At 36.1% G+C, this 126,569-nt stretch overlaps 2 protein-coding genes across 8 annotated transcripts; both read left to right on the top strand.

Moving 5' to 3' along the window:
• Nucleotides 1-25,484: 25,484 nt before the first annotated feature.
• On the top strand, nt 25,485-77,465 carry LOC121429653. 4 transcript variants are annotated; one of them, XM_041626796.1, is made up of 38 exons: nt 25,486-25,580; nt 26,761-27,126; nt 29,745-29,869; nt 34,020-34,081; nt 37,636-37,826; nt 39,799-40,149; nt 40,628-40,834; nt 41,778-41,927; nt 42,255-42,599; nt 43,043-43,203; nt 43,847-43,960; nt 45,114-45,258; nt 46,099-46,388; nt 46,742-46,880; nt 47,018-47,190; nt 47,504-47,696; nt 48,092-48,505; nt 48,890-49,102; nt 49,808-49,892; nt 50,943-51,115; nt 57,150-57,188; nt 58,080-58,205; nt 59,745-59,852; nt 61,853-61,969; nt 62,961-63,080; nt 63,769-63,921; nt 64,323-64,439; nt 64,969-65,094; nt 67,183-67,279; nt 68,084-68,209; nt 68,781-68,852; nt 69,292-69,363; nt 70,151-70,222; nt 70,596-70,676; nt 72,356-73,259; nt 73,588-73,729; nt 75,420-75,661; nt 76,356-77,465. In XM_041626796.1, the coding sequence occupies exons 5-38, from the start codon at nt 37,760-37,762 to the stop codon at nt 76,521-76,523; spliced, it is 6,102 nt and encodes a 2,033-aa protein (XP_041482730.1). In that variant the 5' UTR covers nt 25,486-25,580; nt 26,761-27,126; nt 29,745-29,869; nt 34,020-34,081; nt 37,636-37,759; the 3' UTR covers nt 76,524-77,465. The 4 variants fall into 4 exon arrangements, with proteins under 4 accessions (XP_041482734.1, XP_041482730.1, XP_041482733.1 ...); XM_041626799.1 differs by lacking the exon at nt 48,890-49,102; XM_041626798.1 differs by lacking the exon at nt 61,853-61,969.
• Nucleotides 77,466-86,542: 9,077 nt separating this feature from the next.
• Nucleotides 86,543-112,353, top strand: LOC121429618 (glycogenin-1-like). Of its 4 annotated transcripts, XM_041626741.1 has the most exons (10): nt 86,543-86,608; nt 90,599-90,740; nt 91,266-91,440; nt 92,904-93,066; nt 93,694-93,820; nt 94,343-94,529; nt 99,121-99,390; nt 101,948-102,097; nt 105,704-105,730; nt 108,404-112,353. In XM_041626741.1, the coding sequence occupies exons 1-10, from the start codon at nt 86,596-86,598 to the stop codon at nt 108,671-108,673; spliced, it is 1,524 nt and encodes a 507-aa protein (XP_041482675.1). In that variant the 5' UTR covers nt 86,543-86,595; the 3' UTR covers nt 108,674-112,353. The 4 variants fall into 4 exon arrangements, with proteins under 4 accessions (XP_041482675.1, XP_041482677.1, XP_041482678.1 ...); XM_041626743.1 differs by lacking the exon at nt 105,704-105,730; XM_041626744.1 differs by lacking the exon at nt 99,121-99,390 and having other exon boundaries at nt 108,404-112,352.
• The last annotated feature ends 14,216 nt before the right edge of the window (nt 112,354-126,569 follow it).

Raw genomic sequence — 126,569 nt, 5'->3', positions numbered from 1 at the left:
CATCATCATCACCATCACACCACCACCACCATCATCATCATCATCATCATCACCATCATCAACATCATCATTATTATCATTCTCCTCCGACTCCTCCTCATCAAAAGTCATTATTATTGTGATGTTTATATCCATTATCATTATTATTGTTAGTAGCAATACAGTAGAATAGTTTTGTGATAATAACCCTGGGGCACCGTTTACATTGACGAGTGAATACCATGGGCGACCCCCCCCCCCAAAAAACAACAACAACACGTAAAAGGATGTCCTTTCAAGATAGGGCACGTTACGTACGTAACGTAATAAGGGTGTCAAAAACACTAAAATGATGAAAAAATGTATCTATTTCGCTAGGAAAGCTACGTGTTTAGGGTCAAATTTGCGAGGGTATAAAAAAGACTAAAATGTTTTATAAAAGATGTACTTTTTGCCCCGTCAACACTGCGTGTTTAATCCCGTTTGCGCGAGGTGTGGGAGGTCGGGCCGTATACCGTATGATGAACTAGTAGCCAATGTCGCTGTACTTGTCTAGGGGTTCAAGGATATCGTTTTGTTCCAATTGCTAAGGGTAGGCTTTCACACGCCAATACTTGTTGAGGGGTGCATTTTCAGAATATGGGAAATAGGGTGCTTTTCGAGACACCATGGTCGCGCATGGTATTCCCACTGTAAAAACTGCGGTGTTTAAACTGACACCAATTGGTGTTAATAGAGGACCACACCCTGAGGTGTTAAAATTACACCCTAGAGATTAAACATAACACCAAAGAATGTAAATGTAACAACAAAAAGTGTTGTAATAACACCTATAGGTGTACAACTAACACCACCAATTTAACATCGGTGTAAAATAACTGGTGTGGTCCTCTATGTACAACAGTTAACACCAACGGTTTTTGCTGTGCACCCGTGAATGGAAGTGGCCCCCTCCTCCAATCATTATCATCATTAGTTATGTCTATTTTGAAACAACTCAGATCAAATTACAAACCGATCACAATGAAATACCTGTAATATAGAGGAAATTGGGTAAGAGAATAATATACATTGAATACTGAGTAATTTAAAAACTAAAATCAAAATAAATAGTGACTGACATCGACTCTCTCACTTGCATAACACTGTGATGTGCATAACCAAACTACATTCTAAAATGCATTTATTTTTTTGGAAAGTGATTTTGATCGAATCTCTAAAGTTATGCTTCTTTGATTTCTTTTTTCTGTTTTAATTCAAATTGGCGTTTTGTTTGAATGAACCTCCCCTTTAATGAAAAAAAGATGTACGCATTATTTGAAAGATTTTTGGGGTCGTTTACTTTGTCCAATGTATCAAATTAAAGAAATTTCGATGCATGTCAATTATTTCATTTTAAATTAAGATTCTATCCGCCAAATGTCATTTTGGTAGGCTGGTAGGCCTATTTTTTTTTTTTTTATCGACTAGTCTTATGATGCGTGACTGGGGAATCACGTAGGTTATACGAGAAAAATAAAGTGGTATAAATGCATATATGAGCATTTTGTAAATAGCATTAGAAAGAATTACAATTCATTTATAATTATCTATCATCATTTATTTCTTATTACCTGTCGTTTTGATAGCTACTGTTATTTTCATAAAATTATATTACCTGCGCGCAGTGGAAGATCCCGGGCCCGCTATTTGATTTTTCAAAATGGTAAGAAAAAAAACAGGGAAAGAAAGGCAGGGCAGGTGCAACGAAAAAATAATCAAAAAGAGAAAGTATTGGTCGTGGAACGCTTATTTTAAAATGGGAATAGATGAATTGAATTAACCCTGTCCATGAATCGATCAATTTTCCTTTTACCCTATCAAAAATTATTTTCGCGCCTCCCTATTTTAATTCTCACATTGGTGCATGGGGGGGGGGGGGGCGGAGGGTGCGCGAGAGGGATGGGTTTTTGTGGGCGTGGTCATGTTTGGCTAATACCTGTGAAGAGCGAGGGTGGAATGGTGGTGATATCGTAATTTCCGGCCTCCGCAAATTTTAACAGCGCACGCGCTATTCATTTCAACGAAATGTTTCATATACAGAAGAGTTGATGATGATGATGATCACTTCTTCTATTTAATACTTCGATTTTACTTCATAGTTGACGAAGCCTCTTCAAAATTGATACATATTTCTAATCCCTATAAGAGTGGCTTGATCAGCGTTGAAGCACATGCGCTTAATTAGCAAGCCTAAATAAACTTGAAAGCGTGACAGAAATTTGGTAAAACAAAGCGATCGAGGATCCTCTTCTTTATACAGCTCCCGTGTCGCTGAAATAAGGAAGAAGATGAAATCATGCATAATTTTACTTCGATACGACTTTACTTAACTGTTAGCTGGATAGTGTTAGGATGTTCAATATTTGGAAGAAAAACACTTGCAGGTAAGTCGATACGTGTATTTTCTGTCGTTTTCACTCACTCGTGATCAAAAGAAAAAAAATCGATTTAAAAAATGTACTTCAATCAGAAAAAAAGGACCATGCCTTCTTTAATTCTGTCTGTCAAAAGTATACTATTGCAATAACAGAGGGGAGTTGAAGGGGTGCCCGTCCTCTGTTTATATTTTTTAAGTAGTGGGGGTAAGTCAAGAAAATAAATTTATTAATCTGGACTTACTTTTATCATGGACCGGAGAACAGTAATTTGAATTTCTTCCTAGATGAATAAACACAACGGGTGGGGGGGGGGATTAAGGAGAGGAAGAAAAAATAGCTTATATCGTGCATTTCTACCCGTACACCGCCCCTACACTAATGATGTGAACGAGTATACATTTACAATATCTTAAACTCAAGTCAACCCAATAATTTAAGGTAAACATTACCAAAACTATGATCAACAAAAAGAACGAAAACCGTTACCATGGTTACCAAACATTGGCTGAAACAATTTTCAGGTTAACTTGATTTGCTGTTATTGGCACAACATGTGGGTAACTTTATACAAATAAACACATTTTTAGTTTCATGATCGGATGAGAACTGTTGACATTCTAATTATATATAAAAAAAATCATGTTATAAAATGAAATCAAAATGCTTTGCTATTATTGTTATGAATAAAAATAGAAAGTAAGATAGATAACATGCATGCTTTTTAATTTTGTTCACAACATTTTCAGGCTTTGTTGAAGATTTACAAATTATTGAATGAATGAATAAGAATCGAATGAACAGATGAAGAAAAATCAACCTTTGATACTTATTGGCATTTTGACATTTTTCATAGCAATGTAGATATTAAATTGGGACCAGAAGGACGAAGAAATGTTTTGGATATGCTATGCCTCGTTTTCTGCTTTGCTTTGTATTACACACAAAAAAAAACATGTGATAAAGTAATCATAAAACATGACAAAAGAATGAGAAATATTTGTTTATTTCCCTTTGACTGGCAAAGAAACTATTTTAGAATAAATGGCGCAAAAAGTGTCACTTATCCCTTCATTAAATGATATTGAGCCCCCTCCCCCCAAAAAAAAACAGATGTCAGAAGAGAGAATGTAATATTATGTCCCTGCCCGTCATTCTTCCTTTAAATTTTGAAGCCTGAAAACTGTAATACACTCCGTAACCCTGTGTGTTAGCAGTGCAGAAGGAGTGGGTAGCCAGAAATAATTTTAAAGTTGCCCCCCACCCCCAAAAAAAAATCACCATCGTACTATATAAAATTTGAATTTAACTCTGGATTTTCTTGTAATAATTAAGCACGTTTCAACAAAGTGCTCATAATTTTAACTCGTTATACATGTATATCTCTTGCAGATGTGGTATAAAAAATAGATTATAGAAGACTGCCAAAGTTCAAACTGCAAGGAAAGTTTACGCCTTCTTTTGAAATTGCATACGTATAACGGCGGGGGGGGGGGGCAAATTTATTTTCCATATAGGCTTATTCAAATGTCAGTTGAAAGAGCTATAGATCATAACAAATTATCACTTGATTAGAAATGAAATCCATTGAATAAAATAAATTGAGCGTCCTAACACCATGAATACCTTTCTTCTATTCTTTACGAACTTCGTTTATCTTTCGTAGTATTAATGAATGATTTATAATTATTAATTCATTCTGGTCATACATAGGCTACTTAAAGTTTTGAAATGATTTTTCATTACTGGGCAGCATTGGCAGATAGATAGAGCCCATCTCTATTAATCGAAAGCCACCATGCATATTACACTCTAAATTCCAGGGATTTTAAAAATAAATCCAGATCGGCTGTGAATAGTGGCCAACCAATTTTTTTAAATTCATTTCAAATCTCAAGGATTAACTTTTAAATCTCAAAAGATTTGAATTCAAATCTAGATTATATTTAAGTCAACAAAGTTTAAATCTAAATCAAACGTTCGGCTGTATATTCACAGCCAATCTGGGTTTATTTTAAATCATTGGAATTCAGAGTGTAATCCGACAAATGAGTTTAAGGTAGTTGACATAATTATTTCATTTCATTTATTTCAATTTCCAACAATCATTTACAATACGTTTCGTTCCATACATCTTGATACATAATCAATAAAACAAGGAAAATTTAAATCAATCAAGGTAACCATATAAAAAAAGGTGGAAACGGAGGAGGCTGCTATATAAAAAGCGAAGCTTATAGAAGTGCAGCCTCCTATTAAATGTTCGTATATAAATATAAACAAAAACACAAATACAACATGGTGAAAATCTGAGCATAAATGTTTTAAAAAAAAAGATTATAAGTCTCAGATTCCTTCGCCGGCACTCACAGCGAATCTTATACGGATCACTACACCTTAAAAAAGGATTGGTCAAAATGACAAATCTGTTGGTTAATATGACTGTCCGACCGATAAAATTGGTCAAAAGCAACCAACTTATTGGTTCAAATCGACCAAAATTTTTGTTGATATTGACCAATTTTATCGGTCGGACACATATTAACCAACAGATTGGTCATTTTGACCAATCCTTTTTAAAAGTGTAGAAAAACGATAAGCGTTCACAGGTCACGGTTTGTAATGCTGTATAAAAGAAATTGAAAAAAATATATAACATGTATGTTTGGGTGATGAATTATTAAAAAAAAATGAATTTAAAAGAATTTAGACTTGGTCAGTCTTTGATAGTGTTATCAAATGTGGCCCCGAAGTCTCGGACCTTCGAAAGTGAGTATTGCTTTAGCAATAATTGTTTGGGGTAGAGGTAAATTAAATTCATCGGATTGGCGTGTGGGGGTACTTATGGATAGCTTTGGTTTTGTTAAATGAAGAATCAAAGATTGATGGTAGTATATTATTGTTTAATAGATACATGAATAGACCCAATATGTATTGACATAATGTGTTTATTAAAACAAAAACATTGTCAATAAATAATTGGTCTGCATATGGATCTCCAAAACATATGTAGAAATAACACGCAACGCCTTTTTCTGTAAAATTGTAAATTCTATCTAGGTATGATGTATGTGAAGTTCCCACGACAATTATCCTGTAGTTTAGATAAGGTAAAATTAATATTGAATAAAGCATTTTTGGGGAGGAAATTGGGAAAAAATTCACCTTATAGCATCAATATTACTTGAAATTGTACGGCATATAGGCCTTTATGAATTTGTGTTTACCAAGACAAATTGTTGTCTACTATCAGACCTAAGAAATTGGTTGAAGCAATCACATCAATCATGTCAATGTATGTATAGTTTGATATCGTACGGTAATTTATCTAAAGAATGACTAAAAAAGTATACATTTCGTTTTTTGTACATTAGTTTACAAATATCAATTGTACTTCAATGTTCAGTATTTATTGGCTAAAATATCGGGATTAGGATTAGAATAAAGTACATTTGAATCATCTGCAAAAAGAATATACGATAAAATTTTTAGAAGAGTTGTGGATGTCATTTATACAGGTTGTAAATTAAAGTGGGCCCAGTGAGCTGCCTTGAGGAACAGTCCTTTGGTAGAGAAAAAAATTGTTCATTTATGCTCACAATTAAACTGTCAACGATTTATTAAGCAATCCCTGAACCACTCCATGACCTTCCCACTCACCCTTTCCATAAAAGTTTCAAAGAGTAAAGGCATTAAAGATGTTGGTCTATATATAGTAACTACATTATTCTTTTCTCCCTTTTTGTACTCTGGTATTATCTTAGATATTTTCATATTGTCTGACATGACGCCATGTGTACTAATGGATCAACAATATATTCTAAATAACATTCTTTAATGAAATACCATCAATACCATCGTGCCCACAATTCTTTTTATTAATTAAGCTATTCACTGTATCTATTATATCTTCCTATGTACTGGTACTAGAATAAAAAAGAGAATTAGGAATAGGTCGGTGATTAAAATTCATAAATTTCTTTTGTGTTAACGGTATTGTCGGCAAGATTTTTGACGATTTGTGAAAAGTATTAAGTATGTCAGATATCCGAAAGGAATCATGAATTTCAACATCATCGTGTTATATTGTATATGTGTGATTTTACGCTATGCTTATTTATGGCATTGTTTATTGTTTTTCATGTTATCTACATGTATATCATGCCGGTGTGTTGGCTCAGTTGGTAGAGCGTCCGTCTCACTACTGGGAGGTCGGGGGGTCAAACCCCGGCCGCGTCAGAGCAAAAGACGTTAAAAGATGGGAGTTGCTGCTACCCTGTTTGGCGTTCAACGATTAAAGAAAGAGTATCGTAGATTTGAATTGAATTGAATTGAATTGAAAAGGTTTTATTCAAAATCATTGCACGTTGCAGCCAAAAGGCTGAATTGTGTACAATTTACAGGTATATACATGTATAAATAGGTGATTTAAAAACATCAAAACTTGACATGATTAAGAGAATATAATGCAACTTAACAAAAGAACAACTAGAAGACTGAAAGTTGGTGGTGGTGGAAGAATGCCCATTGACAAACATCGCCACTCAAATTCAAACAATAAAAACATAGATTTAAGCAAGTAACAAAAGAACTAAAGACAGGAGGGTGTCTGGGGACGAGCGAGCAGTCAAGTTCAATGCACAGCTCCAGCCAGGGAATGCCAATCCCTCAACAACACCATTCAACCTGGGCAATGGAATTGGTTATTCAAATCCATCGCTCAGGCGGAACTTAGGGTCAGCTAACCCCACCGGAGCTATACATTAATAGGGCCGACAAACAATCTCTTACAAAACAAAAAAAAACATTCACATTCATACCACACTCCTCATTCATCCAACAACCATAAGCACGTTAAATCAAACAACTGCACCCACCAACCCAGCAGTCACCCCTCACACCTTGCACTCATTAAGCATACAGATAAACAAAAAAAAAGAACCAAGGGGGGGGGGTGAGTGGTCGCTCGTCCCAAGAAACCGTCCTGCTCAATCCTGAGAACGATTACTTAAAATTTGAAGAATGACGCAGTTTGTAAAATAACACATCTTCCACCACATGAGAAATCTTAATAAAAATGAGTAAAATATTGGCATAAAAAACATTGTTTCCCTTTAGTTGTTACAATGTGAAATACATGCATTAAAATCATGACTAATAAAAACCTGTAAACCTATTCAATTGTGTTTGAGTTTAAAAAGTTCTAAAAATTGTAAAATTTCCATCTGAAGCTTGTGAGCTAATAATTAGGCGCGATATATTAGCAAAACACAACTTGCACAGTAGATGTTTGTAGACCTATGTAGTACCGCCGATTCTATCAACCGGGGAGCGTTTCATGAAGGGTTTTTGTCCGACAAGTTCTGTTTTATCCGACAATTACCATAGTAACAGTACCTCTCAGCCAATCAGAATCAAGGAAAGATGTCAGGTCTGGCAACTTGTCAGAGAAAAATGTTAATGAAATGCTCCCCGGGTAACTAGCTATATCAAGGAACACAAACTTATTTCAAGTTAGCGTTTAATAAATTTATAAAGTAAGGTAATGGGCTGTTTTGGAAACGTTTGGTTTTACAATGAAACTGACGATATTTAAGTCTTTTCCTCAATGAGTAATCAACATCGTTGTTCATAGGTAGCCAATGGTAGCCAATGGTTACAAAGTGGCGCTGCACAGCTGCACAGCGGCTGCCGGGCCCACGATCAATTGGGCAAAGCAACTTTTCGGAGTATTTCATTTCATGTCTATTTCGAACAATAAATTATGGATTTATCTTTTTTTTATATGCTTGAAACTAATTACTTGGTTTGTAAATCATTTCCGTTTTTTACTGCGCAAAACTTAGGTGAGGGCCGGTCTATTAGATTAATAGACCGGCCAAACGTCAAAAAGGGCTCTAGATAAGGATTCGACGGCAAAATTTGTCAATGCTTGGCATCCCAGCTAAAAGTCTTGCAAAAATACCCAGGAATAGCGTACAGCTGGATGCCAAGCGCACTTTTGCGTGAAAGTTTCATTTTTAGCGTAAAATCTGAAAGACTGTCGAAAATCACGCATTTTGATCTTTTGACGGAATTTGTAAGAGATTTCAATTTCCTTTGATATGCGATCATTTATATTTTGAGTTTCAAATTATAAGTCTACTAAATATGCATTTCAATTTGGAATATTACTCACACATAGTTTATATGGCACTATGAAATATAAAATCGTGATTTACTCAAAATCAAAGTAATGATTGTGTTCCGCATCTCACTTTCGTCCATTTTAGCGGTTACCGAATAAATACATAATAATTGTTGTCATGTCACATATAGCGAAAAAATGAAATAAGATGCAAGATACATAGTTTCATGTATATGCGAAAGATAACAATGTACATCTATCGGATGCGCATTTCTGATACCCCCCCCCAAACAAACAGCGCACAATGTTACATCTATATTGCACATAAATAAATAATATATCAATATTAATCAGTGCGATACTCGTCGTAATATTATGATTATGTTTACTTTTGTAGAGTTCGATCTTCTTGCTATTTCCGCGAATGAATTGGTGCTGAATGTGAATCTACCTGTGGCGATATTCACAAATAAGTCTGATATTTCATTTGCCGTTACCAAGGTAACATTGATTTTATAGGAATATCTATATCCCAAAACATAGAAAATATATGAATAAAACGATTGAATTAGCATTTCTTAAACTACTCTTTCAGTCTACTTATTACTTCAGTTATTGGATTATCAAAGTTTATTAAAAAAGGCCGTTGCCACGGCAATACCTCATTTTTGTCTCGCCTGCATAGCAGAGCAGGACTAAAGGGGCCACTTTTCCGGCGGAGGCGACGGCAGTGTCGATACAACCATGGATCAACCTTGAAATCTTAACCAAGGTTAAGTTTTTGGAAATTTATAACTTTCAAGGTTTAGAAAAAAATGCATGACACTTATAAGAGTATTAAGGCTTTTGTTTAAAAGACGTGGTCACTCAGCTCACCAGATTTTATATTTCATGGTGCCATTATGTGTGCCTAATATTCCAAATTGAAATATTAGTAGACTTATAATTTGAAACTCCAAATATAAATGATCGCATATCAAAGGGAATCAAAATTTCTTACAAATCCTGTCAAAATATCAAAATGCGTGATTTTCGACAGTCTTTCAGATCTTACGCTAATAATTATACTTTCACGCAAAAGTGCACTTGGCATCCGCCCGTACGTTATTCCTTAGTATTTCCTCAAGACTTTTAGCTGTGATGCAAAGAATTGACAAATTGTGCTATCCAAAGTATAAAAACTCGCTTTAGCATTTTTAGTATATGTACTTATATTATTTACATAATGTACGGTATTTTCAATTTTTCTTTCAAATGCGCACCTGGTAAAATGCACATTGTCTCCTTTCGGATAACATAAAATGAGATATCTTCCATCTTTAAAATTCTTTTAAAAAATTGTAGCATTAGCACAATTACTATACATTTGATGGATAAACATATTTAAATCGAAGAATTTAAGTTGCGTAAAAAAAACTTCAAACTATTGATAGTTTTCACAAACTTTTAGAAATCGCGGTTTTACGTTTCACTGTGCCATATAAAACTTGTGTGTAATATTCAAATTTGAAATGCATATTTATGAAACTTATAATTTGAAACTCTCAATAAAAATAATTGCATATCAAAAATAATCCAAAATATGATAATAATCCGTCAAGATATAAAAATGCGTGATTTTCGACATTCTTTCAAATTTTACGCTAAAAATGACACTCTCACGCAAAAGTGCGCTTGGCATCCGGCCGTACGCTATTCCTGGTATTTTTTCAAGTATATTAGCAGGGATGCCAAGCATTAGCAAGTATTAACGTATTTTGCCGTCCAAAGTATTAAAAAAAATCGTTTTGGCCGGTCTACTATTTGCGATGCAACTTTTCTGAACGATTTATTTTATCGGCATAGTATAAATTGTTTTTGTTGATTTATTGATCGTAGTATCGATTTCGATATCCAAGGGAGTCTTGGTGCCGTTTTATAATTAAAACGTTTATTGAATAATGGTACGTGTCTATCTAAGTGTGTGGTAAAATTTGTAATGAATATATTTTATGCGTAATTTTGTATTGCGAACTGAACACTCCAGACCAGTCAGCGTCTTGAAGACCTTCTTTCAACCTCGCTATTATTCGGTGTTTCTCTTCGGAACTTTTGCCGCGGGGAATCATATTTCGTTAACCCAAACGGGGCTCTTGAAAATATCGAAAAATGGTCTGAGATTTATAAGAGAAAATTATTCCCAACTCGGGTAATGAATAATATTCCTTATTAATTAAAAACTGTATTTTGTAGAAAATCTTGTAAGTATTCCAAAAATATATGTGTATTAGAGCTAGGAGGTCTGTATAGCGGTAATAATGTTCATAGATTTTTGTATTTGAATTTCAATAACGATGTAATCAGCAATGCATTCATCATGTTCATACAATTAAGAGTGTTCACTATGGATAAAATATTCTAGGTTTACATTAATATAGAGACCCACACCTCCTCCTCTTCTGTTACTGTTATTATTTTCTACGAATGTGTAACCAGGAAGTGAACATAACCTTAGATTCCTGAGATAACAATGTCTCATTAACGCGACTTCAGACAAATTGGTTTGTGGAGGTGAATCAGTTAAAAGTCGTAAATTATCGAAGTTACAGCTCGGGCTCCATATATTCATATGTGCATAATGTATTCGCTGACTTATCAGGAGATTTGAATTGATTTATATAGCAAAGTAGTTTTAATTGTGATAATTATTGTCGTTATTATCGATTGAATCTACAACTAAATTCATCGCCTCGGCGTAATTTCCTTCAGCAAGAAATTTATCCACATTGTGCTGCACTCAACCCAGGTGAGGTGAATGGGTACCTAGCAGGAATTTATTCCTTGAAATGCGTGTGCGCTGTAATAATTACGGCAGCCAAGCTACAGCTGGGGTAATAATATCCAAGTCCTATGGAAGCGCATAGAGACATTATTCATAATTGTGATATGCGCTATACAAGAACTGTTTATTATTATTATTATTATCGCCTTGGATACAAGATTTTCAAAATAAGGCGAATTGCAATTATTCTGAAGGCCTAAAGAAATTGCAAACTCATCACCATTCAACATTGCAAAAGGTTTATTTTCAATGACTGGGAATGTTATGAGGATAACAATGTCTCATTAACGCGACTTCAGACAAATTGGTTTATGGAGATGAATCAGTCAAAAGTCGTAAATTATTGAAGGTACAGCTCAGGCTCCATATATGTGCATAATGTATTCGCTGACTTATCAGGAGATTTGAATTGATTTATATAGCAAAGTAGTTTGAACTGTGGATAATTATTGTCGTTATTATCGTTTGAATCTACAGCTAAATTCATCGCCTTGGATACAAGATTTTCAAAATAAGGCGAATTGCAATTATTCTGAAGGGTTTCAGCATACGGCCTAAAGAGATTGCAAACTCATCATCATTCAACATTGCAAAAGATTGATTTTCAATGACTGGGAATGTTATGAGAATAACACGAAAAGCAAAACATGGCTTCCTGCAGAGACCATGGATACCGCTTGCACGTGAGTGTGGGCGAGGCAAAGACCTGGAGAGAAGAAGAAATCAATAAAGAAAGAAAAAAAACTGGTTTTGCACAAAGTCATACCTATCGAGGAAAAAAAAAATCTACAAACAAACAAAGATTCATCGGGTAAACATTCACTTTATATATACAATGACAGTTAAATGTTAACATTTGCATTCTTAAAGGACAAGTCCACCCCAACAAAAAGATGATTTAAATAAAAAGAGAAAAATCTAACATGCATAACGCTGAAAGTGTCATCGAATTCGGGTGTAAGATAAGAAAAGTAATGACATTTTAAAGTTTCGCTTGATTTCACAAAACGGTTATATGCACAACCCGGTCGTTATGCAAATGAGGGAACTCATGACATCACTCACTAATTCATTTGTATATTATCATATGAAATATGAAAAATTGAAGTTTTCTCCACATTTTCCTGTGAAACAAAGTTTTACTTCTCCATGAACATGTGGAATTACCATTTAACATTTTATGGTTCAGTCAAGTTTGTCATTATTGTCAAATCTGTAGAACTTTAGATATTGCATAGTTCAAACAATAAAAAAAACATAGAAATAGTGAGTGACGGACATAGACTCTCTCATCTGCATTTACATATAACTATATATTTTGTGAAAAATAAGCTAATCTTTAAAATGTCCTAACTTTCTTATTTTACATTCGATTTTGATGAAATTTTCAGTGTTGTGCTTGTTGGATTTTCTTTTTTTTTTATTCAAATCAACTTTTTGTTGGTAAGAAGTACAACGAACATGGGTGAGCTCCCTAGGTAAAACTAACGATACTGGGAAGCCTCCATGCATGTAAGCATACGTATATGCTCCCCCCTCCATCTCCACTCCTTTTGTAAAAAGCGCTTTAATAGAGAAATGCAACGTTGCTTATGTATTTTGCTCTATACAAAAACGTTTCATTATTATTAAAGTGGCATAATCATTGATGCAAACAATTCAGGGCAGACTTCCCGGTAAACTGAATGGAGGTGAAAAAAAGTAAATATTTGAATTCTATAACATTATTCTTAATCCAATTCAAGCTGGTGTTCTCCCTTATTTCGCATCTCTGGTGTATATACAGATCATTTATCTTGTTTAAATTAGCAACAAATCAAAGAAGAAAAGGTGTTCTACTGAGATTTAGGTCATGTGCACACTTTATAGATGAATTATTCAAACTCGAATTATCATTGAATTAGCTTTCTTCCTTGTAATGTTGTGACTTACAAAAAGATGATTTCTGCTTATTAACCTTTTCTCATTTTAAAAACAAAAAGGTCAAGTTCACCCCAGAAAAATGTTGATTTGAATAAATAGAGAAAAATCAAACTAGCAAAACGCTGAAAATTTCATCAAATACGGATGTAAAAAAAGAAAGTTATGACATTTTAAAGTTTTGCTTATTTTTCACAAAAACAGTGCAATGCACAACTCTAATGAGACAGTCGATGATGTTCCTCACTCACTTACTATACTTTTTTATTGTTTGAATTATACAATATTTCATTTTTTTTTCTATAGATTTGACAATAAGAACTTACTTGACTGAATCATTTAGTATAAACAATACTCATTCTACATGTTCAGAGAGGAATAAATCGCTGTTTCACTTGACAATGAGGAGAAGAATAGAATATTCCCTATTTCATATAATAAAATACAATAGGAACAGTGAGTGGATGACGTCATCAGTCTCCTCATTTGCATACCGACCAGGATGTGCATATAACTGTTTTGTGAAATTAAGCAAAATTTTAAAATTTCATAACTTTCTTATTTTACATCCGATTTTGATGAAATTTTCAGTGTTATGCTTGTTAGAGAATTCTCTTTTTTTCAAATCATTTTTTATTTCTTGGGGTGGACTTGTCCTTTAAACAAATCTCAATAATAACAATATCTAAAAGTGTATAGTTCTTATTTTTCCATTATTGACAATATTGATTAAAAATGGCGTAATTGCTCGTCTGACACTAATGTTCCGACCGATAATTAATTATTGATACCCTCAATTTGCCATAATAGCCACACCCGGGCGATATAATTGTAAATATTTCAAAATTAAGCACGAACGTGTATTTTTTTATAGCTGTAGCAAGACAAAAAGGGAAACTGTGAGTGACACTTAAATGTCACATAAAAGGTTTCTGGGCACTTCATATTTCCATATTCGTTTGTAAAATCACTCTCTTCACAAACGGCTTTATGAAATGCATCCAATTATGACATGTTGGCTCCCACCTTCCAACTCGCTTGAGAGATGATTAAATTTTGCATCAGTTTAACATTCTGTCATCGTAATAGAATCGAGACAAATACCACACAATAGCAAAGTGATATAAGTACTCCAATATGATGTATTTATATTGCTGTACGCAACTCGGAACAGGAGGATGGGGGACTCTGGCCCTCCCCCTTAATAACACACAAAACATAAGACTCAAATTTCCGTTGCATATTTCTAAAAAAATGACACCTAAAGGGTGCGCCAGATCCTTAAATATTGAATATTGTAAAGATACTGTGTAATGACTCAAAATATGAAAGGAGAAAAAGAGAGAACAAATGGGTCGATTGTTTGATAGAGTTTTGTTTGAACAAGGAGTCTATCTATTCCATGTGAGCTTTTAAATAAGACTGCAAAATGAGGGGTATGATGAGAAATAAGGTTAAAATCCTGTCTTATTTTTCATAAGGCTGGGTCGCTTGCTACCCCTCCCCCAAAGCAAAAGATTAAAAAAATCATGACCAACAAAAAAAATGAGAAAGGTAAATTAAAGGAAATGAAAAGGAAAGAGAAATGGTGCAGAAATACAATATTTTTAATACAATGTCAAAATCTATTACAAAACAGCACTTATGAAGTAAAAATGTCAACATTTTTGCCCGGTACGCCATATCTGGCCCCCTCAACTATTTCGGCTCATTACGCCACTGGCGTAAGTCGTCCCTTTCAGCGTGATGGTACAGTTGGTTTTAATCAAAGCAGAAAATATTGCCGAAGCAGGGGCGGATCCAGGATTTTCGAAGGGGGGAGGGCATATTATCCTGATTAAAATTTGACCAGCAAAAAAGAAGTGTTCACCTTAAATTGAAAGTCATTTCTTCCGCGGAAAATTGGACAAGCAAAAAAAAAAAGAAGAAGAAAAGTTGTTTTCGTTTTTCCCATCGTTTAAAAGAAACAACATTGCATATATAATTACATTTTGGTCAGGTGGCCATAACCCATGAACACTTTTTCACAGTGGGCCTTCTCCCCTATCAATTCAAACTTTTCGCTTTTCTATGGGGAAATCTACAACTTACTAATTCCTTCGAAAATGCAAGTCAAATCACAATGGGGGAGCTGAGAGGCTTTTATCGAAAGTTGTTGGACTGGGACAGCATCGGAATCTCTTGACCCTTGACAATAACATAATTTGCAATTGTTCGTCCGGTGCAAATCGTCGGATGATCTGCTGTCCCAGTCCACCAACTTTCGACAAAAGCCTCTCAGATCACCATTGTGATTTTTATTGCATTTTCAAAGGAATAAGTAATAAATGCGTTGTAGAGATATTCCCCGTACATAGTAAATGCGAAAACTACCTTTTTCATGTATAATGATTTTAATTGAATATTCTAAAGATATTGTGTAATGACTTAAAATATGAAAAGTGAAAGAGGGAGAACAAATGGGTCGATTGAAGTTAACTGATTGAGTTTCGTTTGATCAAGGTATCTATCTATTCCATGCGAGCTTTCAAGTAAGATTTTAAAATGAGGTATATGATGAGAAATAAGGTGAAAATCCTGCGCTATTTTTCCAAGGCGAACGTCAGTGGTGTACAGACAAGACTCCTTATAAAATAGGCTTAAGTGTTAAACGCCATATAAACCAATATAATGGGTTTACTTGTTTATTTGTATTTTGTTTGACTGTTATTATTATTTTATTATCATCATTATTATTCATATTATTATGTGCTCACCATAAATAATAATGTAAAAAAAGACCTCTGCCAAATTCCGTATAGTCATCAATGAACCGTTTTCAGACAATCAATCAATATGTCTATTAATTAAAAAAGAAAAGCAATTAAGCCAAATGTTGCCTCTGGACACCCTGCATGCATAACACATATTCAGCCGTACCTACCTATAGCACAAGTAAGCCGAATGCACAAATTATGGGTGCAACTTTGACTTTGGCGTTTTGCAGCGGTTGGGAGGGGAGGGGGAGATGAACTCTGACACTTAATCCCATCGAGTAGATAAAACTGAATATTGACATTGGATATACATTATTAGTCATAGTACCAGAATATCCGACCGGTTTTAAATGTATGGTACCCTTGTGCACGAGATGTAAGACCTTGACCTCCTTAAGGCTTGGTCACACCGCCCGAGCGTTGTTGGAGCGGTCGTGGAGCGGAGAGAAAAAAAAATCATCGCCGCTCGCTACCGTTCACCATTTTCGATTTCGATTGTTTTTTTTTTTTTCGATTTTTGTGAGCGAAATTCGACCCTCTTTCCCTACCGCTCCACGACCGCTCCAACAACGCTCGGGCGGTGTGACCAGGAGGGCGTTTCATGAAAGGACTTGTCGGATGTTTTATCCGACAAGTCCCATTTTATCCGACAGTTACCATAGGAACAGTGCCTCTCAGCCAATCAAAATCATGGAAAGATGTCTGATCTGACAACTTGTCGGATGCCAATATTGATGAAACGCTCCCAGGCCTTTACTGTATTGACCGCCTCTCGACATTTGCGGCAGTGCCAAAACTGAGGCTACGTACTGGAGCATAAATTATGATACCCTTTTATTTGATACCAAATTTAAGTCTGGATATGGCCCCCTTGTAATGCACCTAAACTATGATTTTTGCTCCGCCTCAATTAACCACAATCATTTTGGGGGTGCATGAATGTGGTGCAAAAGGTGGAAAATTCATATGTGTATGTAGTCACCCAGCCAAGCCTAGTTGTTTGCGAATATATTTATAGGCGTCTGCAAGATTGTAATGAGAGAAGACAAGCAACGACCACATAATTATCACCTGGAAAACAAAGACCAATAGAACCCGACTAAAAACGGTGAGAAAATATTGAATATCAGGCATTTCATGTATAACGGCCTCAAAATGCAGCCTTCTCCTTTATGACATTGACTAATATTTAAATGGGTTTAATTTCATGCTACTAACAAAGTCATGATGATTAAGGACATTCTTATTGGCTTTGCAAGTAAGGTGTCTGGGATCTTGTTCTGCATTCTACTAGCGTCAGATCGTCTCCATAATTTGAAATAAGACATCGGAATCTTTACAGGCATCGTTTATCATTACTAGAAACAGAATCGGACCAAATTTAGTCTCTTGTGGCACACCTACACCATTATGTCTAAATTCAGATAACTTAACTTTATGATCCACCGCACAAATATAATCGTTTTTCAATTTATTGAAAAAATGCCATTTAATAGAGTACACCCGCCCCTCCCCCCCACATACACACACACACACACATATTGTAGCCGAACCGACTTTCTTTCATGACGAGCTGGTTCGTTTCGGCTGCAATATACAACCAGTTGGTGTTAAGTCCGTCTTTTTCACTTCTGACTCTTTGTTCCTTCTCAGTAACTTAGATTATATCTCATGGATTTCAACATCTCCGTCATTCCGTATCTCCATTATCTCAGTCATTCCAGTATTCAGTATCTCCATATCTCGGTATCTCATCAATTTCAGTATCCTCACTCATCTAAGTATTTTTAGTATTTTCAGTTAAATCAGTATTCTCACTCCTTCCCAGTACTTTTGCTTTTCCGACCATGTATTCTTCAAGCTTCATACAACAGAATAACGACAAGCAGGAAGCGAAGCGATTAGTTTTTGTAACTTTACTGAAGAAATCATGCTCATCCTGTCGGAGAAGGTTCCAATACTAAAATTTAATCTTCTTATTAAAACAGTTAGGGTCATGATATAAATCTTTTCAACTTCAGCAATGGTAATTGTCACTAATATTCTTACCCGAACAGTAAAGAACAATAATTTAAAGATGAATATCTAACATAATCATACAGTTGTAAACATTGTTATTTCTCAGCAAAAAGTGCTTAAAGGACAAGTCCACCCCAACAAAAAGTTGATTTGAAAAAAGAAAAAAATCCAACAAGCATAACACTGAAAATTTCATCAAAATCGGATGTAAAATAAGAAAGATATGACATTTTAAAATTTCGCTTAATTTCACAAAACAGTTATATGCACATCCTAGATGGTATGCAAATGAGGTGACTATGACGTCATCCACTCACTATTTTTTTTTTTTTTTTATTAAATGAAATATTCTATTTTTTTTCCTCATTGTCAAGTGATACAACAATTTATTCCTCCCTGAACATGTGGAATTAGCATTGTTTAATACTATATGGTTCAGTCAAGTTGGTCCTTAATGTCAAATCTAATAAAAATTAAATATTGTGTAGTTCAAACAAAAAAACAAAATAAACAGTAAGTGATGGACATCATCGACTGATTCACCTAGTTGTGCATCACTTGCATGACTAGCGTACGTACGGGTCACAGCCCATGCAAGGGACCTATCCCTGCCCCCCTGACGAGAAGTTGAAGACCTTTTTTTTTGCTTGTCAATTTTTTGCCTGGCAGGAAATCCTTTATTTCTGGATGAAGGCCTTTTTTTGGTAAATTTTTTTTGCGGAAGATTTTGCCCCCCCCGTGGAAAATCCTAGTTACGCCACTGTTGTGCATATCACTGTTTTGTAAAAAATAAGCGACACTTTAAAATGTCATAACTTATTTACATCCGATTTTTAAATGAAAATTTCAGCACCATGGTAGTTTGATTTTTCTCTATTTATTCAAGTCAGCATTTTCCTAAGGTGGACTTGACCTTTAAATACAGAATACCCACATAATGGATTACAAACGATTACTGAATTTCCTATTAAACTATATACATGGATTAAAAATTATTCTACGCTCTTCATTGTTACGAAACCATGCTGAACATTCAGTAAATCTAAAATTCCGTTGTGGCGTGCACCTGTAATCCAAGCTCTGGGGGAAGTTACAGATTGATGCAGATGTTCGAGGTTCGAGACCTGGTCACGTCTTTCGGTTAGTGACGTTAAAGGTCGGTCCCAGACGTAAATAATCAAATCTGATCGATACACGTCTGACAAAACTCAAAATACACACACACACGCACACACACACAATATATATATATATATATACATATATAATTTGATGGATGTTCAGGCCAATTCAGTCTCTTGGTCACTTTTTGAAATGAATGACACAAACTATGAATAAACTCCTTCATTAAATTTTGGTTTCATCAAACCCTAACCTACATTTTCTGTTTTTATTCAGACCAAAGTATCAAAAAATTCAGTCTTTATTGATAACATGCATTGTCCTCACACGATGAATGAATTCAATTTGCTATGGAACATGTTGAATACTGCATGCAATTACGCTAAGAGTATAAGAGTACAGACCTCATTAATCTACATAAATATTGATACATTGGCACGGGTCGGTCGTCAGAACAAGAAAGGGGGTGGATGTCGCTTTCTTTCAATCCATAATTCATTACAACTCAAAACAGATCGATCACTCTTATAGATTTCAACGTATCCGATCTGTGGCCCGTTGCAGAAAGAGTTGCGTTTAAACGCAAGCCAACAAAATCAATCGCAAGTCCCAAATGCGCGCTGTTGATTGGTTGAAAATCAAGTTGCGCATGATTTTTAGAGTTGCGATTGATTGCAAATCTTTCTGCAACGGACCCCAGTTGACAATAAATTGGATTCTTATCTTTCTAGACTGATATCAACAATGACAATATTCAGTTATGGTATCATTGTCAGTAAAGCAGTTTTAATGAGTTTCTGGTCCCCCATTGATATCAATCCGTTACAGTAACAAATGCCAAATAAACAAATTTATTATCAACCAATAAGAGGATGCACCTTACATCAGTGATGTCATCAGGGCCCAGTTTCATAAAGACCTGTTATAATAACTAATACATAATTTTTTATAACAACATTATTATCAACCAATAAGATTGAAGGATATCAGTAGCCTGTAACTGTCATTGCGAATTTGTTAGTATAACAAGTTTTATGAAACGGGCCCCTGAAGAGCATTTTCGAGACAAACAACTCACTGACCTGATTTCCGCTGTGCCCCCAATAGATATACACATATATATATTTATATATATATATGTATGTATATGTAAATAAATAAAAAGATACATAAAGACAAGGACGCGCGGACTAACACTACCAGTGAAATAAATCATTTTATTTTTTAAGCAAAATAAAATGTTTAAACAACAAGGAGGTCTCTTATTTCATGTTATGTTCATAGGCCCTGGGGCCCGTTGCAGAAAGAGTTGCAGTCAAACGCATCTTTAAAAATCACGCGCAACTTCATTTTCAACCAATCAACAGCGCGCATTTGGGACTTGCGATGGATTTTTTGACTTGCGTTTAAACGCAACTCTTTCTGCAACGGGCCCCTGGACTGTGAAATATGTTTGTCTTATGTATACGGTTAATCGGTGAAGGTTGATGGAAATATATTGGTGACAGATGCCCCCCCCCCCGTAATTCATTTATTCTCTACGAGTATTTTTCTACTTTGTTTCATTTGCTAACTTTGTTCGTTTTATAGAGTGAAGTAATCTCACAATGTAATCAATTTTGAAACAACTCTTTCGATTGAGTAGACCAAATTCTTTCCTTGGAAAAAAAATGATGAGTGTATGGGATTAATGAATACTTGAATTATGTATTGGTGTCATCAGAATCACTCAATACGGGTTATTCTTGTATGATCAATCATAAAAAAGCATTAATCTTTCCGATGAGTTGATTTTAGAAGAAAAAAAAATACTTCAGAAGCGACGAGTAGGTATATCGCGCAATGCATTATGGATAAGAAAATGCATTATCTTGAATGATAATTTACATGTTGAGACCTTCATTCATGCAGTCCAAATTAAATCCATTTCATAAACCATGTCAACCTCTTCATGATGGGAATTGAGTATAATAGTTCATTTCGAGGAGAAAATAAAACTATTTTTGTTTTAGTTCAATATGGATTTTAATAATTCGTGATATAATTCTGACGTAGAATGAACTGCATTAAGGTGTTTTCGAGATTAAATCAGGATTATTCAAACTTCGTGTAATCCGCACATGTCTATTATCATGTTTTATTTGACACTGGTAAATCAAAATAAATTTAAAAAACTCAATAAAATGGGTTCATACACAGCATAAAACTGTGGTGTTAACCGGTGTACATAGAGGACCACACCAGTTATTTTACACCGGTGTTAAATTGGTGGTGTTAGTTTTACACATCAAGGTGTTATTACAACACCTATGGTTGTTACATTTACACTCTTTGGTGTTATGTTCAATGTCTAGGGTGTTATTTTAACACCTCAGGGTGTGGTCCTCTATTAACACTAATTGGTGTCAGTTTGAACACCACAGCTTTTACAGTGTACGCCAAATAAAGGGAGACAAAAAATGAATAAAATAACATCAACAACAAGAACGTTTTGAGTATTCCACCATTTTACATGTTAAACGTATAAACATGAAAATATATCCATTTAGCAACGCAGCTAGCTTTGACTGAAAAACCGAAGGAAAGTATCCACAATTCGATACTTGTAAAATTATTGAAGAACTGTAGATGAGCGTTTTGGAAAAAAAATGAGGGTAAAGATTAAATTGTGTCGGATCATAATACAGCAAATTTCCCTTTTAGTTCAAACGAAAGAAAGAAAGAAAGAAGAAAAAAAGAAATTCCAGATATAATTATTTGCTTTGAATAAATTACGGTAAAAGTTACTTAAACAGTTAAAGTGGGAAAGTTATTTTTCGATAAGTATCAGGAGAGAGACGAGTACCGTTCTCTTTTACTTGATGGTGCACATCTAAATAAGTAACGTAGCTCTAATGTGAAAAATCAGAATGAAAAGAATAGAGCAATGAATGCACTGGTTTCGACGTTCTCCTTTTTAAGGCCTTTAAATGCATTTACTTAAATATTGTCATCATTTACACACGCAAAGCTGAAAGGGGAAGTGTGTTAAATGGGTTTGCTAAGTGCCTCCCCCACTCTTTTAAAGATGAGGGCAACAATAGACACTATTACAGTCTGACGAAAGAGATAAAATATTGCTATATCCGGGCAAAGTCCCGTGGCCTTGCAATTATCATCCTCTTCTTCAACACGCCATTCTGCGCCATTCGTAATAGGTCCATGGTAATCGATAGAATCATGGGAATATTATTTAAAAACACCTTAAAGTGCAAGGTAGTCAACTAATAGGCCTATTTATCCTGTACACTTGCTTAACTTTCAGAGTTTTTGTAAATTATGAGAATAAAAAAGGCTCCCGGGTTTGGAACGAGCGATTTGAATAATTTTTAAGAAAGAACGACACTTAGGAAAAATAAGAGTTTATATACAATCAAATTTCGTTGATCGTTTTTTTTTCTTGAAGATTTTCAAGTTATTCACAAATCGATAAAGATCAAGAATCTGACAGATCACATCCGTTTTTTTTATACATGAAGCGTGTCTTGTAAATCTGCCTTTTGCTAGCTGTAAGAGTATTATCATTTTTCATGCGATTTGTAAAATAGAAGTTACAAGGATGCTTGCTATACATGTTTAGCGTATAACACATAACCATTTACATAATTGAACGTGTTGAATGGAAGTTGTGTGTGGCATTGTTTGCTCCCTAATTTGTAAAACATTTGTGTGCACATAATTAAGTTCATTATGAAACCATATACAGAAAATTATCGTAATTTTCTTTTGATTTGAATAAAATTTCAAAGCCGTCTGATTTTTCTGTTCTTCGAATCAGCCTGATATCGGCATGTACTTCGATTTCAAATTTATTGAATAAAAAAGCGTAGAAAATGGGAATAGGGAAGCTGAAAAGTAGATGATTTGGATAAAATGAAATTCATTATTATCTTTCCACAATTTATTCCATGGATATTAACTATTCCATGCTTAACCACACAGCAGTGTTGACGTATGGTATTATGACAACTATAGCGAATTTCGCACAGCCACCCGAAACGCTTTCAAGAACTTAGGAAATGTATTGTCAAATGCCGTTCATCATGTTCATGGCAATGAGTAATCAAGAAGCCTTTGTCGAAAATTGGTGAATCCATGTAGTTTCGTCCTGGACTCTGTACAAGCGACATTTTTTTGGCCTTTTTTCGTCAGCTTCAAAACTGAGTCGAACTACTGTTCCGGTTCGCAAATTTTCGACAAAGACCTTCCAGCCGAGTGTGTGGAAATGAATAGCCTTAATAAATGAGCTAAAACCCTCCATTTCAAATATCACATTTTAATCAGGCTGTAATCATTCAAAATGTATATTGCCTATCACAACCGCACGGTGACTTAATTGACTAATGGTGAGATAGAAAGCGATCTATTATCTGCTTTGAATATGCAGTGTAGAAACATGGTAGTCCTGTCTCTGCTTCTCTACATGCATAGTGACGGGGCACTTGATGAAACTTAAAAGGAAAATATTCAAAAAGCTACACAAAATGACAAAGATCCAATAATAAACCATGGTCAGGTGTACATACTGGTCCTAAAGCCCCCTCACACCTGACATAATGTAGGCGGACGAAGGGTGACGAATGGGAAAATGCACGAAATGCACGCGAATTCAACGACTTCAAATAAAATTTTCGGCAAATCGTGTTTTTCTATTCACTATAGAAAATCACTGTTTTCAAATTTTATCAACGAACTGTAAGCGAAGGATAAATATGACATATGAAGGATATCGATTTCAAATGGTTGAGAGAAGAGACCACATATCAACTCCATACCTTTCAAAAGATTTACCTTCAGAAATCCTTGAGTAAATTGCAGCCAAAGGCGAGCGAAGGGTTGTTATAACCCAAAATGACTTACGAACTGTGAGCAATGGTTTGATATGGCGTGCGATTAGAAACGAAGACGAGGGAATATATCGGGCGTTCTTGTACGTTTGTGACATCGTGTTTCTTCGTTAAGGGTTCTTTCGAGATCGTTCCACTTTGTCAAAAGTGCGATGAGGGATTATGCGCGAAAATAACACACGAACGATAAACGAACGATTACCGCAAACTAAATAAGAGATGCGAATTAGATGACCAACGATTTTTCAATTCGTCGGGAAATTTTAAACATATTTCCGCGCGAATTTGAATAATCGCCGCTGTTCGTTCAGAAGGTGTACAAACCCAAACATGAAGGGTAAATATGACTTACTATCAGTTATCATTGAAAACCATTTTTTTTTCAGGCAATTCTGTTAGGTGTGAGGGGCCTTTAACGGCTTTAATGAGCTCTAATACGCTTTGGAAATATAAAGTTTGATAGAGACTGAGCGCTATTAACAGCGGCTCTCCTCTGCACTCTTTTAACTTTTACTATTAACATTGATTTTATTTTAGTTTTACCAGGACTTTAATTCTTTGAGTGGTCTGGACTTGGCTGGACCATTTTCATTGTCGTTTCTCACAAGATAAAGCCAGGTTCCTATCCACGGAGGAGTGGTCTATTGTTACAGGGGCAGCTGAGCATTGTCACAGCACCCTCAGTAACAATAGATAATCCTCCGTGGCCAGGTCCATGGATATAGCCGTTCTTTGTTGTTGGAAAAAAAAACATTAGTTCCCTTAACAAGGTAGCAAACAGCCATTACTGGAGCCAGTAACTGGTCATTCAACTACGAAATGTAAGTTAATTCCTCTTTTGATTGGAGTTACTTTGACAATGAAGGTTATTCATCTTATTGTCCTGGTGGTTTCATTTCGATTCATTGCTGGATCTTCTTACAATGACCATCAACTTCACTCTTACAGCCATGACCTGAAGATTAAAGAACACCTACACAATGGCTTTATTTGTGGAAGAAGAATAGCTTACTACAGATATGCTGTATGTACATTCCAACTTCAAATCAAACTTGCACAATGTGGAGGTGTTCCCATGAACCCGGTACCAACTGGCGCTGAAAACCTGTCCACATCAACTAGTCCAGATACCTTGCCTGTTCAAAGAGCATACATGAATGCACAGCTTTACAGCCTGCGCTCCCATCTTGTGTGTCATCTGGAACCATGTGTGAAGGAAAGAATCAGGGATCTTAAGATCCATGGAAAAGCTCAAACAAGACGTGGTTAGAAGGGTGGAATGAATCGAAGGCGCCATTTTGTCATTCCCAGAGCAGATGGCCAAAATTCTAAAAAGCTTGCAGGGGACCAGAACACTGTTGCTGACATCTACAACGACCTCCTACATGTCTTACTGATAAGGGCAAGGAACAACTTCTTGTGTTGCCTGATACTCTTCCCCTTTTGACTGTATTAATCATGATATTTCGCTTTCTAGTCTGTCCTACAGATATGGTTTTTCAGGTCTAGCATTGAACTGGTTCTCAGAGTGTGGTAATTAATAGTGTGTCATCTGCACCAGTTTTGTTGTCAGGTGGTGTGCCTCAGGGTTCGGTAATGGGACCGCTGTGTTATATGAGGTATACTGCTTCTTCAGAAACCATAATTGGGAAGTATGGTATGAATAGAATTGTATATGCAGATGCTACCCAGTTACATACAATGTTCTCAGATATCCCTAAATAAATTTGTGTTTAGATGGAATTATGAAATGGTCTATTAAGAATAGTTGTAAGGTGAATTCTGAGAAAACAGATCTCGTCACAGAAATTAAGATAATGTGTCAACTCTAAATTTTGCTGGTTCTATCATTCATTTAGTCTCCAAGGCACATGATCTTTAGTAATTGACGAGAAAGAATTAGGTATGAAGTCCCATGTTAACAATATTTGTAGGGCTGCTGCAATTGGGTTACACAAAATTGAAAAATATGAGAAAATGTCTTGATAGGAAAACAACAGAAAAGTTGGTTCATGCCTTCATCTTATGTCACTTAGATAATGATAATAGTTTGCTCTTCGGAATACAGAATCACCCTTCGACAGATTACAACATATCCAAAATTCTGCTGCAAGACTTATAACTCGAAAAGGAAAGTTTGAACACATCACCCCTATCTCATCTGGCCTTCATGGGCTACCCATTCGGTCCATCTAGGATCAAATATAAACTTCTCATATTAACATTCAAATGTATACATGGCATTGCCACTGATTGATCTTCCAGAAAGCTTCACCAGCACAATGGAATTCTCTACCACCGACTCTACGGAATATTACCCAGCTTGAGCAATTCAAAGTACAATTGAATACCCACCTGTTTCAGAATGTTTTACTGAGTTAGGTTCGATCTATGTTTTAATATCCTTTGATGTTTATAATGGACAATGTTTGATTTTCAAATGCACAATTCTAACCATATTTCCCGTTTTCCTCACGCATAAAGGCCTGTAGGTTTTCTATTAAGAGCTGTATTATGATAATTATTATATTCATTATTACTATTATTATTATCATTAACGCTCAAAGTGCCTATTGCTCAATCATCACCATGATCATTATTATAATTTTTGTTATAACTTGTTACTTGTATTATTATTATTATGAATATTATTATTATTATCATCATTATTATCGAAATGTTATCTATGTGGCTGCTATTCTTATACCAACAGTCATTGATGACAATACCCCTGAGGATATCCGACAAATCGGATTGTCTGCAAACGAATCGGTTTTGGTAACCTCGCCGGACAGCCCAAACAATTATCCGAATAACGTCCACACCACGTGGATCATCGAAGTCGTCGCTGGAGAAAGCGCCACTTTAACATTCTTGACCTTTGACCTCGAGGAAGGGTATGACAATTTGAAGGTCGGTTTCGGGAGTGTCCCGGGATTGGAGGAAAGTCGGTTGATAACACTTAGTGGTAGCACCTTACCGACAGAGATTAACACCCGACACCGAACTGCATGGTTGGTGTTTACTTCAGATTCTGCAATCGGCGGCGATGGATTCGAACTTGAAATTCGCGGAAAAGGTAAGCAACATATAAAATACCATATATGCATATATGAACTTCATTGCTTGAGCCTAATATTGTCAGGATATCACTACAAAATACACACAGAGACATTATCGGATAACCAGCACACACACACGTCCACCCTTACATGCCTCTGCATTCTACGGCGCCCCTTTAGCCGGCCTTTTTTTTGGAGGGCTGCACATTTCCTAAATTTTATTTCATTTATTGGCTTTAATTAATGATTTGATAAGTTTTTTTAAATATTGGGGGAATATGTGATATGATTGGGGCACATTTATATAGTGCAACTTTCCACTTTTTAGATCTGAATTTTTCAAAATTACACATGTAATAGATGGTTCCTAAATTTCCAATTTATCATTATCAAACATGTGAAAGGTGTTGAGTTGAGCATTATGTGTAGAGAAACTAGAGAGGCAGCTCTTCTGATATGGATCAAGGGTTAATCGCAGAAGTATTATACATCTTTTGAGCTGCTTATAATACCATCCATCCGAAAATCGCGGCGAAAGAAGTTATCGTGTCAACTTTTCAATTACAGTGCCTTTACTGGTCGTGATTCAATTTCCCCCTAGATTATGTGCATCTTTCTTTGTGTCTTATTTGCCAACTTATAACTAGGTCTTCTAACGTTACCAGTTAAATAGCCTCTCATATTTCCTCATATTCACAACGTCGTAACAATTTCCCCTAAAATCCATAATATTCGACCACACAAAAGTGAGCTTGGATCAAGGCAAATAGGATGTAGCATGATATTTCCAGAACCTGATTTTTTTTACCACAGCGCATAAAATATCAACCCATTTCAGACAAGCAGAAATTACCCCATTTATATTTGCATGATTGTCGTATCTTATATGAATTCGATACTGAGGCTGTATTCCATTAAAATGTAACTCGTGGTCGTCCCTGTATTGTAAATAGTGTTACTTTATGGACATTCTTAAGTTCTTTTCAGGACAAGTCCACCCCAGAGAATGTTGACTTAGATCAATAGAGAAAAATCAAACAATTAAAAGGTCATCAAAATCGGAGGTAAAATAAGAAAGTTTGCAAGTTTTGCTTATTTTTCAAAAATAGTTTTATGTAGAACTCAGTGACATGCATTTGAGAGAGTCGATGATGTCCCTCCCTCGCTATTTCTTTTGCTTTTTGTTTTAATTATACAATATTTTTTATATAGATTTGACAATAAGCACCAACATGTTTAGGAGGAAAAAACACTTTGTATCACAGGAGAATGATGAGAAAAGCCGAGCAATTAATATTTCATACAATGAAATACAAAAGAAATAGTGAGTGGTGATGTCATCAGTCTCCTTATTTGCATACCGACCAGGATGTGCCTATACCTCTTTTGTGATATTAAGCAAAACTTCAAACGTCATATATGTCTTATCTTAAATCCAATTTTGATGAAATTTTCCGTTTTATACTTATTTGAATTTTCTGTTTTTATTCAAATAACTTTTCGTTTGGTTGGACTTGGCCTTTAGATAATTATGATTGTAATTCTTACGAAGATGTACAACGTATGAATATCCTATTGCACATGTATGTTACCTGGTCAAATACATTGAGATATAAAGAGACAAGCATGGAAACAAGATCGCTTATCAAATTCAAATTTAAAAACAACAAGAACAACAACGAATCTGTAATCCAACAATGGTAAATTTGAAAAAGCAAGGAGAAATGATTATGATATTAAGCAATGATTATATATAAGTTTCTGTAACAATATGACATCAGTGTCGATTAAACATGCTTTAGCTTCATGTGAAGCAAACAATAGGGCATCCACCCTTCTTTTTTTTACAAACGTTCAATACTTCAGCCTATGTCTGTAAAAGTAAATAATTATGTAAAGTTTGTCAAAAATGTTAATTTGCGTATACACAAACTTATAGTGGGATGGCAGCTTGGATGAAACAAGCACCCGACCTATTTAAAATATATACCACTCACTCCGTAATTTCCAGTGGTTTTGATCTGGGACCGCTCACGTCCAGGAGGCAATCGCTTTAATACCATCATCATTATCATCATCATAATCATCCTCATCATCATCACCATCAGCATCACCATCATCATCACCACCATCATAATTACCATCATCATCACCACCATCATCATCACCATCATCACCATCATGATCATCCTCACCATCATCACCATCACTATCATCATCATCATCATCATCGCCATCATTATTACCATCATCACCATCATCATCATCATCATCACCATCATCATCATCACCATCATCATCATCATCACCATCATCATCATCACCATCATCACCACCATCATCATCACCATCATCATCACCATCGTCATCACCATCATCATCATCATCATTATTATCATCATCATTGTTTGTTTGGAATCACCTGTGCCTGGGAGGGGAAAAGCGCTCTGACTCTTTATGACCGGTAGGTCTCTCCTCCCGATATAACTGATTGGGGGAGTGCAGGTGGACCACGGCAGCGGGGTTTCCTCCTAAGAGATGGTAGTATTAATATGTTCGTATAAAGTCAGGTTTACTTGTGTTTCTTTTGACATTTAATTTCATCAAATAAATTTCCATTCTGACCCCAAAACAGAAGAGACCACCGACATATCTCCACTGGATTTCGAGGAACAAGATGGCGGATCCCTCTTCATTTATTCCCAGAACCAGTCCGACTCTCGCCATGCCTACCCTCACAATTCTTTGGTTTCTTACACCATAGACAGGTGCCGATCCAGGATTTTGAAATAGGGGGGGCGCCAGCGGCGAGAGAGCGAAGCGACCGAGCGGGACTTTTTCAAAAAATCATGTCCAAAAGTCGTATTTTGAGACCACCTTTAGAAGAAAAATGCACACTTAAATCACTGTAACTTCATGAATAAAAGAGACATACTGTCTTTACTGACTCATTTAGGAGCTGGTTTCCAGTCACACACCGTATAAGCGGTCATTCAAAACATACATTTGGCAAAGGCTCTTCACTTGATTGCAGGGCCGTAGCCAGAAGCATTTTGTTGGGGGGGGGGGTGTACCAGCTAAAATTTGCCAACTAAAATTGGTGTGACAGCGCCAACGTGAGCACAGGGGGAGTCTGATGGAGGATGTGCCCCCCCTACAATAATCACATTTAAAAAAAATGAATTTTTAGAATTGAATTAGTGGCATTTGGTGAATACTCTAAGGTAAATTATACAAAATAGATATACAAATATATTTGCACTGTAAAAATAAACATTTTGGATCAAAATAGAAAGGCTGGTGTGCCGTAGATGCTAACTCGCAGTATAATGACTTACCCTAATGTGGCTACCGTGGGTCATGGCATGGGGGGGGGGCACTGGCAAAATTTTTGAGTCACTCGGTGAGCGCGCAAAGCGTGCTCAATTGCATAGGCTTATTGACCTTATAGAGACATTTCAAAGACTGTGCCATTAAACGGATATGTAATGTACCTCACTGAGCAAATGATGCGAGCGCGAAGCACGAGCTGAAATTTTTTGATATTCAGACCTAAAAAGGGACATAATAGCAATTCTTAAAAACAAAAATACTTATCTGTCTCGCTAAACAAACAATGCAAGCGCGAAGTGCGAGATAAAATTTTTGTATTTATTGACCCCAAACAGAGAAAGTTTAAAGACTTTTTCTAGGAATCAAATAAAAGAATACTAATCTCACCATACTCATCTAATTTGAGTGCCGAGCGCTTGCTGATTTTGTCAGAAAACATAACACACTTTTTGTTGTCATTGCAATCATGATTAAAATACGCATCTGACTAACCAAATAATAGCGAGCGCGAAGTGCAAGCTGAAAATTTTGGTAATTCAGACCTGAAGAGAAGCATTTTAAGTCTTTTTTTGTAGGAATTTACGAAGACCTTATCTATTTCGATAACAAAATGATGCGAGCACCAAGTGCGAGCTGAAAATTATGTATATATTGACCCTAAACAGGGACATTTTAAGGACTATTTCTTTTTTTTTTAGAATCCATTAAGAGTATACATATCTCACCAAAGTCATCTAATGAATGCGAGTGCTAAGCGATTGCTGATTTTGTTAGAATCACATCTATCCAAACACATGAAGGGTTTTTGTAGTCATAGTTATAGTATCCAAGTCCCTGAGACATTATTCATAATTTTGATATGCACTATACAAGTACTGTTTATTATTATTATTACTAATCATGATACCATACGCATCTCACTAGCGCAAAGTGCGAGCTGAAGATATAAGAAATTCAGATCTGAAGAGGGGCATTTTTAGGCTTGTTTGCGGAAATCTACTAAGACTATACGTTTTTCACTAATCAAATGATGCGAGCGCGAAGCGCGAGCTGAAAATTTTTGATATTTAGAATAGAAAAAGAGACATTTTAAGGACTTATTTTAGGAATTCATGAAGTTATAGGGTTAGGGTCAAATTATGAAAAAAAATGATGTAATATAACATAATATAACATTATAATGTACAATAATTTCTTCTTTCCCATTACGTTTCTTTCTTCTCCCTCTTTTTCTCCGTTTTTTTTTTTTTGGGGGGGGGACCAGCCGATGGGGGAGAGAAGTAGACAAGTCTACAAGTTGTAGACTTGTCTTCATGAATTTGCCAACTGCAGAGTTACTAGATTTTTAAGTCTTGTGTTCGGTTCTTTTCAGATCTGAAACGGGGCAGTATTTGTACATCACTTTGCTGACTGGTAGTTTGCAAAGTGTTCTGTCACTTTAATAGGCCCCCTTTATAATTTGCCAACTATGCTTTGGCTTTGATTATTCAAATGAAACCTTGAAAATTCATCCCATCCCATATTTCTTTACCTAGTCTTGCCTCTAATTTTTTACAAAACTAATGTGTTCGTGAAATTGTCAATAATTGTCGTATAATTTGCAAACTTACAAGCTTGTTTATATTGGGCGAGGACCGGGGGCTTACTTTGTGTGTTATTATAGCTCCATCTGATTTTGTCCTTTGTATTTGGCTGACTATAGTAGGGCTCTAAGCCTGGCTACATGGACTTGGCCCGGGACTTGGATTTGCCAACTGGTTGTCTTTACTCTATAAGTCGTAACCTTCTTCGAAGTTAGTACCCCTATTTTTCTTTCCTTTTTCTTTCTTTCTTTCTTTCTTTCTTTCTCTCCCCTCTCTCCTTTCTTTTTTCTCTTCCTTTCTTTCCCTCTTTCTTTTTCTCCCTATCCTCCATTTTGCCGACTGATACATAATTTTGCCGACTGCCATGAATGTTAGGGGGTGTCACACCCCCCCCCATACCCCCCCCCCTCTAGCTACGGCCCTGCTTGCTTGCATCGTGTGATTGAAACGTCAAATTTAAATGATACGAAACTGAGACTTGTAATCGATAAGTTCCGAATAATCCATTCTGTTTATTGTCATTTGTGTATTTACATTGTGTGTTTCAAACGAGAATTGTTTAGTCGTATGGCAACATGCATAAAATTTTGTTCTTTTTTCCCCAAAATGCACAGTAAATTGTTACAAACTACAGAAAAAAAACGACATCATCTTCTGGTAATCAACCTTTTCCCTCGTATTATTTTCAAATCATCTTCAATAATCCAGTCATTCTGCACAACCTCAAAGTAATATAATGCTTCTTAAGGGGATTCTCATCATTTTTATTGTTTACGTTCAAAGTCTCCCATCGCGTTGCCATCTTAACTTATGACCAGCCAGGATGAAATTGTATTTATTTTAACATAAGATAATCAATTTTTACGAAGCACTTGTTAAAACTATACCACAAATAATTAAATAAGGCCAATGATAAAATGCTAGAAAATACATGTAAGGAGCTTTGATATCCAGTCCATAATTGTATAAGTTATCAGTGGCAGAAAATGTAACTATCAGTGGCAGAAAATGTAAAATAAACTGAGGCTCGTCTTGGGTATACAGAGTTCAGAAGGCATTTTGTAAGCTTTTCATTTATGAAATTAAAACTTGTTTAGACCATGAATTCATATAGGCTTCCAATTTGATGTTTTTTCTACATGTTGAATCAATGTATACTAGCTTTCCAACCAACAAAGTAAATGTTGTAAACTGTATTGATTGCCTTCTGTTGGGCAAAGCTATTCCTGCCAAGTTTGAGCTCAATCATGACTTTTATTTTTTTAAGATGAAAATATGGAAAGTTCATTTATGCAAGACAAACGAAGAACAGACGAAATAGTGGAATTTTGAATAATTCGTTGGAATGATTGCTTCGGCGAAACTTAGTTGGGGCGCCCTGGATAATATGCCTCTGAATCTACCAGAAAGTGTAAAAGTTAGTTTACATTAAATACAAATATGTCTGACCTATACATTTCAGTGAAAACGTACATGACCAAGGCAGAATGATAATGCTGCGCACGTGGCGCCCGATATAGGGCTTCATCTTTGAGTGAAGAATAATCTCGGGGATAGACATTATCATTCGCATCGTTGACACTTTCTCTCGCGATCTGTTACTTACAATTTACATTTATTTGCCATAAAGACGGACAAACGCATGTTACAAAAAACACAAAATTTCGGTAAAAAATGATATCCAATCCAACATCTTCATACTGGTCACTGCACTGCAACTCCCGATTACAAGTGGTGCAACTTTCCAACCAATCGACTTGCGCGCCCTGGAATTCCGGAATTTACATATTGCAATACAGTATGACAGAGGTGCATTTGTGCGAACACAAAGGCCATGGGCGTAAGTTAAAATACAGTTTTGACTAGATCTAGCCCTTGAAATTGACTACATTGTACCAATCCAGTAAATATAACCATCAAAAAAAAAAAAAAAAAAATCCGGCGAAAATAGGGGGGGCGCGCGCCCGGGGCGCCCCCCTCTGGATCCGCCACTGATAGAGGCCCCTGAAGGATCCTACATCTACATCAAAGTACTGTCTCTTGATACAGAATACGGGTAAAATTACACTCTCTTACAAAAAGTGATTGAATAATCCACTGCTCAGAAAGCGAATAAAGTTTTACCAGATTGAAAGCTTTAAATCTACCAGGATGTGATTGTAAACAGTGTTTATAGGGTATAGTCCTAGAGTATTGTGTACCTCGTTTCGCGGCTTCTCTTACCTTGACACAGATAAGTTATTGAAACTGTCCAGGAAAGACCATGCAATATAATAATTAGGAACCAAGTCTGTAGCATATGACATGGCTCTAAATACCTTGAATTTGACATTACTTGAAAGTCGAAGAGAAAAACTAACTACATGTTTCGCTTTTAAAAATGAGAAATTAATTAATTGTACAAAAACTGGTTACCTCCCCTGAAAACGAACGCTTTCAATTTACGACATATCAATACATAAAAGGAGATTCCATGTAAAACAAAAAGATTTCAGAACAGTGCTCTTCCAAGTCTGACAAGATTATTAGATAAGGACCATTGTAAATAAGTTTGCAATCTGTGTGACGAATGTTCAATATTGTGTTATCTATCATTTTGAAAAATCAATTTTAACTCTATTTTAGCTGCAAATATGTCATTTTAATTTGTATATTCATTATTAATCGTAATAATTTTGATTATTCTTATAAGGCATTGTGTTAACATGTACAATTCAGTCTGTGACTACCAATCGTTTTTTTTTGCAACAAACCTGAATTGAAATTGAATTAAATTAAATTGAAATACACTTTTACTTGTTATCGAGTAAATTTCACCCTTAGCACGCTTAGCCTCGACACGTTTATTCTTCATTCCCTCCATGTAGATTGAGGGGCCATCGATTTAGTTATGATGACATTAAAAAAACTTAACTTCTGGTTAAGATTTGATGTTGACGACGCAGCCGCCGTCGGAAAAACGGCACCTACAGCCTCGCTCTGCTATGCAGGCGAGACAAAAATGAGAAACGAACACTTTAATATTTGAATTCATTGAATGTGGGAAAATGGGGGGGGGGACTTTTCACTCATTGTGGATAACATTTCTTAAAAGCCTTGCTGTAAAAGTTATACAGAATTGTAAATGTACCCTTCATGTATATAAAGTGCATGCAGTCTTGTCAGTCACTGTTCGATATCCAATGGCTTTATCAGTTCTAAAATTGGTTATCAGGTTTTGGTATCAAATGTGACATGCCACCCCAAAACCAACAATAAGTCGACCAAAATGAATATTGAGATTTTTATTGAGCTTGAAAATTAATCTCCTATTAGAAGCTTTAAAATGATATATAATATGTTAAAATTGACCAACAATAACCAATACAAGTACTTGATTGAATGCATAGGATATTCTGCAAGAGCTTTAAAACGTAAGGAGAAAACAAGGTTTTGAAGTTTGGGGTTCACTCAAGCATGAGAAGTGCATACTGTGTAATCTCAGTGAAACTTCCAAGCAGTCCGAAAAAAGTAGTGTCCAAAAAACTCTTGTATCTTTTCTTTTATTCAATTTCACGACTTCAAATTTTCACAATATGAAGAGTAAGAATTGTTCTTTCGGACAAGATTTTTTATTTTTTCATTTTGTTTTGGTTTTTGGAGACTGAAATACTATTTTCGATATTTACAGAGAACCTTACCTGGCGACCTTTTGGTGGTTTTGGGGTGGCAGATAACATGTATCAAAGGTCCAAACACAAGCATCATTGTCAAAATGACTTATACACTGTTAAAAAAACCCTGATTTTACAGAAAAATAAAAGAAGATTTTGCAGAAAGCAATACCAGAATCATTCTTTAAATTCATGAAACAGGAATTTTTCTGCAATTTAACAGAACAGGTCTGTTAGAAAAAGGGGAAAAGAGTGTTTTATTTAAGGAAATTTGTAAGATTACACACACCAAATACCAATTTCCTGTAAGATTACGCAATCTGGTAAGATTACAGGTGTTCTCGAGACTCTGCTGCAGGAACTTCTTTTAGTTTAAGGATAAATTTTCTAACAGTGTATGGACCGGTTAGAATTTAAAACAACTCTTTTATTTGAAAGAAAATATGATGTAGTTGGATTCACAAATTTTCTTTTATAGAAAATCAGAATACATTTTCAGTAAAACGTCTCGAAAACAACATAGTTGATGAATTTAAAGAAAAAATAATAGTGGAAACAGGGTCTTGACGAAAATGGTAATGAATATAAATAAAAAAGCTCAAAGGTTTACAGTAAATTGAAATTTAATTATACATTAGACTTTTTTTACTCTTGAGTATTGGAAAAAATTACAACGTTCATCAGACTCAGCAATAGTCAAATTAATAATTGAACAAGATAGACATAAACAACAGCTCCCGATAGCAAATACTCTCTGCCATCTTGGCGTAGAGGATGAATATTGCTTTATTACCCAATGCAGAAACCTCGATAATCCCCGTGCCATCCTGATAGACAAGATAACAGACGTAATACCAGATTTCATTGAATAAATTTACAATGATGTAGAAAAATTCAAGTTCCTGTTGGCGCCCAAAGAAACGGATATTAGTAAAATAAGCGTCACTGGAAAGAAAATAGAATGTATGAAGTGCATGCGATCGAAGTTGTATATTTTAAGCTCGACCTTAAATTAATTCTGATACGCAATTGCCAATCCTCCTCTCCACATGAATTCTAGAAAATGATATAATCTTTATATTGCAGTTGGCAGATAGATTTTGTATGATTAATGAATTATTATTATACCTTGTAAAATGAAACAGAATCAATAGAAACAGGTTTTGACAGCAAACAGTTATGTTTTAATCGCTTTTCTTTGTCTCGTGTTAAATTTCCTATTTTATTCTTCTGTAAAGAATACTTTATTTGGTGAGTTGTAAAAAGAAACGCCGATTTTCTTTGATTGTAACCCTTTATGTTGGATATGGAATCAAAGAAATAACTTGAAACTCACAGAAATTTATATCATCGGTCGCATGTAAGAACACAATATGTGGGGTATAAGAGGCACCCACGTTTTGTTCACTGAAGATACCACAAACTTGGGCTAAAACAGTTAAAAGGACTAATCAAACATTTTTCTATAGATTATGGATAATGGTGGCGAGGTAGAGGAGGAGGGGGGGGGGGGGATACATACGGCGCAATTAGTGCTTAGAAGTGCAATGGGCCACAAATTTTGAGAGGGCGAGAATTTGCGTATCGGGCCACTTTTGTACAAAAATCCAATTTTCTAATAGATTTGAAACAAATAGTTCGAAAATAATATCATAGTTGACTTTTATCTCATTCTTTACTTGGTTGCGCGATTTTTTAAATTATTATTATTATTATTATTATTTTTTTTTTGGGGGGGGTAAGCGCCCCCAAGCCCATCCCCTCCTCTGGACGCCACTGCTCAGCGCGATCCTCTCACAACCTTACAATGCCCATTGGTCAAGCTGGTTTAGTGACACCAATGTATTGCAGTGTGTGTACCATTTATACCGTATACATAGGCCCTAATCGATCGTTTTAATGTGCGCATTTCTTGATCATGACTAAAATTATACCATCTTCCTCTTGTTTGCACCAGGAAAGATGTCCTGTTCGTCGGGGAAGGTCAAGAGGTTGGAAACAGGGAGACAATTCGCGACACATTCACGGGAAACTTGCACAAGAAATATTCCACAGTGGAATCCAAGTCCCGGAACCTTTGGATGATGTTTGTGAGCGACTGCAAAAACTCCGGTGCTGGATACGAGATCGCGATCGAATTGGTTACACGTAAATATTCTCTGGGTTGAATCCATGGTGTTATTTTTCATGTTCATATGAGTCAAAGTTAATCTTTGCTCATTCTGATACAGGTCTCTCATGCTCCATCTACACTCTAAAAAATGAAGTGCTAATTTAGCTCTTAAAGAGCGTGTATAGTGACTGCACTTCGGAGTGCTGATTTGTCTAGTTCAACTTTGAACTAGACAAACTAGACAAATCAGCACTCCGAAGTGCAGTCACTATACACGCTGCACTTCGGAGTGCTGATTTGTCTAGTTCAACTTTGAACTAGACAAATCAGCACTCCGAAGTGCAGTCACTATACACGCTCTTTAAGAGCTAAATTAGGACTTAATTTTTTAGAGTGTTTAAGCATTTTGGATACCAAGATATTGATAACTGTGCAGCACGGACCTATCAATTAGAGATGGACATTGAACGCGATCCTTTAGGTTATCGAATGAGATCCGCCTAATTATTTTGTGCTTCTTGCAGGTGTTATGACAATATCAACTACCAAGGCGTATCTGATTATTTACAAAGGGACAGTTTTCCTGGTTTTGATTTTGTTAGCTGATGCACTAGGTCAGAAAATGCTTTTCAGTCAACGTGCTTTAGATTTGGAGAAGCAAATTTGAGAAGCAGACGATTTTGTGATATGAAATTATATGTTATTGTTCGACCCGCAAACGTCCGCACACACATATCAATAACATAGGAAAATACATTTCTCGACTCTGTATGGTATGTGTTATATATCTCCAGAATATAAGGAGGAAACTTTAAATAATAATCCATCAATGTTTATTAATCACAATATTGCCTCTATGTTAAAGAATATGCATACATTTCCTAAATAGAATGTTACATATTGAACTAAGATTACCATAAGTAAACATGGGCCTCGTCTTACAAAGAGTTGCGATTGAGCCGACCAATCACAGCTATGGACGGCCAGCAACACCAACATCTATTATGCATGTTTGTTCAAAATGTTTTCAAACTATGATTTATATTCATGCATTCATTGTTTTCTTTAAAATTCACTCTGCTTCTCTTTGTTTACAAAAGATATTGTGCAAATTTCCTGTACAAAAAACTATGACACGGATGGATTTCCTTAGAGTTACGATTGATTGGATCAATCGTAACTCTTTGTAAGATGGAGCCCAGAGCTGCACATCGATTTCCAGGATATGAGTGACATGTCATCTTCTGCGCATACAGTTTGTGACATATCGATGCCAAATCACGAACTCTTTCTTCCAACTCATGGCATATTATTATTTATTTTTTTTCTTTTTCAAAGAAAGTCTTTATTCAATATTTCTCCACAACGCATATAAACAAATGCAAAATGTATGTGATACATCAAATTCAATATCATACATATACACAATACATAATTTAAAAGCTCAATGTGCCTCGATTCATCAAGATATACAATTAACTTATTTTGTTGCATGTGCATAGTTCGTTCTATCTCATGCTGATACTTTAATTTCTTTTGAAATGATGAGGATAATAAGTTTCCTTTTAAACATTTAGTTGAAAAGATATAATATTTGGCATATAAAATATCAAAATTAAAAGAAGTATGGCATATTATTGATGGCGGAACACAGTACGAACAAAGTACACATTGAAGAGAAGGTTATTCAGAGCACTACGACGGTCACATATTAGTGGATCCATTAACAAATCAATGAGTGTCCATCTCTAATAGGTCCATGCTGTCAGTCAGTGTTTCCATTATGTTGCATGTTGACTGATATCATTCTCTTAATCTTCCATTAATTTTACATAACTAAACCTGATACTTAACTAAACCTGATACTTAGAGGAATACTATGTGCATCATAGTCATGCACAACTTGATGAGAGGTTTGACCGTGGGTCCATCAAAGATCAGGTTTCAAGAGAAAAGTCCATTTTACATTCGAATGTGATGAACTTAGAATATATTTTTTTCCAACAGCCAATATTCGCCTCTCCCTGAATGAAACCATCACCATCTACTCGACTACGAATCTCGAATTCTCTTCGCGTCAGTTTAGCGTCGCAAGATGGCGAGTGGAAGCTCCTGACGATACCGTCATGAATATTCGATTCTTGGAGTTCGACCTCGCCGTCAGCCTCGAGTTCTTCGTGGTCATTGACGGTCTTCGCCCTCACAATCGTGAACGGTATCGCTTCGAGTATGAGGGTAACAAACTGCCTCCTGACATCGTTTCACTCAGTAATCGGATGAATATAATCTTCGCAGCCTACTCGGACACGCTAAACGGTACCTTTGTTATAAATGTAACGGCGAGGACAGTACAACCAGGTAAGATGGCTACCTTATTTTTTTTATTAAAGGTACGGCACAAAAAATCACATGTTCCTGATAGGAAACTGTTTAAGGAGATTCCATTAAACAGATATACCTCTGGTAATGGTATATGTAGGCACCTACCTACCATATCCTTATACATTTAACAGCTCAGCTGCAATAGTTAAGCCAATTCTTATGGTCGCTGCCAGAACTGGATTACCGACCAATATATAGGCCTGTACATTTTTTGGAAATCCTCATCTTTATCGTTCATATGATTTTGGTCAACATTACCAAAAGGCCCAATAAACTCCCCATTGCATAAGATCTCTAAAGATAGTATCTTATCGACATTTTAAAGTAAAATGCTGGCTCCATTCATAAGTAGACACTTGTGTCACCATTATTGGTATTCCCCTTTGACTTACATCTATGTGGAAGTTTCCAGAATGTATCTGAACATGTATTAACTTAGTTATTCATGTCGCAGGTGATCTGTCCCCGACATACGTGCCTGCTGGGGGAACCATTTACATGACATCACCAAACTACCCTGGACATTATCCGAACTACTTCCAGCGTGTCTGGGTGGTGACTGCTCCGAAAGGGTACATCATTCGCTTCCGGTTTCTAGACCTTCGTCTACCGAATGATAACGATTATCTGGCACTCGGAGATGGGTTTTACTACCTTGCAGGTAACCTACACGAAGAGTCCGACGTCTGTTTATGAGAAAGTATACATGTAGTTGGAAGGTTTTTATCCGAGATTGAATTGGCAGTGACAATTTATTTTCGAGGGACGATCGAAGCCACCATGAAAATTGGAACTCCAACCGAAGCCCATGAAGGGTGTACAATTCCGTCTATAAACTTTCAAAAGAATACATAGTACATTTTCCATCTCTTCTTTAAGTTAGATATATCTTGGTAATCTAGTCCTGATTGATCTACCTGCAATCTGGTCTAAAATCTATTGGTAGCGCTGCGCTTTAGAAATTAACTATGTGCATTATCCGGCCTTTCAGTACTTCTTCCTTCTGTCACTTCGATCAGCGTAATCCAATCAGTTTCTGCTCTGCGCATCGCAAGACTTTGCCTATGTATTATGTACCTGGCTTATGGGCGTTTCACAGACATTGCATGGTCTGTGGCGTCAATGATGGAATAATTCATAAAACTTGTCAACTGAATTTCTCTATTGAAAACCTGAAAATCCGCATTAAATATACATGAGATAATAATCTTTTGACTTCTTAGCTTAGTAGGAAAGTAATCCTTGCTTGTCACGAAGCATTGAGCATGATTGTTATCGAGTCCTAGCATGTACTATGAAATTATAGGCCTTATTGCTGAATTGAGGGCGCTGTATCCCATCAGTCCGCAGGGATATTAATGGATTTGTCAATTTGTATGATTCTACGTCAGCAAAAAATTCAGTCCTGGACTACGTAACACAAAGGTTTGCGATAAATTGCAAATATGAAAGAACCTCACTGATTGGTTCCTGTTCAGTATCTTAAACCAAATGCGCGTGTAACGTTGATCTTTATTGGCCAGTCCATGTAGCGATTGATCGCTAATCTTTGTGTTACGGAGCCCTGGTGTACCAATAGTACGATGACTATTATCTTCATACAGATGGATCCCATATTATTAGCGTGGGTGGCCCATTAACTAGTGGACCCCCTGACAGATACTACACCGAGACGAACGCCCTCTTCTTACATTTTAAGTCTGACCCAACAGATGGGAACGGTGGATATAAAGTAGAGGTCTCGGCTATAACATGTAAGTTGGCAATGCTGCAAATAAATTCATTATTGCATCACAGGCTGCTTGGCTCAATATTTGTATAAAAAGTAAATACTTTCATTGAAAATCCGACCGAATAAATTTTCAAAATAGAGTAAAAACCTATATTAAATAAAAGTAGCACATATTATATACAGTGTGGTTCCATAGTGGTCTTTCATGAGCTCGGATTGTATGATCTCACTGTTAATTGCTATCCGTCTAAGAATTGGCGCATGAGTTATTCAGAAACGAATGTATTTAGTCTTACCATATTGAAAGAGCATAACGATTGATTCTGTGTAATAATTTGAATTCACTCAGTGCCAATTGTCCTAGACGTCAACGACGTCCATATTCTAGAATCACCAGCATACCCGATGCCTTATGAAAACAACGTCTTCATCGAATGGAACGTCCAAGTGCAACCTGGTTTCGGGGTCCTTCTCCGATTCATAGTCTTTGGCATGACTGATCACGGAGACATTCTCTCTATTGGAAAGGGCACGGATTCGAACGACACGAACAGCGTCGCGGCCAGATTCACGGGTGACCTTGCTTCATCAGATTTTGTGGTTTGGTCAGAGAGAGTCTGGATAAGGTTCACCACGGACTCATCAGGGATAGGAGATGGATTTGTGATAGAGCTTCGGCCCATTCAAGGAGAAGGTTTGTTTATTATTTAATACAGCTTAACATTATTTATAAGTTTTTTTTTGAAAGATTGCTAACAAACTTACGATAATAGTTAAAGACAATTCAAAGCAAAGGCTAACTTTAAAGTGGGACTAGATCGATATTTTGTCGTAAAAATCTGTTATTTGATTACTGTTCGTATAAATTATTTATATGAAATAGTACGTGTATGTTTACATAGTCATTAATACAGAAACATTGAATGGATTGACAAGCGAACTCCTTTGGCGACCTGAGTTCGAAATGGAGCACCATGACCCATGAAAAATGCATTAATACTTGTTACTTACCAGTTCCTCCAAAAAGGACCCAATAGCATCAGTCTTCCACTTGCTCGGTGACAACCTTCTATGATATTTGGCAGCATTCAACGATGACGCATCATCAGACCTTTCTTTCTTTCTCTCTGGCCACAGGTTACTGTCTTATCCCTCTAGGTATGACGAGCGGTTGGATACCTGATGGCAGTCTCTCTGCAACTAGCCGAAAAGACAAGGAGCATAGCCCTAGCGAAGCTAGGCTTCACGGTACTTCCTCATGGATACCCGACCCTGAAGTGGACGACTCCACCATCCAGGTACTTAACAATTTGCTACCCCGTGATGATGATGATTAACAACATTTGTATAGCGCCATATATCTGTCACAGACATTCAAAGGCGCATTGGAGGAGCCAGCCAATCTGGGTAGCCAAGAAGGGCGCGCACACAGAACTATGACCCGCAGGTCTCTCCTCCCGATAACTGGTTGGGGAATGCAGGTGGACCACTACACCGGGGTTTCCCCCTACTCGAATAGTGCATTGGGTTCTTAAAGTGCAAAGGTGGTGATTCTCCTCTACACGGGGCTTCCATTTAACGTCCTATCCGACGGACGGAGCGTTTTCCACTGTAACATAGTCTGCATCTATGAAACAGGGGAGAGACGCTTACACACAACGCACTGGCTTCAGTCATCCGCCCGGGGAGAACTCGAACCCACGATCTTTGGTTCGACGGGCAGACGCTTTACCTACTGAGCCAACTTCGCTCTCACAATTCCCGTGAATAGGGCCATATGTGATTTCAGTTTTAATGTTTAACTTTATATCTTTGTGTTTTGTGTTGAGTTTTACCACAGCAAAGCATCTAACCTTAAACATTTTGATTTTTTGTTGCCATATATCCCCCAATTTTTCTGTAACGATTATTACAGCACTGCTTTCACGTGTTTCTCTCTAGGTAAATTTCGATCAAGGTCACTATATCACGGGAATCTTGGTACAAGGAGGATCAGTAAGCGTAGGGACATGGGTGGAGTCACTACTGGTCATGTTCGACGACGACAGTGCAGAGGTAAGTTTAACCTCACACATTGGGATTGGATTACTTCGATATATATATATATATATATATATATATATATATATATATATATATATATATATATATATATATATATACAGACGTAAATTTACGTCTGTACATAGAACATTATGCGCTGCAATACACGTTGTGCGAAGGGCCCTCTTCCTTTGTTATATATATATATATATATAGCAAATAAAAAAGTTGCCAAAGCTGTTGTACATGTATAGCTTCACATATATATATATATATATAGCTTCACACACACACACACACACACACACACACACACACATATATATATATATATATATATATATATATATATATATATATAGAAATGGATGAAGAGAACAATGATAGACGTAGCTTAAATCAAGGTTCCCCAGAGCTATCTACCCTTTGGAAAAATTGGTTATGCCGAAAAAATGTCTCTGCCGGGAATTTTATCGGCATAACCAATTTTTCCAAAGGGTAGATAGCTCTGGGGAACCTTGATTTAAGCTACGTCTACCATTGTTCTCTTCATCCATTTCTTTACAATATTTAAATAAAAGAGTTGCCAAAGCTGTTGTACATGTATAGCTTCACACACACACACACACACATATATATATCGTTTGATTGTGTCCTTTGGGAACCATGGCCATGGAATAGGTTGTACCTTCTACATGTAGCTAGATGACGGGAGCTAGTCACAACACCCAATTCTCAATTCTTTAGAATATGAGTTGATCAGAGAAACGGCAAGTTGATGAAGATACTCGTCAAAGTCCATGTTTCGTTGGAGTTCACAATGTGGTCCACTGTCGGTGCAGGGAAACTCACAATTCCCTGGTCATGCTGCTATAGGGAGTGGGAAAGAGTTTCGTATTGGCGGTTGAGATATATAGGAGAAAGAGGGTAGGCCTAAGTTGGGCGATATCCTGCTACAGTTCTAAATAAAAGTGCACATTGATATTAGATGAAAACTATTTGAAAATGCTCTTTGCCTCCACACTAGTAATTCTATTCGGTATTCTAATACTAGACCGAACATTTATGCCACCCGTATGTTCCGATCCTGATTTTTCCACACCCTATTAACCTAACATGCAATTTCACGATGCCAAACTCTGTTACGTTCTTTTTAATCTTCTAGATAATCCATGGAAAGTGGGATCCGGAGGCAATTTCCATAATTCTCTTTGCACGCCCTCGATTGACTCGTCATATCCAAATCACACCAAGGAGCAAGGATCCATCTCTTCTGTCTCTGCGTCTTGAGATACTTGGATGCCAAAAGGGTTGGCTATATCTATTCTTCGGTCTCGTTTAACGACAGGGTCAGGATCCACCATAAAAATAAATGGGCCCATACATATATCAGACTAGTCTTTGGATCATCCTGCTGTAAATCAGAAACTTTTATTCTCATTTTTTATGCTCTGACCACCATTCACCATTCCATACCATTTACTAGTAATGACATGGTGGTAGAGCCGACAAGCAGTAGATGACAGGCCCAAATCACGGTGGTTCCAATAATTTTCCTGACCTTTTTTTGTAGATCGATCATATAAAAATTTATAGGGTAAAAAGCAGAAATGTGGTTACCTTATCCAAACTGCCCAGAAGGCTCATTAATATTCTATATCCAGCCTTTATCAAAACCCTTTTGAAGTGCTCTGTGATTCCATTTCTACTACTGAAGGTGGAACGCCAATTCCTGGTTTGCAATATTCCGATTGGATATCTTTAGGTATCTTTACGCATAAAAATTTTTAACTGAAGTAATTTTGCATTAAAGATATAACCATTGCCACACATACGTGCTTCATAACATAACTTCATTCGTAATTTTCATAGAAAGATTGATTGACAAAAAATTATTTGACTTTACTTTCATTTTTCTAGATCAAAATTTGGGCCGTAAGCCTTACAAAGTTTATTTCAATTATTTGTGGGGGCCTCATAAATATTCAACCTCAACGTAAAGAAAAAGACTGAACACCATCAGATGAATCGTCGTAATGCATGAATGGCTGAACATTTGAGGAAAATGTAAGGTAATCTACGTTTGTCCCAGCAGGAGGTCCATGGTCCCAGTTACTGATACTGTCCTTGTCTTTCCTTGAAATCCACAGGTTGTCACTTTGATCTCGGCATATCGTCGGGTATACTGACATCAGCATGGAGCCAGAACACTGTCAATGATTCATATTCGGACTTTGATAGTTTGAGGCTATTGCCTTATGATCACAGACCACTGACAGGATGGGTAGGGCGATCTTCAAGTGATCCTGATTCGGCCGATGTTTTCATCGGAACAACCACCGTTGTCCGGGAAATAATTATTCAACAGTGTGCCAATGCACGACTTCTTTCATTCAACCTGGCTGCTATGTCAGATGATGCTTCACGAACATTTCATTACGTGAGTGCTTCATACCCCTAGCTTCGATAATGGGACTCAATGAGCTTTGTCATAATTTTGTTTTGCTAATGAATGAAAAAAGGAAAGGAAATCGGCACACCATGGGATGGTGTGTTTTGAGGATATATATGAATGAGTAATATAAAGAGAACTGGACAATGCTGACGGTAACGATGTTTGTGAGGTGAGTTGGTAGTTTACGTTGCTATGTCACTTATGTGTAAACCTGTAGGCCAATATTACAATTGCTTGTTATATTCCTTACTCTTCTCATTTCCTTCATCTTTATTTGCAAAGTACATGAATACTCTGTAATAAATGCACACTCTATTCACTACTTATTGCAAACATAGAATATATCTGACTGTGACAAGGCGATGTGCAAAGCATATCTACCTGAAGGAATCGTAGCTACACGATACAAGATACTTCCTACAGAATGGATTGATGGATTATGTTTCCGGCTGGAGCTTCTAGGATGTCATGCAATTGGTAAGGATTTTCAGTTACTTTAAGCCAATTTTTAAAATCAATCTAAAATACGGTAAATAATATATGCTTTGGAATGATTTTTATCACGGTGTCAAGGGATGGCGAAGTACATAACCTCCAGTGCTCTCATATTGCAGAATGTGCTTCGCGATTTTGTGAAGAGAACTGCTCATCGGCGTTTCTGTCCCCCGGCGTAGGAAGGGATATTGCAATGTACCAATCCAGAACATTCCCTCCTCGTGCCATGTGCCACCAAGAAATTTCATTACCAACAGGACAGTATGTGGTGTTCATTTTCCACGGTTTCCAGGTAAGACCTATACTCCTTTCATCGTCAGTTTGGTAAAAAAAATAACATTCTGAGTTTAGAAAAACAGCCCAATATTAATATTGTAGTAAATTGCCGTTCTGACAATCCCGACTCCGCATGCACGTACATGTAGGACATCAATTGTTATTGATGCGACAAGAAAATACAGATTATCACTTTAAGCGTATAAGCTCATTGTTCATGTGGTAGGGGGTCAACACATCCGTTACTTTGGCTTTTTGAGTATTGTACTTAGGCTACCTTAGTAAAAACTGCGAAAATGCTTCTGAAATTGTTGCTTTCTCCAATTAAGCCACAAACTGACGGGAACGGAAATGCTGATGGTGTTCTCTCGCTCACTGACTCAGTCGATGAGACGGAAGTGTCCTTTGACCTCAATGAAGTGCCATCAGTCTTTGTATCATCCTCTTCAAATCTATTGGTAACCTTACTGTCAGGATTGCTCACCGGCATCTCAAGAGCTGTAGTTGCGTACGGTTCTGTAGGTATGTTGGCGGTGTCTGACACTAGATGTGAAAGAATCTCTTTGAAAACCATTACAATTATCATTATTATGGATTTTTTTCTCACTTTGAGATAGTTAAGAGTCTCATAGACCAGGTCAGTAGTCATCTGCACGTTACAGAAACAGTTGCATTTAAACGCAGGTCATAATATAATCATATGCAACTCCAAACTTTGTACTTCATATCGGTAACAAACATATCTTGCAATCGACTTTTGGATTTGCCTTTCGGGTGCGAAACCAAGTTTGGACAGCCATCTCGCTGATGCCTCCACGCAATGCTTCATATAGCATATTGCTTTCCTCCGTTAAATGTGTCACATATAATTATAATGTTTTTATTTTGTTTGTTATTTCTTGGTATAAATGATAAAGGTAAACCTGGTTGTAGCAAGAGTACCGACGTTGCAAGTGAGAATTCCTTCTCCTGCAAGCAAAGCTCTGGTTTCTTGATGTCACCTGGCTACTTCGCTTCCTATGCCCCTAATCTGGACCTCTCGTGGGACATAGCGACCAAACCATGGACGCAGATCAGCCTGGCTTTCGTCGAACTCGATGTGACCTCATTGGAACAATCATGCGATGAAGACTACGTCATTGTTATGGATCTTTCATCTCAGAGCTCACTCGGGCGATTCTGCGATCAGAAGAAACCTCAGGGATCGGTTGTGTCCTCGTTAAACAGAATGGAGATCACGTTCCACTCTGACAGTATCGGAAGTGGCTACGGGTTCATAGCTGAATACTCTTCGTCGATACTCATCCCTGATGCGGTCAACACCACAAAGAGTAAGTATTATATTTTTAGTCTTTAGACAAGACTTTGATGATGTGATCTAGAAAATACTCGACATATATACATCTACCACCAATACAAAAGAGGGCAATTTTATATCAGATATAATTCAAAATCTGTCAAGTCTATCTTGATCCAAACAGTATTATTTACAAACACAATATATCAAAAAAACAAAAGCAAATAAGAAATTAACAAGAGCCATTTCGTCGTCCATTCTATTTTTTCTCTCGAATAAACAAGCATTTGGCATGTTGACGAAAGGTGGCTGTTTTGCAATACTTCTCTTGACGTCAATCCACCAAACAATCACGGTCCAACTTACAACTAGGTACAAAATGAAATTTGATATTTTTTTTCAAATGTTAACATTATAGATCACTCCTGTCCCGATGGATGGGTCGTTTTCAAAGGTTCCTGCTACCGTTTGATCATCAGCCACGAAGCTCTTACTTGGAACGAGGCAGAACTGGTTTGCCAGGAAAGCCTTGGTGGTCACCTAGTGAGCATTCGTGATGAAGACGAAATGATCTTTCTACATTATATGATCTCTTCCCAATGGGAGGCGACAGAGACCGAGACATATATCGGAAAGTATTTCATTAATCAATGTCGCATTTTCTTGAAGTAACAAAGTGCATCACAATTTGCTGCACTACATAAGCCTAGACCCATATATGTGTATCACTCACAAGTGATTACATTTGGAAATAGACAAGTTCAAGCAACATAAGAGGTATATCATATGAATGTAAGAAACTTTAACAATTCAGATATTTAGATGAGGTGTAGTTTCGCAGTCTGGTGACCAGGGTTCGATTCCTCATTTGGCATCCTTGTGGCCTTTCGTAATGCATTTATCCTTATTTACTTGTTCCTAGGTGATTACCTTAAAAATTTGGCCCCTTGTTGCTTGGTCACAAGCACTCTTGCATTCTTACCAACACACTCAAAACCCGAAACATCATCGTCAGTGTATGCTTTATTATCTCTTTATGAATTTTTAAAAACTTCAACTGACAAAATGGGTCCTTGAGAATAACATCAATTAAGACAAAATCGATATGCGTACTGGTATTCAACGAAATTTGACGTATATCAATGAGTTGATAGAATGGTATTCTAGCTGATTGATATTAATTGCTTCAAATGTTTGCACCCATTCCGTGATATCACAACAAATGACATGATCATGATAATAAAGAATTGCCCAGAAGTTTATATTTCAAGAAATTATGATTTTACATATTTTGACATCATGAGTTTGTTTCTTAACATGATTTGATGACACACAGGTCTCGGTAGAAGAGATGAACGTGGAATATTTCATTGGACAGATGGAACACCAATGTCTTACACAGATTGGTACAGTCCTCCCCCGTAAGTCAAATGATAGAAGCCAATCGCATTTCAAACTTGCCAATATTTTAGTTTTTCCGGTATACTCTTCCTTAAATCAGGTAATTTACCATTATAATTTTTAGATCATGTTTTATAGCTATTTCTGGGGAAAATATAACAGATTTTTACCCTAAATAATATTATAATTCCATTTTCTATTATTAAATTGTTACTGCGATCAATGTCATTACAAGCGTATTTTAGCATCTACTTCGCATACGCTCTTGCAACGTTTATAATTTATTGAGAATGCCCGTCAAATCACAATGGACAGATAAAAGGCCATTGTCAAAAGTTTCTTAACCGGGTGGGTCTTTCATAAAGATGTTCGTAAGATAGGAGCGACTTTAAGAATGACTGGTGATCCTTTCTTTTGGTAAATGGTATACATCATTGGCGATGGTTTAGTCGTTCTTAAAGTCGCTCTTATCTTACGAACAGCTTTATGAAACGGCCCCCGGGAAAGCACATCGTCCTAGGATTCGGACCGATAAAACATTGCAAATATGTCGTTTGTCAAGGGCCCAAGACGACACTGCTGTTTTGATTCACAGATTTTCGGCAAAGGCTGTTTTGTTATGGAGAATTCTCTGTAATTGTAATTGGAAAGCGTCTGCAAAGATGCCTTATTTTCTATTGGGCACTGTAAGGTAATAGCCAGCGGAATAGTGATATAGTTTCTGATACAAAACCAATTCTTATTTTGCTTAAAACAATTTATGTATCGTTTAAATACTGTAGAAATTAGTAGGCCTATGTCCAAGGAAAAAGGCGGTAACACCCTTTTAAAACTCTAAAGGTTATATTTAGAAAAGAGCGAGATGGTGGCCTAGAATCATCAGGAGGTCGTTTCGTTCAAATTGTGTGTGGGCGTAAGTGTGTTGGAGGATGTGTGTGAAAAGATATGTGTGTGTGTGTGTGTGTATATATATATATATTCTGTGTATTTTACTCTGAAAGAATGTCAAAGTTTATCCATAACTGCATTTTAAGACTCTTACTGATATCGCAGTACTTGTGAACTTGCAGAGGAACTGGGGGTGCAAAGCAGCCCGATGGGGGCTTGCTTGAAGCATGTACTATGTTTGTCTTCGATTCGGCCACTTCGACAGATCTTTCGACCAATCTCTGGCATGATGTGGCGTGTGCATCTCCCGAAACAGAGCAGTTTATTTGTGAAATAGGGATGCCTGGAAAAACAAGTAAGTTAACTCCCCCTGACACCCTTTCACTGTTTTGTATTATATTTAATTTCTTAGTCTTATTACTGTAAATCATGCAATCAAGGAATAAATGAATGTCAAATTATTCTTTTGTAGATTTTTTCATTAAATGTCCAATGATATGATAAACAATTATCATTTTTGTGCAAGGCATCCATTAATTTCATTTTCGAAACCGACCGTTAATAATAATAAAATTGAAGGAAATAGGATACTCGATGATTGTAATAAGCCCAGCCCCTCACCTTATACCCAACACCCCCTTACTACCGCTACCCCAACCCCTTTCAAGAAAAACATACAAAACACACCGCAATCAAACAAATAATTTCCAAACCACACCATAATACATAGCACACATACAAGCACCTTTCACATTGCTGTATAAACCACTTCATTGTTAGCTGATGATCAACTTTTCTCAAATGACCTTGCGATTTTTCATTAGAATGAGCACTAACATTTACAAATGAAGATGTTGCGTAAGTTTTCCCGGCAAAGCATTCAAATTCTACGAATGAAAGGCATTGTATAGAGTAGGTGACTAGAATAGTACATCAGGGGTAAAGTTGTTAGTTTGGGCTACTGTTAAATACCAGTTATTTTGAAGACTTTGTTACTCTTCAGCTTGGATGTGATGAACATAATATTTTAAAAGGAATACATGAATAATCATCAAATCACAAATGCCTATGTCAGTGAATTTGAAAACCACCTTCATGGTTTATCTCAAATTACCTTTTACTGCTTGTGCGCAGTTTACAACCGTGAACAGACTTATTGGCTTGACTTGAACACACACACCCTTATTCACGCGCACACACACACACACACACACATCAAGACATCAATACCCCCACACACGCACATACTGTCCCTCAGCCATAATTTCTACCTATCTTTTTATTAAAAAGGTGGCACTATTCACTTTCAGGGGGGGGGGGGCATTCAACTTGAAAAGGGACAATTTATAGTTGCAAGCGGTATGCCAGTATTTCTCCACATTCTAATTTCCTCTGTTCCTTTACTAGTGCCAAATACGTGTACTTTGTGTTCCTTATTGTGTTTACGAAAAATATCTGATATGAAATCAAAACTTGTATGCTAAGGAAGAAATGGTGATAAACCAAACGTTTCGAAACTCCGAAGGAACTCACTCTTGGTTTAGTCCGTGGGTTTAGTAAACACAAGTAGCTAATAATAGGCCAAAAGAAATTATATACACTCTATATACATAATGGAGGGTATGTAAGAACAAATGAAGCTCGAAATGATATCAAACATTATCTATTATTCTACAAGGTAAACACGTTTCATGTAACCAGACCTTACATGAACTGAATATTTCAGCTTTAATGCATTTCTTACGAAATTTTTGTTTTCTCTTGAGAAGAATACCTGTTCTGTTCATGTACTAAAGTTTATACTGAGCCTAAAATTACTCATTGTGTAATGAATTCTAAATCCATTTGAATGGGTCTTGTCTTTCGAGACATAAGGTGCAAACACTTTCAAATATGTTAATATTACAACATCAAATTACGAAACATGGGTCGCGGAAGTGGGGGGGGGGGTCTGGGGGCTTCAGCCCCCCCCCTCCCCCACACATTTTTCCAAAAGCATGTACCAACACGTAAAAATGACGATATGATTGTGATTTTTTGCATGGTCAGAAAGTTTTGGATCAGCCACGCCCCCACTTTGAAAATCGTTCCGCTGCCCCTGCGAGACATATTGACCCACCATCACTAGTCAACGCAGGAAGTTTAGTACTTTATTGTTGTTGGTGTTATTGTTGATTGATGGATATTCATTCGTTAAATCACTGCATGGTATAAGCATTCCACTAGTACATTTGTTGACTTACATTGCCTATTGCTCCTCACACAACTTAATGAGAAATTAGTTTTGAAACTAAATTACCGAGAAATTAGTTTTGAAATCAGACAAAGCTTCCTTATAATCTTGAACTATATATGGTGTGTAAGACAAAGTCATTAAGGGAGTTTGATTATATTTCAGCAGTGGATGTTTTGTGCTCAATCATAAAAAAATGTCGCAAAGCAAGGACTGAACACGTAGCTAATGAGATCAAATAGAACCATTCTTTCAAAGAGCGGAGTAGCGGAGTAGACTAACCATTTGAGAAAACACTGAACAATTGTCCTTCATCATTTTTTTTGAGATTCCCTTTAATTACCTAATATATTCGGTTATCACTTATATTAGGCCTATTTTACAAAATGTTTAATTTCATTTGTCACAAAAGGCGTTACAATTATGTATTGTCTTTGACATCTATTATTGATAATGATGCTGTTATTCTACGTGTAATTTTGTCCTCATGCTTCATTTTTACCTATCTGTAAAAATGCATAATAGTGCGGAAATCATTTGTTCTTGTTAACTTATCAAATGATATATACATGTATTTACATGTATAATGAACACATTCGTATTAAAAAAAATGCGTTCTCGCGCCATACATGCTAGCTAGATTTGTTGCTTAATAACCGCATCATTATGTCATCATCGTTACGTCATAAGCAAAAGACATTTCATTATCATTCTATCATTATTATTTACATATTCACAATAATTGAAAGAAATAATTAATATAATCGATTAACGGCTACAAAATTGTATTTAAAGGTCTATACAATATTTGTTGTTGAACATATGCATATGTTTTAATTTCAAATTTTCTATTAACATCTTCTTTGATAATATTGATGAAATGCTTCTATGAATTTTGATTAATGATTTCGTTTGATAAAACATTTTGCAGTCAGAGTCTGAATTGCAGAAATACAAGACAGCAAACAACGGTAATCAACCACTTCATAAGATGATTCGCATTAAATTAGAGATATTAATTTCATAAAGACTAAGTTGCTTTATATTAATAAGACACCATCTCCCGTATGAAACCTACTTTTTTATACAATACCTAATTACTATTTACCTAATAAGTTACAATCCAAGGTTGTAGGAATACTAGAACAGAGGGGTTCAGCAGAAGTGTTATGGGAGAGGGATTAGAGATTTAACAATAGAACAGAAGTTCGAAATGGAAAACGGGCAGGGAAAGGCGGAGAAAGAGATAGGGGAAGATGCTTGGGGAGAAAGAGGCACGACGAATTAAGAATTGGGAAACATGAGCCTACAAAAGGAGAAAGAAATGGAAAGCATATTGAGAATAATTGAAAGTAAAATGATGGAATATTCTAGAGTATAATCATTGTTACTAACAAAACTCTCACTGTAAAAGTGCTTACATAATTTTACCTTTTCTACATATCACATATCAGTTTTCAGCATTTGGAAATGTCAGTTTGTTAGTTGATCTGTCGATTTAGATTAAAATGGATTAGTTTTTGATCAATGAAAAATATTCTATGGTTCATTTCTATTTCGCTATTCAACCTCGGTGTACAATTCCTCAACACCATCAACATCATCTTTGGGCAAGGTGGGTGTCTCGCCGAGTTCTGGAATGAGCTTTGCGGTATTCTTTGGTGGTTCTTTCTCTGGTATGTCATAAAGCCGCGTCTCCTCGGTATCATCCGATCCTGCCATCTTAACAATCTCATACTGGTCACTCCGGGGTGGAAGGATATCCTTGCCCCGCCGCTGATGGATGATGACGCCACCGTTGGTATTTGGATCATGCGAATTCCAAGACCCCTCCAATGGTTTAGTAGTTTTGGAGGATGACTGACGAGAGATGGTCGCCCTTTTGCTCGACATGGCGTACAGCGCGTTGTCTAATGGACCTTCGACACGTTCAATAATAGCGATGTCGCTCTCGATTGTTTTCCCTCCGGAATTATAGAGGAAATTTTCAATCATTTCAAGGCCTTCTTGGGGATGTAAACTTTGCCTATCTACGCTTGTTTCCATCACTCCCACGCTGAGGATATCTGCGTACTCTGGATCCTCTGGGTGTCCACCTTCAATCGATTCGTTACAAACTCCAGGATGTATCCTTCTTGTAGAAGCCTTTCCACCCTGTTTTATAGTTCCTGGTAGGGCTCTTATTTTCTTCCATCGCAGAGCAACAATAATGGCAAGTATGGCATTAAGAACAAATCCAAGAACTGTGATTGTAACAGCAATGTTAATATTATTTTGCTTGTCCGACTTTTCCGGACAAGAACATGAACAATTTTTGTTTTGTTGCGTCTGTTTCTCTGTTGTCATGGTTGTAAACTCTGAAAGCACTGTACTCTTAGGTGCGGTGGTAGACAGTGCCTTTGAACTTGTCAACATTGATGTTAGCGATCTCTTGCTTGATGTTATCTTAGGCACCACGGTAGTAGTTTGAGGATAACCTGGTGTTTCCTGTGATGTGGACAAGGCTGGTACCTCACAGGAGATGGGATTGCTTGACTTACTGTCGTAGTGATCTGTTGTCGGGAAGAAGCGGAATTCTAGATTCCTGAGTGACACACTTGTTCTTTTGATCGGGAAAGATAGTTTGTTCTCTGCGAGAACAGCTTGCCTTTTCCTATTTCTTCCATAAGTAAATTGCAATGGGGTATTACTGGAATTACCTCCTTGATTAACATTCATACTGCCTGTCACATTGCAAGTAACGTCCACTCTTTCGAAATTGATATTTTCGTTAGAAGTACAATCACACCTAATAACGGACAACTGAAACGCTTGGATTTCTATGGTAGAATTATTTGTACGATTACGCCGAGAACATAAGTATCTTCCCGAGTCAGCCATTTGGACATCTGAAATATGACGTTTATAATGTGCAACATATTTGTCAATTACTCGATCACTGGTGATTAATGTATTATTGTTTCTTGAAAAATTAAATCTGTGGCCAAATCTAGTTACGTTACAAATCAGTGTGACATTGTCACCTACATTTGCCAACACATTTATCTGGGTTTCCATGCTGTGTACAAGATCGGACCAGAAAATTACTACAAACACACCAATGAAAGCACTCAACCACTTCCATCGAAATGCCTCCATGACTTCTGTAGAGTACAGTACTTGATTCCGAAAATAAAGCAAACGGGTATAGTCCGTGGGGCGTTGTCTTCTCTCGACGACAGGATTGTGAAATGGTGTTTAATTGTTGAAGGCTTTTGCCCGTTTCCTGCTTGCTCCTGCGAAGTTTAGCGCTCACTTTCGATCAATCCAATATATTTTAACTTGAAGTTCATGTCAGGGGCGGCGGCAGAACATTTTGAAATTTAAGGGGGGGGGGGGGTGGCATATGGCAACCTAAAGATATACAAATATACAGCCCACGTCACCCTTTTGTATAGTCTTCTTCCTTATACATGTACTTCTTTGTGCTAGACATTTTCCATCACGTTCTCTCTTTTCTTCTTTGTTTTCCACTTCTTAAAACAAAAATCATAGGGCAAAGTCGCCCCTTCCACTTGTTATGTCGCGCATATTTCCTTTGATCTACTTTTGTATTAAAAAAATGAAATTTCTACTCAACATTTAAAGGTTTGAAATAAGAGAACAGGTGATGGAATAAATCTAAATCTAGATTTAATACAAGCGAGAGAGCAAAGCGACAGAGCTGTAATTGAGTAGTTGTTTTTGTGGGAATTTTAGATTTTGGTGGTCTGGCGATCAAAGGATCTGGACATTATAACACGACACAAACCTCACAAAAAACATTGGAACACGCACACACACACACCCACACACCAACATCATAGCCTCATGTGTTTTATTTTGCTTTAATAATATATCGAATACATGCATACGTGATCATGGTAATAATGGTTGAAAATTGAATTGAATTAAGGGGCCAATAATTTTCTTTTCAAATAAAAGACAGAGCATACACCTTACTTTGGCCTCTTCTGCTGCCGACGACTTGAATTAAACTTGAGAGGGGCGAACTTGATTTATACGACTATAAAATATAATATGCAATATTTATTTTATAAAAAAGCCTGCATATAGAATATCATATTATGATCTATGGTTTCACTGATTGAATTCGTTTGTTTTATTATTTTCACAGTTATACCAGTGGAAGTAAAGACAACTGTACCGACAGGAGGTAACAGTCAGCTCCTCACTTCCTTGCTAGTTGTTGCACCAGAATTGAGTTTTGTTCCAAAGGGAGCTAAATCCGCTTTTGGTATTTTTCTGTAAATCAAGGTTTTTAAATTCACCACTTTCCCTTAGCCACTGCTGTTTTATTTTGATGTAGATGATATTACTACCATCTTAGACTAATTAAATCATGTACCTAAAAAAATGAATGTATAACTTTATTTAAAATAGGAAAATTTTTAAATAACCGCATAGTGGATTTAGCTCCTTTTTTAACAAATTTCAAATTTGCAATCAATTTTTTACTAACATTTCCACTTGGTATTGGAATGTGATACTTTCACAGTTTCGCAAGATTTTAAAAGGAAACGAAAGGAGAATTGAATCGCTATAGAACTATAATTTTAATAAAAATGTTGCGTCATATAATAGGCCTATACACTCATTTCATGAACGGTAAACAGTAATACACAGCAAAAACTGTGGTGTTAACCGGTGTACATAGAAGACCACACCAGTTATTTTACACCGGTGTTAAATTGGTGGTGTTAGTTTTACACCTATAGGTGTTATTACAGCACCTATGGTTGTTACATTTACACTCTTTGGTGTTATGTTCAATCTCTAGGGTGTTATTTTAACACCTCAGGGTGTGGTCCTCTATTAACACCAATTGGTGTCAGTTTTAACACCACAGTTTTTACAGTGTATGTGGGGTCATTATTTACTATAATGATTTATTCTATGCCTACCTTGGGTCTATCAAATGATCCTTACACTAATTCATGTAAAAGAACAGATGGTAAAAAATATATATTATTCGAATATGGACGCACCATTGTTCTTTCTACCTGATATTATTAATCGTTTTAAGAATATCAACTCCCTTTCACAGGTCCCGTCAGCAACTGCGGAATGGCACTTTTCCAGTGCTCCACGGGTGAATGTATCAACAAGGTATTCAGTTGTGACGGGACGGTTGACTGTCGAGATGGAAGTGATGAAGACACTTGCCAAGAAGGTGAATGTAGAATTAGTCAAATAATTTTGGAAAGAAAACATACAATTGGATTAATGAAGTTTCTCAGGTACATTGTGCATGTCAAGTGTAGTTTGACAAATATAATCTTTATTGAATAAATTGAATGGTTTTGTTTACAATTAAACAATATTTATTTCTACAGAGGTTAAATAATAAAACACATGTGTTTGCATATGCAGAAAAAAGGATTCAATATTATGAAAATGCGAGATAAATTAGTTCTATATCGGGTTTGTTTTGATTAAATACCAAATGGATGTCAATTCACTCTTTATATGAAATATTATTATTTTGGGGGTACATTTATTGATTGTGTAATCATTCTTGCCTTTGTATACTTCGAAATTTATTTGACTCAAGAAAAAGCCTTTATATTGTTGAAAAAAAAAACGTATAGAGAAGGTGCAGATATCAATTATTAGGTAATTTGCCATTTGGTCTTCATCCACTTCGTCTAATTTTCGTTTGGTCCAATTGCCATTTGGCTTATATAACATTTGGTCTAATTTCTAGTTAGGCTAGATCCGTTTTGTCTCATATCCACTTTGTCAAACACTACTTAGTCTATAATGGTTAGGCGAACTCATTACATGGTTTATGAAACGCATTTCCTTTTGACAAAGTGAAAATGAAAGCGATAGACGAAGTGGAAGGAAGACCAACTGAGATTTAGACTGAAAAGAGAAGTAGACTTTGAGAAGTAGACTTTTAATTACTAGACTACACTCAATTTCGGAAAATACTCAACTTTCCAACCTCCACCATCTCGCCTGGCTCTCCAATTCACTTCTACCTCTATCCACTTTTCACGGAATTGCCACATGGTGTACCATAAACCACTTCCACCAGGAAAGTAAGTGGCCCGTATTCTGAAGTCAGGTTTAAAGTTGTGGTTTAAGTGTGGAGAGCCAATCGGGGGTAAGAATCCCTAACAGTAAACATCTGATTTATTAACTCATTTGACACTCAAATTGTTCATAATTGTCTGGGAATGATAACTGAATTATCATGAATTATTTTCTTCATTATAAAAGTAAAAGGAAATAAGATAGTAAACATAGGAAATATAAAATATACACACGAATTTTGAATTTTTGGCTCCCAATAATTTTAGCGCAGAGTTAGACCGTGGTCTATGTTAAACCCATAAGGTCTTTGGTTAAACCTGACTACAGAATACGGGCCAGTGGGTTTAAAACCGAGTGTAGTATATACAAAATGATGTTTTATAAGAAGACAAAATGTATTTAACCGATGTTGTATTAGACTGCGAAAAGCAGACCATTTGTTTGTAAATCCCAGTGAATTGAGACATATTATGGATTAACTTGCAAAGTAAGAATAATTGGTCAGTGCCATGCATGACTGACTCTAAAGCATCGTGGATATTGACAGTCATACTGTATTAGTCCCAACGTAAAAGTAGAAAAGAATGTCCTGCTATGAGGCAACCCCTGAAACATTAATGGCAGTTGATGGAAGATGAAATATGAATGATCTTCTTTTGTTCTTATTTAGAATGTTCATCCGACCAGTTCCGATGCAGTGACGGGTCTTGTATATCAATATCCTTCTATTGCGATTCCATTCCGCACTGCTTGGATAATTCAGACGAAAGTGACTGTGGTAAGCAAAAAAATATTACCCCTTTTTGATATCTAAATCGATAAATGAAATAGCATCAAAATTATGTCAAGCACACTCGCATGAAATAGGTTCGACTTCAGACCTTTCGTAATTTTACAATTAAAACACATTGAAACACTGTAGACGTGGGTGTTTAACTAACACCAGTTGGTGTCTCTGGAGGACAACACAATGGGTGTTACAATTATACTCTAGAGATTGAAGCCAACAGTACCAGACTAAAGGTGCTAATAACACCCATGGGTGTTAAGATAACACTGTAAAGTTTATAGTGACTGGTGTGGTTCTTTATAATGATGATGATGATAATAATAATAATAATAATAATAGTGATATTAATAATAATAATAATAAAAATGATAATAATAATGACAATAATAATATTACTAGTATAGTAGTAATATCATAAAGAACATTAACAATAATAATTACAATGATAACTAATAATTGTAATAGTTTTCAGCTAATATATATATAAATTCAGGGCCGTCGCCAGGGGGGGGGGGTGCGGAGGGTGCGAACGCACCCCCCTTCAGAACCAAAAAAAAAAAAAGAATTAAAAACAAAATTAAAAAAAAAAAAAAAAAACCGGAGGGGGGGGGGTAGGGATACTTGAGGACTCTTTTGAAAAAGATCTAGGCGAAATACTATCAGTATTAGTAGATCCATATTCATATCTACCTTAGATCTACCAGTTAACGTACGTTCACTTCACAAGTTTTCCGAAGTTAATAATAAATAAATAATGTACTTTGAAACTGAATTTGACCTTTTTGGACCGTGTTTTTTTTTCATAAAAAGCACCCCCCCCCTAGAAAAAAGCTGGTGACGGCCCTGATATATATATATATCACTAAGTACTTCGGAACGACTTCTCAGCGCTTTACAGATTCTCTCGGTCATTGGATCTTTCAGATTGACAACTGTAAACACGATACTATTGCTGGGAATGTGTTTCCTTTTCTAAGAGATGCAGTTACAATTTTAAAGATGCAGAGTTACAATGTCGTTGTTCTTTCTGAAAGGTGCAAAGTACACTGTAAAAACTATGGTGTTAAACTGACACCAGTTGGTGTTAATAATGGACCACACCCTGAGGTGTAAAACTATACCATAGAGATTGAACACCAAAGAGTGTGAATTTAACAACCGAAGGTGTTGTAATTGTATTAGATTAGCGAGTATAGTAAAACATGTACTTTATCTATCAAACATGTCAAGACATTGTCAATTTAACACCGGTGTTAAATATCTGGTGTGGTCCTCTATGAACACCGATTAACACCACAGTTTTTGCTGGGTAGATGATCTCGGTGTGACATTAGTACGCTCATTTTAATATCAGTGGCGTAAAGCTGACCTTATAAAGAGTGCACGGCAATGAGCTCTACAGACATTCACGAGATTGTAACATTGTCTCGCTCCCGAGGTCAGAACTTGGAGTTAAGTTATTTCTCCCAAGTGTGGAGGTATAACGCTTTCGATAAAAATATGAAAATAATATCGGTACAGAGTGTGAACATTATCCTACAAAATATTTTTGTATCTGAAACTAAAACGTTTTGACATGTTTGATAGATAAAGTACATGTTTTGTTATACTCGCTAATACAATTATGTTATGAATACATTTATTTTATAAGGTTATTATTGAAGTGGGCCAATATCTAATGCAATACCATTATACTACCCAGAATGTTTCTTTATGCACTGCAAAAACACCGGAGTTGATTTAACACCAGCCCGGAATCTATGTATGTCCACACCAGAGAAGTATTTAAACAACACCAGTTTGGTTTTGGTCTGAAACCAAATAGGTCTTTATACAACACCAATTAGTATTAAAACAGCATCGGTTCGATTCCAAACTGGTGTTGTTTCAATACTTCTCTGGTGTGGACATATATAGATTCCCGGCTGGTGTTAAATTAACACCTGAGTTTTTTCCAGTGTGGGTTACCATGTTTCCTTTTCTTTAAGCCCTACCACCATGCACTGAAGACGAGTTTGAGTGTAGTAATGGACAGTGTGTTTCTGCCGCTAAGAGATGTGATTTCATCAATCATTGTTACGATTCGTCCGACGAAGACGGATGTGGTAATAATTTCATTTAATTATTGATGTCGACCCCCAAACAGAATAGATTAATGATTATTGAATGTAATACACAATGTTTCGAACTGGTATACGGTATTTAACTACAACAACAAAATTATATGGTACAATGTTAGACTTTCAGTTTACAGTTTTTTTAAGGGGGCAGCACTATAATAAGACATTCCTTTGGACTTGCCTCCTCATTTATTCGTTCATATGTACTATTTTTCAAATATCCAGATATTGCTCAATATTGAAATTATTTTATGATTTTCCTTGTAATGTATGCTAATTTTCAAGTTTTGTTCTTTTTTTTAATTATGAATGGATTAAATGCTATCAATAAAATGAATCAACTATGTTGTACGTGCTGCAGGTCGTAGTGTTCAAGGCTTTTAAAAGTGAATATGGGTGGATATATTTTGTTCGAAAATGAATTTAAACGCAGCAATTAGATCAATTCTTACAGAGAGAAATAAAAGAAACGGAGTTCCGGTTTAGTATTAACAAAACACACATTTCCAAAGCTATTTAACGTCCATACAACAATATTTTATATCAAATGAATTAAGATTGATAGTTTATAAAATATGAAATCTAAACTCGCCAGTTAAAAAAAAAAATGTACAAATACAAATCTGAAAAGTTTGTAGTGTCTTAGGATAAAACAATGATAAAACTTTTAGTTCATTTTCACGAAGTTACTTTTTAACAATATTATGACAATAAAAAGTCAAGTTGATAACAACTTGTCATTTTTGTCGCCTTCAAATAATCATACTGACATGAAGTCAGACTCTCGAGTATCCACGTTAAGTTAGCCGAGATGACAAAGCATGTATCAGACGGGGGAGGGGGGTGACTATTGGATTGAAACTTCACTGAGCGGTGAGCACATGTTTTAAATAATTCCTTCCAAAATTAAACTATTAAAATCAACATTGAGACAATCATATTCGAATCTCAATATTTTCTCTTCGCTCCGACATAGTTTTGGAGGTTTCCCCATCTGCCTTCCAGTGCTACGATGGCTCGTTATTTCCAGCGAAGATCCAATGCGATGGGGTAATAGACTGCATAGGAAATACCAACGAGGACGAACATGGGTGCGGTGAGTACCCCCTTTCTTATCTAGAGTAGATGTGTAAATACCCATACTAGGGGGGTGTTTCATAAAAAAAAAATTGTCCGACAGGTTGTGAGATTTGACCTGTTTCATTGCTTTTTATTGGCATAGAGGCAATGTTACTATGGATAGTAACTGTCGGAATAAAGTTTTGTCTGACAAGTCCTTTCATGAAACACCCCCCAGGTGCACATTCGGGTTTAGTAAATCATGGAGCACAGGGTAGCTGTCTTATTGTCTTAAGAATCTTTTTCATTGAAGTCTTTGTATAATTGTTATGTTATAGGGTCAACTAATCACAAGGCTTGTTCCTTTCTTGCTGCCCCTCTCATGTTCAATCCAATGTTTATTTCTATTTGTAGTTGTTTTTCTATTTTGTTAATACGATACTTTGTGTTTTTGTATGGATTTTTTATGAGCAACTAAATTGGAATTGAATTGAATTTCTACTCCCCCCAGCAATATATATCTTTAAAAGGGATTTAAGAATAATCCTCCTAAAAGATAGAGGGGAAAATAGAAGCATTACTGAGACATCTCTCGAAAAGCCTTTAAAAATAATAATTTCAACATTGGTAAAGACCCATTACGAACTTTTTCAGACCGACAACTTACATGCATGAGTTGAACAATTCAATTTTCTTCGAATACAAATATCAATTCTTTTAAACAGCGTACAACACGCTGGATGATGCTTGCCGTTCGGCTGCCAATATCACGTGTAGCAACATAGCATGCGCACCACAAGCCACACGATGCCTTTACGAACTGGATAAATACGGCTTTTTCACCGGATGTCGTGACGTCACACATCTAAGAGACTGTGGTAGGTGTCGCCTTCTTGTATTTTTTTTCATGGATATCAGGTATTCACAAGTGTTGAGTAATATTCATGGGAATATTTCTGACAGCCCAATAATGATTCACTGGTAAACAAATTCTCCCTTAATCAAATTTTATGTCATCCTTTAATCTACTTTGCCTTGAATTTGGCCTAGAATTTGATATTAGAGAATTACACCTTTGGACCTTAATTTCTCTTAGGCAAGAGGATGGACGTGTTTATTTTACACACTTCAAAGATGCTTGAAATTAGAATACATAGCTTAGCTTGCATTATCATATTCGGAATAAACCCTTTGAATTAAATTATTAACAACCTATCATCTGACATATAATAGAGTTTCATGTTTTTATTATTTTCTTTATTGTGTTGTTATTTTTTAGGAGATTTTGAGTGCCCAGAGTCTTATCTTAAGTGCCCATCATCTTACTGCATCCCCCTGCGGTATCGGTGCAATGGGAGACTGGACTGCCCTTCTGGAGAAGATGAAGCTAATTGTGGTAGGTATATCTTTACACTTTATCTCATGTTGTGATGGTCGTTGTGGTTTTAGTCATTATGTATAGGACATCAACAGAAAATGAATCGTCTAAAGGATGAAAATATAATATTAAGTTCAATTAATAGATACTAAATTAACTCTTGTGTATCATATTTACTTTTCATAATGTTTCTTATCTAAAATCAATTAAATCTATAAGGGTAAAAGGTGTCCTTTTGAAATCTAAATCAAATATCGAATCGGAAAATAATTCTGTCTTTTTTTCTTAACATTATATCAAATAAAATTATTCCGTTAGAAGAAAAGTGTTCTTGTTATGGCCCAATGGAAAACCACGTATTTCAGCGGCATTACGAAATTTTCCAATTTTTTCGTAATTTTTTTTAACCGAGATGGGAGGAATGCAAATTATAAGACACCTTCGGACTTTCATTTAAATGCCTATAAAACATGTAAAATAATTCCATTTTCAAACAGTTTTAACCTTCTATCATTTGTAATATTCAAATCTACACTTTCTATACCAGGTGTAGATGAGTATAAATGCCCGGATGGATCATATCAATGCCATGGACAGTTGTTTTGCATCAGCCATGATCACGTGTGTGATGACGTCATTCATTGCCCGGAACAAGACGACGAGCTTTTCTGTGGTATGATAATCCTCTACAATCATCAGCTTGAAGATATGATTATTATCCATAGGCCAATTTTAAAACCCGATTTAAATCATTTGTTTACCTATGTACATAGTAGGCCTACACACATATATATACATGTATACACTGCAAAAACTCCGGTGTTGATTTAACACCAGACCAGAATCTATATATGTCCACAACACCAGTTTGGTTTTGATCAGAATGGTGTTTATACAACACCGATTAGTATTAAAACAGCATCGGTTTGATTCCAAACTGGTGTTGTTTCAATCCCGGGTTTCAATACTTCTCTGGTGTGGACGGTCTGGTGTTTAATTTTGGCCTGAATTCTATATTAGAGAATTGCAACTTTGTTTTAATCAACACCTGAGCTTTTGCAGTTAAGGAAAAGCAAAAGAAACAAGGAAATAACTTTTGCTAACTGCCGTTTGTTTGTCAGTCAAACTGAAACTAAATTTTTTAAAGAAAACGTTTACAATCCCTTAGTTCCGGTGTTCGAGGAACAACAACATGAACGACAAAAATAAATATTCCATAAAGATAAAGTACTGAAATGGGAATTGTATTTGACCTAAAATTTGATTATATACAGTTTTTGGAAAGATCTTTAAAACACAAATGAATGCACTTAATTGTTTAACTGCTGAGTAGCAAGATAACGGCGATGGGATTTTTCGTCATCACCATAAATGATAGAGGTGATAACAAAGCGAACATATTGTCTGGAAATTCCTATAAAGTTTATATGAATGTCCAGGTTATTCGGATAGCCATTAGTTCTGTTACTCGTGTATGTAACTGTTATGCTTATATTCAAGGTAAATACATTGAGTGTCCACAGGGGCGGCGCCACAGACAGGTAGAGGCGATTTATTTTTATGATTTCTTAAGGTGAACAAAAGGGGAAAGGGAGAAAAGGAAGAAAAGTGGTATTTGAAAAATATGCCTCGTCCGAGTAACATGATAATATTAATAATAAACTTTCAATTTAATAGAGGATCATAGAACGCCATCTTTATCTCGTTATGTCCCTCATCAAATTATCCTGTCGCCGCCCCTAAATTTCCACTTTACCAAATGCAGATATACGATAAAAAATGCTGCCAATACTGTCTTCTTCATTTTTTTTATTACAGATACATTCAAGATAACATTACATTTTTACTGCAGTTGTGCTGTAATGAAACCTCTTGGCGTTATTATCATCATTAGTTATTTATTCGGAAACTCAAAATGATATAACAATTTATAAATTATTGAATCGACATCAGAAATTGAACATCGGGTTGCCAGGGGTAGAAATGATAAAATCAACAAGTCTGCCCGTTTTCCAGCTTCTATAAACATAGAGTGATGTACGTACAGTGCGTCCCATAAAAAATGAAATCGGGATTCCCATGTCTTATTTCTTCAAAGGCAAATGAGTAATGAAATTTCATTTACATCATCATGCAATAATATATTCTGATACCTACTATGAGGTGAACACCTCTCGCATTAATGAGCAAGACGAGTTTTCAATGTCAAAATCAGGTTGCGCAAAAAATTGGACAAGATTGGTTCGTGGTACGACGACCGTGCTTATTCCGCGATTGGCACTCATCCATGCTAACTTTGTCATCAGCATTAAGAATCTCTCACTGATCCCTGAAATGAGTTTCTGCGAAAAATCGTTTCTGACGTGACTAAATATTTATTGTTTGTAATCTCCTATGCATGAACGATTTGCCAAGCTGTTGGTCTCAAATTAAAGGTGAGATTCCACTCTTACCACAAGTATCAAATTTATACTAAAAACATATCTAAATTCTTAAATTCTATCCCAGAAAACGGGTTTCTTCTTTTTTGTGGGACGCACTGTATAGTTGAACCGATTGGTGACACGACATTTGCTCCTGCGACAATTGCTCCTGGCTTGATTTCGTCAAAGATGTATGGTTGGGGTTGCAATAGGGTTTTACGTTAGGATTAGGGTTAGAAGGTTAGAATTTAGAGCGGAGTAAATGTCGTAAGAGCAAACGTCATGGAACCATTCCGATTACGACTATCGTGGGGGCTCTTCTTCATCTCATCCTACAGAACAATGTCCCGGAGGATGTACGTGCGTTGGACTGTCCTTTTCCTGTCACCCAGACTCGGTGGACTTCATCGTCTTTCCCCGACAGCTAAGAAAATTGTAAATAACTATAAACAGGATTCAATATTAAATTACCATTACAGCCACCACACTCTTCGAAAGGACTGGTAAAAATATCTGAGTGTGGTACATTCTATTTGATCGATTGTATTATAGATTTTCATTTACGTCTCAAAAAATTGAAATTGTGAAGCATAATATAAGATACAAGAATGAAATAAGGGAACCCACTAGAAAGCAAAGCTTGATTATGTGGTCCCTACAGTCCTCCATAAAATAACTCATTGAAATATAACTTTTCTTCATTGGAATTCAGGTCATAATTTCATTCAATTATTTGATTTATTTTGACCATCGCTTCAGGTCCGATACAAAAGAATTGCTGACGTAGCTAATAGTTGGATGGGTTTGAACAACAGTTTGGTCGGAAACAATAATTATTCACCAAAATATTGGTTATTTTACTTCATTTCATTGCATTATGCAATCAATTTCAGTTCAAATACATGGAAAGGTGACATTTGTCAGTGGAATTTAAAAAATGGACGCCCAAACATTTCCTTACAATGCACACATTTAATTAAATTTCAATGAATTAAATAGTTTCAAACCATCAGCAATGTAACACCTTTTTTCAATTAATGTAAACATCCGTTTTGATAAGTGATGGTAATGATTAATGAACATGTGCGATATCTTGCACGAGTCTCACGGTAAATAAATAATAGACTAAGTAAATATTTGTCACTTTGTAAGATTTGAGATTTACATATACTCTGCGATGAAGTAATTATGATTAATCACTCACACTATTACTCGTATCACTGTCGCGATATTATGCAGATCTCTGGTTTGTGACGTGCTAGCTGACCCATGCAATGCGTCCTTGACCATTGTGACGAATGATGATGTCACAGACGGGAGAGGAAATAGCCTCGTGCCTCTGACAATGCCTTATTTAATTACTCTGTAAGTGACGGTTTGGTATTTGACCTGAATTCATGCTTTAAATACCATTTTCTGTACTTTGGTCACACATTTAGCAATGATCTCGAGTTAGAAAAAAACCTTTTTATGATATTATTTTTTTGTAAACAAGCGGATTTAGCAATAATATGCTATCCAAACCCTTTTATGAAAGTGTACGACTGCATTTAAAACGTTTGAATTATGTGAGACTTCAAAACACACTGATTCCGTACCCACACACTCACATTCGAACACGCTCTCGCCCACTGAAGGCGTGGAACCACACAAACTCTGACCCAAACATTCAAGTTCGCACACGCCTCGCCCACTGAAGGCTTTGAAACACACCGACTACGCACCCACACACTAAAGTTCGCACACGCCTCGCCCACTGAAGGCTTTGAAACACACCGACTACGCACCCACACACGCCCTCGCCCTACACACATCCTCACACAATAATTTCCTTTAAGAAATTCTTAAATATCTATCATTTTTCTTAGCCCAAACATGATGTTGGAAATTATTTTGTTTACTAAAACTTTGACCCATTTGTACTATCTGTCTACAGATCGTTAGAATCGTCTTCTCTAGAAGAAATTCAACTTGGAGCTTTTCAAGAAAACAAAAACCTCTTGGATTTGTAAGTATCTATGCCTGCATTTGGATGTCTGAATTTGCCTAAGGGTGGTAAATCTTTCATCATTTTAATCATTTTACAAATTTTCCAGTCTACATAATGCATGTGGTGCAATTTATTTCAAAATATAGAGTTTGTTGTCTGGGGTTAAAAAGACAAGTATTATGATTATCGTCAATTTTGTTATGATTCAAGAAATAACTCAAGCACTACTGGTTAATATAGAGTAAATGCACATGTATTGCAAGTCTCTATTCAACTGTGCCCTTTTAAGTTATATTTGTTATTGTCAGATTGTGATCAGAAGCTTCCATCAATTCTGACGATTGTAAAATTTAATAAAGTGTGTCAATCACCATAAATAGAGAATGTTGAACTTTTGATGAGGCAAAGTTTATAAGATTTTGCCTTGGATAGTAAATTTAAATGTTAATCATCACAGGAATCTGGCGGGCAACAATGTTAAAAGCATATTTCGAGGAACGTTTGAGGGACTCCATCGGATACAAACATTGTAAGTGTTATCTGACTGAACACCTAGTTAACGAATGAAATAAACCTAGATTATATCTACAAGCTCTTACTCTCTAGTGGTTCTGACTCTCGCCTTTAAAGAGAAGGTCGTTGGTTCAAATCCTAGCCATGGCGTATTTTCCTTCAGCAATAAATTTATCCCTACTGTGCTGCACTCAACCCAGGTGTGGTAAATGGGTACCGGCAGGAAGTAATTCCTCGAAAAGCTGTGCGCACCAGAATCGGTAGACTATAGCTTAGCCGGGGTAATACAGGAGCGCCTTGAGCACCCAGCAAGGTGGATACGTGCGCTATACAAATCCTACATTATTATTATTACTATCATTATTATTATAAAGAAGGACCCTTCCCACATTATTTTAATAGTATTTGAATCATTCATGAAGCTCGTGCAGGTAAAGCTCAATGTCAGGTGAAACAGTTATTTAAAAAATGACAGAGTTAAGTATCTTCATTATGATATATATTTTGTTTATCGACGTCTACCTGTATGGTTCGGAATGTCATGAATGTGAAATTAAGTTAAAATTGGTTAGATCCTCAAAAAGGTACTGAACCTGTAGGTTTGGGTGGCAGTAATAATTCGTAATGCATTTCGCCATAATAGGACTTCCCCAAACAGGAATGTATCTGCAACCGACGAAATTTGGATAGTCAAAGATGTGCAGTGTTAGAATTTTTATCAAAATCAATGTATTTCATTTGTGGTTGGGATCAGATTGCAGATAGTGATTTACAGTTATGACATTTTAAATAATTTCTTTCAGGAATCTCTCGGCTAATCCACTCAGCGTAGTCGAGGCGGGAGCGTTCGGAAATTTGACCCTTCTTCAAGAACTGTAAGAATATTTATATCATTCAAACAACAAATAGCTTACCATTATCTGTCGATTCAAAGAGTAAAGGCCTACTTATTTTTCAAATAATGAAAAAAGTATCATACAATTATCAATTATGAAATTATATATTCTGATGCAATTGAATGAAATGAACTAAACAATTTCTTTAAGAATTTCTACAAGATCTGTAAGAACCTTTAAAACATCAGAATATAACAAAATATAAATGATGATATTATGATATTAATCCCGGGTAGCTACTTCGGCTCTTTTAAGTGTTCTGCCAGCAGGCCCAAGATAACATAATATTCTTTTAGGAATTCATCAAGAGTCTGTGTTGAAATTTAATGATGATATTTCACTTTCTTTTCAGGGATATTCGTGGGACTGACATTGCTGTTACCACGAACATCGGACACGATATGTTCCTTGGCTTGGAGAACTTGCAGATCATGTTTGTAGCTTTTTTCTAGTTTGTAAATGCTTGAACAATAACTTGAAAATCATAATGACTTATTTAATCAGATATTTAAGGGTGCTTGGCTGTAGGCCGACTTTTTTTGCTAGGGGTATTAGAATACCTACAGCGAAAGCATTTTGGGGCATTTTACTGTGTAAAAAATAAAGGTTTTGTTCAAATCTTCCCTTTTTAAAAGTACATTTGCATTAAAAAGGTATAGGTTTTGATTAGGGAGGGGCAGGGGCGGAAATCTCTCCCAAAAGGTAGGGGGGACAAGGGGCTGGAAAATTTGACAAGCAAAAAAAAAGTTATCACCCCAAATGTCAGGTCATTTCGACGAAGATGAATTCGACAAGCGAAAAAAAAGAAAAAAAGGTTATCATCCCAAAAGTAAGGTCATCTCATCCTTAATTACAAGTTTTATTTCGATTTTGAATGGTGAATTTCTTTCCATCATAAAAGGCCAGAAATATTATTGTGGGGGACACTCGATATTGTGTCCCCCCTACTATTTTGAGTAGGGGGGACACGTCCCCCTGTCCCCCCTGGGATTTCCCCCAATGGGGGGGGGGAGGGGAGGCCTTCCTATCCCTGTGTACGGCCATTTGATAATGATGTGACGATCAGTTGACACTATTTCTATTGGTTACAAATTCGAGATGGATATTTTAAAGGGGAAGTTCACCCTGAAGAAAACTTTGTTGTAAAAATAGCAGAAAAAATAGTAAAAAATATTGGTGAAGGTTTGAGGAAAATCCGTTAAAGAGTAAGAAAGTTATTAGAGTTCAAAGTTTTGGATTTGTGACGTCATAAACGAGCAGCTGACCCATGTGTTATGTAATATAAAATGCATGAATTTCAAATTTTGTATGGTTCCTGATGACTTAATTTTGTTTTCTATTCATGATCGGATGTGAAGTGATTTGTCTATTGACATACAAAAGGTACAGCGAAAACCATTTTCAATTTTATGAGATAATGACATTTCGTTGATTTTTTACCATTCGCTATGTAGGAATGCTGCTCGCATATGACGTCACAAATCAAATAATTGAAATTCTAATAACTTTTTAATTATTTGATGAATTTTTCTCAAACCTTCGGCAATATTTTAAAATTTTTTCTGCTATTTTTACAATAAACTTTTTGTCAGGGTGAACTTCCCCTTTAAATGGTTGTTTTTTAAGTATGAATGATTTACCTTTAAGAAATATTCATTTCATGTAGTCTTTCTAACAGGACATTACTACCTTGGATGAAGTTTGACGTTTAGGTGCCAATAGGGCTAAATTGGTCTAAGGTCGGGTGGTCAATGGCTCCGGATAAGACAAATGTAGATACCTAAAGGCTTCGGGTTCTTTCCTTGGCTCATCACTTATCACCTTATTCCATCAAGACCATACAGTGACATAAAATGAAAATGTTGGAGGTTATTATTGATATAGTATGGGGGGGGGGCAAGGAAAGGCTTACATAAAACACACTACACAGACACTTAACTTTACGAATATTTATATTAAACTTTACAATGATGCGGCGGGGAAAATCAAGTCTTACGCGATTTGTTTTATTTCATTTAATAGGATCCTTGTAGAATTGAATAAAGGAGAGCCTCACCTTAAAATGTGATTCTTTATTCAAAACTTCTGAAAGAATGTCATTTTTTTCAACAGACATGCAGACCGCTACGTCTTCTGTTGTCTAGCGGGACTGGTGGATTCAGTCGGCTGCAATGCGCCGAGGGATCAGTTTTCATCTTGCGAAGAGCTCATGGCGAGCGAAGTTCTGCGGATCTTCATCTGGATCCTCGGAGGGAGCGCTTTCATCGGAAACGGCTTCGTGTTCATCTACAGGGTGATCCATCAGAAGAGAGACAGGAAAACCATTGTTCAGTCGAGTTTCATCACGAACTTGGCCGTGTCTGATTTTATGATGGGCCTGTACATGATCACCATTGCGTCGGCCGACATATACTTCAGAGGGAACTATGCCTTGCATGCTGATGCTTGGCAGTCCAGCGTCCTCTGCAAGTTAGCGGGAATGCTTTCGGTAGTATCGAGCGAGGCGTCTGTCTTGTTCATCATGATGATCAGTGTTGACCGGTGCATCCACGTCCTCCTACCCTTCAAGAAGGGGCTTCACCTCTCTCCTATGGCTGCAAGATGTACCCAGCTAATCATATGGGCCATCGGAGTTTTGGTGAGCGTCATACCCTTGATGATCCCTTCGTATAACCAAGGCAACTTCTACGGGCAGTCTGGAGTCTGTTTGGCCCTACCCTTGACAGTTGATCGTCCTGCAGGATGGCATTACTCTATCTCGTTGTTCATCGGTGCCAACTTTGCGGCCTTTCTTACAACCCTGCTCTGTTACGTGGCCATTTACATCCGCTATCGGCAGTCCAAACGGATGATATCTCAGACTGGGAAGGTGTCAAGGGATGATAAAAAGCTGAGTGAAGATATCAAGTTGGCTTGGAAGATGTTGCTGATTGTAGGAACAGACCTGATCTGCTGGTTCCCCATTATCATCATGGGCCTCTTGTCAGCGGCAGGGAAACTTGTTATATCTGCTCAGGTGAATACTGACATGCCGATACCATTACCTTTATGCAGCCAGCATCGTCAGGAATTCATCTTTTAAAATTTTCTATAGCTGCAGCGGATGCAATAAATGCGTTCAACCATGGTCCTATTACGAAATAGGTCCATGGTTCAACTGACACCAAAGCTTTGACATATGATTATCATAGCAATAATTATCCCAGACTGCAATTTAATGTTTTCTTGGTGAACAAAGCTGAATACATTTAGCTCAGTGATCAATCCTATAATTGAAATTTTTTTAAAGTGCCCAATCTTACCCCATTCGACGTTACAATTCAAGGTTCCCATTTTCTTAACAGGTGTATGCTTGGACGGCAGTCTTCGTCCTTCCTGTTAACTCGTCACTCAACCCGTACCTCTATACACTCTCCACCATGCACGGAAAGAAACAGACATCCAAGAAATCTGGCTGGTCGGCGACAGAAGAAAATAAAACAATGGGTATGCAATATTGAAATAACTTTACCTTTTTCCGGATCATCCCATCAATATGTGGCAATATCTCCAGCCCACGCAGAACACATTCGACATGTTCGATAGGTAGGTGTAGGAAAGCAGAATATTGCTCCTCAGTGGCTTACCGTGGGTCACGGCATGGGGGGGGGGCACCAGCAAAAATTTCGAGTCACTTAGGGAGCGCGCGAAGCGTGCTCAGTTGCCAGGGGCCCGTTTCATGAAAGTTGTCAGCACTGACAAGTTGTCTTTCTCCGACAGTTACCATAGTAACAGTCAGAGGCCAGTGCTTTTCAGCCAATCAAAACCAAGGATTTCACTGAAATTGTCAGCATTGACAATTTAGTCAGTGCTGATAACTTTCATGAAACATCCACCAGGTATACTGACCTAATAGAGACTTTTTAAGGACATGCAGTGCCATTAAACGGATAAGTATCTCACTGATTAAATAATGCGAGCGCGAAGCGCGAGCTGAACATTTTTGATATTCAGACCTAAAAAGGGACATTATATGCAAATTTGTTGTAATCATGATACATACCTGCCTCGCTAAACAAACAAAAGCGCGAGCTGAAAGTTCTGTATGTATTGACCCCAAACGGAATATATTTTAGGAATCCATTAAGAGTATATCTCAGCATAGTCATCTAGTGCTGATTTTGTTAGAATTACATCTAAACACATTTAGCACTATTTGTAGACATGGTAATTATGATTATCATACGCATCTTACTAATCAAATACTGCGAGTGCGAAGCGCGAGCTGAAAATTTAGGAAACTCAGACCTGAGGAGGGGGCATTCTAAGGCTTGTTTGCAGGAATTCACTAAGACCGCACATATTTCACTAACCAAATGATGCGAGCACGAAGCGCGAGCTGAAATTTTTTTATATTGAGATCAGAAAAATTGACATTTTAAGGACGGATTTTAGGAATTCATGAAGAGCAGACATCTCACCAATCAACTCATGTGAACGTTAGCACGGACAGGAAATGTTTTATAATAAGACCTTAAATAGGGCAATCACTTTAAGTAGTCATGAAAAAGAAGCAACTGTCACTACTTCAAATAATAATAACTCGAATTGCGAGGAAATATATTTGGTGTACAGTATATTTACTTGAAAACGGGAGGTTTAAGTACAACAGGATTATATATCTCGTTAAACAATCTATGCGAGCACCAGGAACAATAAAGACATAGGCCCTGAGCAAATAATGTTTCATAAAGTTATTCTTATGTAATATAACATAATTATACAATAATATAACATTTATAATGAGCATAGTTTCTTCTTTCCCCACTACGTTTCTCTTCCTTTCTCCCTCTTTTTCTCCTTTTCCCTGTTTTTTTTTTTGGCCAGCCGATTGGGGGGCACATATCCCCCCGTAGTTACGCCACTGTTGTTCCTTTTATGAGCGCATTGGTATTGAATATGGCGCCAAATTTTGTCAGGCTCTTTTCTTCTTTTGCTTCGGCTCACAAAAATGATTATAATGATAATGATGCGAGAGATGATGGTGATGGTCATGAATACGATGAATATGCTGATGATTATAAAATGATGACGATGCCCCCCCGCACCATCATGCCCATAACACCTCTGGAGTATACAGTTGATAATTCAGCATTTATTGTGATCCGCTTTACCTCCTGTTATTTTTACAATACAGAAAGTGGCATGTGGGACGGAGATGGTCCTTCTTCTAAGACCAAGGCTACCACCCCCTTTTCCATTGTACCCACCATGGTTGCGCAGTTCCTTGAACATTGGTTGATAAATGAATCACGTGACTTGACCCTGCACGAACTTGACGTCATCAGACGAGACATTGGGCAGTCATGGGACCTCTTGCAAAAGGCCGGCAACGCCAACACAATGGATGGGTATTTCAAGAATATTATAGTTCAAACTGTGAGTGAATGAAATATTAGTCAATCTCTCTATCAGTCAGTAAACGTTTAAAATTTATGATATCAACAAATGATTTCATTTTCAACAAAATACAACAAAATTTAATATCAGTTTGCAAATAATCACATGTACAGATGCTTTTCAATAAAATTTGTTATAGCAAATTTAAAATAACGGAACATTGGCAAATTAAATCAATCAACTAATAAGATCAGTTATTCATTCAATCAATCAATCATTATTTTGGTCAATAATTCAATTAAATTATTCAAGCAATCACTTGATCAATATGTCAGTAAACTAATCAATCATTCAATCAAATCAATAAAACCATAGATCAATTAATTAATCAAACATTCAATCAATCAGTCAATCAATCAATCAATCAGTCAATTATTAACTCATCAACCATCAGATATAATCAATCCATAAACCATTCAATCTTCAGCCTATATCTATTTATCTATCTGTCAGGCAATCAATCAATCGCTAAATAAATCAATTAGTCCGTCAAGCAATCAGTTCAGTAATTAGTGTAGCGTCTCATGTGTTAATGGAGCCCGATGAAAAGTCAAGGGTCTCACACATAATATGCCACATACTAGACTAAAACATAATAAAGGTCTCCATAGTGAATTAAAATCGAAATATAAATGATTTTGATACCTCTTAATTTTCTTTCTTTCTTTGAAAGGATGCAGCTAATACGATTCAAAGGGCATTCGTGGTTCTGGATCCTCCATCATTCAACGTTGAACATGTTGAAAAGGACGATCAATTCAATGGCAGATCGAACAATCCCGAAGCTAACCAAACCAAGGTTCTGGAAGTGCTCAAGGGACTCAGTGAATCTCGACATTAACCAACAGAAGAGGCAACATGACTAGAGGAGGCCTCTATATTCCTGTGCAAGCAAGGGCAGGAGCATCCTCCACGTTTTAGATGGGGGGGGGGCATAAAAGTGGGGGAAAAAATGTCAAAAAAATTCGGCACACTCTTCGCGCGTTGATTAAAATCTTGTGCGCTACATGAGTGTAACGAAAACATTGACAATTTTGTATGTTTAAAATGAGTTTTAATGCCACGTTATCGGATTTATAATGCATTCAAGGGGTTTTTAAACATAATTTCATTGTATATTTTTTTTGGGGGGGAAGCTACAAAAATATTGGGGGCAAATCGATATGTCTACACCCCCCCCCCCTTGACACCTCTGAGCATGGTGGACCATAATAATGGACTAGTGCGAAGGATTCTTCTTCTTTTTCGATTTTGCAATAGTAGGCCCATGAGATCTATTGTTATCATGGTTACAAGATTGGAAATCGTGAGTTTCGTTTCGAATCTATATACGATTTTTTTGTCAAGTGACCCCGGACCCTTTGGACAAATCGGGGTCCTGTTTCATAAAGACTTTTATAATAACAAATGCACAATTTATATAACAAATTTACCATCAGCCATTCAGATTGAATGATTTCAGTAGCTTTTAACTCTTATTGTGAATTTGTTATTATAACAAGTTTTATGAAACAGACACCTGCTCTTTATCATGAGGAATTCAATGTCGTTCTTTTTGTCTTTATATAATAGAACAATGCTAATGGAATACTTAATATCATGAACAATATAGAAATCTTCTTGTCATTTTAATTTTCACTTAAGAACTTTGTCAGTAAAATTTTGCATCATGCCGCGATCGCTGTTCCTGCTTTGTATGTTCTGCAGTCCGTTGCAGAAAGAGTTGCGTTTAAACGCAAGTCAAAAAATCAATCGCAAGTCCCAAATGCGCGCTGTTGATTGGTTGAAAATGAAGTTGCGCATGATTTTTAGAGTTGCGTTTGATTGCAACTCTTTCTGCAACGGGCCCCAAATGATAATATAATGATATTTATTGATTGATTCATTCATTCATTGATTTATGTATTGATATTGTTAGTAACTTATTAACTTTGGTGGATGTTTTCCTCGTGCTTTGTGTATTGAAGATTATGTGTTGAAAATGTGGAAAAAGTGAATGATTTAGCCGAGCCAATGAAATGAATAAACATTGACTGGTGGTTTACAAATTACTTGAGAAATGATTAATTGCCACTCATCATGATCAAGGAGATAAATAAACACGGGACTCGGGAGTGGAGATGGATCCAAGCCAGGTGGTCAGCTATGTCTCCCTTTGGCACCATTTCAGATTTATAGTAATTACAAATTTACCATTGCATTTTCCTGTTAAGTTGATTATCTATATTTTTTAATCTATTTTTATTCGTTTATAATACTCGCTGTCTTATCTTTAGGTTGTTTTTTCGGCGATTCCGTTGAAAAAAATATCCGTGGAATAAATCCAATACCAAAAAAATCATACGAAACAGTAGAGATAAATACACCAAGGAAACAAAACTAGAGAGAAAACAAAAATACAAGAGGTAGACAGTGAAAGCTTATAAGGTAATCGGAGTGGGAGTCTAAATTCAGACGTGTTCAAAACTTCTAAAAAGAAATTTCTCATATTTTAATGAAACGTGAACAATTATTCATTTCATTCCTGAGACTTTCTTGGCACCTAACATATTTTATGAAAAGGTCTCATTTTGGTTTTGGTATTCAAGTGAATTTTTTACACCTTGATTTATTGAAGTTTCGGTGACGGCAAATCATGAAAGCTAATAAAGATTTTTTTCAAAATTTTGTAAATTAGAATAACAAAATTATTTGGCATTGAGTTTTACAGATAGACAATCTTTAAAGATGCTATAAATAGCTTATCTATGCATTCTATTAGTATCACCGACCTTAAACATGTTAGAGCTAATATGTACTTTTGAATAGTTTGAAGTGTTTTACACCCCGAGTTATGTTGTGTGACAAACGTGTCTTCGTAACTGATGCCTCATAAATCTAAGAATTTATAGATTGCATGTTATTTTGATTCATTTCAAAGTACATCGAATCGTGATAGTAGTTAGTTAGGCCATCATACAATTTTTTTAGTTGGACTTTTCATAAGCAATCAGCAAATATAACTATATAAGCACATCACGGGCGGTAGATGCAAAATGAGAATATCTTTGATTCACACACACACACACGCACACTCACAAACATGTTTCCCTTGTATTTATTCTCATTTTCGCCTTAAAATAATTTTAAACTTGGTTTGATTACTCGTGATGATTTACAGTCATCGAGGCAATAATGTATTGTGATCTTGTGGAGACTATATTCATAAGAATAATTGATATTTCAAATAGATATGATATAATATATATATATAATATATAGATATAATGAGTGTGTATCGACCTGAGGGCCCGTTTCAGAAAGCGTTGCGTTTAAACGCAAGTCAAAAAATAAATCGCAAGTCCCAAATGCGCGCTGCTGATTGGTTGAAAATCAAGTTGCGCATGATTTTTAGAGTTGCGATTGATTGCAACTCTTTCTGCATTGGACCCCAGGGGCACGTAACACAAAACTTAGCAATGTTCGTAAAACATTTTTATACAATTGATTCCATTGACAATGTACAATCAATCGTGAAAATCAAGTGTACAATCAATCGCTAACCTTTGTGTTACGGGACCCACGATGTTCAATTACTGTTAATACAAAAAGTACACTGTTAGAAAAAAAACAGAAAATTTTACAAAAGAAAAAAAAAGATTTTTTAAAGAAAGAAAAATCTAAATCATTCTGTAAATTGTTATAACAGGAAAAATTTTGTACATTTTTTCTGGAATTTTACAAGGTCTGTTTTAAAAAAGGGGGAAAGCAGTTATATTACAATAAATTCTCAAGGTTACAAACACCGAATGCAAATTTTCTGTAATTTTACACAAATGCAGTAAGATTACAGGCGTTCTCGAGATTCTGCTGCAGGATTTTTTTAAAGTAGAAATGTTCTAACAGTGTAAATATCTATCTTGTTTTGATGTCAGAGAAACTATTAAAAAATGTGTTTGTTAATTAACGGTATTTTGGTTTGAAAATGAACAAAGTAATTTATGCTTCGTGTTTTGTTGAAAATAAAAGCTGATCTGGAAATGCTTATGGTCCGAAATTACTTTCATTCGAATAGTGATTGATTTCTTATTCTCTTTTATGCATAGCTCAATAGCCCTGATATTGTTTTTTTTTTCAAAATGACATTCTTGATTATTGTCTGATTATAATTTGCCCATAACATCAAAAAAAAAAAATCGTGGTGACCAGACATGGCGTATGGAACAAAAATTCTATCAACCTGCAAGCGAGCAAAAAAAAAAAGTTTTAAATGCAAACATATATTTTGTGATAGATTTTGACAAATTATTGTAATTCACTATTTTCCAATTCACTTTCTCTTTTTTCTTCATGGTCTTAAAACTTTGGTGGGGGCATGGCCCCCATGCTCCAAAATCTTTACGTTTGTTATATCAACCAAAAATTCTGGTAGATCCTATACATTTTCGTCAGGTCGGACATTACTATTTCACTATTTTCCCTGGTTATTTTGACCATTGAACAAAATAAAGGGGGAAGTTTACCCTGATTATGAATCAGTTTTATCAAAAGCAGAGCAATAAATTATAGAAACATATAGGTGAACGTTTTATTAGAATCCATTAAAGAATCGGAAAGTTATGAATGTGTATAGATTTTAATTTGTAACGCTATATACGAGCAGCTCTCTATAATCATGTACTCTCATCAATTTTTTTTTTTCGATGGAATATGGTGAATAAAAAATACACTGGTAAAACATGTTGGTGAACGGTTGATTAAGATCCGTTAAAGAATAAAACTGGAGTTTTCAATTTTATTTTGTGACGTTATGTGCAGGCAGCTCAATGAAATAGGCCCGTGGTTATTAAAAATATTTTTTTTTCTAGAGGAGTGGGTATATGAACATGTATAAAAAGTTTAAAATATATCAACCTTACAAATAAAATCACTTATTTGAAATATTTTTTTTAAAAAGCAAACATTATTTCTTTAGTGTAGCTGCACGTCTGTGATGTCACAACCCCCCCCCCCCACGATTTCGACTTTCATCAAACCTTCACCAACCTATTTATCTCATTTTTTCTGCTTTTATTAAAATCAACTTTTCGTCAGGGTGAGCTTCCCCTTCAAGAGCGGCATGTAATGAAATATGTAAATCTGACGGAAGTTCTTTGTATTAATGCCCCATGTGACGCATGATTGCATTACGGGTATTATATCCTGGAATGAAAGTAACTTGACTTTCCATAATCTAGGCAAGTTTGCTTGATACTGAGTAATCAACATTTATTTCACTTTTATCCATTGAGCCTTTCTCCCTTTGGCTCCTATTATTGTGAGCGACACAGTGATCTGTGGAGCGATCTTAGAAAGGGGTCGAATTACAGTCTGGACGACTGTCTAAAGCTCGATGATGTGGATGATTCATCTCGTCCTACAATAGTTCGTCCACTATGATGATATTGATGGGTCGATTGTCGCGTAGTAAATTGAATGCTTGGTATAAAACTATAGATCATGGCCGCCTACGTTAGAGATAACCTTTATATTTTCAGATACTTTTGTTTGATTAATCATGTTTGAAAATGAACACTAACAACACCAATGGACACTTAAAGTCAAATGGCCTCGTGAGATAAGCGGGGAGATAAGATCGGTCAAGTGCACTTAGTATGGTGTGATATAATAGTGGGTCGAAAATGCATGCAGTTTTGGAGGACGATTTTCAACTTTTTTCTTTTTTTTACTGACGTCTGAATCCCCCCCCCCCCTCTATAGCCTCTTAGTCATTACCATAGCGATTTTATGTTTAAGCTATAGATTTAGCTTCTTGTTTGATTTAGTCCCATTGTTAAGACTGTCTCTTTCTTCGAAATGTTTCTTTCTTTGAAAAAGAAGCTATTTTAATAGGTCAAACTATCTTAGTTCGTGAGATTCTGTTTGCAAATTCGTTTATATGAACGTGTGGAGAAAATGCACTCTTTTTGTATATAATCTATTGGTACAAGGACACGCGGGGGACCCTAATCATGGGTGGAAATCTGTCCCTAAAGGTAGTGGGGAGCAGGGGCTGACTTTGACAAGAAAAAAAGTTTTTACCTAAAATCTAAGGTTATTTACCCCCCCCCCAAAAAAAAATAATAATAATAAAAATAAAATAAAATGACAAGGGAAAAAAGGTTTTACCCAGAATGTAAGGTCATTTAGTCTAAAATACATGTATTATATTGATTGTGAAATAATGTATTTTTCTCCATCATAAAAGACCAAAAATAGTAGGGGGACATTTTATGTTGTGTCCCCCTACTATTTTGGGTAGGGGGCCCGTACCCCTATCCCCCGGGATTTCCGTCCATGATCCTAATATTGCTTTAATGAAACTTGCATTGAGGATCTTTTGTCAGTTTTGGGTCATTTTCCAATAATTATTTTTCAAAGTTGAATGAAAGAAGCAATCAAGCACAATGCCTCATTATAATCGGATGACACATAAAAAGTAGTTATGATTTTTTTTTTTATTTCGTGTGATTTTTTTTTATTTGACGGTGGGTCCCGTTTCATAAGCTTGTTATAAACGCACAATTTCTATTATTTTTTACCGTGTTGTGCTAATACGGTACTATTTTTGATTATCTGGTGAAATTATCAGTTTTACACTGGTTTGGTTTTGTCGGGGTGGATTTACCCTATAGCGGATAATAGAGATATCCGTGATTATGTCACTATCTCAACTATAGGCCTATGTGTTAGCCTTAAGTACTGGTAGTGTCATGGTAGGTCGCACTAGCATCAGCACTTTTTGTCATTTTAGGCATTTCAATTGCCATGTTTCCCTCATTCGGATGTAACAATTTCTTTTTTTTTCTTTTTTCATAGTCCATCTGGAATTAAAATAGGCCTACACATTGGTGGTGGAAGCCAAAAAAATAGAGGGGTACACCTGAAATTTCTGGATGAACATAGGTAAAAAAATTGACAAGCAAAAAAAAAATCAACGAAAAATTTAGGGGGCCGTCCCCCACTTCAAATTTGAGGGGGGAGGAGTCCACAGGACCCCCCCTCGCTATGGGCCTACACCTTTAACTGTTGTTGAACATGCTCTGAACTTGCAGAAAATTGATTGACAGAATTATGTATCGTAATCCTGTCATCAAATCATTCTGCAATTTTTCAGTGATAGGGACTTTTTCCTATTTCACATTTCCCTACCCCTCCGCCCCCCCCCGCCAAGTCCAGATATCCGTGTCCTTTTATACACTATAGCTGTAAAGGCCTATCTGCTCACTGTAAGAAATATTGGGTAAAATTTTACCAGCACGTGGGTAATTTTGTTTCCAACCAATTTAAGGCAGTATTTTACCCAATTCGGGAAGCATATTGCCCAGTAAGGTAAAAAAAAAAAAAAGATGAACAGCAATTACTTTAGAATGGGCAAACTTTTCATCACGACTGGAAAATAAATATGCCCAAAAGAAATGCCAAATGTAATTGGTTGGACACATAATTACCCTCATGAAGGTTTTTCTGCATGCGTCTTTGTTAAAAAAAAAAGGGGGCCGGCTGTTCGAAATCTCGGCTTCTTTTGGCCCCTGACTTCAAGTTATAAACACTTGAAGAATGTCCATTTCGATTTTGTTTTAATATAGCCCTGCTAAAAATGAAATGATTAAAATAAATTCTTGAAATCTTAATATTTTTACCATTTCTCTTCTATATGTGGCGCCCTTCTAAAATGACCCAATTCACTCAACCTGTTTTATTCTTTATTTAGATAACCATGAACCTTGATAAGTAGATAAACAATCGAGGGAACATTAAAGCAAACGTACGTTCACAAGGTACTGCACTGCAAGCCAAATCAGGATTTACTGAAAAATATCTCATTACCATACTGAAACCCCGACTGAAAGACGGGCTGCCGCATTACGTGAGGGGCATATATGAGTAGAGGAGATTAAAGTTGTTACATTTCCTTGGGAGCAGTGGTGTAATGGGCCAAAATTTTGATGGGGCTAGATATGGCGTATCTCATAAAATCTATAATAACTTGCGAGTAAGCGAAGCGAGCAAGCCAAATTTGGACATTATATTTTATTACATTACAAAAAATGCAATTTTGTGATAGATTTTTAAAGAATATTCAGAAAATCATATGATATTTAAACCTTCTCTCTTTCCATTTTTTTCTCTTTTTTTCTTAGTTGTGAAAAATTGGGGGGGGGGGTGGCGCAGCCCGCGGCCCCTTGGCCCCCCGTACGCCGCTGTGCTTGGGAGGGGACAGGGGCTATATATAAATACTTACCTCATGATTTTCTTTACTTCCCTTGGTGCAGCCCTGCGCGACTCCTGCATCAATTGCTATTAATATCATTGTTTTTATAATGATATCATGAAATGTATTACATGAAAAGTTTTGGATTTGGGGGACTTTTGTGGAAAGTAGGATAATGAATAAGAGCGCCATCGCCTGCCTGAGATTTTTAGATGTCATGCAGGTAACACGTGTAGACATATGGAACTGCAAACGTTGCGGTATATTATGATACGGTACGTAGTACTAGCAGACAATTTAAAATTAAAGAGACACGTCCATGAATAATTGAAGGGGTGTTTTATTTTGAGGGACAACATTGGCACTTAATTTATAGTGTAATAGAGACAAAATCTAACAATATTTGATCCACGAAAGAGTCCTATTTTCATCTAAAAGGAAATTTATGCATAAAGAAATGTATGATCGTGAATAAACTGAAAAATAATTGGAGTGGACTTCCAAGTATTATGACCTCGGTGTGTCTCTCCGCATACTTGGGATTCCTACGTGAGTGTGTGATCAAACTGCACCATTGACCCGCCCGCGCGTTTCCGTTTTACACCCTGGCGAAGGCATTTTCCGGAAAAGTAGCCAAAAAGCGACTAGTGAAGAGTCTACGTCTACGTTTGTTTACATTATCAGCTGGGCGCGCGATACAAAGTCCGCACCGAAGTTATCCGTAGACATGGTAGAACCGTACTTGCAAAGCAGCTGAGCTTATACTTTCCAGGTTCAATACGAATGTTTGCCTTGATCATTTGCCTTGCCGATTTGCTGATGTCTGTCTTTCTCTCTATCTGTCTATATATCTATCTCTCAAATTCTATCTCTATCTATCTATGTAACTGCAGTATCTATCTATTTAATAATCTCTGTCTCTCTCATTCTTTATCTAACGTCTATCTATCTCAAATTCTCTATCTCTACCTACCCCTTTTATTATACTGTCAAATCATTTATTCTTAAGTTACATGTAAGTTTAATACACCCATTGTAAATATGTTACTTACTATGTAAAGGGGCCCCGTTAACAAGCTGTGCTTCACTGGGGTCCCAAACCTATCATTCTGAGTCCTATGATGTTGTATTCTGTACTATTGTTTGTGTTTGATATGGTTTGAAATAAATACTATACTATACTATACTCTATCTATCCACCCATCTGTCTGTCTTTCTCTATTTCTCTCTCTCTACCTACCTATGTAACTACAGTATCTATCTGTTAATTTGTCGCTTTTCTCTCTCATTCTTGATCTATCTGACATCTATCTATCTCTCAAATTCTCCAGCTCTCTCTCTATCCATCTGTCTGTCTTTCTTCTATCTATTTATCTATGAAACTACAGTATCGGTTAATTTGTCTATCTTCTCTGTTTCTCTCATTCTTTATCTATCTAACATCTATTTATCTCTCAAATTCTCTATCTCTCTCCCTCCCTCTATCTATCCATCTGTCTGTCTTTTTATCTATTTCTCTTTTTCCGTCCATATATCTATAACATATCTCCATCTCTCAAGTTCTCTCCCCCATCCATCTATCTATCTTCTATCTATTTTTGTATACAGTATCTATCTATCTGTTAATTTGTTTATAATCTTCCCTGTCTCATTCTTTATCTATTTAACATCTATCTATCTCTCAAATTTTCTCTATCTCTCCCTATCTATCTATCCATCTGTCTGTCTTTCTCTGTTTCTCTCTATCTATTTATCTATCTATTTTTATAAGTTCAGTATCTATCTGTTAATTTGTTAATAATCTTCTCTGTCTCTCTCACTTTTAAATCTATTTAACATCTATCTCTTAAATTTTCTATCTATCTCTCTATCCATCTATCTATCCATCTGTCTGTCTTTCTCTATTTCTCTCTATCTATATATATATATATCTATCTGTGTATCTATCTGTTAATTTGTCTATCTTCTCTGTCTCTCTCATTCTTTATCTTTCTATCTATCTAACATCTATCTATCTATCTAACATCTATCTATCTGTCTCTCTCTCTCTAGCATCTGTCTGTCTTTTTTCTCTCTCTCTTTGTCCGTCCATATTTCTATCTATAACATCTCTCTCTCTCTCCCCCTCTCTCTATTTATCTATCTATCAATCCATCTCTCCCTCTTTCTATCTGTCCACCTCTCTCTCCCTCTCTGTCTCTCTCTCTCTATTTCTATCTATCTGTCTTTCTTGTCTCTATCTATTTATCAGTCTTCTATATCTATCTTTCGGCAGCTTCTAAGTGTATCAATCCGTCAAACTTCAATTTGTCTTTCCATTATAAGTATCTGTTTATTTTGATTTTGTCTGTCATTCTATTCATTTAGTTAATAATTTATTTTTAGAAAAAAAAACTATCATAAACAACGCGACTGCAAAAGCATGTTCGGATTTCACTCCTGACTGCCACATAAAGTGCCGAGGAACTCTGTTCTCTGATCAGTAACTGTGCAAATTGCATGCGGTGGTGGACTCGCCTGTGTCGCACGCTGCATGCAACCAGCGACGTGTGTAGACTCTTCACTAGTCGCTTTTTGGCTACTTTTCCGGAAAATGCCTTCGCCAGGGTGTAAAACGGAAACGCGCGACCCGCCCACGTCTTGTGTGCAATTGTACCTCAGTCATAAAATTGGATTAAAAATGTCGGGAAAAGGTGAGAATTCAGTATTTTCGCTCATTTTGTTTGATCGATTATTGACGTCTATTATGTGGTGTATGATGCATTTAGTTTTTTGTGTGATTTTGATGGAGATGACTCGCAAAAATGGGCAAAATCAAGCTCTAACGTTAACAACAGTGGGCGAGTGCCTCTCCCTCCCGCCGTATCATGAATGAAGCCATGCATGTGGAGGCCACTGGCACTGGAACTGCATTTCGTGTCTCATGCCATGGAGCTGGAGCTGGCATGGAACAAGTGATCGAGTGAGATAGTGAGATAGGTGTGCCAATGTGTGGTAGATCCAGATCCAGGCTAGGGAGCTCAAGGATCATGGCATGAGGATGATGAGGACAAGGGCAAGGCCGGGTCATCACAGTCACCGGGGTCAAGTTTGGAATTGGCGGATGGGGGGGGGGGGGCAGGGTGACCAGATTTCACAAAATTGAAATACGGGACAATCAACAAACTGCTGCACGAGCGGATTAGGTCTGAATAAAAAAAACAAAATCAACGAAGAAGAAGGCTACACTATAGACTTGTAAAAAAAAATTGATAAAGTCAAAAGTCTTAGCCAGAAAAGGAAGGGGGGGGGGGGGTGAACGAAAGAATGAAGGAAAGAAATAAGAGGAAAGAAAAGATTATAAGTTGAGAGGAAAGAGAGAAAATAAGTAAAGGAAATTAAGTGGAAAAAAAGAAAGAATAAAAGAAGGATGAAAGAATGAAAAAGAAAAATAAATTTGGGTTCCATCATTTTCTAAATAAAAGAAAGGAAGAGAAGATTAGATGAACAAATGTGTGAAAGAAAAAAAGAGAAAGGAAAAAAGTAAAGTAATATAAAAGGAAGAAAGACAGAATGAAGGAAAGAAAGAAAAACGTTTCCTTCATTCACTAAAAGAAACAAAGAAAGGAAAACAGGAAGGGAGGGAATGAAGCAAGGGAAATAAAGAGTAAGGGAAAAGAATTAGGATAATAAAGAATGAAAGAATGGATGAAAAAGAGGGTGGAAAGAATGAAGGGAGGAGAGAAAGAATGAAAAGATAAAGAGGAAGGAAGAAGAAAGCAAAGAAAAATGTTAAAGAGAATGAAACCTTGGGAACAAATGGGCTTGTGTGGAAAGAGAAAAATCAAACAATAAGATCAAAGAAAGCTTGAGAAAAATCAGACAAATACATGTAATAAGAAAGTTATGAGCATTTGAATATATTGCGATCACTAATGCTATGGAGATCCTCCCATTGGCAATGCAAGTATGCGAAAAGATACTGTGTGATGTCACTTTTGAACAACTTTCCCTGTGATCATGGTGATGGACTAAAATACCCCAAATATGTTTCTTTTTGCTCTTTCGTATGGTGATACAAACTCTTAGTATAGATATGGTTTGAAAATCTTTATTACTTTCCATCCTATAGAAAGATGATCTTCTATTAAATATATTTGATAAAAGATTAAGTTTAAGTTACATGTAAATATGTACAAGAGTAATGGGAAAGTTGTTTACATGTGGCATCACACATCTTTGTCACTTGCCAATGGGATGATGTACATGTACATTAATCAATCTAAACTTCAATTTGTTATTATTTATTCAATTTTCCTCAAATTTCTGTTGATCTGTTTCTTTGATTTTTCTGTTTTCACAAGCTATCTTGTTCAAAAGGTTTCATTTTCCTTTCAGGAAAGAAAGATTGGAGGAAATAAAAAAAGAAGGAAAGTAAGAAAAGAAGGAAAAATTAACAGAGAGAAAGGATCTGGAAAGAAAGCTACATGTAGGAAAGATTTGAAATAAACAGATGGAACAAAACAAAAGGCAAGCAGGTAGGATAGAAGGATGAAGAAAAAAGGATAGAAAAGAAAGAAAAAAGTTCAAACTTCATGCAAAAAAAAAATCCTATCAGACAAAAATCTTAATTATATTTGGGGTTTTTAAAATATATTTTACAAATTTCCTGAAAGGAAATTTAATAAATTTCAAAAACACTGTAAAGCAAGGCTAGCTGTACAATTTGTGCAACTCGTCGGCATGGATCAATGGGATTCTTACACCTACATACAATACAATGGCAATATGGGTAGACTGATAAATAGACCTGTTTCTGTTGGGGACATGCTCTGCTGAGACTTTGTCTGGCTCCATGGTAGTATCCCCTACGTCAGTAGACTGATGACGGCAATTGGGCTCATAATGGTGGAGGTTCGAACATGCTGAACTACAATGCACCCTCCTTGATTACTGCTTAATTGGCCCTTTTGATTGGGAAAAGGGTCGAAATAACAAAGAGCAAGTAATATTCAGCTATACTGTATAACCAACTTACCACCTTTCCGAAATTTACGGGTAAGCTGGAAAAAATACTGAATTTTTATGACAAACATTTATGATGTAGGATCAGGTTCTTCTTCGATTGTTCGCGGTCATGTTTGTAATACAGGCGAGTGTACGAACTGCCAGCCAATCGCGTGTGTGTTACCATTTTTAGTTCATGAACTGAAAATGGTATTACACGAATGTGATTGCCTGACAAAGAAGATTTACATGTATATGGGGCCTGACACAAATTTTATCTGTCAGAATAAGAAATTGTGATCCCAAATCAGAATAATTTTTGTAAATGTGAAAATTATCAGCTCCATCCTTAAGAAAATTATGGATTTATTCAAAGGGAAGACAGAGGGGGGGATTACTCAGGGGGGCATTGGGTACCCAAAATGCTCAAAAGTGCCCTGAAAAATTAAAACAGAGCCCCAGAAAATACCTGGCAGTCACTGCAGTGTTTACATATGTAGCTTATCCAGTCGGGAGTACCGGTAAATGTGAAAAGAAGCCCCGGAAAAATGTATTTCCACGAGATACACTATCTGTTTCCAACTTTGTTTGAATAATGGTAGAGCAATCCGGGTCGTGGTTCACCAAATGTTTCTCCTGTCAATAGGAAATGGTGAAGTGCTTTATAGTTTCCTTCTGTGCAACTCTATTGTGCAATGTATTTCCTTGTTTAGTGTACAAAAGATATCATCTTACATACTTTTTCCATTTGTTCAAACTAAACACCACCTACATACATGTATATCCTGCTAGGATAAAAAAATTATTTGATGTGGTAATGATGTGCATGCTCAAGTGCACATTGCCCCCCCCACCAACACCAGAAAGATATAAGAAATATAAGGGGGAGGTATTTATAAAAGAGGGTACATAAGTATCAGTATACATGTATCTTGGTAAAATTTGAAAAGCAGTGCGAATGTTCGCCTTGTTCAATGTATGAAAAATAAAGATTTGTATTTTAAAATCTCAACACATGATCCAGGTACACAGCTTGCACCAAGTACATACAGCCATACAGGGCTACAGGCATACACTGTATAGGATACCACAAAAAAATTAATCCATGTAATTTCAATTTGTGCCTGAAATGAAGATGAAAAAGAAATAGGGGGGGGGGGTGCAGGAGGTTCTTGTGATGAGAAACAGACTGTTTATGATCGTTAGGAATGAAGCAGTCACAAATGTCTGAATGTTACAAAATATGTAGTTGGCATTGAAGTTAACAGTTGCTATTAAAGACTTGCTAATAATGGCTTATTTCAAACCAGATTCGTAGATTATGTACAGTTGCACATGATTTTCTTAGTGAATTTGTTTTTTCTTTTTAAAATGTTTGATTATTGAAAGAATAATGCCATTGTGTGCCCATTCTCAATTTGAATGTATTTCATTCTTTTGTTGTAGTTTGAACTCTTACTAGCATTTTATTGTAAGAAATACAGTTCCAAGTGCAATTCATGTACTTATGTACTTATATCAAGTCCATAGTGTGAAAATTACAATTTTAATATTGAAGCACTACATGTATGCTAAAAATGCTGTATTCTGAACAAGTCTTCATAAAGAGAAAAAAAGTGTGGAAACATTGACAGAAAAGTTCAATATTAGTGGGAGTGTGAGATTTTTATTTCTTTTGTCTTCTTTTGCCAATGCAGTTGAAGACCAAGCATTTGTGACCCTTGTCACCAATGACAGATATGCGTATGGTGCCCTGGTTGTTGGACAGTCACTTCGGGATGTGGGAACCACACGTCAGCTTGCCATTCTGATCACTCCAGAAGTGACACAGCCGATGAGGTAAATTCAAATGAAGTAATTCAAGCAGAATTTTGCTTAACTCATAAAATCCAGACGATGTATCCATGCCAAACAATTAGAAATTTGTGACACTAGAAATGTCTATGGATAGGTCACTGATAGTGATCCATTACTTGTTATCCAGAATGCTTCCACTTTGTTCTTCCTTCCTCTTGCAGGAGGCAACTCTCTACAGATGCTCTATAACTGTAAACATACAGGAGGTGAACCCTCAAGACAGTCAGGACGATGCACACCAAGTCCTAACAAACCCTGATCTAAGAATCATGTTCACAAAGACATCTACCGACTACCGGTGGTGCCAAAGGGACCCAAACGCTTCCTATCCATCTCATTCTCTCTTCTCATTGTAGGAGACAACTCTCCATGTTCTATAACAGACTAAATATTGAACCCTCTAGACAGTTTGGATGATGCTTACCTTGCTCTATTAGACTAAAGACCCAGGCTACTGGTGGTCCTAAACGCTTCCTAACCATCTCATTCTCTTTTTTCTCATTGTAGGAGGCAACTCTCCATGCTCTATGACTACATACAGGAGGTGAATCCTCTAGACAGTCAGGATGACGCTCACCTCGCTCTCCTTACCAGGCCTGATCTAGGAATCACATTCACCAAGCTCTACTGCTGGCGGCTCACCCGGTACTCTAAGTGTGTCTTCCTAGATGCAGATACATTGGTGAGTAAAGGACAGCTTCCTATAGATGTAACTTATGTTCAAGAATTATTTTAAGAAGATGAAGTTGATGGGTTCAATATTCCCCAAAAGACAATGGCCCGTATTCTGATAGCAGGTTTAAACTTAAACTCAGATTTAAAGTTGTGGTTTAAGTATGGGAAGCCAAAAGTATCAAATTATCTTTTTAAGTTGAACGTTTCTTATATTTACTATGCTCTTTCCTGATTCATCGATGGTGAAGACAATCTATTTATATTTCCTAGACAATTATGGATGATTTGAGAGCCAAATTAGCTGAAATATGATATCTCTACAGTTAGTGATTTACGTAACAATTGGCTATCCATAGTTAAACCACAACTTTAAACCTGAGTTTAGGTTAAACCTACTATCAAAATACGGGCCAATGAATTGTATATCATTACAAATTGTGTGAAATTAGCATGTTTTTTGTTTTGCTTTTAATAGGCTTATAACTCTAAAAAGAGTGGGCTATTTTGACACCTAAGAGGGGGGGGGGGGGGGGGTGGCTGATCAGGGAATATAAAGCACAAGTAGAAAAGTTGGAAAAAGAGCACAAATGTCCCATTGAGGCCAATCAGTGGGGGTATCCAAGGCCATTGATTGATTCAAGTCCTGTACTTTTAGCTGATCTGAAGAGCATTATATTTCCAAGCTTAGCTCTCTTATTGCAGTAGACAAATTATACTTGTATTTTATTGTACACCTGATAACACAGGTCATGGGAGACGGTGGTTTGTGCACAAATCCAAATGGAATTTAGTCTTGTTTGCATAACATTTAATCTTCATAAGTCTGTAGTCTAAATATGCACAGAGCAGCCCTAGTTAAAGTGTACATGAGTAGTATTTTGGATGTTTATTGAACTATTGAGCTCGAGATTTAAAGTACAGGCTATTGGCTTTGTCAACACAGGGCCAAATTAACATTTTACAGTTAGCTTGTAGCCTCCTCCCTCCCCCCTTCTTCACTGTATATATTGTAGATGTACTCATTGTACTGAAATCATCCTCTTTCTCTTAGACAATTACAGTTACATGTATGATCATCATCATTGTCTTCATCTATGTCATCATCATCATAAACGTCATCATCAGCAGCAGCATCATCATCAACTTCATCATCAACTCCATCATCATCAGCAGCATCATCATCATCATCATCAACCTCATCGTCGTCATCACCTTCATCATCATCATCATCAACTTCATCATCATCAGTATGATCATCATGGCCATCATCCTGGTCTTCATCATCACCACCTCCACTATCTTTCTCTTTCCCCTCATCATATGTACATTGTTACATCAAACTCTCCCTCACCCCTTTCACCTTCACATTTATTTAAAACTCTCTTGCCTTTTTCCTGTCACCCTGTATTGAAGAAAATTGATTGGTTTACTTTTTCAGCATGTACGTTTGTTTTCTCTCTCCCTTGGCAGGTGCTTCAAAATGTAGATGACCTATTTGATCGGGAAGAACTGTCAGCAGCTCCTGATGTAGGTTGGCCGGATTGCTTCAACTCAGGGGTATTTGTGTTCAAACCATCGAATGAGACATACAGAGGCTTGTTGCAGTGTGCAGTTACTCAGGGAAGCTTTGATGGTAAGGCTTGTTGCCATGGCAATGAAGATGGGAAAATGATTCCTTGGTATGATAAAGGAAATGGAAATGTTGATGGAAACAGTGATGGTGATGATTGATGAGGAGGAGGAGGATAAGGATGATTTCTCATGATGATGATGATGGTGGTGATGATGATAAGGGGGGGGGAGGGAGGACAATGAGGATGATTTCTGATGATAGGATGAGGATGACGATGATGATTACAATGATGATAATGATGAAGATGATGACGATGACGATGATGATGATGACGATGATTAAAATGATGATGATGATGATAATGATGAAGATGATGATGATGTTGACGATGATGCTGATAATGATGATGATGATGATGAAGGTGGTAGTAGTGATTATGATGCTGATGATGGTGTTGGTTGTGGAAGTGGTCTTGATTACGATGATGAAGATATTCCATCATGTGCGTGGAATGTACATAATTTTGAAAGCCAGTCTAACTACCAGTCACACTTCAATATTGCACTACAAAAACAGAGAACCAAGTTTTGTTCTCTGCTTGTATGTAGTGAGTTAAAGAATTGTGACTGGTTGTGTATCATACCGATATTTTAAAAATTTTGTTGTAAATGTTCTGTCCATCACTAGGCGGAGATCAGGGTTTATTAAACACATTCTTCAGCGACTGGGCAACAGCCGATATCAACAAGCATTTGCCATTCATCTATAACATGACATCTGCAATCAGCTACTCCTACCTTCCTGCATTTGTGAGGTACGTGGATGACCTTTGACCTCGTATACATGTACATGTACATTGGCATAGCAGTAAGGGAGGGGGGTATAGGACTCATTTATCATCCTCTTTCCAAATAAACCTACTGTTTACCGTAGTCGGCATTGACCCTTATCTATTCCTCTCGATCCCATAATAACTGTCGAGCATTTCTTGAGAGGAGTTGTCAGATGCTTCATCTGGCACAGTCTGTTTTATCCTACAGTTACCATAGTAACCGATAGACTTATACCTCTCAGCCAATCACAACACAGGATAGTTATCACGTTTGATAATTTTTCGCATGACAAATGTTAATGGAACACTCTTTTGGTCTACACACTGCTGATCAAATCTTTGCTATCACAGGTTGTTCGTTCTTCCCAACTTTTGCCAACTGAGATTACTTCGGACCCCATTTTCAATTTCCCATTTTATATCCAAAATTATTCTTAAGCCTGATGAGAGACATTTTTTTTCTCAGAATTTTTTTATCTATATCACCTATTAAATGCAAAACAGATTTGGCAACGAAGTCCGCATTGTACATTTCATCGGTCGCACGAAGCCATGGATGTACAGATACAACACGCACACTGGCACCATCACAAGACCATCAGATGTCGATGTCACCCACGACTCCATGTACGTCAAAATATGGTGGGATGTTTTCATGTCGAAGGTCAAAGCGAGAGTTGAACAAGAACAGGTGAGGAATTTATGAACATCATTCGCTTTCAAGATGATAATGATAATCATGAATATTATGAAGATGTTTTTAATACTAGTTTGCAATGTATGATGTATTGTGTATGCTGTATCATCCCTGATTTACTGTACAAATTTATGGATGTCAACATTTGGGAAAATCAATGTTAACCAGCTTTTGTGAAATTCCATTTTGATATCTCCTGTTGATCTCATGAATTATTCAACTGAAGTGGGGAAGATGTGGGATCTGGGCCTGTCTTTCAAAGAGTTACGATTGATCCAATCAATCTCATCTCTATGGAAATCAATCAATGTCGTAATTTTTTCTTCCTGAAATTTGCACAATGTTCTTTGCAAACAAAGAGAAAGCATACTGAATTTTAAAGAGAACAATGATTGGTTGAAATGCCTTGCTCAATGACTAAAGGTGCTATGTCAGGGTTTGAGTTCAACATCCTATATGTATTCCCACTTGAATTGTTACTGTATCCTTCTTGATGTATAAATGGCTGATTGCTGTATTAATGAAATCCTTTTCTCGAATCTCGAGGTCTTATTTATTCATCATTTTGCGGATATTCTGTAACTTGGGATATGTCATGTTTTCTACATGAATTGATACTTGCATTTTGTTTCTCATTATTTCTTTCCTTGTTGACTACATAGAGTATGTACATATACATGTAAATGCCTGTTGGTAACATTCTTCAGGAAGCTTCATACAGGAATTGAGGAGTTTCCTACATGTAGACAGCACATGCATATTTGGTTTCTGTTGATCATAGTTCAATTGTAAACTCTTCTTTGTTTCAATCACTTTATTGCACTCTCAATCTCTAATACATGTAGTCGTGGGATATTTGTCGTCTTGTTTTCCAGTAGGGGGACGCATCCCCCCCCCACAAAAGTTTTCATGATGGTAAATTATGACTGTATATTATCAACTGGGTGGCATTACTAATTGCACTGAACCTATATTATTTCAACTTTTTGTTTTTGTATGTATACAGTTTGAAATTTTACATGTATGAAGATTTGTCTATTATTTATCTTTTATAATTCTAATTTCTTTTATTATTTAGATTATTATTTCATTTTTATGATTTTTATTTTTTATTGATTTATATTTATTCATTTTTCATTTATTTATTTTATTCTTTATTTTATTTTTTCATTTTATTTATTTATTTGTTTATTTTATTTTATTTTTTATTTCATTTATTTTATTTATTTATTTTCTTTTTTTTTGGGGGGGGGATCATTGACAATAGTTGAAGCAAATTGATTTTCATTCTTGAATCTTTAGCAATTGACCATGGTACATGTGTGACCCTCACACAGTGGATTCATGCTAATACTTTTTAGTGTATTTTCCAACACATCAAAGCATAGCCTTATTCATAATTTGGGGCAATTCAACAAATAACTGCAATAAAAATAACAACAATGATAATGAAAACATAAACACAGATAGGATTTCTTTTTTGGCAGGTTTGCCACTAAACGTTGCTTGGATTTGTAAAATTGCTCCCCATTGTTGTCTTCGAAGATAATTTCTTCAATTCTTAAATGGTAAATCATTGTACATGTAGAGTACATCATGTGCTCTGCTATTAAAGCTGTGTCCAACATATTCTGTACATATTTACATGTACACATTGCATTGGTGTACAAGGCTTGAATGCTGGAGGCCAGATGGCATTGCTGATATAAGGAGCGCCCTTTGTGGTGAAGGTGTGGTGTTTTGCATCACTCATCTTCCAGGAACACTTAAGAGTAGAATGCCTTGCTCTTCCGTAAACAGACCGTCAGATCTCCAGGCCCCATGAGAATGAAATAGATACATACATCCATAGACTGGCTATTTGCTTTATGCTGTGCTGTTTATACACTGCAGTGCATGTGGATGTAAATTTAGTGTATGTTGACTGTCCGACCAATCTCAAGCCAGGAATGTTCTTGTGTTCTTGTTCATTTGAATTCCTTACATGAATCTTGCGGAGAATAACAGAGAAAGAGACAAATACATGTAGCTCATCCATGGGATGGGGTAGAGAGAGATTGAAGGAAAATCAGACACAGAGAAATGGATAAAAAGGGTGAGAGGGAGGAAGAGAGAGAGAGACGGGCAGAGAAACAGAAGGAGAGTGAGAGACAGGCAGACAGAGAAAGTGAGCTGGAGAAACAGGGGGGGGGGGGGGGAATGTGGAATGTAATCTCTTAAAGTATGAAATATTGGACTGTTCATTGTAAGAAATTATGATCCTCAGACCTAAGCCTTTTTTTACCAAAAAACCTTTAAAAAATAGGCATCTTTTCTTTTCTGCCTAGTTCTTTTCCTTGATTGTATATAGTTCTTTAATTACAAAAAATTGTTAAACTTAAACAAATTTAAAAGATCATAAATATTTAGTAATATTATTGATAATAAACATATAATGAAAATAATTGTGATGATGATAATGGAAAATGACAATAATGATGATAGTGATAATGATGATGATAATGATGGTGATGATGAAGAGGATGATGATAATGATGATGATGGTGGTGGTGATGATGATGCTGATGGTGATGATGATTATGATGATGATGATGAAGATGATGATGGTGATGGATGATAATGATGCTGCTGATGATGATGGTGGTGGGGATGATGATGATGATGATAATGATGAAGATGATGATAATGATGGTGATGGATGATAATAATGATGCTGTTGCTGCTGCTGATGGTGATGATGATGATGATGATGATGATGATGGTGGTGATGGATGATAATGATGGTGCTGCTGCTGCTGGTGCTGATGGTGGTGATGATGATGATGATGGTGCTGATGGTGATGATGATGATGATGGAGGTGGAGAATGATGATGATGATGGTGATGGTGTGATGATGATGATGATGATGGTGATAATGATGATGCTGATGCTGCTGATGGTGGTGGTGATGATGATGGTGAAGATGGTGATGGTAATAGTAATTAAATGATAACAGGGTTGTCATAATGTAAAGTACTACATGCACCTAAATAGGAAATTTAAGTTCTTGTAGAAATGAACTTAATGAAGCTTGAAAAATAATTCAATGAAAAATGCATCATAAGATTGAAAAATATCAAAATTAATGAGGAAGAATAAATGAAACAACTTTGATAGTACTCATACATGTATGGTTGTTACATGCATGATGAGAAAGGGGAAAATTATTGTGTCATGTACAAGTATTTCTATTTAAGTTTTGATACCTACATTATTATCTGAGTCTCAAGGTAGTGTTCTATAAATAACAGTCTTGTCTTCTTGATGAAGTCTTTAAAGATGTTGATGGGTCATGGTTGAGTCAGATTTCATTAAATACTTTGGCATTGATTGAAATGTCATGTAGAGGCAGTGACCTTTTCTAATAGTCTGCACAGCAAGACAGACGTGCATGCATTCATGCTTTAAAGACTGTCTTTACATGTAGCTTTGAGCTCATACTCGGGTGTCATCATCATACATTGCAATATTACAAAGGGTAGATCTTCAGTACTCCATCATGCATTTTTTTCTTTTATATAAATAAAGTATAAAAAAAATCAGATATTTCATTTGTGATCAGGCGCCTGACTGAATCAGCGTTTAATTTCAAATTGGACAAAATTGGAATATTTATCCAATAAAACACTAAACATTTTAAAAGTTTGTTTCCCTCACACCACAACTGTTTTGAAGTAAATGCATTAAATATGATTTAGTGATGCATATTTCTGGAATTTACCTAAATATATACATATGCAGTCTTTAAAGGGATAGTAAACATTTATTGAAATTGTTTTCATGATAGTCATGATTGTTTAAAATAAGTGATGGTATTAAAGCAGTGTTTTGTCATTTGTGGTAAATATTTTTCAGAGAGTCCATGGCAGTCTTCAGGCTTTGGCCTGAAATCAGCTCAAATAACTTCCCATGGGGATTTTGAACATGTGTTACTTTTTACAGACCAAGTAAAAACTGACCGACATCCGATGATCCCCGATTCTGTCAAGGGTTGACTCTATTTTAGCTTTATCTTGTAGAGGTGCTGTGGCTCAGTGGATAAGTCTCCGGACTGTGAACCACAAGGTCCGGGGTTCAAATCCCATCACAGCAGTAGCGTCCTTTGGCAAGGCGTTTATCTACATTTGCCACTCTCGACCCAGGTGTAGTAAATGGGTACCCAGTAGGAAGGAATTCCTTGAATGCTTGATGCGCCAGATAAGGGTAGCCGTGCTAAAGCTGGGGTAATAGTATGCAGTGCGATTCCTATCATTGTTTTATTTGTTTTTATTATAATCGTTATTATCATCATCATTATTATTATCATTTTAATTATCCTTATTATCATCATAATTATTATCAGCATCTTCATCATTAGGACCATTATCATCATCATCATTCTTAGTCATAATCATCATCATCATCATCATCACCATCATTATCACCATCATCACCATTTTCATCATCATGTGCTATTGTTATTTTTGTTGTGATTCATACCCTTTTCTTATTTTACTATTACACCTCTACAGCCTTTCACTAACCAATATGACTCCTCTTTGACAGGGTTCAACTCTCCAAGATAACAAATCAGACACACCGCCCTCTTTAGTCCATCACCATCACAGTGATGACTCATTGTCACACGACTCGTCCATCTCCGACCACCGCCATCTTGACCATCCCACTTCAGAACAAACTGTTCGCTCTCATGATGGGTACACAACTGCCCCCCATCAGTACCAAATGGGAGAGGGAGGGGTGCAGCATAGACCCCCTCCCTGTGCACATGTTCATTCAATCGTACCCCAAGAAAGGACAACAGTGCCCGATGTGGTACGCTTTCTTTCTCAATTTTCTTTTGCATGATTTTTAAATTCTTATTACCACTTTCTGTTTTAGCCTAGTCTTTTGACAAGGCTCTACACTGCTGAATTCTTTTTTCATTATTCACACAGCAACAACATACCACACAGGGGGGAAACGAAAAATTATAAGGGGGGGAGCTCAGGGCGATTTTAAAAGCCCTCGAAACGTTTAGAAGAACCCTGGAAACTAAAAAAAAAGGTCCCATGGAAAGTCCAATGTTAAGGCTTATCCAATGTGGCGGATTTAGGCAGTAAGTTATGAAAAGTGGCCCCCTGAATTTTTTTTTTTAATTTGCCTGGCACCATGGCAATAAACAAAAATTGCTGTCGAGGACTACATACTCACAAGCTGTCCTCTGATTCTTTCGAAACTTGGGGGGGGGTAAATGCATGAATAGTCATTACTCTGTACATGTTGACAAAATTGTAACAACTGACAAATCTCCATGTAGTCCAGTGCATTGTGTGAGTCTTTCATCATGATGGTGCCTGTTTGGTTTTTACGCCATATTGGTGGAGAATAAGAATCAAGATGTCTAATCTAAAGGCCACTGCTCAGTGCACACCTTTCATTTACGACTGGCCCACAACCCGATTTTGTGATAAAATCACATTTTTCTTATTTTCTGAAAAGTTGAATGAAAGAATAATCTTGTTTCAAAATAAGATTCAAATAATCTGTAAGAAAACTAACAAAAAAATATTGGTTGATTGCAACCCTTTATTTTGGAGCAAAGGACAAATTGGTTTCAAATCGTAGACAGATTTTGTGCTAGTCAGTAGTGCACAAGAAAAGCATAAGATTAAGATACTGCTTATGGATTTTCGCAAGTTCTTTTAGACACACCAAATACACTTCAATTATCTCAATACATTTCCTCTTTAGATTAAATAAACTCAAACTGCTTTTCTTCAATATTTAAAAATCTTTCAGTGATTGTTTCTAAACAATTCTGAAACTGGAACGGCATATTTGGGGTCCTCTTTCAATTCTACTATTAACAGATCAATGCAAAATGTTTTTGTATTCTGAGACATTTATAGGATGTTTTGGCTATGGCCTGTAATATGAAGTGCACACCTCAGTTTACAATCACAATATTTCAATCACATTTATTTTAAAATTCACATTATTGCAAAATCACTATTCACATGATGTAGTAGTACGTACATGTTCAGGTTGCCACCAAGCACACAAATACGTACAGAATGAATATTCACGAATTGTACAATTTTATTTATCCTGCATGAATGTCATTATTGTGTTGTTGCTATTGCATTTTGATTCCTATTTGATTTGAGTACTTATATTCTGACCTGACTGTTATTGAGTTAAATTAAAACATTGTAAATTAATTTATAAATGGGAGGATGCATTTCAAGTTTTCTTTTTACTTTATGTCCTATGTTTTAAATCTATCAATTTGATTCAATGCTATTGCATAACAGAAGAGTCCTGCTATGAAAAGAGAGAAAAACTATGTAAAATCATTTGCTTTCTTTGTGTCCAAACTCCTAAGCCAAGTTGTTTTAAACAAAACAAATGATCAATCAAATCAGGATAAATGATATTTGTGGTCATACATGTATTATCATTCGATGAGCTTTTTATATGTCAAAATTTTTAATTAGGAGGGGGAGATTTTTCCAATGGAAACAAATTGTTTGATATCACAAAATACATCTTATCATCCTTTAAGTACATAAAGATCTAGACATGCATGCTTGATATATCGCTTGTAGGATAGACTTCTGTATTATTTTGCATTTTAGAATCATATGCGATTGACACTAATACAGTCTTCATTCTGTTTCTTTTCTCCCTTTCCCCTTCTTCATTTTGTGGTTCCATCACGCTTTATATCACCACTAACATATTTTTAATGTGATTGTGGGCCGTCCTTTGTCTGTATCTGGCTTTCTGTAAGTATGGTTTTCGACTCTTCTTTTGTATTCCGTCATTCCATGTTTTGTTTGCCCCCTCGTGCCTCATTCTTGTTTCCCAATTTTCTCTCTTCGTATTCCGCCGTATCATATTCCTAAACATTTTTAAAAACATTTCCCAATCCTGCCACCCCTTCCCTCATTCCTTGTCTTAAATTTCTCTCTTAAATGTTTCATGTTCCCTTTTAAACAACATCCTTCTTATTTCCCAATTAACCTTTGATATCCTTTGTGTGTGTCCCTTGCATTTGTTTGCCACCATCATGTTGCATCTACATGTTCGCTACTCTTTGATGATGGATAAATATGTCCTATCTTTCTCTAATTCCTTTTCTGCTTGATACATTGGTAATTCTGCCCAAGTCCATCTCCATTGATTCATTTTTCTTGATTCACTTTTCTCATGCTTTCTTTTAATATTTCATCTCCATTTTGAATCGCATTTTAACCTTGTCAACTTTTTAACCTTTTAACTCATCCTTCATCCCGGCAACTTCCACAGTACACTTTTTACATCTTCCCAACGAACATGGTCCTCGAACAATACACGTGCGCACATACATTGGTACACTCTACTTTAGGCTTCTAACACTTCACAGTCTTCTGTAAGTGGGACTGAAGGCAGGACTAACCAAGCGCAAGGCCAAGATGAAGTTATGACAGCGCCCCCTGTTGTTGACACCAGGCCACAGGGTCAGGTGGTGGAGGGTCAGAGTCAGACACAGTCAGTGGTAGGTTTACCTCCCCCTTTTTTCCTTGGAGAAAAAGGTTAACAAAAATGTGAAAAATTTAAAATGATCCTCAAACAAATTTTGTAATGTAATTGAGTTCTTGGTGGCTTTGGTGGACATATAGAGAATCCCAACAGTCCACACAACTTGCCTCTGTGCACTTTTAGACTATTCATCTAGTGGGTCCATCACTCCATCTTTATTTATAAAATAGCTCTGTATTTTTAAGCATCGTGATTGGCCATACGCGTCACATGACATCCAACTTTTTTGGTGCACTGCACGGCAGTGCAAAAGGTGCGCAACGAAAATTGATATTGCACGCTCAAGCAAACCAGTGCGGTAGAAGTCCCGGGATAAGTCTAACTATACCGTACTGTAATTTTTAAAAATTTGTTTCTGTGTAGCTATTTTATAAAGATAGATAGATAGATAAATGGTTTATTAAAAATCAAGACATCATCGCGGCTAAGGCCGAATTTCGATGTATTACAAGGTAATAATGATAAAAAAATATATTCAAACCGTAACAGATAAATACAAAATAAATGACACGGATAAAGTATTATATTGAAACTAATTGAGTTGTAGAAATCTAGAGTGAAATATTAACTTAAAGTGAATTGTGTATCTAGGAAATGAATAGTGTGTATGCCATTGTAGTTTTCAATTATAATAAAATCGGAAATTATTAACAAATTAACGGAAAACATTAAACAAATTCGCAAGAGATACTTCAAATAACGAAAAAATAAAATGATAAAGGAAAAAACTATATGATTCATGCATGTGCTATTATGAGTTTAATATGAAAAAAGTGGGCAGCGTATGTGTTAATAATTCGTTAAGTATACTGCCAGTTTCTTTAAAGTTTTACGTTTATTGATTTCAAGTAATTACCTATTAAAAAAGTAATCTATTAAACACAAATATAATGAACAATCCTTAAATCAGTGAAAATATTAAGATTATGGTCAGAAGCGTTTCCTAGTGTACAACCAAATTTGAATAATAGAGATATACTGGCGGGAAATAAGTAAAACATCATTAAAATTACTCTAAAATTAATGTCACATAAACAAATCAATTAGCAAATATTACAAATTATCTATTACAAATAATGCACTCGCTCTGTCGTGCGTTAAAGTAAATGCAGAGAAAGCTCGGTTTCTTCAGTTCTCTTATGAAGCATCATCCTCATTTTGTTCTTGTGGGATGTTGGTCTAATGGGCTGCGAGTCTTGTGGGTTGTTGAGGTGTTGGCCTGGTGGGATGTGGCTCTATTGGACTGCCAGTGTAGTCGGTTGTCTGTTGGGCTGCCAGCCGAGTCAGTATTCAGGTTTTATAGCTGGGTGGATGGCCACTCTGTTGGGCTGCCAGCCAAGTTGGTATTCGGGTTGTTTAGCTGGGTGGAGGGCCACTCTATTGGGCTGCCAGTCGAGTCATTTGACTAGAATATTGGTCTCCAGGTCCATTGGCTCGTTCAGCTTTTTGTGTCATGTTCTGTTGTTCTTTCAGGAAGCATTTGGTTGCTGGTATCTTCTCTTTGGCCCTTTGACTGCATTTATATGACTCTGTACTTGATTTTCAAATGTGTTCATAGTAAAGAAAGAACTTGGTAAATCTAAGTAATTATAGTACTTTAACTTACATAATATACATTCATTCTTTGATATATACTGAAGTTCACAGGAGGATATTGTAGCATTGTATGTGTATAAGTTTCTTGGGTTTGAGGGAGTGCACATTTACCACCAAAGGAGCTGTTTGAGCCATTATTTAACTGGCTTTGTGGGAATATCAGATTGCCTACAGCAGGATATTACTTTTGTATTGTCCCAAGTCTTTAGACAGTGGCAATGATGATTATGGTTCTCTTGAGAGCAACAATAGTTGGTTGCCACAGTCAAGCATCAAGTCATTGTTATTATTATTATTTCTTGCTGGTTTGATTCAAGCGTATTATACCCCTTTCATAAACCCAATTATGCGGCTAATAGCAGCATAATTTGGTCATAAGAGTAATCCAAATTATTTTGATGCTGCTATTATCCGCATAATAGCAGCATCGGGACAAGATTTTGAGTTTATGAACGCATTTCCAAATAATGTGGATAATTGCCATGGCATCGGAGGGGGCATGTCCAGTTGTCATGACGATTATCCACCTTTTTCAGGACGAGCGCTCGTTAAAATAATGCGGCTTATTTTCGGAGTTTGTGAACGCAATTTTTATTGAATTATCCGCATTACTCTTAGGCGGCTAATTGGAGGATAGGTTTATGAAAAGGGTGTTAGTATTACTAGCATTTTTCTGTTTCCATCCGTCAGTTCCTCTGATTTTCACCCAAGAGGTCATTATCATAGCATAGTGTACAGTGTACTGTTCAAGCACACAAATGAATGAATGGTTGTATACAGTTGCATGTAGCCTATGAGCAAAATCACAGCTACAATTAATGTGTCATGCTAGGGTTATTAGTGTTCTAACCTGGCATTGGCAATAAATGTGAGTATCTGATTTAAGGCTATTCAAGCTGGTATTTAAAGGGGTAGTTCACCCTGACATAGAGTGTGAAGGTTTGTTGAAAAATTGTCAAGACTAACAAACATATTTGTCAAAAGCTTGCAGAGTCAAACAGTTTATGCAGTAAAAGGGTGTAATGTGCACTTGAGGTTTGGAAGTTTTGTGAATCCTTTACACACTTTTGGTGCACTTTTGCCCATAAACTGCATTACTGCAAGGGTTGGAGTTTGGCATTTTTTGCATTCACATCCTTTGCCAACCTGGCATGAGCCTTGTGAAACCAGGCCTTTTTTTATAATACAATCAGTTTGGCAAGAGCGATTGTAATTAAATAGAGCTAAAATTATGAATTATGATGACACTTCTTATGAGCAATTGTGAGGAGACATGTTATTTTCCAATCTCTGAGATTAGATACCAGATCTGTGCCAAATAACATAAAGGCTTGCGATTAATCGCTAATTCGAAAGAACAGTTAAGGTCTCCATAACACAAAGATTTAGCGATCAATCGCTAAATGGACTGGCAAATCAAGATCAATTTTACATGTGCATTTGGTTTAAAATACTGACCATGAACCATGAACCAATCAGTGAGGTTCTTTCATATTAATTTACAATTCATCACAAATCTTTGTCTTACGAAGCCCTGATTGGTTCCAAGTCAGTGTACTGAACAAAATGCGTATGCAACAATCACCTTGATAGGCCATTTCATGTTATAGCACAATCACGAACCTTTGTGTCAGGGGGCCCTGGCCATGAAATTTTGACAGATTTATTCACTATGCCTTTTTAGAAAAGGGAAGTATCCTAAAAGATTCATTTCACCCACTCACATATACATATACATGTAGTAGGCCTATCCCCTCCTCCCAATTTGAGCACTTCACACTGAAAGTCTCATTTGGAATTTTTTTTATGGTAGAGTGTCACTAAAAGGAGTACTGAAATTTACAATTTTGTCCTAATCGTTGATCTTCATAACAATTTTTTTTCCCAATTGCTCAATTTGTCAATTTAATGAATTGTATTATATTTTCCCTATTTTAATGTTAATCTATGGATCCTTTGCATGTAGCATTGTAATGTACCAGATGATAACACTGTAAGTAACTGAAACTCCCAGTTTCATCATTTTTTATCTTTGTTTTACTTCTTTAACAATTTTTCTTACATGTATTAAAGGTTCATTTAAATACTATTAGCCTTTGGTGTTCTGAATACTCTTTTGTGTTCCTAACCTGTATGTTATTCATGTAACCATGAAGTGCTTCAAAATTTCCTTTAGATGTGATAGCACTGTATATAATCATAAAAACGGAAATGTTCTGAACTTGATTTAATTTAAAATCTGGTCTTAAGATGAGGTTTAATTGTGGAGTGCCTGTTGTAGGACGATTCTCTGACAGAAGGAAGTTGAATATAAAAGTTTTTTTTTGGTGCCATATTCATTCAAAACTGTCTGGGAACAGCAATATTTTTCTTCATTTTTAAAAACATATGGAAAGGATGCAGTAAAAATAAACGTACAATGTAATTAAAATTTCGACTTTTTCTGCTTTCCATAATTTAAGCGCAGATTTTAGACCGTTAAATTGGAGTTCAGAATACATACTATTTTGTATTGCTTGGAGTCTAGCCATTGATTTATTGGGTGTTAAACCAATAAACCAATGTACATGTAGGAATTCAGCTAGCAAGAATGACATTCACACATACATCTGCCATAACCCTGAAGTCCTCGGATCTGTCTATTCATTACTTTGAGTTACTGGTAGTGTGTTAGTGTTGGTTTGGATTAACATTGTTTTGGGGTTTTGGAAGTTATTAATATCAAGGTCATGAATTAAATTACAAGGTCATGGTATTGCAGTGGGAATCAATCAAATCACAATGAATTAACTTTTATAAAACTCTTCAATCAATAGTAGCAAAAAAATAAAAAAAATAATTGAGGAAAATCACAAATTTATATAAAAAGATATATATAAATTTGGGATTTTCCTCAATTATTTTTTGTTATTGGACAACTGGTTTCTTTCTACTTGGTGCTGAGCTATTAATGTTATTGATTTGAGATACCTCAATACCAACATTTTTAGTTTTTTTGCTACTATTGATTGAAGAGTTTTATAAAAGTTAATTCTACATTGTAATCCCTTTGTTGTGGTATTGCTTATCGCATACATTCGTAATTCCAAAGCTTCGGATATTTCGAAGGTTCGTTATTTGGAAGGTTTGTATTTCAGAAGGTTCGTAATTCCGAAGATTCGTTAGTCCGAAAACGAAATGAGGTTCATAATTCCAAAGGTTTGTTAGTCCGAAAACGAAGTGAGGTTCGTAATTCCGAAGGTTCGTTAATCCGACAAAGAAATGAGGTTCGTAATTCCGAAGGTTCGTTAGTCTGAAAACTAAATGATTACCGGTAACTAACCTTATTTCGTTTTCGGATTAACGAACCTTCGGATCATCAAACCTTATTTCGTTTTCGGATTATCGAACCTTCGGAATAACGCCACAAATGTTCGGATTAACGAACCCTTTTACGTTTTCAGATTAACGAACATCGAGGTATAGGCAATTTGCGTGTTTCGGAATTACAAACCTTCGGAATTACGAAGTGTAACCATCACTTATTTCTCCCTAGTAGGGAGACAAATCCCTGTATTTTTTTTTGGGGGGGGGGTGGTGGGGGACTGGGGTGAGGTGAATTTTTTTACTAACAAATATTCAATCAATTCAATCAAAATATCAATTGGCTTTCTTTTGTAAATGAAGCCATGACATGATTTCAAATGGAGATCATTCCCATTGAATATTAATTTATGCATTTTTTTATATGAAAATATGAATTATTTATTTGAGCCATGTTTTTTTCATTTGCTTGGTCATGTTTTTAAAAAATTGAGATACAAGGTTTTGTAACCCTACCAATGTATATTTACTTGTCTAATTATGAACTTTCTTATACCCGATTTCCTTCCTTTCTTTTCAGGAATACTTGACTTTATAGAAAATGTATTATCATGATTTCAAACCTGTTTCCTGAGTTTGGGTTTCTTTCACTATATTGTTCTGTACATATTATGATAACAAACTAAATTTCCTCTTTTCAGCTAGGTTAATAGCAGGGTTTACCACATATGTTAACATTAGGCTGGAGCCCTGCTACAAATTGTATCAGTTTGCTACTAACATTTTTGTGGATTTTGATTTTGGTACATAAAATTGTAAAGTTATTCTTATTATTAATTTCGAGACCGTATGGTAAAATAGTACCATTGCTGATAGTTCTACTGCTGCTGCTGCTGCTACTACTACTACTACTACTACTACTACTACTACTTCTGCTGCTGCTACTACTAATACTACTACTTCTACTACTTCTGCTACTACTACTACTACTTCTCCTACTACTACTTATAATACTTCTGCTACTGCTTCGGCTACTACATGTACTACTTCTGCTACTACTACTTCTTCTGCTACTGCTAGTACTACTACTACTACTACTACTACTACTACTACTACTACTACTACTACTACTACTACTACTACTACTACTACTACTACTACTACTACTGCTACTACTACTACTTCTAATAGTTCCAATTCTATGAATGATCATTATTCTTGTTAATTTGATATTGAACTTTGTCTTTCTTAGAGCTTCAGGATGTATGGACAACTACTTTTAAACTTTTACTTCTTCACTTCACTGTCTGCTCCATGAATTTCATTTTATTAACACCACTCTCTTGTTGTCTTTCCTCTACAGGGCATAGATCTTGCGAATGTATTTGGTGACCTGAGCCTCGAGGGCGACGCTGGCCACCCGGCAGGTCCTCCCTCCCCAAGAGCCAATCAGCACGCCTGGGAGCAGGGTCAGATCGACTACAGGGGCAACGACAGCTTCGACAACATCATGGGCCGAATCAGCGAGGTTATGAGTGACCCTGCCGTAGCAGCCGCAGTGGTTGATAGCAACAGCATTACGCCAGTCAACGTGGGTAGCGCAGCTGCAGAAAACAACGCAACAAAAAGTTAAAGAGATCCTGAAATTGAACCTTTCATGTTGGGATTATTTTTTATCATTTGAGCTAAATCTATAGTCGGTGCAATAACTAGTCACTGATTTTATGTTAGTCACAGCATTCTTACTGACTAAGCTCTATTTTGCTGCCTAGTCACTGACAGGAATAATCAATGATTTAGTGATGTAGTCGCTGATTTAAATAGTGAGTCAAGACTATGAATTAGTGACTAGTCATATTGCTGCACCAATGAGTAGTCATATACGTGGTAACTAGTCATTGGTGAGTAACTAACTAGTCATTTTTGGTAATTGCATCATTGACTCATGACTGACTATTGAATCGTCTCTGATTGCAATGGTGCTAGTAAAGCCAATGACAAGTGACCAGTCAGTGACTTGCATCTCATTTATGACTAATTAAAATGGCAGAAATGACTAATTTGTACTGATATGTTGCTATAAACTACAGAGGTGTCTTATATAATTGAATGTCACTGAATCAAACTCATGGTTATTATTTTTGCTGTCACTGTTGAGTCATATCTGCAAGCACAGACTCAAATGAGTGAATTTAGTCTCACTATTTCAGACTCTGCGCTATGCACTATTATGCATTATGTGAGACCCAAGGTCTGTGTCTGGAGACTAGCTGAATAAATTTCAACTTTGATGTTTAAGGTGTGGTGGAGCACCTCAATGATCCTCTGTGCATTCATTGATGGGGAAATATTTCCACTGAAAAACAAGTGCTTGCATTGCAAGTTAGAAAAGCATGTCATCTTAGATGTAAACAAATATAACCGTCTGATACAAGACAGCAGTAATGTTGGCTTAGGGCTGAGTCAAAACGTTTAACCACCATTTGAACTGTTAAAAGCATTATTAACATAAAAAAATAACTTTATTTCTAATGAGCACATATCCACTCCAAGGAATGCTTAGGACGCCTGACAATTCAATATAAATTCAACGTAATGAACAGTAAATTATTAGAAAAAAAATATTATACAACAAATATACCATAGTAGCCGGAATTATTTCTCCAAGGTTGGATCGGCATTAAGAGGAAAAATAGTAATTTTGCCAGTACAACCGAGGGTGAATAATTCCCTTTATACTTTCAAAATAAAGGTCTAGTATATCTGTTTTATATCCTACCAGTACATATAATAAGGACAACAGATCTTGTTCATATAGTTCATCTTTCCAAAATATAGATAACGTGCTCAGTGCGCTGACTGACCTACTTTTCCTGAAGCTACGCGATCAGCGGAATGCGCATTTGTGCCTGCAGCCATGCCTGCGCCCGAGAGATTGCGCGCTCTGTGTCAATGATCTGTGACGTCAATGATGGAATAGTGCTCTATTCCATCATTGACGTCACGGTATAGTTATTTTTCTCCAGTGGGCGTTTCATTTTCAACATCATTGCAAAATAGTGAGAGTATGTTTGGTCACATGATGCTATTTAACCAATCAGTATGCATGATATAATATATGTAGTAAGTTATATATGAATAAACATGAGACTAATTATAATAATAATAATAATATAACCAGTAATTAGTACCAGTTATTAGTACCAGTCAGCTAAAAATAAATGACTGGTCATGTGATATATTTCAGCCAATCATATGATTAGGATCCATGCCACCATTTTATGATAAAAAATCACATGTCACTTCACCACACTTTAATTTTTTACCTCTGCAAAGTTGAAGGGTTGCGTTCTGATGTGTCCTGATGCTAACATTTGCATGACGATTCTGTTGAGAGTTATGTTATGAACTTGTCTTCCTCTTGATGTACATGTATTCCGAAGACAGCAACTTGAATGTCTGCTTGTTTTGTACAAATGAATGCATTTTATGAGCACAATTTTCTGAACCTTGTATTTTGGTTAACATATATTCTTGTTATTGCATGAAAAAAAAAGTAATCATGTATATTTTGATGTTGAAAGAAATATTATCACTCTTATGTACCGTATATGCTATTAAGAGTGAGGTTACAATTTGAACAGTGACTTAAAAAGTATATTTACTCAGCCATTCATACGTGTTGGCAAAAAAAGGAGAAGAAAAATATATGTAACTGTATCAGATATAAATGCCTTGTGCCATATTTGGAGAGTATATTTGATGGAAAAGGAGATATCAGAGATTTCTGTGTATATTTATTTTGAAAGATGGACAAATGAATATACTGATTATCGTTTTGTGTGAGATTTGGTGAATTAGCTTCACATGGGGAAGCCATAAAACTACGAGCATTGTTCTTTTTTGCCCAAAAAAGAAGAAAAGTGCATGTACATATGTAAAATCATGAATTAGTTTGGAACTACACACCGCACAATAAAATGTTTGTTGGAAAGAAATAGTACTTTGCTGTTACTAGCTGAAAAACTTCCGACCCCAAAGGAGAAGAAAAATTGTTATGCACTTGTGCTACATGTACATTGTTTTAAGTCTTTTCAAGATCTGAATCCTGAAAATTAGTACATGTAATGAGATCACTTGTGGAATGGTGTCTTGCTACTCTGCAGAGTTCAAATGGGAAACTCTTGTAGAAAAGAATGAAAACAAAAATTCTGAGTATTAATGTTTTCACCATGTTCTGAAGACTATTTTCGTAAAATGGTTTACTGCAAGGATGGCCAACAAAGTGAAAAAAAAAATAAGTAGGGGCTAAGTGTGATTAGCCCCTGAAACTTTTGAAATAGCCATGGTAAATTAAACAAAGAGCAACTGTTGAATGATATTTCTAGCCACAGGTCATAGTGCATTCAAATCTATGAACACAATAGATAAACTTCTAAGCAGCCCTCGCTAATGGAATTTTAGCTCTTACACTGGCCAAGACTGCTAATAAGTTTGTGTTAAGCATGAGGGTATAGTCCTATTCTTGCATTTTTGTGTTTAATGCATGTGAATCTGATCAGATTTGAGTTAACCTATCATTTTGGTGATTATTCAATCTTTTTGAGGCACTTTCTTCCTCGGTTCAATCTCGTGATCAGAAGTGCGACCCATTCCATAAAGAACCCACAATTGTGACTTTGCCAGAACAGCAACTACCATGATAACAGGGCTCAGCAGCCAATTATAATGGAGGTTTAGATAATAGTTACCATACTTGTAAGTCCTAAATGAAATATGGCACGTGACGTGTTTCCTTTAAGAAATAACTATTCCTTTATCTGAGTACAAAGTTGGACATCTTCTTTTTGGTGTGAGAGTCTGTTTGACATTTTTGTCCCCTTCTTACAGTATTATTCACTTGTATTTTCTGGTATTTCAAATTTGTGCCAAGTTTCATGAAACAACTTGTCCACAGTTTCCGTTCTAAGTCTTCTGGCATGAATCTCCCCATATGGGCACTATTATCTGCATTCCCCAATAACTTGTTTTGTCTATGATGAAAACTGAAGATTGATAATGACATGCCGATTTGCGGGATCGCTGCGTTAAATATATGACTCCGAATCTTAACCTTACAGTCACTGAACAAGTTTCTTGCCTGGTTTCGTGCAGCTCAAAGGAGAGAGAGAGTGGACATTGTAAATAAAAAAAAGAACTTTACATTTAAGATTTTTAGCCCTAGGCACATATTCTGGGGTCGGGTTTAAAGTCGTGGTTTAAGTATGGATAGCCAATTGTTCACTAACAATAGAGATATCATATTTCAGCTCATGTGACTCTCAAATCATTCATGATTGTCTAGGAAGTATAAATAGGTGATTGTATTCACCATCGATGAATCAGGAAAGAGCACAGTAAACACAAGAAACATACAACTTAATAAAAATTTTGACACTTATGGCTTCCCATAATATTAGCACAGAGTTAGACCATGGTCTTAGCTAAACCTGACTTCAGAATACGGGAGCAGAGATTCAAATGACTCGTGTATCAACCTGGTACCCTTTACACAGTGACCACTAAGTGTCTCGAGAGACAAGAATCAGTGACAAAAATAATGACATTTAAATTATTTTTTGAAATCCTTAACAGTCTCAAGTGATTCCTAGGATATTGCTTCATCAAGCTTTCAACATATGTACTCAATCACATAGGTACTTGCACCCCTCCAAAATAGCCTTTAAATGGATTTGGCTCAAAATTTTTGACGTCTGTTCCAGTCCTCTTGGGATGGATGTGAAGATGGAGACTATTTGAGCAAGACCTGAGGAGTGTTTCATCAATATTTTTGTCAGACTAGTTGTTTTGACTGACTGAGAGGTACTGCTACTACGGTAATTGTCCTCTGATAAAACAGAAGTCGTGGAATAAAATGTCTGATAAGACCTTTCATGAAACATTCTCCTGATAAAGATAGGTCAAGGCTAAGACTTGTATTCTGATAGCAGGTTTAACTTAAACTCAGGTTTAAAGTTGTGGTTTAAGTATGGGAAGCCAAAAGTATCAAAATTTGTATTAAGTTGTATGTTTCTTATGTTTACAGTGCTCTTTCCTGATTCATCGATGGTGAAGACAATCATCTATTTATACTTCCTAGACAATTAAGAATGATTTGAGAGCCAAATGAGCTAAGTATGATATCTCTACTCTTAGTGATTTATGTAACAATTGGCTATCCATACTTAAACCACAACTTTAAACCTGCTATCAGAATACAGGCCAATGAGTTTTTAAGGGAGTACCAAAGTGTGACGTCGTCAATTATCCCTTTTTTGCGTTTGTGATACCATATTTCTTTAGAGCACAGTGAAATACCTCCACAACCCAAATTCGGTGGGAAGCAGTCCAAGGGGGCCTTAAGAATGACCTCAAGAATACATAAATAGCCCCATTGAAATTGATGTATTCATGAGGTCACATCTGAGGCCCCCATGGACCGATTTCCACCAAATTTGGGTAATGAGCATTTTTCATTATCTCGTGTATGGTATAACAAATGCTGTAATAAAAACAAGTTTTTTTGTGATGTCATCACTTCCGTACTCTATATTCTTTTGAGTCGTATTCTGTCTCTCCAAGGCGCGTTTCAAGCAAAGTCCCAGAAACCATCCCAAAATTATCTCAAAGAAATTCTTTATTACCCCCAAAATACATTTTTTTAAATAAAGGAACAAAGAAAATTATCTAATCATATTTATTTTCTCATTTTGTTATACATAGATCAAGTTATAGATGATGTAAGTCTTTTGTTGCCATTCCCATTGTATTTTCTTATGATTGTAATATTTCTGTAATTAACCTGTTGACTACTGGATTTTGTATTTCCCATAGGCTTTGTTCAGCTACCCTCTGGTTCCTTTAACATCTCTTTTTCTTGATATACCAACTCAACTTATTTCATGTGATGATTTTTCAAAATCAGTGCTCTTATTTTGATCTCATTTTCAGGTGTGTGTGTTCATGACATATGTATACAATTTTGATTTTTTTTTTTTAATATGGATAAGAGATGACTGAGGGTGTTGTGTGTAATATATGGAAGTACTTTTTTCTGTTTCTCTCTCTCAGGGCAGCTATTGGGGTATATTGGGGTATAAAAAATTATGTCAGAGGTCGAGAGGAAAGCTAATTTTCTTGTTTTCTTTTCCTTTAAAAGGTAAAAAAGAGCAAATAAGCTGTAATGCATGGTAATAGTTATGTTAATTAAAAAAAATACTAGTCTCTATTGAAACAAAAATACTTATCTCTTAAAAGGAAGAAATGTTCGTCAGGAATGCCGTTAGAATACAATAACATGCACTGCAAATGTAGGGGTCTATCAGAGGCAAATGATTTAATCTGCATCAGAGAAGAACATATTGCATGATATTATTATTAAGAATGATGAGGTATTTTTCATTTGTTTTGAAGTAAAACTAATTTTACATGTCAGTTTCAAATCTCGAATCTAGCATACAAATTTACTTTGGATGGGGATATAAAGAGATATTTTTTTATCAGCAAGCAGAGGCTTAACAAAATAATTTATATAGAATTATATCAAGGGCGATAAAATCTTTTATCAGGACTGTAAATACCCCTACTTCAGTTCATGAGAAATCCTTTTCATTTTTAGAGCTTCTTTCATTCAAACTTCTGTCATGAGATCTATCAATGTATCAAATGCCAAATTACACAAGATATTATCTATCACGAATTATGTGAGATGTTGACAAAATATTGAAGATTCTAATCATTCAGTTGAGCATTTATTGTTGGCATCCTAACCAAGTGGTAGTATAGTACAGTTATGCTGCATATTCAAAGTTTACATTACGTTAATTAGGGTGCATGAATATATATATTTTTAAAAATTGGAATAAGTGTTGTTATCCTGAGCATTATACAGAAATGTAGTAAATATATTTTCTTGGTAGAAAATGGATCAAAGAGATATTAGATTTCTTTGTTAAGCTGCCCCACCAAACATTATTCCCCTTGCTGTATCATGCAAGGCCAATGTCGATAAAAATTTCTTACAAACATTCAGTTTTTGTAGATTTTTATTTTATTGGTATTGTATAGGTTACTTGTGGAAATTGTTGGTAACTATTATCGAAGAACACCATTCTGATGTTCTTAATGCATAGTAGGAATTAATATGGAAAATACGAGTTATCTGGACAAACTGAATTTACATTCTCGTTATTAGACGCCAAGCTCCTTGCAATGACATGTCAGAATTGGTTACCCAATGCATAGTTTATGTTCTTATTTGTTCTGTATGCAAATCAACGCAACAAACTATTTGTTCATGACTGTGCTCTACACCCCTCTCCGATGTATGCATTAATGGATTCAATTGTGACAATATTTTGCCAAATATTAAAAAGAAAAAGAATCTGAACAACAAAAAATTTGTGATCACTTATCAAACTGTATTGATTTTACTTGTATAACTGTACTTGTTTAACTGCATTGTTTAATTTGCAGCCTAAAAATAGATGTGATTGCAATAAATGTTCATAGAACAGGGACAGAATTATAAATGTCAGTATTAATGGTGGCTTGTAGAAATATGTATCCCTATGGTAGTGTGGCAAAGCCTACAGTCCATTATATATTTTCGTTATGACTTAGTCAGTTAATCTTATGTGATTTGTGGAATAAATAATGTAAAAAGAGGAAAATACTTCATTTTGATAAGAGAAGTAAAGACTACATAGAAGGCATGCTAGTTCCAAACCAGCACAGAGCAGGTATTACAGTTGTTACAGCTTGTATATTTGTGCTAAACAAGTTAAACCAGTCCTGTGCGTCGGTTTCACGATGACGCACAACTTTAATGGTGAAAAGCATCTAAAGCCCAAACATATATCAATTTGGATAGATTTATCAAATTGAAACATTGCTGAATGTACTTAAGTAGGAAATATATTTCCTGTTGCTACTTTTTGTTTTTATTCTTTATATTTAACATCCTCAAAGTAGTATTTGATGCTATATTTTATATTCCATGTATGTATACCGTCCTTCATGTAGACTAATGTAGTGTTTCTTTCTTTTTCTTTTTTTACAGATATCAGTATGTTTTGTCTATTCTGTGGACTTTATGTATTTTCATGTAATGAGAGTGAGAAAGTCATTAAAATGTACATGTAATCAATAAATATTTTAAGATTTTTAGATACTTATTTTAAAAGAAAGAAAACATTCTGTTTCCATTAAGTGACTCCAACAAACACCAAAAATCAAACTTTGCCACCATTTCCACTTGTTTATTGTTTTCTGGATACTTTGATGAAGTATTTTTCCTTGTAAATTCTCTTTTTTTTATGCAAAGAGGAATCATGGTTACGAGTTGCGGAGACTTCAATTTGTTATTTTCCCGATCATTAAAACAGACATTTTTTTGTTCTGTTCCATTCAGTAGTACTAGAACAGAATACTGTAGATTTGTGAGATCTTGTACAGATTTAAAACTGAAAGGCTATGTATACATTATATTTGAAACCACTCTTTTGTTTATTCTTGGAGAGTTACTATAAAATGATTGTGTCTTTATGGAATCATTAAAACGGCAAGGTATATGATATGCTATGCTTTGAAGTTTTCATGTGATGAAAAATGCTTGTATTTTTATGACCTTATTGATTGGAAACTTTGATTACAGAGACTAGTAATAATTTGTATAAATAGTGTGTGTGTGTTTTAGATAAAGAGAAATTGGTAAATTGCCAATTCGTCTACTGCCATCTCCTCCAATCACCGCTTGGTCAACCATCATTTAGTCTAATAATAATATTCCACATTTATATAGCGCTTAACACATCGAAACGATATCTCTAAGCGCTTTACAGATATATATGCCATTCTGTCCATCAACATTTGGTCTAACAACCATTTGGTCCAATCATCACCAGTTCGTCTATGACCATTTCGTCTCATAACCAGTTGGTCTTGTATCTATTATATTTTTATTCATTTTTGCCCAAATAGCACTAAGTCCAATTAGAAAATGGTGTATGGAACAAATGGTTTTTAGACGAAATGGCAATTAGACCATGTGGATAGCAGACGAACTGATGGTAGACCAAATGATAGACGAGTTGGCATTAGACCAAATAAATCTTTCAGTATCCTAATTATCTCAGAATCTCAGTAGTGTCAGTCGTACTTTCCGCACCTCAGTAATTTCATTATCTCGGTAACTTCAGTATTCAATATTCTCACTCCTAGTTCTTCCAACACTTGGCGACCATGCATTCTGTAGCTACGTTTAACAACGAAATAGTGACAGGCATGAGGGCAAAATACTAAAGTAATCATGCATATCCTGTCGCAACAGGTTCTGAGATTGGGCAGAATTTTGTGCAGAAATTTCTCACTGTCAGCGCCGATATCATGGCAAATAATAGAGTACATGTATATGACGCTTGATTAAGCTCCATCGTTTAGGAGGGAGCATGTTAGCTCATATAATTTGAGCTTGATTTAAAAACAGTTAAATTCATAACCTTTTAAGCAACGGCAATGGTAATTGTCACTTCTATTTATACCCAAACAGGACAGAATAATAAAAGATATATATCTAACCTAATCATACAGTTAAACATCGTTATTTCTCAGCAAGTAGTGCTTAAATAAATTTAAAAAAGAGCGGTGTTGGCTCAGTCGGTAACGCGTCTGCCCATCGAACGAAAGATCGTGGGTTCGAGTCCATCCCGGGCAAATGACTAAAGCCAGAGCGTTGTGTGTAAACGTCCCCCATGTTTCATAGATGCAGGCTATGTTACAATGGAAAACACTCCGTCCCTCGGATAGGACGTTAAATGGAGGCCCCGTGTAGAGGAGAGTCACCACCTTTGCACGTTAAGAACCCACTGCACTATTCGTATAAGAGTAGGGGGAAACCCCGGTGTAGTGGTCCACCTGCATTCCCCCCAATCAGTTATATCGGGAGGAGAGACCTGCGGGTCATAAAGATTCAGTTCGCTTTTCGCCTCCCAGGCACAGGTGACGCCAAACAAATTATAAAGAAAATCCCTACGTAATCGATTACAAACGGCGGGAGGTGCCGTGGCCGAGTGGTCGAAGGCGCCTGGCTATACATGGAAAGTCCAGGGTGCGATCCGCGGCACCTATGCCCGTGAGCAAGGCATTTAATCTACAATGCTCTTTTATCCTGCTTTCAAATTAATGGAAATGCTATATGCATTATTGGTAACTAGGTGTGCACTTTTTTTTTTTTAAAGATTACTGAATTTCGTTTTGCAATGATATACATGGATTAAACATTATTCTACGCTCATCACCATGCTGAACGTTAGATAAAGCTTTAATTTTGTTACAATATGTTTCATTTCAAATATATTTTTGCTGTGTCCACTAACATGGGTACATATTAAAGTTTGAATTATGAACACTAATCATGGCAGGAGAAATAATTTGCTATTTTTCTGCGTGCATGCATGCAGTTGAATCCCCCCCAAAAAAAAAAATGGCCCCTTCCCTTTCCGTTCTAGGATGTTGGATCTGGGGCCCGTGGCAGAAAAAGTTGTAATCAATCGTAACTCAAATCATGCGCAACTTGATTTTCAACCAATCAACAGCGCGCATTTTGGTATTACGATTGATCATTTGGTTTGCGTTTAAACGCAACTCTTTCTGCAACGGGCCCCTGGGATTGGCCAATGATCATAACTAAAGTTTTTTAAGAGTTGTATTTCAGTTCATTCTTGAGGAAAACAAACCGGTACGAAAATTATGATGAAAATAATATGTGAGTAGAGGATTACGACACGATCCCGCACTCAAAACGTGTATAATGTAAACAACTAAGAAGTTTCACCACGGATATTGGCCAACCATTCTCACTACACACACAGCGTAACGCGCAATTATAAGGATTGTGGGTGTGTGGGTGTGATCGCCAGGCCGACGAGATAGGGCCAAAGATCAGCATCAGCAGCCAGCCAAGGGCCTCGACCTCGAACCCATCTCGGGTAGACGGTTGCAGCAAAGACCCCGTTTATCATTAGTGCATCGTGTGATGGTCTTTTTTATACCCTCGCATGGTTGACCCTAAACATGTAGCTTTCCTAGCAAAATAGATACCCCTTTTTCATTATTTTAGTGTTTTTTACTCTCTTATTACGTTACGTACGTAATGTGCCCTATCTTGAAAAAGACATCCTTTCTACGTGTTTTTTTTTTGGGTCGCGCGTGGTATCTACTCGTCAGTGCAAGTGCCCCTCCCCCGTTTTATCCGGGTGAACTTCCCCTTCATATTTTATAATCGATTACTTTGCACCTGACGATAATTAAGTTCTACTCTCTGAAAAAGGGAAGATTTAGGAAAAACGAATATAATCAAAATCATTGATTTGAAGTATTTCTTCTTGTTTCATGTAATTGAAATCTTTTTATGGTAAATATATAATTCGGATGTAAAATTATTTGTCTATTGATATACAAAAGTACAGTATATACCATTTTCAATTTTCTAGAAAAAAAATGACATTTCATTGATATTTTACCCTTCGCACAGTAGGAATGCGGCGCGCACATGACGTCACAAATGAAATAATTAAAATTTTACTAGATTTTTTATTCTTTGCTGGATTTTTCTCAACCCTTAAAATTTTCTGTTATTTTTACAATAAACTATTTGTCAGGGGTTTGAACTTCCCCCTTTTATTATTTTAGAATCGATTACCTTTCCCTAATAATAATTAAGTTCCATTATCTGAAAAAAGGATGATTTAGGAAACATCAATATCAGCATTTTTACTATTAAAACAATTTCTTGATTCTTATTTTTTTTATTATTTTATCTAGAACTTCTAATGATAAATCTCTGATAACATTTTACTCACGAGGTTGAAAAATTTTTTTAATATATATATATAACAATTTTCACAAATGATGGGCCGTAAAAATCATATACTATCGTACCTAATTTTGGACGAGGAAATTTTCTATTATTCCTCTATCATGACCTTATACATGTTATATAAATGTAAGTCATCGCTTTAACAAAGCTCAACCCTCCTATGTACGGTATGGGCGGAGCTTCATCGGATTTTGCACCAAACTATCCAAACATACAGCATCTTCCTTGTTTGATTTTTATCTATTTCTCGATCCAACATTTTTCTGGTGTGGACTTGACCTTTAATGTACCGTAATCTGAAATTTCCGACACAGAAAATATTTTCTGATATGTTCAACCTACAAAATAGTTCCGGAATGAACGAGATAGAACAATTTCACATGTTTGAGATACTCCATGCTGAATAGATTTGTTCACATAAAGTAAAAAAAGTTGTCCGGTCTGACATGTTTCCTTGATTCTGATTGGCTGAGAGGCACTGTTCCTATGGTAACTGTCGGATAAAATGGTCCTTGTCGATAAAATGTCTGACAAGTCCTTTGATGAAGCGCCCCCCTGATCATGGGATAATGAGCTTTTGCCACGGGGATCGATCAAATTTATCCATTTATAATTTATTCGTAATCAATTACTATTCTCTTTCAAATTAATTATAATTTCCTGAAAAAGGGATGATTATAAGAAAACCATGAATAATAATCTAATATGTAAAAATTATTTATACATAATTTTTTTCCTTTAATAAAATTAGTTTCTAGACGGCGGTGTACTTGTTATTTCTCTCCATTTGCTTCATTCTCCATCCCCTGCGCGCCTTCCCCAGTGATCGCGCTATCCCCTCTTTCACGCCCCTCACCAACAAATCGTGCGGCTGTTTTCATTTCGGGCGTAGAGGTCGAAGATTGTGTTATTGATCAACAACGTAACTGAAAAGTAGAACAGTCCTGGCAAAGGACTACTGGTTCATCTGAAATGACAACTCCACACCAAAACGTTCTTTAAATAGAATGAAAATTCTAGTAAGCATACTACTGTAAATGTCATCCACGCCATACCGGGTGTAAATAAGAAAGTTATCCCCCCATCCCGCTGCCGCGGCCCCTGCAGAGCAGCACAAGAACATAAAATCACACACACACACACACACAAAAGAAAAGGGATACAAACACGAAGAATGTTAAAAGGACAAGGAAAAGAAATGAAGAAACATAGTAACAGCAGGACTTCAACACTGAAAATTAAAAGAAAATAAGTTGAATACGCATGAAATGGTGAAAAAATGGTAAACTCATGAATTCTTCAGGAACACATGCAGATTTTTCATTTAGAATCGATTACCATTGTCTTTGTAATTTCATACGAGTTTGTTGATTACATTTCAAAATATACATTCATTTTCCTTTTTCGCTGATATCTTATCAAGTAAATTATTTTTAATTGCCACAAAAAAATTGTTCACTATAATCATTATGAGAACTTTACACTCACTAGGTTTAAAAAATGTTTCATGTGTATATATAATGTAATGTTTATTATTTTGTGAATGATCGAAGTACAAAATCAACTTCTTTAGGAAATTTTAACAGAGGACATATCAATTTATCCTCTAATTTGGTGTCGCATATCGCATGCAAAATTGATTCCGTCCTGCTGCATTACTGTTCCAGATAATTGCAGGAAATGTCAGTATCATAGACTATTGACTGTCACGTTGACATTCTGTATGATCACACTATATTTCAATAATTAATTTATACGTGTTACACGTAAATTTCTGCTAAATCATTTTAGCAATATTTTTGTAGAATTCTTTGATAAGAATGTTATTCACCAAGTTAAAGATAAATTACAGTTCTGGATCTCAAAATGACCTTTTTACAGAATCTAATATAATGACCACCCAAGTGTCTGTTTGTAGGAATAAAAAATATGTGCCAAAGGATTATGGAAGAAATTGTGTAATTGCTGAGAAATAAGCAAAATAAGCAAGGATTCGGTCACTTCCGTTGGGTCTTTATTCTAGCAATAATAATGCACTGTCCCACGTGTGCCTATCTGTGTTGGTGATCTTCGGTGTGAACATTTTTCAGCATAGATTTCAAGATTTCACAAAGTTCAGTTTACGTAACTGTACCAGATCTAGATGCTCGATGATATACTGACAATTAAGCTTGGTTTTACAGACTTTCTGATGAAATCAGTGTTTACTGCAACTACTGGCATTTCTCTTTAAAAAGAATTTATCTATGACTCAAAAAGTTGAATATTTGCATCATTATCAAGCAGTATTTTGACCTCAAAAATCTGAAAATTTTGGCTGAGGGAACATAAATGAAGTTTTCTCAACTTCAACGTTGGATGAAAGGTGATCATTCGTTACTCTGTAATGAGTGACGTTATGTTCAGGATGTTTATGTAGATCTCTGTATAACGAATAAAAATGTTGGAAAGTCCAATGACCAGTCTGGCTATAAGCTGCTGTCCTTGATTCAGGACCTCGATGTACGTTTTATACTGATCTATTGTTCTGAATAGATAAACTTCAATAAAAACAAAACAAAAAAGAAACATATTAGATATAACCCTTTAAAGATAAATACCAGTTGTGGTTACGATCTCAAAATGAATTCGAACAAAATCCAATGAAATCACCACCAAAGTGTTTGTATGTATACATGAAAAAAAAATCTGTGCCAAATAGCTCTGGAAAAAATGCGTAAATTGCTGAGAAATTATCCCCAAAAACAAACAAGCACGGAATTCTATCAAATGTCTGGTATTTTTCGTAACAATAGTAATACACTGTCCCATTTATGCTTTTCTGTGTAAGTGATCATCAGATTTATCGATTTTGAGCTAAGATTTCATAATTTTACAAAGAAAGATTACAATACACATTGATGTACCAGATCTAGATAAATGATAAATTGCCATTTTTTTTCAATCATCCTTGATTTAAAAGAAATAATTGTTTGTTGCAACTACTGTCTTTTGCATCTTAACTTTTAGAGATAAAAACAATAATAATACTGACAATTAGGATATTAAAATAGATGCTGGCTGATGATTTATTGCAATAATGAATGCATGCATTTTTTTCATCAGGATACAATGATTAAGTTTGTTATTTCTTGAAAAGAAAAAAAGTGGTTTCTGTTCAGACCCTTACATCTTGAACGAGGAATGAGTACAGTACTTAAAATATTCCCGATTAAAAAAGTGAACCGTTGAATTCTAAGCATCATACGTTCGATTATTCATTTAGAATCGATTGTTATCAATACAGTGTAATTCATAATTCATCTAGTTTTAATTCCCTGAATAAGGGATGATGATTAAAAAAAGATTCACATTATAATTTCACATTTTAATTTATTATAATTTGTACTGAAAATCTATGTATACTGTTTAGAAAAAAAATATCTTTTCAATAATTTCTTAACGAATATTGTTATACACCATGTTAAAAAATAACTTTATAATTGATGATACAGATTCCGCTTTTTACCCACTTAACCATATCCAGATAGACAAAATTAATAAATTTTGCCAGAGGAAGCCTGATTGTGTTTTCCTCAACATCAAGATTACATCAAAATGTTATGTCCAAGATGGTTATGTAATTATAACCCTATATAAAGCCCCCATCACACTTGTTCCGAATCAAGCAGAATTGGTCGGAATGAAAGGACTATTGTTTGACCACCAGTTGGTCATTTAAAGCTACTTCGAACACCGTTCGAAATTACCCCTCGAATGTTTTGAACATGACCAAAACCTTCCGGACGGCCAAAAGAAATGACAAAAATATTTCGAATGCACTCAGAATACAGTCAGAATATTTAGAATGCGCCGAGAATGTCCAAGAATGTAGCACGAATTATCAATCTTACTCCATTGCGGTTTAGTCGATTTGACAGTCTCATAGGCTCAATACACCAACCTAGAAATGTTCTTTCCGATGAAGTTTTTTTCCTGATTCGTGTTCCTATGGGGTCCTAGAACAAATTCAGCTTGGTTGCCAAAAGTTGCCGTTTGGGCAATTTTGCTAATTTGCATAAATCCAAAATGGCCGCCACATGACATCTTGAAAACCTAATTTTTGAACCCCTGTCCACAAAATGATGAGTAATAACTCGTTTTAGGGGTTTAGAGATGTGTAGAACCGATTTCTGTAATCATTTTTTGCAATATAAGGTCATCTTCAGGTCAAATCCAAGATGGCCGCTAGATGCCATCTTGAAAAATTGACTTTTGATCCCCTTGCCCCAGAATGACGAGTAATACCTCTGTTTAGGGGTTTTGGGGTGTGCAGAATCTCTTTCTGCTTTCTTTTTTGCGATTTAATGTTATCTTCAGGTCAAATCCAAGATGGCCGCCATATGACGCCATCTTGAAATATCAACTTTTGAACCCTTTGCCCCATAATCATGAATAATAACTCTATTCGTAAGTCATTTGGTATGTTGATTCAATTCATGCTGTAATTTTGCATAATGGATAATCTTCAGATCAAATCCAAGATGGCCGCCAACCGCCATCTTGAAAAATTACTTTCCGAGGCTTATACGTGTTAGAACTAATGTAAAGGGATATCAGTAAGAATACTCATTTCTTTTATTAATTCTCAAGTTTTTGTCCCAGAATCATGAATAATCCCTCTTTTCGTGAGTTATTTGGTATGTTGATTCCATTTCTGTTAATAATTTTGCAATATAGGATCATCTCCAGGTCAAAATAATCCAACATGACAACTAAACGCCATATTAAGAAGAAAAAAACTACTTCCGAGACTATTGAACCTTGAAGAAGTGCTCTCCCTAATAAGGTTGTTATGTATTGGAGCTCATGTAAGGGGATTTCAGTGAGATGATTCATTTCTTTTAATCACTCCATTTTTAGTTCGAGGTCAGGTCATGTCTAAGATGGTCAGATGGTTGATAGATTTCGTCATCAACCGCTTACTTTAGAATAAAACCATTCAAGGTTTGGGCTATGATTTCGGGAGTTTTGATCCTTTTTAATTTCTGTGCAACCATACTTTTCCAGTGAAATGACTTTAAAGTATTATTTGAATTGAAAAGTGATTTCTCCTTAATTTTTTTCAAAAAAATTATTTATTAACTTCCTTTATAATTATTATTGGACTTTTCCTCCTGACAAGAGCCATTGACTTGGTCAGCAGGAGTGCATTCTTTAGCCTCCTGCAGAAGATAGGCTCCCCCAAGACTGTTCCACGGTCAGAATTGTTCTCATTTGTGAAATGTTTTACGGAAACGATGTCGCCCCTGCCTCCCAAGAGGAATATACATAACAGCTGCCTGTCCTGTGCATGTAAGGGGTTTGGATCATCCATCAGCCTTTGAGACAGTCAGAAATCCTGATAGACTCAAGACACCGACTGTCCTCCAGATGTGTATATCAACAGCACACACTTGTCTGGTTGTTGTGGACTCCTCACCTACTTTGGACCGACTATATGTCTCTTGCCCACTTTGACAGGACCAGCATATAAGCATCAGGATTGTAAAATCTGTCACAGTCATGGCCAAGCTCCTGCACGGAAGTAAGTCCTGGAAAACGTACGCCGACCAAGAAAAGTGGCTAAACACCTTCCATGTCAGCTGCCTCGGACGTATCATGCACGTTAAATGGCAGGACAAAGTGAAAGATACAGAGGCCCTTCAGCGTACCTGCTGAAAAGCTTATTCTCGCTCCTTAGCCAAAGGCACCTCAGGTGGTTGGGGCATGTTTGCCGCATGAAACGTTGGCGAATCCCTTCTTGGATTCGCCAAGGTAAGGTGAGCTGTGTGATTGGTCTCACCCCATCGGTAGATCACACCTCCGTTATAAAGACCCCTGCAAACGTGACATAAAACTTGCCGGCATAGACACTAACACATGGAGAGCTACTAAGTACAGGGGTCAAGACATCAGAAAATAATCGGAATGCTAAATTGGCAGACCAAAGGCCTAGTAGGAAGGCTAGCATCTCTATATAAACGTGTCTCAGCGCCATCCTCCTTCATCTGTAAAAATTTGCTCTAGAGACTGCCGCTCTAGAGTGGAGCTCTGTAGTCACTCTCGAAAATGTAAGGTCTAGCACTACGCCATCGTCTTTTGAGGCGAACTGATGCCTACCAGTCATTGGACACATTGATTTAGAAAAAATATTGATAAAACACTTTCAAATTCAAATAAGACCCTAAAAGCCTCTTCAGTACAAAGGTATGGATGGACCTTAAAAAAATAAAAATACTCTCGAAATGGATCATAGCCCAAACCTAAAGAGGATTCATTCTAAGTTGAGCAATAAATGTTGAAATCTGACATCTATGATGTAACTTCACCTTGACCTTGAACTTGAGAATTGATAAAAGATTCAGCATTCTTACTGAAATCCCTTTACATTAGTTCTAACACGTATAAGCCTCGGACAGTAATTTTTCAAGATGGCGGTCGGCGGCCATCTTGGATTTGATCTGAAAAGTATCCTTTGTGCAAAATAACTGCATGAATTGAATCAACATACCGAATGACTCATGAATAGAGTTATTATTCATGATTTTGGGGCAAAGGGTTCAACAATTGATATTTCAAGATGGCGGCCATC

Source organism: Lytechinus variegatus, chromosome 16, assembly GCF_018143015.1.
Source record: "Lytechinus variegatus isolate NC3 chromosome 16, Lvar_3.0, whole genome shotgun sequence".
In the NCBI taxonomy this organism is placed as follows: Eukaryota; Metazoa; Echinodermata; class Echinoidea; order Temnopleuroida; family Toxopneustidae; genus Lytechinus; species Lytechinus variegatus.
Note: the sequence above shows the minus strand (reverse complement) of the source record. Positions and strands in the feature narration are given on the sequence as shown.

What these genes read in the sequence shown, in the direction of transcription:
- LOC121429618 (XM_041626741.1), top strand. An exon ending in TACTCAGGGAAGCTTTGATG is followed by an intron (nt 93,067 to 93,693) that starts GTAAGGCTTGTT and finishes GTCCATCACTAG; the next exon opens with GCGGAGATCAGGGTTTATTA. An exon ending in TACCTTCCTGCATTTGTGAG is followed by an intron (nt 93,821 to 94,342) that starts GTACGTGGATGA and finishes AATGCAAAACAG; the next exon opens with ATTTGGCAACGAAGTCCGCA.
- LOC121429653 (XM_041626796.1), top strand. Translation starts at nt 37,760, where the DNA reads ATGATGTTTGTGAGCGACTGCAAAAACTCCGGTGCTGGATACGAGATC. An exon ending in AGAGGTCTCGGCTATAACAT is followed by an intron (nt 41,928 to 42,254) that starts GTAAGTTGGCAA and finishes GAATTCACTCAG; the next exon opens with TGCCAATTGTCCTAGACGTC. An exon ending in TCGGCCCATTCAAGGAGAAG is followed by an intron (nt 42,600 to 43,042) that starts GTTTGTTTATTA and finishes CTCTGGCCACAG; the next exon opens with GTTACTGTCTTATCCCTCTA.